At 36.8% G+C, this 135,120-nt stretch overlaps 9 protein-coding genes, 3 long non-coding RNA genes and 1 pseudogene across 22 annotated transcripts; 9 read left to right on the forward strand and 4 right to left on the reverse strand.

The window, feature by feature from the left end:
* Positions 1-7,618: 7,618 nt before the first annotated feature.
* Positions 7,619-35,744, reverse strand: LOC147512502 (uncharacterized). Its single transcript, XR_015214995.1, has 2 exons — positions 33,193-35,744; positions 7,619-8,190 (listed from the first exon to the last, which is right to left on the reverse strand). It is a non-coding gene; the product is annotated as an uncharacterized LOC147512502 (long non-coding RNA).
* LOC147512503 (disease resistance protein RGA2-like) lies at positions 8,387-13,036 on the forward strand. The gene is given in 3 exon segments (XM_086595534.1): positions 8,387-11,404; positions 11,407-12,443; positions 12,862-13,036. Coding segments are annotated over 2 exon segments (2,829 nt in total). The 5' UTR covers positions 8,387-9,557; the 3' UTR covers positions 12,389-12,443; positions 12,862-13,036.
* LOC147512504 (uncharacterized) lies at positions 13,785-19,445 on the forward strand. 3 transcript variants are annotated; one of them, XR_015214993.1, is made up of 5 exons: positions 13,785-15,125; positions 16,041-16,192; positions 16,393-16,565; positions 16,651-16,778; positions 18,676-19,445. It is a non-coding gene; the product is annotated as an uncharacterized LOC147512504 (long non-coding RNA). The 3 variants fall into 3 exon arrangements; XR_015214992.1 differs by having other exon boundaries at positions 16,407-16,565; XR_015214991.1 differs by having other exon boundaries at positions 16,041-16,565.
* Positions 19,975-22,117, reverse strand: LOC147512505 (uncharacterized). The gene is made up of 2 exons (XR_015214994.1): positions 21,585-22,117; positions 19,975-20,738 (listed from the first exon to the last, which is right to left on the reverse strand). It is a non-coding gene; the product is annotated as an uncharacterized LOC147512505 (long non-coding RNA).
* Positions 27,171-29,660, forward strand: LOC147512506 (uncharacterized). Of its 3 annotated transcripts, none has more exons than XM_086595521.1 (5): positions 27,171-27,413; positions 27,510-27,573; positions 27,661-27,804; positions 29,018-29,084; positions 29,168-29,660. In XM_086595521.1, the coding sequence occupies exons 1-5, from the start codon at positions 27,236-27,238 to the stop codon at positions 29,483-29,485; spliced, it is 771 nt and encodes a 256-aa protein (XP_086451647.1). In that variant the 5' UTR covers positions 27,171-27,235; the 3' UTR covers positions 29,486-29,660. The 3 variants fall into 3 exon arrangements, with proteins under 3 accessions (XP_086451647.1, XP_086451649.1, XP_086451648.1); XM_086595523.1 differs by having other exon boundaries at positions 27,173-27,413; positions 27,665-27,804; XM_086595522.1 differs by lacking the exon at positions 27,510-27,573 and having other exon boundaries at positions 27,173-27,413.
* Positions 35,745-35,913: 169 nt separating the features above from the next.
* Positions 35,914-37,080, forward strand: LOC147512507 (uncharacterized). The gene has a single exon (XM_086598735.1). It carries the CDS (start codon positions 35,914-35,916, stop codon positions 37,078-37,080), a length of 1,167 nt encoding a protein of 388 aa, XP_086454861.1.
* A 4,354-nt stretch (positions 37,081-41,434) lies between these two features.
* LOC147512508 (protein ENHANCED DOWNY MILDEW 2-like) lies at positions 41,435-47,636 on the forward strand (annotated as a pseudogene). The gene is made up of 8 exons (XR_015214988.1): positions 41,435-41,659; positions 41,777-41,843; positions 42,235-42,328; positions 43,635-43,676; positions 45,728-45,828; positions 45,902-45,976; positions 46,092-46,210; positions 46,424-47,636. The product of XR_015214988.1 is annotated as a protein ENHANCED DOWNY MILDEW 2-like (transcript).
* Positions 47,637-49,258: 1,622 nt separating this feature from the next.
* On the forward strand, positions 49,259-55,197 carry LOC147512509 (disease resistance protein RGA2-like). Its single transcript, XM_086595535.1, has 5 exons — positions 49,259-49,796; positions 50,276-50,565; positions 50,870-53,736; positions 53,846-53,954; positions 54,801-55,197. The coding sequence occupies exon 3, from the start codon at positions 50,920-50,922 to the stop codon at positions 53,653-53,655; it is 2,736 nt and encodes a 911-aa protein (XP_086451661.1). The 5' UTR covers positions 49,259-49,796; positions 50,276-50,565; positions 50,870-50,919; the 3' UTR covers positions 53,656-53,736; positions 53,846-53,954; positions 54,801-55,197.
* LOC147512510 (disease resistance protein RGA2-like) lies at positions 50,263-50,899 on the forward strand. Its single transcript, XM_086598736.1, has 2 exons — positions 50,263-50,796; positions 50,858-50,899. Exons 1-2 carry the CDS (start codon positions 50,263-50,265, stop codon positions 50,897-50,899), a joined length of 576 nt encoding a protein of 191 aa, XP_086454862.1.
* A 512-nt stretch (positions 55,198-55,709) lies between the features above and the next one.
* LOC147512511 (SNARE associated Golgi protein family) lies at positions 55,710-59,675 on the reverse strand. Of its 5 annotated transcripts, none has more exons than XM_086595537.1 (6): positions 59,173-59,397; positions 58,680-58,816; positions 57,688-57,949; positions 56,905-57,141; positions 56,538-56,755; positions 55,710-56,162 (listed from the first exon to the last, which is right to left on the reverse strand). In XM_086595537.1, the coding sequence occupies exons 3-6, from the start codon at positions 57,928-57,930 to the stop codon at positions 55,892-55,894; spliced, it is 969 nt and encodes a 322-aa protein (XP_086451663.1). In that variant the 5' UTR covers positions 57,931-57,949; positions 58,680-58,816; positions 59,173-59,397; the 3' UTR covers positions 55,710-55,891. The 5 variants fall into 5 exon arrangements, with proteins under 5 accessions (XP_086451663.1, XP_086451664.1, XP_086451662.1 ...); XM_086595538.1 differs by having other exon boundaries at positions 59,001-59,397; XM_086595536.1 differs by lacking the exon at positions 58,680-58,816 and having other exon boundaries at positions 59,173-59,675.
* A 955-nt stretch (positions 59,676-60,630) lies between these two features.
* On the forward strand, positions 60,631-64,457 carry LOC147512512 (methylthioribose-1-phosphate isomerase-like). Of its 2 annotated transcripts, none has more exons than XM_086595541.1 (11): positions 60,631-60,981; positions 61,083-61,210; positions 61,291-61,346; positions 61,776-61,934; positions 62,005-62,104; positions 62,196-62,338; positions 62,446-62,551; positions 63,312-63,450; positions 63,539-63,807; positions 63,910-64,029; positions 64,273-64,457. In XM_086595541.1, exons 2-10 carry the CDS (start codon positions 61,109-61,111, stop codon positions 63,982-63,984), a joined length of 1,149 nt encoding a protein of 382 aa, XP_086451667.1. In that variant the 5' UTR covers positions 60,631-60,981; positions 61,083-61,108; the 3' UTR covers positions 63,985-64,029; positions 64,273-64,457. The 2 variants fall into 2 exon arrangements, with proteins under 2 accessions (XP_086451667.1, XP_086451668.1); XM_086595542.1 differs by having other exon boundaries at positions 60,744-60,968.
* Positions 64,458-70,226: 5,769 nt separating this feature from the next.
* LOC147512513 (uncharacterized) lies at positions 70,227-72,977 on the reverse strand. The gene is made up of 6 exons (XM_086595544.1): positions 72,534-72,977; positions 71,722-71,943; positions 71,557-71,624; positions 71,127-71,363; positions 70,886-71,018; positions 70,227-70,791 (listed from the first exon to the last, which is right to left on the reverse strand). The coding sequence occupies exons 1-6, from the start codon at positions 72,687-72,689 to the stop codon at positions 70,519-70,521; spliced, it is 1,089 nt and encodes a 362-aa protein (XP_086451670.1). The 5' UTR covers positions 72,690-72,977; the 3' UTR covers positions 70,227-70,518.
* A 12,017-nt stretch (positions 72,978-84,994) lies between these two features.
* On the forward strand, positions 84,995-85,336 carry LOC147512514 (uncharacterized). Its single transcript, XM_086598737.1, has one exon. The coding sequence runs from the start codon at positions 84,995-84,997 to the stop codon at positions 85,334-85,336; it is 342 nt and encodes a 113-aa protein (XP_086454863.1).
* Positions 85,337-135,120: the final 49,784 nt, after the last annotated feature.

Here is a 135,120-nt window from a genome sequence, read left to right on the forward strand (position 1 = left end):
TAGAGAACATTATGTGGGCTCATCGCACCACAGCTCGCTCCAGCACAGGCGAGTCACCATTTTCCTTATGTTATGGCACATAAGCTGTTATTCCCACCGAACTGACAGTCACAACTACTAGATCCGGGCTTGTCGAGTCAGGACACAATGACTTAGTCCTAGCCCGAGAGGTCGATATGCTGGAGGAACGCCGCGACCTGGCAGCTATCAGAGTGGGGCATCGTATCAACAGATTCTAAAGAGGTCCTACAACAAACGAGTACACCCTAGATCCTTCCAACCTAGTGATCTAGTTCTGAGAAAGACACAGGATGACTCCAAACTAGCAGCAACATGGGAAGGACCGTACATAGTAGACTGAGTTGTTGGCAATGGGGCTTACTAGATCAAGACGCAAGAAGGGAAACCACTACCACGACCCTGGAACAATTACTTGTTAAAGAGATTTTATCAATAAAAATTCAGTCTTGTACACAGCCATGTTTTTAATCTTTGTCAATTTAGGTAGTTTAATTATAGTTGTATCATCAACCACTCTATTCAAATACTTCTACGATCAACACCGCGAAAGCGTAACGCCTCGGGGAGCAAGACGCGCCAGAGGCTATATATGTTCTCCATGGCGAACGGCTCTCGATGAAGCGAAAGCCCTCGGGGTTACATACGCCTCGTGGGGGGCGATGCGCTTCAGAGGCTATATACGCTCTCAACGAGCAGAATGCTCTCAGAAGCTTACAGGCTCATAGCCTCTCCAAATCTCGCTAAGTTGAGGACCTATACTTCTAGGATCAACTCCGTGAGAACGCTCTCAGTGAGCAGCACGCCCTCAGGGGCTACATATAAGGCTGTCAATGGGCCAAGACAAGCCCAAAGCCCGATTGAATTCGAACCGATAAGATAAGGACTTAGACTTTAAATTTAGCCCGATAAGATTATTGGGCCAGGTCTGGACATACCTATGTCCGATCCGATAATGGCCCGGCCCGAAATCTATAATAGTTTATGTGCTTTATATTTAATATTATTAATATATCTATTATATTTACTGAAAGTTGACATAGAAAATTGGAAGTCATATTGGTTAGTATTGTGCCTGCCACACAAGAGTTGTGGGTTCGATTCTTGCCACTTACAAATTTGATTAAATTTTAGACAAAAATAACAGTTCCCATGTATTGCTAACGGACCTAGGCCTGGCCCGAATCCGAACTTGCCCAATAGGACTTAGGCCGGGCTTGGACTCAAAATATCAAATATGATTCGGGTCGGGCCTGGACCTAGGTGTGTCCTGTTTAGGTCCGGCCCGTTGACAGCCCTAGCTACATACGCTCTCAGGGAGCAGTACGCCTTCAGAGGCTATATACGCTCTCCACGAGCAGAACGCTCTCAGGAGCTTACAGGCTCATAGCCTCTCCAAATCTAGCTAAGTTGAGGACCTATACTTCTAGGCTCAACTTCGTGAGAACGCTCTCAGTGAGTAGCACGCCCTCAGGGGCTACATACGTTCTCAGGGAGTAGTACGCCTTCAGAGGCTATATACGCTCTCCACGAAGCAGAACGCTCTCAGGAGCTTACAGGCTCATAGCCTCTCCAAATCTCGCTAAGTTGAGGACCTATACTTCTAGGATCAACTCTGTGAGAACGTTCTCAGGGAGCAGTACGCCTTCAGAGGCTATATACGCTCTCCGCGAGCAGAACGCTCTCAAGAGCTTACAAGCTCACAGCCTCTCCACACCTCGCTAACTTGAGCACCTATACTTCTAGGGTCAACTCCATGAGAACGCTCTCAGGAGCTTACAGGCTCATGGCGTCCCTAAGTCTTACTAGTCGGGGACCTATATCGCTAAGATCAACTCAGGGAGATCGCTCTCTTGAGCAATACTTCACAAGCATAACGCTTTCTTAAACTAAATCTCATAAGCATACCACAAGCATACCACAAGCGCTATAAACAGAATAATAACTACAAGCAGTCAAACAAAAGATGACATTACATATACATTCACCAATCAAACTGCTCGGCCAATGCCAGGTAGCTAGTTCCAATCCACCGATCTGCTGGGTCTACCCAGAAAATCCAGATCGGTTCTTTGAACAATAGGAGCAAACTTAACGAACTACCACTTTCGTGGAAACCAGTTCTCGGTATCAACTAAGGCGAACTGCTCAGGCAAGCCTGAAAACACAGCTCTATTGTTTAACACTCGTAGAGAGGAGAACAAACAAAGAAATCATCCAACTTAAACACTTTGCAAAAACAAGACGAGAAATCACCATTAAGGAGCAGACCCTGGCGTGTTTATCCTTTAGGGGCGAAGATCGGTCGACGGAGTGTGCCTTGCGGATCTCAAAGACAACTAACGCAAGATACACGTACCACGGTCCCCATGTGCCTTCTTCAACTGGAAGTATTTCTCATCCAGTTCGGCATATTGGATACAGGCCATGGTATACGCATCTTGAGCTTTGCGTGCAACCCCCTGACATTGCTTGGCGTACTCGGTGACTTCCGCTAACTTCCCTTGTAGATCAGTCATCGCTGCAACAAGCTTAGCGTTCTCATCAGCAGCCGCACGGTACTTATTTGTCATCACGTCCAGCTTCGTCTTGTCAACTCCCCACGCAGCTCGCAGACATCCTAGCTCGACTCGGGAGTTGACATCAGTATCAGCGTGCTGCACAGCGTTCTTCAGCTTGTCGTACCCCACCAAAAACTACAAGTACAAAATCAAGGTCACGCTCCCTTACGAAACAGAGCGATAAGCCTAACAAATAAACACTCACCAAACAAGTAGCCATATCCATGGTTCCCAGTAGCGTGTCCATATCTTCATCCTCAACCTCAGCTTTGTCGCCGTCCAACACGATCCCCTTCAGAAGACTGGTTGCTATGGGCGCCGAGTGGAAGCTGTAATCAGGGCGCTTTACAGCACGCTTCTTCCCCGTCCTCCCCATGTAGTAGAATTCGCTCCCCACATCCTCGATACGTGGGGGCGAACTCTCGCCAGCAACGTGGTGTCCTTGCCCCAGGTCGCTAGCTCCCTTAGCAGCCCGATCGGTGTCGTTCACCTGCCGAGGCAACCTGAAGACAACGCCGCCAGTCGAGCGACCCAAAATCCGAGGTCGCTTGCTGTTCTTGGCCCCTGAAGCTACAACCTTTCTTTTGCCACGATCCCTATGCACATGAGAACGGAACTCCATTTCCTCCATTATCAGAGGGGAGGTCTCTCTCAAACTCCCCTCTACCCTAACATACTTGCGGCACCTGGCCATAATGAAACCTACGCGCATAAAACGACAGGACGCAGGTTAAACAAATCAGCAACAGGTTTCTTTTCAAAAAGAAAAATAGCCAAACAGAGAAGCCAAACGTACCTGAGTTAACCGGCAAAGCAAACGAAGCACCACAGTCGAGAGAAGAGAAGCTGCAACAACAGGAAGAGCAAATGTCTTGGCTCTTCCAAGAACACTCCTATTTATGATAAAGTAACGTATCTTCCCAAGACAGGTCATGATGGCATCGAGACGCCAAACGGCAGCCTACCTGGCAGCCATCATGTCATATCTCTCGACCGCCCATATTTCTACACGTGCCACGCACGCACTGTAACCTAAGCAACTCCAGGGTAGAGAACGCCCCTTGCGTCCTCAAGATATGAGCGACCTACAACGTTTAAATCAAATAACAAGCACGACAGATCAACAAAGTCACAGGTCATCGAGACTATACCCTATACACGACAAGTCGCAACAGCATACGTTCGCTAGCTTACCGAATGCAAACACACATATCATACACAATCCTACTTGAATAAAGCAAGACAACATATTTCCCATTCACGAAAAACAGCGAACTGACGACCTCAGTGAAGCCTCAGTTCCCAGACTAACCGAGCTGCTGAGGATACTCAGGAAATCCAACTCAGTTAGCCACTATTCATCATAATCACAAATAGAGAAGAAAAACGAACTGCCCGGGTTATCCCAGGAAACCAGTTCTATTGTTTCCGGCCAAAGGCCAATTACAAACACACACACCAACTACTGTTCTCAAACAACATCATCAAAACTTTCAACAAGAGAGACATTCAACATTTGGGAAGAGCTCGGATCACCAGCAGACGCCACAACTGCCTCGGTTAAGGTCCCATCCAGCTCGCCAGAGGCCCGAGTTGGATCACTCACCACACCGGTAGCAGGAGGAAGCACGACCACAGGAACAACACTAGCAGCTTCGAGTGGCCTGACCTCGAGTTCTCCCGAAGCTCCACGTTCCTGTTCTCCTTGCAGCTCATCATATTTTCTCTCCAGCTCCTCTACCTCTGCACGAATGGCAAGATAGGCATCCTTCGCCTGCAAGGTGGCAGTTTTACATCTTTCAAAGATAGGCTTTTCGCGGTGACCGGAATTTTGCTCTTCAAAGACTTCCACCTCGTAGCCCATTTCGACCGACTCGTTCACAGCAGACATCCTCTCCAGCGTCAAAGAAGTGAGTTGCGGCCTCAACGCATCCAGTTCTTTCTTTTCAGACTGCTGCACCTCTCGAAGAGTCGACAGCTCGTCCCTCAGCGTCTCGACCTCTGTCTTCTCTAGCTCGGCGAACTAAACGGCCGTCTTCAGCTTCTGGTACCCAGCAATAAGCTAAGACAGTTCGCACAACAATCCCCATTAACACCGAAAGCAATAACAGCATGCACAGTACAGCAAAACAGCCTAAATACAAAAGGAACTTACCAGACACAGCGCCTTATCCATGCCTTTGAGGTTCGAATCCAGCTCCTTGGAGTCCAAGTCTTATATGTCTCCATCCAGCGTCATCCCCTCGAGCAAACAAGCAGCTATCGGTGCGAATTTGTAGCTACAATCCGACCTCCTCACATAGCACTTTTTACCAGACGCTTCATCTACATACATCAGGTTGCGCTCCAGCTCAACTTTCCCAGCACTAGCATGCCCTTTACCGGTATCTTTCAAGCTAGCCTTCCCCTTCATCTTGCCGAAAGTATCTCCAGCAACCCGGGTCGGAGCAACCTCCGCGGCTTCCTCACCCAGGACGCTAAAGTCAGGCATCGGCCTCGCCCTTGAGCTTCGAGCCGCCCTCCCCCCGGTTCGTCCTTCACCACCAGTTCCAAAGCCGACCCCAAACACGGCTTCCACTACCCGTGCGACCTTAGCAGGACGGGTCTCAGCGTCGTTACCCTTCCTCTTGGGCAAGCGAGTAGGCTCAGGAATCTCAAAGAGGCTGTCATCCAGGTCATAAGGAGCGTCCTCCTCACCCCTCCCCAACCCAACCCCAGACGAACCAGCACCCCCAGCAAGTCGCTTCGGTCCAGAACGACCTCGGTTCTTATCTTCCCTCATCACTAGGTCACTCGCGCGCTTATCCATCACAGACTTCCCTGATGCTCCCCTTGTCACTTTACCTCGCGCCCTTGTCTTCTGCGCTACCCTTTTCTCCCTAATCGCAGGTCCTCCCCGTTCTTTAAAGAAATGCGCGACCTCTGGAAGCTTCGCTTGTTTCTCAACTCGAGTCAACCTAGCGAACTTCTCAATCACCTTTCGGCTCGTCTCCTTTTCTAGGGGAGTATCTGCACAGACAACAAAATAGTAATATCAGTACCAGCTCAACTAACGCAAGATCAATATTCTCAAAGAGCGTACTGGTACCCACCAGTAAAGTCACATATTTTATTTTCCACACTGAACCCGCTCGCACAGTAGTCTCCAACAAGCAGCAACGATCTTTTATCCCAAGACTCGTTACTCACACCATCCAGAACGCTCGACAGCTTAGCTCGAGTTTGCAAGCTAAAGTTAAGTGACTTAGATCGCTTTAATGAGTAATGCTCAATAATATCAGCGACCTTAATACTATACGGTATTCACCGCTGGCGTTCAGCAGGTCAAACACCTTGAACAACCGCCATATGTTACCCACAAACTGAACAGGCGCTTTGCCACAGCAGTTCAAGAACTCACAAACCAGCTTCGAGAATGGTATCGTCATATGCGCCCTCAGCTGCCCCTCACAGATGATAACCCCATAGTTCGGTGGGGTATACCTATCGCTATAGACCAGAGCGTTCTGGTCGGGCTCATGGATCTCCAGACCGCTTACGGTTATCCCATATTTTTTCCTTAAATAGGGGAACGCCCTCAAAGCGTGTCTGTCCACAGCCTTAGGCGGCAGCCCGCTAGACGACGACCTATCACAGCGACCTGAAGTGCTCGCTTCAGCACCCACAGACGCAAATCGAGACTCATCTTCCCCACTTCCAGCCTCCTCAACTGCTTCATCTTCATCACCACCACCCTCACTCACCCCACACACCGACTCATCTTTCTCTTCCTCCTCAGCATCCCAACCAAGAGAAGCTTTGCGAACCTCATGAGATCGCGTATCGTCTAAGTCAGACATCTCTCCTTTCGCCCTAACAGTTCTAGCCACTAGTAACTAATCGAACGTCTTAACAACTCTAGAAACAAAGACTAAGCACGAAGCAAGAAGCAGGAGCCCAACAATGACAGAAAACTAACCTGAAGGTTGTTGCTGTAGTCAAGTGTTTTCTACAAGGTGAAGCAGCAAAGTGATGTTTCAAAAAAACGCAAGCGTAATCTTTGAACAACCGCCCCTCCAATTTCCAAGGCATCATGATTACACCCTAGCCCTAGCTGCACACGACTTCCAACAAACTGTCCTGTCTTTTCAAATATTGAAAAAATGGGGCGGCACGTTTTCTCTACAACTGCTCAAATCCTCTCACGTGCCGAACACGTGTCAAACATCTACGCCCACCAACTCACAAGATAATACAGATCGCTCCCTTCAACTCGTTGGATATTTTCACATCTAACACGCTCCACACGCGCCATCTCTTGTTTTCTCTCGAAAATTCGGCTTCCATGAGACGCGGCTACCGAGGGGGTGTGTAAGGGAGTGATATCCTCCTTCAGGGATATTAGGCGCGTACTCAGCATGATGGAAATACCAAACCGACCGGTGGAACCAGATTGTACTTACAAGCTAAAGAGAACGCTCCCGCACAGTTCGCGTCAGCACGCGAACCAGGCTATAACGTGATTCAGCTCACCTTCTAGAAGCAATCGATAATGACCAGAGGTGCACATGCACAAATCACTGCCACCAGCTACTGACCACTGCCGCAAGCTACTTGCCCAGACTACTAATCCCCATCATCACAACAGACCTATAAAGACAGCACTCGCACGACTTCCCAATCTACACCCCACGTTTGTGATGCACTTTACACGTGGTGGGTGAGGATTCACTCTCAACATCTATAAATACCCCTCCTATGAACTACGCCAGACCTGATTCTTCTCTCCCCTCGGAATCGAGAACAAGATACGTAGGCAGTTCGCTCCTAAGCCGAACTCGGTCCCAATAATAACCCATTCCAGTTCCCCTTCAACTGTGTATGTAAAAGAAAGCTAAATCACGCCTTTATACATCCTATGTGTAAATCAGGATGACAACCTATAATCTAAAAATATAAAAGTGCAGGTGGTAGGTGTTGCAACCATTCTGGTAGTGGGTTGGTTGTAATGGGTGTATTAGCAATGATAATGCTACTAACCTAGTCCTTGTCTGTAAGTCTATCTTTGTAACATTTTCATTTTACTTATTAATCAATTATCCTTGAGCAAAAAAAAAACATTCTGGCAACACACACAGATTCTTGCACTCTCAAATTCTTAGAGATTGAAGAGTAGTTATGTGTTGTACACCCTCCCAAGCCAAATCTTTCAAATTCTAGATTTCGAAGGGCAGTGAGGAGCTGAAAACCAACCACTGAAACTTCCAAACAGTGACAACCAGTAAGTATTAGAGTCTTGAGGCCCGTTAGCATTGATCCGGATATAATCCTCATGAACCTCAGTGTTGCGAGATTTTCAAGCCTTCGTGGGAAGAATTTTCAGGATCTTGCAGGTTTTAATGACCAAAGTCCGGAGACAAGTAAGGTTCTGCAGCGGTGCTTCTGGAAGACAATCCACTTCATTGCATCTCTCCACTGCTAATTCCTCAATAGACAAAGGCAAGTAGAGAGTGGATGTGCATGTACTGACAACCATCCTTCCACGTTAGGCATGCGATAGAGCGAGAGAGAAATCAACTTTGGAAGTGTCCTCGAAGTCCCTAGCCAACTAGGTAAGAAAACACCTGGGTACCTTTGAATCTGAAACTCTTGTATGTTCGTATGTGGATGAAGTCCTTCTAACACCCCTGCTGATGTTTTCATGCAAAGGATCAAGGCCACCTTGATCATCACCACCTGACCACCACACATTTAGCTTCTCAATCCTCTTTTTATCATTGGATCGTTCAGCATCCTTTTGATTGCAGACATGCCCAAGCCTTTTATCGTTAATTCTCCTTTGATCTGGTTTTGTCTTTCCATCTCTTGGATACGAGCAGTCGAGCACATTCTGTACTTGAGCACGCACCAAACAAGGATAATGTCTCAAGGCGAGTCAACGTACTGACCAATTCAAACTGGCATGCCAGTCAACACTCCACAACGAGGCTCCTCATGCACTTCGGATACACTTTGAAGTTAGGACTCCTAAATAGTTCCAGGTGGATTAAGGCATTGAGGTGATACTGGTCTCAGAAAGGTCAAGGTAAGTAGGTAACTCAAATGTCCAAGTTTCCTATATATTGACAGTGGTAGCATTGTAATTTTTTGGTTATCGGGCAAAAGGTGTACCTGTCATTAAAGTTGCGTTGGTGGTCTCAATCTGTTGGTAATGTCACTTAACAGCTATTCTCTACAAAGTCATTGCAATTGTCTTTGCTTTTAGAGTGCGTGAACAAAGTCATATTCGAGAAACATCTCTTGACCCACCTATGTGAATTATTGGTGTTGGCTGGGTCGTGGGATATAGTTACAGAGAAAGTGTATGGACTACATTTGCAAATTGAGATAACAACGAACCTAGGCAGCTTTGCCCTTGCATTTACAAATTGGGTGTCTTCTCTCTCTATTGTTTTTCTTCTGATTGTGATATACATTACCTGATCACTTATCACTATGGCTCATTCGGTGATCTCCGGTGTGTTGGAGCAATTGCGTTCGATCCTCCAAACAGATCAGGTGAATCTATTGGCGGGTGTAGCTAATGAAAGCGAAAAACTCGATGATACACTCGTTTTTATCCAAGCAGTGCTTGAGGATGCAGAGGAAAAGCAAGTCAACAACCCAGCAGTAAAGGTTTGGTTAGAACGACTCACACGCATCTTATATGATGCTGACGATGTATTGGACGAGTGGAATACCAGAATTCTCAGCTCACAGATCCAACTACTTGATGACGACAATCCTATCAGTGGGGAGGTTTGGTCCGGCTTATTTTCTCAATTTTCTTGTTTAAAACGGAATGACGATGATGGGATTGATTGAAAAATAAAGCTAGATCGATTGTTCCTAAATCTCTTTGAAAGGCAAAGTCGTGAAGAACCTCTGAGATCAACGAGCTCTTTTGTTGATGGTTCTGAGATCTATGGTCGTATTGATGATATATATAGTATAGAAAGCATGTTACTGAGTGAGACCGATCATCAAGATTCACATGTCCCACTCATCTCTATAGTTGGTACAGGGGGTTTCGGCAAGACGACCCTTGTGCAACTAATCGTCGAAGATAAGGAAGTGAAGAAGAACTTTGAAACGCGGATGTGGGTTTGTGTTTCGCAGCCTTTTAATCTTGAAAGGGTGGCCAAATCTATTATTGAAGAAGCTACTGGTAATGTCCTTAATACTGTAGCGTGGCAAGCTCTGCATAAAAGTTTGTCTGAATCCGTACGGGGAAAGAAATTTCTTCTTGTGCTAGATGATGTATGGACTTATGATTCAGAGATTTGGAGAAAGTTGAAGGTCTCCCTAGATGGTGGTGCACATGGAAGCAGAATAATAATCACCACACGAGATGAGAACATTGCAGAGAAGATGGCCTCCACCTGGATACATAGGTTGGGGCAATTGTCTGATGAAGAGTGTTGGTCATTCTTTAAACATATAGGTCTCAGGGAAATACAAGACGACCGCGAAAAGTTTGAAGAAATCGGAAAAGAAATTGCCTTGAAGTGTAAGGGTGTCCCTCTAGCGGTAAAGATTATCGCGAGTCTTCTGCGCCGCAAAAGATCTGTAGTAGAATGGGAAGATGTACTAGCAAGTAACATATGGGAAGAAATTTCGAAAGATGAGCCTGAGTTTTTACCTTCTCTTTTATTAAGTTATTATGCATTGCCTTCGCGTTTGAAGCGGTGTTTTTCTTATTGTGCTATCTTTCAAGAAGATGCAGAAATAGAGAAAGATGAATTGGTGAAGCTTTGGATGGCGCAAGGGTTTTTAAGCTATGATAGCTCAAAAGATCTAGAGAAAACTGGTACAAACTATTTCAATGATCTCGCGATGCGCTCTTTGTTCCAAGACTTTAAAAAAGACAGTGAAGGCAACGTGATTTGTTGCAAGATGCATGATCTTGTGCATGATTTTGCCCGACATCTCGCAAAGAAGGAATCCTCTATTTTTATGGAGAATGATAAAGAGGTTGGTAACATCAGGTTGCGTCATTTTGGTGCAGGATATGAGGTGGATACCAGTGCGCGTCTTAAATTATTTATATGTCAGATGACATGCCTTCGGGTATTGGACTTAAGTAAAACTTATCTTGAAGAACTTCTAGATAAGGTGGACAGATTGTTACATCTGAGACTCCTCAATTTGTCTAACATGATAATAAAGGAGCTACCTGAAACAGTATGTAATCTATTTAATTTACAGACGTTGAAACTAAATTGGTGTGGATCTCTCAAAAAACTCCCCAAAGGAATTGGGAAATTACGTAATCTCAGGCATCTCGAACTTGAAAGAACTTATAAGTTGAGTTATTTCCCGCGGGGTTTGGAGCGATTGAGCTGCCTTAGAACATTAAGTAAAGTGGTATTGGATTGTGATGGTGGAAAAGGATGCCAGATTGGAGAGTTAAAACTTTTAGACCATATCCAAGGAGAACTAAGAATAGAGGGATTGGGACAAGTGGCGGACTCAATAGAAGCAGTACTAAAGAAAAAAGAAAAGCTCCGGTCCTTGGATTTGGTGTTTTCTGAAGAAAGTGATGAAGAAAGACATGATGATGAAGAAGAGAGAAAAAGGAAAGAGAATGTTTTGGATGGTCTCCAGCCGCATACAAACTTGGCAGAGTTGCGTATAGAAGATTACGAAGGGAATAGATTTCCGTCGTGGATGATGTCAAGTATAAATTCAGCTTTACCCAATCTGGTGAAACTGAAGCTGAGAAACTGCAATCAGTGCTCGGAATTGCCTGCTTTGGGGAGACTTCAAAACCTTGAACACCTTGAATTATGGGGCTGGGCTCAGTGAAACGCATCGGATGCGAGTTTTATGGACTGGGAAGTACTGGTGGTACTTCTACTGGGGGTGAAGATTCAGTACAATCGGTAGTAGTGTTCCCGAAGTTACATACGCTTCAGATTTATTATATGGAACAGTGTGAGGAGTGGCATCTGCCGTTCCGAAGAGGCGTGGAGATTTTTCCAAAGCTTCGCACATTGACTGTGCATGATTTGAAATTGCAAATGTTACCACCAGGCCTCGGGAAGCTAAAATCTCTAGAAGAACTTGAACTACAAAATATGGAATTTCGGGGCCTTAAGCTTTTCCAAATTGATGATAATGTTACTCTTAGCGCTCAAGAAGTTGCAGTGTTCCCAGTATTGAAGAAACTTACATTGTCTGGCATGCCGGAGTGGGAGGAACAGGGGGATGAAATAAAGCTTCCAATAAGAAGAGATGAAGAAGCTGGAGAAGGTTTCATCATGCCCTGTCTTTGCGAATTGGTGATCTGGCGTTGCCCTAAGTTGAAGGTGGTGCCGCACTACTTGTTTTCTCCCGCACTCAGAAGTCTAAAGATATCTCGTTGTCCACAACTGACGGGGAGGCAACCTTGCCTTCCTCCCCTCCTTGAAAAGCTGGAATTATGGTTGGATACAGGTATTCTTTCAAAGTCTATATTGCCGCTGCTAATCAGTGGAATTGGTTCCCCCGATCACAACGAAAATGACTACCCAAATCTTCACTCTTTCTCCATCTCTGATTCTGAAGAGTCGTCACTTCCCCAAGGCTTCAACCAACTCACTGCAATTCAAACATTGAGATTTTGGAGTTGTGAATTCCTTGACTTCACGCCAGAGGATTTGAAGCATCTCCCCATGCTTCAACGACTGGGAATTCGTAATTGTCCAATTCTGGAAGAACGCTGCAGAAAAAGAGAAAGCTGGACCACCAATTCCCACATTCCAAAGATCGAACTTAATTGGAGGGGGGATGAATTGATCCCAGAATAAGCCAGTGACTTGTTCACCTGCAAAGAAGAATCATGCATCAGCCCAACCCCAACAGGTAATTGATTTTATGATTTTCAAAATCCCTCATTTCTCCAAACACCAACCAACCCAATCCTCAAATCTCTCACTACTTCAAAAAAAATTAATGACATGAGATTAGTGCACAAATGTTTGTTTTAGATAAGATATGAATGGGTTGTTTTTTGGAAAATAAGATTAAGAGAAGTAAGATTTGTTCATTATTTTATCTACATTTCTGTTTATTCCGTTTGGTTTTATGGATCAACTCATCTTTTATTGAAGGAAGATGACATTGTGGGTATTCTTGAGACTGATGAAGTCAAATAAAACTGCTGGTGGCTTGTTCTTAACTGAGGCTAGCAAGGATTAAAATCCATTTTAATGAAAATTTGTCACTGGATTTTTTGAGTTCCTTTAATCACTGATTTATAATTTAATTTCTGCAATTTCAGGTTGGTTTAGACTTATATATAGATTATTAGAGATTTAGAGCAATTCAAACATTGGGCTTTTATAATTGTGAATTCCTTGACTTCACGCAAGAGGATTTGAAGCATCTCCCCATGCTCCAACGACTGGAAATATCTGGTTGTCCAATTCTGGAAGAACGCTGCAGAAAAAGAGAAAGCTGGACCACCAATTCCCACATTCCAAAGATCATCCTTAATTGGTGCGACTTCATCCCAGAATAACCAATTAATCAGTAAGCCAGTGACTTGTTCACCTGCAATGAACTATCTTGCATCAACCCAACCCAACCCCAACAGGTTATTGATTTTAGGATTTTGTAACTCCCATGTTGTTGCCAATTCTTTGATATACAAGCAGTATGTGACTAACTAAAACTTTGTTGTTCCACTTGACAGCCAGAATTTGCTTTCGACTCACGAGACTAGTCAATTAAAGGACTACTTTTTAATTAAGAGATGGATTAAGCGGTGAACGGGTGAGCAGCGTGAGGGATTTATTAAAATTGCTATCAACAGTCACCCATGCATCATCTAGGTATCTTTGAAGATGTTGGTAATAGTGTTGTGATCAAGTAGGAAATGCTTCATCTTGGGTTCCTTAAATTGGGTTAACTTGTCTTTTCCTTTCAAGATTTTTTTTCAATCCCAGATCATATTTGTAATATATGGTTTTCAAGTCGGTTTAATCCAATATGAAGTCTATTGCATGTACAGGTTTGCTTTTCAAGCTGCAAGTTGTCAAATGTAGAAGACATCTGTGAATGGGCTTTTAGCTCCAATTCATATTTTCAAGTAACAGATAGGGATCTACACTTTCGCCAGCTACTATCATTGCTGGAAGTTTCATACTGGTTGCGTTGGTTCTCTCCTTTTTCTGATTTTCCAGCATCTTGATCATACACCAACCCCGGTTAGTTTTCTATCAATATGTTGATTGTGACTGTACAGTTATGCTGCGTCTTTTCCATAATTTAAAGATATGTGTGAAATGTTTTCTATATTAAGATGTGATTACAATCCATAATTATTACATTCTATATATACCGTGAACCTAAAGCCTTACAAGTGCAAAGTCCTAATTAACTACCCTTAGTATATGACTATATTTTTAATAATATGGTCAATAAAGAAGGAAAATTGTGAATTGGTGATTGGTTACTATTTAGGAGTTATCTCTTAGGCAGAACTCATCAAAGAGTGGACTGTGCTTCTGCTTCGATGTTTCAGTTATTTGTTTATCAGATTCCATTGCAAACTCCGAATGGCCGAATGAATGTTGGACTCTCTTTATGTGCATTGCGTACATCCTAGTTGGACAGTGCTGGATGTATCATTCAATCTGACTCGCCATTCCATTGTGGACCGCGTCCCCCCCCCCAGCAGTGGAAAATACTTGATATACTATTTTCTCTATTTTATATAATGCTTGGAGTGTAGATCTTAGGAACAAAAATGTTGTTCGCTTCACGGTTCCTGTCTATGCAACTGAGTCAGTAAGTATTTGCTCCTGGTTAAAAGTATCCCTGAAGTTTTATTTAAGATACAAGGATTTCACGTAACTCCGGGTTTTGAAGACAAGAAAAAGAGCCCTGGCTATGGTTTCATCATGTCTTGGACTCGTAGTAACTTAGTTCTTCGAGGAATTCATATATATATATATATATATATATATATATATATATATATATATATATATATATATATCTTACTATATTAGAAAAATTTGGGGGTCGATGAACAGTGTTTTTCACGTACGTCACAGGGGCAAAATCGTAAATTGAGTCACTTAACAAAATTTCTAACGTTTCTCGATTTTTCCTCTCTCGGTCTCCCCGCTCTCTTCTCAAGCTTCGAGCTCGCACACTTTTTCTCTCCGTCCTATTTCTATGTGCATGTGATTCTTCCTCATTGTATCTTCGTTTCCAACACCACTCAATATCTTCAACATCATCATACTCAAAGCCCATTTATGGTTTAACCCAACTTCATTCAAAGCCCACTACATAACAATAACCGTTCAATAAAATTTACAATGACAAGAAAAAAACCACAAAAATTATGAAAGAAAACCATTACAGAAATGGACTATGGTTTATAAGAGGATTTCATAAATAGAGAATCCTGATGTTGGGTCTTCTTTTGTTTTGGATCAAGTTGATAAAGAAGAGAAGAATCTTTCAAGGTGGGAGCTTTGTCGTGATGTTAAATAGTTATGGAATTTTCGAAGATTCAAGCTTGCTCTTGAGGTAAATATTGTTTATTTTTGGTTTATTTAGAATGGGGGTTTGAGTTTTGTTGTTTTCATTGTGGAAATGTTTGAAATTATCTCTGTGTAGACCTGTTCATTTTGCTACTTCAAATTTGCAAATGTCTATGCTGTCACATCCATATATATACATACTTACATTTTTTATTTATTCTTATGTATATTTATTAATTCAATTGAATTGTCCATGGTTAAGCAGATTTTGAATTATATTCTTAAAAGATTGTTAAGTGCTGAATGTTAAATTGTTCTATTTATGTACTTTTGGCCAATTTCAATTTGTTTATCTAAGTTTATTTGATCACATTTTTATGCGCTGTTGATTTCATACAATTAATTACTCGGAAAGTTTAATGTTTGAATGGGTGGATGTAGATCAAGCCTCTATAAAGAAAAAATGCTAATCAGTCGTGAGGAAACTTTCAACATCTTCCCACTTAACATAAATTTTGGTTTGTGAGGTTTTCTTATTCCACAAACCCATAGGGCATCATACTGTTCTCCTTCTCCCATTTTTTTTGTGTTTTCGCCACCTCTATAATTTTTTACTTTGTTGGTTTGTTTAACTTCTCATATGAACACGTTGTGTTACAAAAACAAATAGGTTTTTAATTTCTCTTATTGAATTGTAGTTTAAATTTGCTAAATATTTTATACAGTTCAAATTTCCTTGAGTGATGCGTATTACTTTACAATTCCCTCAAATGGAATGGATGTACGCTACCCCAACTATTTATTCAACCATCCATAGTGTCTTTCCTTCTATATGTGTTTCCGTACATAAATAATTTAGATGTCTCTCATGGTCATTATGAGATTGTATGTACAGTCAAAATTCATTGAACTATGGACTGATGCTCAATGTGGATTTAATCATGTCTGGCTACAATTGCAGAAATTGCTAACCGAAATTAGGGAGCTGTAAAGGCTAGGAGGGACATGCTTATAGAGGCACCATCCTGTACTGTGAAGGCGTCTTTCCAAAATCTGCTCTCCCAGTCATCCACTCGATTTGCTGCAGCCAATGAAACTTATAGCTAGCATAAGGTATGTCAAAATCCGCTAACTGCGTACACAAAGTTCATAATGCGTATTTCATTGACATGACAATAACATAACAATTAAACTAAAGTTGCATTTCCCACTAATATACTAATGTAAGGGATGTAGATACTTTGTTCTTTGCTGTATGGACAATATATTAAGCTTTATGTTCCTCACACCAAACTTTCATGTGATGCTGGGAGCTTTGTGATACCAGGCCTTCCTGATGAGATTGAGATATTGACATCTTGGCTTCCTTACTATTTTAGACACCCAAGTGGGTACACTCTTTTCTTTGATCATATCAGAGAGGCAGATAGGAGGAGCGTTACTGTGTTGGTGAACAATTTCTATGAGTTAGAGATTACTTATGCTGGTGACTATGCACTCTCTTCTTTAGTTTCTTTCTCTTTTCGGTGAATTGTTTGCGTCTAAATTTGTATTCGAACTCTCTTCTTAAGCTTCAAGCTCACCCACCACTTTTGGGGAAGAATGCATTTGGATTTGGATCTGGATCTGGTTATGATTTTGATGTTCATGTCCATTATGGTGCTGGTGCTGACATTTGTGGTGAGAGGACAGATGCTAGGTATCTCTTTCTTTTCAATAGTAGTTTGTGTAATGCTATGCTACGAAACATCAAATTGGTATGTATAATAATATATAATACTCGCTTTTAAATCATCCCTCAAAACCATTCTAGGCCTGAATGTGTGGCACGCATCTTCTGAATCTTGACTCTTTTCATCACTTTCAACTAGAGTTCGTGTTTATTTTAATTTTGGAATTGGGAATTTCTTTGACGAAGGCTGTATTAAGTACATATTGATCATCTAAAGCTCTACCTTAACGATGTTTACGTGATTTTTAACGCAGATAATTCATCAACTACTTTTCTTTCACCAATTTATTGGTTCTTAATTTTATTTATATATTTACTTTTTTTTATATAGTTTGAACTCTCATCCATAGTAATCGTAGTTATCTTTCTCTCTCTCTCAACTTGGGAAGATAGTTTTTATAAGAAAAAAACTTCTTATGCTTTAATAGGGTGCTTTGTCATAAACTTCATTTCTCAATAAATCATTAAGGTGACAAGATGATTGCATAAAGTTGAGCTTCAGGATCATGCTAGCTTTGCATTTGTGTTGTATTTACTGAAACTTCTACTCTTTTTTAGGGTGTTGTTTGGTGACTTGGTCATCAAGAACCAATTAATCTTCAACTTACCTGGTCCTCAGAAATCCTATGTGAATAAATTCCCCCACCCCCCCCCCGTTTGAATTCAATACCACAGAATTTTCTTTCATTGGATGAGCTTGCAGATTATTGGTGTTTCTAATCAATCAGAGAAAGATGAGATTGACAAGTCAATGATGGGTCTACGAGATACCGAGGTTGAATAAGGATACACCTTGGATGCTGTTGTATCTCTCCGGGTATATATAATTATTTTGAGTACATTTCTATTGTATTCCTTTCCCCCATCTAATTCCCCACCACAGTTACAAGTGTTCAAAGTGTTGTTGGTTCTCCTACAATTTTAAGGCAAATGCCTGAGTGTTATTAGAGAGACACCGTGATGGAGTTAGAGGTGGATGGGACAATTTACTTGCAGTAATACCAGGAGGTTCGTCTGTCACTCTGTCCCACTGCTTCTTAAGCACATATATGACAATGTACTTATGGAATACGATGCTCTCAAGGCTGTTACTTCTGGTCTGGGACCTGTTGCAGTTGTTGTGGTTGACAAGTCGACAGACGTTGTAGATGCAATTGCAAGTCTCTCTTATTTTTACGAGCATGAGAGCTATGGGCAGTGCACATGCAATATATTATCAGACATTTAAAACCTGAGCTTGAGAGGAGGATCAAGTAGCATGCTGACACATTCCATGTACTGAATATTTCTTTCAAAACCTGCGTGATAAAAAAATCAGTTTTGTGTTTTTTTTAAGACACTTACTTCCCAATTATAACTTCATGATTTCATGTTTGTATTGTTAAGACGTGCGTAGCACGTGCATGATGCTAGTATATATATATATATGGACGTATCATTTAGTAATTAGTTCGCCCTTAAATTTCTGATGCCTAATTCAGTTGTTATTACTTATTAATTATTCAAAATTTTCAAATGATTGACAATTTTACTTGGAACAAACTTGTGGGCTTCAGTTAATCGTCCCTACCCAAAAATGGAAAACGATTATAGTTTGTCAGACACTAAAAACAGAAGCTAATATTAAATCCTTAATTAGACTGTCTAAGCTGTGTTTTATACATGTAATTGAAGCAGTTCTAGTTTTCTCAGGCATGTTTGATGGTTTCAATTTTTGGCTTTTTTTTTATCCATATTATATCTTTGTTGAATCCAAACCTTTCCCTCGCATGTGACATCTTAAGAAATTGCTATGAAGCTTTTGCTTTGTATTCCTTTGGAAGCTATTTGGTATAACACACTATCATTTTTTTTTCTTTGCCAGATGCTATGCTTGACTTCTGCCCTGATGACCAAACTCATTCTATCTGTATCGCAAGTGCTCATGCAAGTTAACTCACTTTGTTTGGCAGATGTCAATCGCCGCAGTTGCCTATATTTTTGTTTTCTCAGCTAAACCGTATCATTACCTGCCCATTTATGAGCATGGTAAGGTCATTTCCGAAGAAATCAAAGCCATGATGAAGTTGGAGGAAGGTGGGAAGGAGAAACCCGCCACGATTAAACAGATGGAAACTCATGTTGAGTCCCCTGGAACAAGTGTCACTGAGAGTGTTCAGGATATTGTTATTGGAGGTGGTGGACATGTGAGCTCTCTCTCGCTGTGTGTGTGTGTGTGTGTGTGTGTGTTTGTGCTTAATGAGAAGGTTCATCCTTTAACAGGTTTTCAAGGATGTTGCACTGACTATAAACCAAGCAATAGAACCCGTAGAAAAGGGTGTCACTAAGATACAGGAAAAGATCCATCGCATCACAGTTGACGCTAAGGACAAAGAAGAGCATTTAGAAAATTAGAAGTAGTGGTGGAAGAACATGTTGAGCAAAAAAATTCTCCAGTGGTTGATGAAGAAAAGGTAGTTGCTCATTATGAAATTGAGAGATGACATGAATAATGATGTCGACTTTGGTGAAGAAAAAGTTCCAGTGCCTGACTTTTTGGGGTTGGTTTATTTTGTCATTTGTTATGGTTAGCAACTTAATAGGAGCAGCTGATTGTTTGTTTGAAACCCCTCCCAAAAAGTCACCCAATGAGAATAGCAGTCGTCATCTTCCCGTCCCTTCTAGTTTTCTCTCCATGCTTCTTCAAATAAAAACGAGCGTCCTTGGTAACCAGTTTTAGACCAATCACTACCTTACTACCACCATAAACAATAATATTGGCATTGAGTCCATAGTTTTTTCTACCTAGTTCTCATGATCAATATACCCATAAGTCACCTAATAAAGAGAACTTACAAATTAAATCAAAATGCCCTTGATTCCTTTTAGTGTTGACTATTGAAAAGCCCCATTTCGAAATAAGTTCTTAAAAAAGCAAGACTTCCCACGGAATTATCTTTTTCTGGTTTAGTCACGGTGGCCTCTTTTCGCACTACTTGGGTGCCATGAAAACCAAATGAACTACAAAGATTTTCTGCCGTAAGCAATTGCCGTAAACAACAAACGGAAAACATAATTTTGCTACCCGCACCTTGAGTGTACGGCAGGTCTATTGAATAACTTATGGAGGGGTGCTTATACTATGGAAATCTTTAGAGGGGTGCCGATCCCATAAGTTGGAGAGTTAATTGAAACAAAGTTTGGTTGATAATACACACAAAATACTGTCTTTTCTTCAGTAGTCACTAGTCAGAAACACACCACCCAGCCACACACATGATTCGTGATCATGGCTGAGTAGACGAACCACACTTTCACAAAAATTACCTTTAATCTGGTCCTCATACCTTCAAAAATAAATGCCCAGCAGGAGGTCGCATCGTCTACAATAGCTACACCAGCTTCAAAACTTTGTGCGCCTCCCCCACCCCCTTAAAAAAAAATGAATAGCAATATATTCCAGAACATTATACAATGGCCATATATACATCATTTGTAAACGAACTTGTACTAGGGAAGTAGAAAGTGTGATTACTACTGTGCTGCAGGGAAGGTTACGGGATCATATGATTGCCAACAAACTTGCAGTATCAAACAATGAAGTCATCAATCGTCGCTGCAACACAGAGAACAACAGCTGAGGCAGCCCAAACACGTCAAGGCAGTGCAAAGTTGTGTGATAGCAATTGCACACTGATCATTCATCCGTGAACAAGTCCGAATGCAGCACATGCAACAGCAGCAATTTCCCAGCTTACTGCAACAACTTGAAGCCGCCTTTGCAAAGACTTCCCCCGCAAGCTCTGGCAATCGGGATTCCCCAAATCCTGGAGGAACATTATCAGCTGTCGCAACCAAGTTACCAAAGCCAATCCCCGTTCCTTTCAGAAATGTAATCTTGCGATCTTTAGATTCGACAAATTTCTGTAGGTCAACTTTGTTTGGAATCTGTTGCCATAAAATCGAGCATGAGAATCTCAATTACTGCTTTTTGGCATGGGTGCACCCAAGTTAATATCCAATACATTCATTCACTTAATATTTGAATAAAAATTTGGGGCCGCAACTCCATCTAAAGAAAGTAATCCAACAAGAACTTTTCTGGATAATCAAAAAAAGTAAAAAATAAAAAGTGGACAATTTTTCAGCACTGCAATTGAGTGTCTGCATGCTGAGGGGTCAGAGATTATTTATAAAAAAAAGGACTCCGAATGTGTGTGTGGTGGTGGTGGTGGTGGTGGTGGTGGTGGGGGCAATGTTGATTGACTTGATCAATCATACCCATTTTCACTAGCCAGACCTGACAATTTCTAATTCTGTGCTTCACATCACCTTCTTCCTCAATTGCAAGGGTTATTGAGATGAATATGATATCCATTTCAAGCCAAGGAACTCCATGATCTTGTAAGTAATGATAATTTAAGGAATCAAGTGTGTTAATTAGTATGCTTCCACATGGACTTGCTTTGGTTTGATGCAAGATTTTGGATGGAAAAGAAGGGAAATGGTCAGGATCATGATTCACTAGCCCAAAGTTCCCTAACAAATCTAGACAAAAACACGAAAAGGCGTAATTTACCATTCGAAAAGTGCACTTTGGTACAATGTACTATTCTTTGTACCAATTTATACAATGTACTATCTTAATTTGACCGATACAAAGACTCTAATTCCGGCCAAATTAGACTGCCGGAGTGATGATGTGTCAGGTGAAGAAAAAACCTTAAATTAAAACACCAAATTGTAAAAGGAGGTAAAATAAGATTTGAATACAATGAAAAGGTGAAAACTTACTTCAGATGACATGCCTTCGGGTATTGGTTCCCCGATCACAACGAAAATGACTACCCAAATCTTCACTTTCTCCATTCAGTGGTCTGAAAAGTCGTCACTTCCACAAGGCTTCAACCAACTCACTGCAATTCAATCATTGAAATTTTGGAGTTGTGAATTTCTTGACTTCACGCCAGAGGATTTGAAGCATCTCCCCATGCTCCAACTACTGGAAATTATTAATTGTCCAATTCTGGAAGAACGCTACAGAAAAAGAGAAAGCTGGACCACCAATTCCCACATTCCAAAGACCGAATTTAATTGGGGGGTTGAATTGATCCCAGAATAAACCAGTGACTTGTTCACCTGCAAAGAAGAATCATGCATCAGCCCAACCCCAACAGGCAATTGATTTTATGATTTTCAAAATCCCTCATTTCTCCAAACACCAACCAACACAATCCTCAAATCTCTCACTACTTCAAAAAAATTTAATGGCATGAGAATGGAGCCAAAAATAAATAAACCAACTTACAGAAACTAAACGCTGAATCTACTATCTATATACTAAAACAGAGACCTCTAATTGAGGATTTTCTCTTTCCTATGTGGCACTCTAATATGAGAGAGTTAGTTTTTTTTCTCTCCTATGTGGCACTATAATATGAAAGATAGTCTTTTTCTAATAATAGCTTCAATCTCACATACATAGAACCTCTTGGGAGAGTTTGAGTGTATTTCTAATTATTATATTTGGAGAGTTTGAGTGTATTTCCAATTCTTACATATTTGATCAAATAAAAAAAATTGCTAAAAAATAAGTGATTTGTAAAAGGTAATTTCCTATTATTAATCAAACACTTTTAGTGTTCCAATTCTTATATATTTGATCAAATAAAAAAAAAAAATAGGTAATTTGTAAAATTCCTTATTACAAATCATACAATTTTAGTGTCTATGATAAAACACCGACTTATTTCAAATATATTCTTAACACGGCCTCAAAACATAGTTAAAAACAATTATACAAAAAATAACATCACAAAATATATAATAGAAAATGTAAAAAAAAAATAACGGCAAAGCAATAATGACAAATATTTTTAAAAATTGCTAAAAAAATAGGTGATTTGTAAAAGTAATTTTCTATTACTTAATCAAACACTTTTAGTGTTCCAATTCTTATATATTTGATCAAATAAAAAAATTGCTAAAAAAATATGTAATTTGTATAAACTAATTCCTTACTACAAATCATACAATTTTAGTGTCTATGATAAAACACCGACTTATTTGAATATATCCTTAACATGGCCTCAAAACATAGTTAAAAACAATTATAAAAAAAAATAACATCACAAAAAATATATAATAGAAAAAAAAAAAAAAAAAAAAAAAAAAAAAAAAAAAAAAAAAAAAAGCAAAGCAATAATGAGAAATATTTTAAAAATATATATAATACTTAATGAAACTAACGTAAAAAAAACAATTAATGGGGAACCAAAAAACTGGATGCAAATGTATCGAATGACCTCAAATAGTATTTAACGGAAAATCGAACCTGGATGCAAATGCAAACATTCAACTAATCTTAAAAAGTAATTAATAGAAAATTGGAATATATATGGATACAACTGTATTAAACTAACCTCAAAGAATAATTAACGGAAAATCAAAACTTGGATGCAAATACATCAAACTAACATAAAAAATAATTGTAAAAATCGAAACCGGATGCAAATGCATTGAGCTAACCCTCAAAGATTAAATTAATAGAAAAAATCGAAATGGATGCAATTGCATTGAATTAACATCAAAGAAAAAATTAATTATTAATTGGAAACATGATGCAAATCGTGGAACTAATATTAAAAATAATTAATCGAAATCGAAACCGGATGGAAGCTATGACCGAACTAATCTCAAAAATAAACCTGGATGCAAATGCATTGAACTAACCTCAAGAAATAATTAATGGTAAAAATAGGAAACTGGATGCAAATTCATTGAACTAATCTCAAACAATAATTAATGAGAAATCGGAAACTAGATGCAAATGTAACTTTATCAAATAATAAACGAGAAATCGAACCTGGATGCAAATGCATTAAACTAGTCTCACATAATAATTAATGGGAAATCGAAACTGGATGCAAATGTATTGAACCCGACCTCAAAGAATAATGGGGGAATTGGAAATTAGATGCAAATGTATTGAACTAATAAAAAGAATAATTAACGAGAAATCGAACTGGATACAACCGCATTGAACCGATCTCAAAAATAAATAACGGAATTGGAAATTAGATGCAATCAGTATTGAACTAACCTCAAAATATAAATAACTGAAAAATCGAAACCGGATGCAAATACATTAAACTAACCTCAAAACATAGTTGGGTTATATATTGTGGGAATGTCGGTAAGTATAGTTTTGCATTTAAAATGATGTTTATCTTATCTCTTCCCGTATGATTGGGAACTCTTTGCTATTCAAGTAGCTACAATATATATGAACTTCACCTTATTAGGCAATCTCACAAAACTTCAATCAAACTTCTATTATTAAACAACAAAATGAAGTTGAAGGGTTTTATTAAAAGGTACATGAGTTATTTTTTTTTAATGGAGAATAAGGTTTTCACGTTATAAGAAATTTGGTTGAGTGATCAATGTAATATTAATATATAAAAGTTTTGTATATTTACAAATATTTTTCAAAATAATTAATATAACAACACCCGTTCGTAGATAATCTTTGAAGATTCTACATAGTAAGTCATGCATAATTTAAATAATAATTAATGGGAAATCGAACCGGTAATCTTCAATGATCCCACATAGTAAATCAAACATAATTGACTTTTTATGTCATGTTTGTAAAGGACACTCTGAGATGGATCAGTAGAAGTTGGTATTATACACCACATTGGATAATTAAAAGGAAATCGGAAATTGGATTCAAATGCATAACTGAGCTCAAAGAGTAATTAACGGGAAATTGGAAACTTTATGCAAATGCAATAAACTAAACTAAAAAAGTAATTAACTATAAATTGAAAACTGGGTGCAATTGCATTAAACTAACGTCAGATAATAACTAAAGGGAAATTAGAAATTGTATACAAATCCTTGAAAAATATTTAATGGGAAATCGGAAACGGTATGCAAATACATCAAACAAACCTCAGATAATAATTAATAGGCCGAGAAATCGGAAACTGAATGCAAATACATTGAACTAAACTCAAAAAATAATTAACATAAAATAAAAAACCGAATGCAACTGCATTAAACTAACCTCATAGAATAATTGGTGGGAAATCGGAAACTAAATGCAAATGCATTGAAATAATCTCAAAAAATAATTAACGGGAAATCAGAAACCAGATATAATTGCATCGAACTAACTTCAAAGCATAAATAATCAGAGACTAGATGCATATGTATTGAACTAACCTTAAAGAGTTATTAACGGGAAATCGAAAACTAGATCCAAATGCAATGAACTAATCTCAAAGACTAATTAACAAAACATTGAAAAATGGATGAAACTACACTGAACTAACATAAATGAATAATTATCGGGAAATTATAAATGTGATGTAACTGCATTGAACTAACCTCAAAAAATAATTAACGGAAATCGAAAACTTGATACAAATGTATTGAACTAACCTCAAAGAACAATTAACATAAATTCGGAAATTGGATGCAACTGCATTGAACTAACCTCAAAGAATAATTAACAAAAAACCAAAAACTAGATGCAATTGCATTAAACTAAAATAAGATATTAACTAATGGGAAATCAAAAATTGGATGCAAATGCATTGAAATATCCTCAAAAAATAGTTAACTGAAAATCGAAAGTCGAATGTAACTGCATCGCACTGACCTAAAAACATAAATGTCGGTTTTTTTAGCCTTCTCACATGAGTAATTACGAGTAATTAGAAACCCAAAATGAAAGTGAGTTTAAAAAAAAAGACTCTTACATGTATGCAAACTATATAGAAATTGTAAACTATCGAACTAACCTAGAAAAACAATTAACATGAAATCAGAAATTGGATGCAGATGTATTGAACTAACCTCAAAGAGTAATTAACGAGAGATTAGAACCTGGATGCAAATTCAATAAACTAATCTCAAATACTAATTAACGAAACATAAAAAACTGGATGCAAATCATCTTGAATTAACCTTAATGAATAAAGTAACGGATATCATAAAATGGATGCAATGCACCGAACTAACCTTAAATAATAATTGATGGGAAATTGGAAACTTGATGCTAATTGCATTGAACTAACCTCAATGAATAATTAATGAGAATTTGGAAACCTGGATGCAACGCACTACATTAAACTAATCTCAAAGAATAATTAATGAAAAATCATAAACTTGATGCAAATGCATTCAACTAATAACCCTAAAATATATTTGTATTATATGTAGGGGGAATAAATGTCTCGACAAATATAGTTTTGCATTTTAAGTAATGTTTATCATACTTCTTTTATTGTGATTGGGAATGCCTTGCTATTCAAGTAGCTTAAATATTATCTTCACCAAATTGGACATTCTCAAAAAACTTCAATCAAACTTCTATTGTTAAAACTAACAATGAAAAGAAGTCGATGAGTTTTATCAAAGTTTGATGCTTTCTTTTTATAGAGAATGGTGCAAGAAATTTAATTGAGTAATTAATATAATTTTCATATCTTATAGCTATGCATAGTTGCTAATATTTTTTAGAATAATTTAATATAACGGCACCCGTTCGTAGGACACGTTCATGTGATAAATCTTTTCAAGTGAGAGTGGTGTATTCTTTGAGAATATGGAAACAATCAATCTATTTTAGTGATTTGTACACATTAGTACGTAAGCTGAGCGGTGATGATTTACCGTTAAATCACCATAAATCTAATAAAACTATTATACAAGCTAGATCGAGTTTAAGATAATTCTATTTGAAAATTACGGATTAATATCCTAAACCACAAAGTGAATAGGCTATCTCAATTTGATCCCTTAGTTTCCAAGTACTTATATACCATAATCATCGCTTTCGGCTATCTCAATTTGATCCCTTAGTTTCCAAGTATTTATGCACTATAATCATTTTTCATTAACGTATTTGGTTTATTTTCAATAAAAATATATTTTGATTGAAAATTTTTTGCTAAATCACCATAAATCTAAAAAACTATTATACAATTTAGATCGAGTTTAAGATAATTTTATTTGAAAATTATGGATTAATATCCTAAACCATAAAGTGAAGATGCTTATCTCAATTTGATCTCTTAATTTCTAAGTACTTATGCACCATAATCACGCTTCATTAACATATTTCGATTTATTTTCAATAAAAATATATTCGATTCAAAATTTGTGTGAGACATTTTATAAAAGCACTTTCAAAGACAATAAAAATATTTAATAGATCGAGGCGTATGCCCGGGTCCAAAATCTAGTAGAAACTATAATAGAGTGAGACGCAATACTAGAAAAACAGTTTTGCTTTGGTTCATACAAGAACAGTAATTGTCGGACAATACCAAAAGAGTCGTTCGACATAAACGGAACTTGTACTCTATTAAAAGTGGAGCCAAAAACTAATAAATCATTTGATTTACCACCGTTTTCGTGATAAATTTTGCATGGGGGAGCTGAGTAAATTTTGCCGCGCCCAAAATAACACATTAATTTGCCACCGAAAAAAAAAAAATTGCCGCACCAAAAAAAAACCCGATAACATCTCTCAAACCCAACTTCTTCAAAATCCAACCAGTGAGTTGCGATTTTTTCAAGGAAGAAATCACTTCCTATCCTTAACAGGTTCGTTCCTCTCTCTTCCTCTCCTTGTTCCTTGAAATAAGTATAAAATCCAACAGCTCAAAAACTATTGTTTTGCAATTGGAGCTGGTTTGAAAGGTGGTCTAGCTGTTTTTTCTATTCTTGCTAGATTGAAAAGTCGAAGGAATTTTTCTTCTGTGAGGTAATTAGATGTTGGGCATTTGACTTTTATTTAGTTTTGGTATAAAGTTTGTTTTTTTTTAAGTAATTTTGATGTTTTTGTGTTTAGGAAGAGAGTGGGAATGCTTTCAAATGGCGAAGCTGTTGTTGTGGCTTGTAAAGAGACATTGAGATATGGTCTTTTTCTTGGAAGTTTTGCGGGTACATTTGTTTCTGTTGATGAATGTATTGCTGCTTTGGGTGGACATAGAAGGTATGTTTTCTCGTCTTATTGTTGTTATTTATTAGATTGAGTTTTAAGAGGTTGTAGTGTGAATTGGAGTGAAATGATGTTAGGCAAAAGATATACTGATGAAAGAGGATATTCCATCTGAGCTCCCAGAAATACCAGCATAAAGAAACTTTTTTGGACTGAATTCATCCTGTTTAAGAACTGCTCTAAGAGAACACCATTAAACTCTCGTAGGTCATAGCACTTGCAACTGATCAGCAATTTAAGCTTACTCTTCAGTTTAATGGTCTCCATCCATCTTGAATGTTTACAAGGGTCACAGTGGAGAAACTTTCATAAGAGGCTGTCTAATAGTTTTAGCCTCTATACTTTCAAGCGTATAGACTGCTTTCGGTGATAGAATGTCCACTCTTTGAAGAGAAAAATAGTGTAAATCAAAATAATATATTTAAAGCATTTTGCATAAAATGATCGTCAATTTTCTCCGTCTATCCTCTGAGAACAGTGACAGCATTAGATTTCTTGGAAGGCTCAAGCATGCTCACTTTTGATTTTGTTTGTATGGTTCTGGTGTTTTTGTTTTCACGCCTACTTTGTTTTTGTCACTGTTCTTGTATCATGTGGCACTTTATCACTGGTAGTTAAGTTTGAAGGGGGATTCTCATACTGGTTCTTATACTATATTTATCAACTGCATGTGGAAAAAGTCTTAACATGTGATACTTAATCAGACTGGACCTTGATGTGCAAGTGTGATCATTCATACATGCAGTCTGGAAGAGTTGTTCTAAAAGTCCAGCCTGGTCACTTGATTGTTCAGCACAATAAGAACAAATTTCTTGAAACTTCTTAGCTGATGTTTCTTCAATCATCTTTGACCATCGTTATAGACGACCCTTGATCTTCTATTTCACAAGTTTTATGTATTCATGTTTGGCTTTCATAAAGTATATTTGTGGTGCCTTGTACATCTTTTATGAAGTTCTTTCTGTTCAACACCATGCAGGCCTTACACAATTTTGGGAAAGGATCTTCTTGGTACTGCCAGATCAAGAATGGTCAAGCCTTGAGAAGTTGGCCCCAAGGTCTTCGGTTCGAATTCCAACTTCACCGGGGAAAAAAGAATGGGATTGAAGGGGTTAGGAAATGAAATCTATCTGTCAAAAAATGAAAAATAAAATAAAAAAGTTGTTCATCTATCGTTGCTGACGAAGCCTTTTTATTTGTTATTCAGAATGTGGACTTGCGTACTGTTCAGAATATTTAAACAGTGCAGCATTCCTCCAGTTGCAATGGGAATGGTATTGTTTTGATATAGTAAATTTTTGTTTTAATTGGCGATATAGTATACGAATTTGTTACCAATAATACTTGTTTTTAACAGTTTCCGACGTGCCTGGCCCCTGCAATTGAGAAAAAGAGCAGGAGAATTGAGATATCATTGTACTGTTTTGCTCATGCTATCGAGAGCTTTTTCACATGCATGGCTGATGTTGGCTTGTTGCCAGAATCCAATAAGCTAAAAAGAGCGGCTGTTATTGTATTCAGCTTATCAACAGCCATCATCATGCACTGCTATGCAAGGGAGACAGAGGTGTTCCGCTCAAAGTATTTGAATGTTCTAGATTGGGTTTTTGGTGTTCCTCCGTCTACTGGTGACACTCCTCGCGCAAGCATGGTTGAAACGTCCAAGCAATTTTAAAGAAGTCATGAAGTGATTATTTAATCTTTATTTGTACAGTCCATTGTAACTTAGAAACTCTTTTAACCTTGCATTTGAATTCCAGTATGTATGTGCTTCCTCTTTGATGAGGCAGTATAAAATTTTTGTTTGCTCTTTGTTGATGCAATTGGAACTCCAGATCCTGTTGAAATAATTTCTGAAGGCATGATTTTAGTAGACGGTGATCAATCTTTCAGGTAAATTGAGACCGTCGATCCCAATCAGCAGTCTAATTAACCAATAGAAGCTGTCATTTACATGCATCAAACTATTGCTTCCTAGTACTGCAAATCTCTAGTAGCAAAATTCTGTAATGCAGATTGTAAATGTGAACCTTTCAACGGGACAACACAACAGTCTAGGGGCAATATTTGGTTCCACGTCCATCGGTTCAAGGCAGTCCTAAAATTATGAATGGAAGACAACCAATTTCGTTTTCATATTCCAATCCAAAATTCAAACACGTCTTCTCAAATCAATTTTACCACTCCACGCAACATTTGTTTCATACAATACCTCATCTCAAATGGTGATTACTGATTAATATAGGAAGTTGGTCTTTGTATTTTATTTATTTGTTTGAGAGGTGCACAATTGCGTGTAATGGATTCAAGAAATGGGAGGAAGAAGCGTTTGAATTTCGGTAACGACAAACTGGACAAGTCGTATGTGAAGCTAACCAAGCATCAATACATTCATGATGAAATACATGATCACATTTCGGTAACAATCTAAGCCTTTCATCATCTTCGAATTCATCTTCGAATTCATTTAAACAAACTGTATACTCGAGAGCACCTTTGCCGAATTTTAGACCTTTCACTACTGAGTACATGAATGTTGGAAACTTTTCAATTATGGTTTAGAAAAATACTAGAAATTAGGAACGATTAATTTTGTAATGTTGGAGACATGGGTAGTATGCGTATATACCTTTGATTTAAAGTGTTGAAACTATCCCATTACATGAACCAATCACTTTGGATTTGGAAGCTTCAAAAGGAGATTCAACTGGAACTTTGACTTTAAACGTTTTATCAAATCCATCTACGCAGCTAACTTGGGTCTTGCATACGAGGGTAGTAGCTAAGAGATTAACATCGTGTCTTTCAATGGAACCATATACAAATAAAATAAATTTACAAATAAGAGTAGCTATAATTTTTAAATCTTAAATATTTTAAAAGCACAAAAAATGAAAAAATGAAATATTTGCCGCGGCAAATTTGGACAATCAAACCGCAACAAATGGTTTCAAATCAGGACAAATGATATTTACCACAGTATTATCAAACAATGACAAATTTAAATTGGGAATATCAATCAGGACAAGTTATTTGCAATTGTCACATAGCAAATTTACCGGTGGCAAATGGTGACAAAATTTGCATTTGACACAGCTCTTATCAAACATAGCCTTAGTTGGTTCTGGCGTAATGTGAATTTCATGCTTTATTTATATTCTCATACTTGACAAAAACGATAACTTTAAAGATGGTTTACATATTGGATATTCCTATCTTTCTATTTAAATGTTTGCCTAGCCAATGTTTAGTTGACACGGGGTCTCTGTCCCACTGTTAGTGTTTGGTGGACCAGTAGTAACTGAAGGAGGAAGAGTGGTTAGTGTGCCACAATAGGAATACCCATTACATTATCGCTCGAACAATCGATTGACCACAATTTTTTTGTTGAGCACAACTTCACATAGGCACGTAACTGCATAATGGGAACAAATTGATACTGATTAGGAATCCAAGACTGATAATAAGGGGAATAAGCTTGATACATCAGTTGTTGTTGATAGAAATTAGACATGCGTGAAAATTATGAGAAGGCGCCATTAATGGTGGTTTCGCTTGTGATGGCTGAACTCTAAACCAAAGGAGGACTAACCTAATCAGAAATCCTAGAATTTTGTTGTTGGGCTGCTAGAATTGCATTCAATGGTTTTTGCGTTGCTTCAAATTTAGCATTCTAACCCTGAACGTTTTTTTTTTAAATTTAGATCTCTGGCTTCTTTATATATGACATATAAATTGAAACTTTACTCTAAAAAAATGAAAAATCAAATCTCTGACCTAAAAAATATTGAATATTTTATTTTTATTTTTACCTCCGATACCAAAAACAAATAAAAAAAACCCTAAAAGTCTTGTAATTTTGTCTTAAGCATTCATAAGCATCAATTACTATGAACCCTAATTACAAGGCCTTATTTATACGAGTTAACACCAAAGCAAACCAATTAAGACATGCGACATGACAAATAACTAAATAAAATAAACCAACTAAAAGAAAATGGATGCTTTATGCAACCCACCCATGGGCTTGTCTCAAACTCGATGTCCTCATAAATAAGTTTTGTCAGACTTCTCTTATTGAGAGTTTTCTATCTAACAAATGGAGTGTAAAGTCCTGCTATTATAAACTTTTTCTCCCATTAAGTAGTTAGATTTGTACTTAGTTTCAGACCTAAAACAAACGACACCTTGGTAAATAAAGGGATGTACTTGGTATTAGTAAAAATGTCACTCCACCTACCAGATGTTGGTTTTGAGTTTGCTGCGGCAGCAGTATTGGATACACTTATTTTTCGGTGGTGTTGTTTAGAAACTAAGTTACATTTGCCACTGATGTGTGTGTCTATTTCCGACACGAATATTGTGGGGTTTTTCTGAGTATCCCACAATTCTCTACTGGATCATGTGATGCAGGACTAGAGGGTTGTGGTCTGTAAAAGAGAAGAGATGATAATGTTGCTTGGGTTGAACCAATGTACTAAAACATGTAGGATTGCCTATGTATCTCCCCAATTGTAGAAGAATCAAACCCTAAAACGTGTAGTTTATCGAGGTGGATCTCTCTCTTTTTTATAGGAGAGAGCTAAGAATCCTAGGATTAGGGTTTACCTCGCTTAAAGCGAGTTACTTCCCTTCCTAGGACTCAGTTTCCTATTAAGAATCCACTCTCGTTGGAAGTCTGGATCTGGACAGCATCCTCCCCGAGTTTCCTCTTTAATCGGGCCAACCCTTCTTTAAATAGAACGTTATCCTTAAGAGACAATCCTCAGGATATGTTTCAAAGTTTCCTTCTTTATGATCGAGAACCACTCTCCCATGTTTCCTTCAGTTCAGGAACTATCTAAATCAGTTCCTAATAACTTGGAGAACACTTTATTTTATTTATTAATCAATTATCCTTTAGCAAAAAAAAACATTCTGGCAACACACTCAGATTCTTACACTCTCAAATTCTTAGAGATTGAAGAGTAGTTATGTGTTGTACACCCTCCCAAGCCAAATCTTTCAAATTCTAGATTCCAAAGGTAATGAGGAGCTGAAAGCCAACCACTGAAACTTCCAAACAGAGTAAGTATTAGAGTCTTGAGGCCCGTTACCATTGATCCGGATATAATCCTCATGAGGCCCGAGATTTTCAAGCCTTCGTGGGAAGAATTTTCAGGATCTTGCAGGCTTTAATGACCAAAGTCCGGAGACAAGTAAGGTTCTGCAGCGGTGCTTCTGGAAGACAATCCACTTCATTGCATCTCTCCACTGCTAATTCCTCAATAGACAAAGGCAAGTAGAGAGTGGATGCGCATGTACTGACAACCATCCTTCCACGTTAGGCATGCGATAGAGCGAGAGAGAAATCAACTTTGAAAGTGTCCTCGAACTGGGTACCTTTGAATCTGAAACTCTTGTATGTTCGTATGTGGATGAAGTCCTTCTAACACCTCCCTGCTGATATTTTCATGCAAAGGATCACGGCCACCTTGATCATCACCACCTGACCACCACACATTTAGCTTCTCAATCCTCTTTTTATCATTGATCATTCAGCATCCTTTTGATTGCAGACATGCCCAAGCCCTTTTATCGTTAATTCTCCTTTAATCTGGTTTTGTCTTTCCAGCTCTTGGATACGAGCAGTCGAGCACACTCTGTACTTGAGCACTTGAGGCCCACGAATGTGTGAGGGCCTCATTTTAAAGGCTTTTTCGGCCCATGGGCCGGGTCGGGGCGGCCGGGCTTGAGGGCCAAATTGAGATAACAACGAACCTAGGCGGCTTTGCCCTTGCATTTACAAATTGGGTATCTTCTCTTTCTGTTGTTTTTCTTCTGATTGTGAAATACATTACCTGATAACTTATCGCTATGGCTCATGCAGTGATCTCTGGTGCGTTGGAGCAACTGCGTTCTATCCTCCAAACAGAGGTAAATCTATTGGCCGGTGTACGTAATGAAAGCGAAAAGCTCGCTGATACACTCTCTCTTATCCTAGGAGTGCTTGAGGATGCAGAGGAAAAGCAAGTCAAAAGCGGAATAGTGAAGGTTTGGTTAGAACAAATCACACGCATCTCCTATGTTGCTGACGATGTATTGGACGAGTGGAAAACCGAAATTCTTAACTCACAGATCCAATTACTTGATGACGACGATGTTCCTGTCAGTGAGAAGGTTTGGTCCTGCTTGTTTTCTCTATTTTCTTGTTTAAAAAGTGTTAATAATGTACGCATTGATTTTGGTAGTAAGGTGATTGACATAAACGAAAGACTAGATCGGACTGTCAAAGATATAGCTCTACTTAATCTCACCGAAAGGCAAAGTCGTGAAGAACCTCGACCAGTAACGAGCTCTATTGTTGATGATTCTGAGATCTATGGCCGTGTTGATGATATATATAGTATAGTAAGCGTGTTACTAAGTGAGACTAGTCATCATAATTCACATGTTCCACTCATCTCCATAGTTGGTACAGCGGGTTTCGGCAAGACGACACTTGTGCAAGTAATCCTCAAAGATAGGCAAGTGATGAACAACTTTGAAAAGTTGATGTGGGTTTGTGTCTCGAAGCCTTTTGATCTTGAAAGGGTGGCCAAATCCATTATTCAACAAGCTACTGGTAATGTACCTAGTATTGTAGGGTGGCAAGATCTGCATGAACGTTTGTCTGAATCCGTACAAAGAAAGAAGTTCCTTCTTGTGCTAGATGACGTATGGACCTATGATCCAGAGATTTGGAGAAAATTGAAGGTCTCACTAAAAGGTGGTGCACATGGAAGCAGAATAATAATTACTACTCGAGATGAGAACATTGCAAAGAGGATGACCTCCACCTATATACATAGGCTTGGGCAATTGTCTGATGAAGAGTGTTGGTCATTCTTTAAACATATAGCTCTCAGGGAAATACAAGACAACCGCAAAAAGTTTGAAGAAATCGGAAAAAAAATTGCCTGGAAGTGTAAGGGTGTCCCTCTAGCGGTAAAAATTATCGCAAGTCTTATGTGCCTTAAAGGATCCATACTAGAATGGGAAGATGTATTGGCAAGTGACATATGGGAAGTAATGTCGGAAGATGAGCATGGTTTCTTACCTTCTCTTTTATTAAGTTATTATGCATTGCCTCCACATTTGAAGCGATGCTTTTCTTATTGTGCTATCTTTCAAGAAGATGCAGAAATAGATAAAGATGAATTGGTCAAGCTTTGGATGGCGCAAGGGTTTATTAGCTATGATAGCTCAAAAGATCTAGAGAAAATTGGTACATACTATTTCAATGATCTCGCGATGCGCTCTTTGTTCCAAAATTTTAAAAAAGACAGTGAAAACATCATTGGTTGCAAAATGCATGACCTTGTGCATGATTTTGCCCGGCATCTCGCAAAGAGTGAATCCTCTATTTTTATGGAGAATGATAGAGAGGTTGGTAACATCAGGTTGCGTCATTTTGGTGTAGCAAATGCGGTGTATACTACTTCACGTCTTAAGTTGGTTATGTGTCAGATGACATGCCTTCGGGTATTGGACTTGCGTGGCACTTTTTTTAGAGAACTTCCAGATGAGGTGGACAGATTGTTACATCTGAGACACCTCAACTTGTCTAACATGCGGCTGATGAAGGAGTTACCTGAAACAGTATGTAATCTATTTAATTTACAGACGTTGAACTTAAACGGGTGTAATTATCTCAGGAAACTACCTGAAGGAATTGGGAAATTACTTAATCTTAGACATCTCGAACTTGAAGGAACTGATCAGTTGAGTTATTTCCCGCGGGGTCTAGAGCGATTGAGTTCTCTTAGAACATTAAGTACAATCATATTTGATAGTGGTGGTGGAAAAGGATGCCAAATTGGAGAGTTAAAACTTCTAGACCATCTCCAAGGAAAACTAAGAATAGAGGGATTGCAACAAGGGATGGACTCAAAAGTGGCAGAACTAAAGAAAAAAGAAAAGCTCCGGTCCTTGGATTTGTGGTTTTCTAAAGAAAGACATGATGCTGCAAGAGAAGAAAACATAAAAAAGATAGAGTGTGTTTTGGATGGTCTACAGCCGCATGCAAACTTGGTAGAGTTGTATGTAAGAAATTACGAAGGGAATAAATTCCCTTCGTGGATGATGTCAAGCAATACAGCTTTACCCAATCTGGTGTTACTGGAACTGAGTTGCTGCAATCAATGCTCGGAATTGCCTACTTTGGGGAGACTGCAATACCTTGAATTCCTTATTTTATCGGAGCTGGACTCAGTGAAATGCATCGGATGTGAGTTTTATGGACTGGGAAGTACTGATGGTACTAGTACTGGTGGTGAAGATTTAGTACAATCGGTAGTAGCGTTCCCGAAGTTACATACGCTTACGATTAAGAATATGAATGAGTGCGAGGAGTGGCATTTACCGATCCAAAGAGGCGTGGAGATTTTTCCAAAACTTCGCAGATTGGTTGTCAATAATTTCATGAAGTTGCAAATGTTACCACCAGGTCTCGGAAAGCTAAAATCTCTAGAAGAACTTTATCTACTAGGAGTGAAATTTCAGGGCCTTAAGCTTTTCCAAATTATTACCAGGAACAGTAATGATGATAATGTTACTCTTAGCGCTCAAGAAGAAGGTGGAGAATCAGCTCCTCCAGTTACAGTGTTCCCAGTATTGAAGGAACTTAAATTGTCCGACATGCCGGAGTGGGAGGAGCAGGAGGTTGAAATAAAGCTTCCAATAAGAATAGATGATGATGATGATGAAGAAGAAGAAGAAGGTTTCATCATGCCCTGTCTTCGCGAACTGCAGATCAATTCTTGCCCTAAGTTGAAGGTGGTGCCGCACTACTTGTTTTCTCCCTCACTCAGAAGTCTAGAGATAACTAATTGTCCACAACTGACGGGGAGGCAACCTTGCCTTCCTCACCTCCTTGAAGAGCTAGAATTATTGGGGGATACAGGTATTTTTTCAAAGTCAATAGTGCCGCTAATCAGTGGAGTGGGTTCCCCCAATCACAACGAAAATAACTACTCAAATCTTCACTCTTTGTCCATCATGGGTTCTTACCAATCGTCACTTCCCCAAGGCTTCAACCAACTCATTGCAATTCAAACATTGGAATTTGCTGATTGTGAATTCCTTGACTTCGCGCCAAAAGATTTGAAGCATCTCCCCATGCTTCAACTACTGAAAATTCGTGATTGTCCAATTCTGGAAGAACGTTGTAGAAAAAGAGAAAGCTGGACCATCAATTCCCACATTCCAAAGATCTTCCTTAATTGGGACGGTGACTTCATCCCAGAATAACCGATTGATCAGTAATCCAGTGCCTAGTGACTTGTTCACCAGACAATCATGCATAATGATCAACCCAACCCGCCCCAACAGGTAATATCGGTCTTAAGATTTTCAAATTCCCATGTTGTTGCCAATTCTTTAATATACAAGCAATATGTGGCTAACCAAAACTTTGTTGTTCCACTTGACAGCCAGATTTTGCTTTGGAGCCATAAAGAGAGTACGTGTTCATAGAGCTTTTGAAAGAGCAATTTTACTAGACACCCTTGAAAAGAGTAGTGTCGTTATTGCAGTTATGTACTCTTTGTTAACTACTAGCCTTTGGGCCTTGTTAAGTTAGAGCTGATGTTATTTTTTTTTCTCAGTTCGATACCCCCTCAGGAGCACGTGCATGAAGAACATTAGCGAAAGAAAATCCTCATGGAGTTCCCCATGATCGTTCTAGTGACTTTGGGTAGATGTCCATGCTTAGCTAGCAAAGATCTTGATGGCGGCCGACCTTCAGCCCAGAAACTGCTTAGACCCGATGACAGCTTTTTGATTAATTACAAACCGAAGTGCACACAGCACATTTCAGTAGTTTGGCAGAAACCGGTACGGTATAGCTTAAAACATGCATGTCGCTTGATGGTCTTCCAGCTAGATACAAGGATTTGTGCTGCGTACTCCAGTGCATCTAAGATTCGTAAATTGGTAGGGAGTTTGTTTTAACTTTTAACTGCGGTCCGTACAATCTATTTTTGAGTATTATGATATTTTTGCAACCAAAACGTCTTCTAATCATTAACATATCATCCTCCTTGTCCTTCAGCTTTTACAAAAAAAAATGTAGTAGTAGGCATTGTATACTAATATCGTTTAAGGCTTACTGTTAACAAATTTGACGAAAGAGGTGCAGTTATTGTCGAACACTTCCCCGGTGCATAAGAGCATCTTTAGCAGTGATATCAACTTAACATCAAAACACCAAATTCTCAAGAATTTGGTGTTTTTTCAACTTCAGGAGAACTACATGTTGATGAAAACACAAAAAAAACACCAAACCAAACACCAAATCGACCAATATTTGGTTCCAGGTTTGGTGCTGTATCAAATCACTTCACGCGGTTTTGCCAAAACCGCACGGTTTTTCCAACACCGCGTGGGCTTGGGTTGCTAAATGGGTTTCTATGGCGCGGTTTTGGCAAAACCGCGTGGGCTTGGGCTTCAATGGGCGACCGCGTGCGTTTTTTCTGAAAATTAGAACTATGGTGCATAGAACTTGAAAAATTATGAGTTGTGCATAGAAGTTAAGAAATTAACAATTGTGCAATTGAAGAAATTAAGAATTGTAATTCAAAATCGAAAAAATTAAAGAAATTAAAAACTTATGATTATGATTATGATTATGCAGTCTAAAATCTATGATTATGATATAATCATATAATATCCAAAATAATCCAAAACCTATCATATTACATCAAATTTATTTAGCTCTCTTCTTACGCCCTTTACCACTCGATCCCTCTCCTCTATCTATTTGGACGTTCCGAAGCTGCTCCTCTAAGTTCCTAATCTGAGAATTATGATATTCTCTCAGATGCAAGACGGAGGTTAACTACTTCACTGAAGTTCTTTATATCCCCGATGTTCTTTGCGTGTACACTTGCCGCGATATCCTCATATGCTTTCGAAGTCTCGCCATACGACGACACCGAGATTGCCGATATGTCTGAGAATATGCCTCCTCTCTTTCTTGACTATAATGATACAGGGCAGTCCTCATCCCATCAAACATAAGAACCTGGTTCTCATATCTTTCTAGAACCTCAGCCTAAAAATCCAAGAAAATACAGTGTGAGTATATATTATATATATAATGAAGAAGATAAATAAAACAATTAAACTCACCATGGTATACTGATCAATATGCGGCTCTAACTCAGAGAAACGAGTATGAGGCACCTCAGGAATGGAAATATAAGTAGGCTCCCCATCAGGTCTACACACGGCAAACATCTAAGGATTACTGGCAGACACAGGAGATGGCTGATATGCATTCAGAGGTTGTGGGTTGTAAACAGTCGCGGGCGGATGAGGAATACGTAGCTCACGCCTCATCCCTTCCAGCCCACAAACTTCGAAGTTGCTAGCCCGACCAACAGAGACAACAACGGACCCATGGAGACACCGGTTCCACCATCTATAATAATCGATCATCACCGCTTCAATAACAAAAGAAGACGATCCGCCAAGGACCACCACTGACATGAACGTCATGAACTTGAATTCTACCCCACAACTTTGCATCACTAACATCGGCATGGGAGCACATGGAACTCCATAACGCCCGGTCATCCGCTTCCAACATCCGCCGCCACAGCATTCAAACCCCCGACACCACGCGGCAAAAATAACTCTCGTGACGTGACAACACACAAGCATGCCGCATAACCGATCGGATCCAAAGGTAGTAGACAAACGCCAAGGTTTTCACTCAATAGATGACAATGATCTAATATCAACTGGAAAGCACGAGCCATACAGATATTATTCATAATCTTCCCTCTGTTACGAGTAAAGTGAAGCCCCGACCAACTAGCAAATCTAGGTATAGTATCAAAGAATCATGTCTATGTTAGGACAAAGACATCGAAAAGTACTCATAAAACCAAATCTCTAAAAGTCCCGTGAATCCGCTAATCGAGGACTTCTACTTCAATGTCTCGGAAGCTTTATCTAACGCCGATATCAATATCAATATTATAATCGAGCTACCCGTGTCATAATCTCTCATAGTATGCAAATCGATACATAAGCATAATATCCCACCATACCAGAATGACCATTGGAAAACAAAACATGTCCAATAAAAACATCAAAAAGCCCTAACATACCGATCATCACCCTCACTACCGGTAGAACGGTTAAAGCTAACTCCGCCATGTATCGGGATGCAAGAGGGGTTCCATATATGCAGTCTTAATATGAGATAGCTTAATCCCAGAAGAATCATAAGCATTCACACCCAAACGAGGAAAACTCATAAGCATACTATCCATATTCTCATAATTTGTATGAAAAGGTATCGGTTGGCCTATACCGATACTCAACCCAGAAATCATAGTGAAGTCTAGTTGTATGAACCTTAACTCCGCACAAGGAAAATGAAATGTATGAGTTCTACTCCACCATCTTTCTACTAAAGCTATAACCACGCCTAATCGGCCTTTCTCATAATCCGCGATCAATCAAAATACCCAAAGGTGTATACAAAATATTATCTCTAATATACAAACTCATCCAAACTCTTAATAACCTTCCACCACTCTCTAACACCAAGTAAAGCCGATCTAACTCGGTAGTCAACAACAATATATTGATATTATATAAAAAAATAATAAATGCGATAAGATAAATAATTAATTGGTCCAACTCAACTAATTAATATTCAAAATATTTAATCAAAACTAATTAATTACCCGAAAGTATTAGCCATCGCGACTCGACACGTGTTTTGTATCACGTAGAAGACACAACTTCCATATCAAGTGCTTCTCCAGTGCAAATTGCCAATCAAGTCGCTTATCCGATATTCCAAAGACATAGGGATGTCTATCGGTAGCGACATCCTCGGGTTCTTCTCCCCATCGCCTTCTCCCCACCAGATTCTACTTCCTCGTTGTTCTTCTCCTCATCGCCAATGTCGCCTGTGGTAACGCCAATCATCACCGGCCGAAAGGTTCAAAAGGATCCATATCAAATTTTAAGAGTTTAGGTAGGTTTTGTTTTTTTTTTAAGGAGAGGGTTTTATAATTGTGAGAAGAGGTGAAAGTGGGTTTTTTAATTCGTTTATATAAAAGTAGCACGCGCGGTGTTATGAACATCGCTGTTTTGCCAAAACCGCGTGGGCTTGAGCTTTGGTTGTTTTTTTTAGTGGCGCGATTTTGGCAAAACCGTGCGTTATATATGGCTGGGTTTTGCCAAAACCGCCAGCGTGTTTCTGCAGTTTTTTATGTTGTTCCTAAAGTTGCTTGGTGTTTTTTTGGTTTGGTGTTTTTTTTGGTTCAAAATTTTAGTATTTTTTTTAGTTGCTCTGCTAAAGATGCTCTAATATACATTAGTTGGGGTCTCAGGATCTCCAACTTATTAGGGCAATTTCCCAAACATGCCCTCAATAGTGTCATTTGTTCCCAATTCAATAGTGTTATTTGTTCCCAATTCGAACAATGCCACGAACTTAGTGCAAAATGTACAACAAATATGCAGCAATGTCAGGAGGCTATGACCTGGGGTCTAATTGGAAACAATTGACCTTATTGAGGGCCTGTTGGGGAAATTACCCAATTTATTATATCTTACAGGAAAGACCGTCTCATCATTTTGGGCATCAGCCCCGTCACCCACTAATATGTGCATTTCATCTCTGGGTAATATTTCTAGATAAAGCAGCTTTTAATTTCAATGATTCGAAATTGAGCCTAAAGCAAGTGTTTGAAAATTCCCTTGACCCTTCAGTGCATCTTATAGAGGAGAGTTATTTAGCTCAAGAAAAGATCATTAACTTCAAACTCAAAACTCGGCGTGTTTGAAATGAGTGTACGTCAATGTATGCACAACACACACCTGTAAGGCTGTTACATTGTTAACTAGCAAAGTACCAAAAAAAATGTGACGTAGATGGGGTCAGAATACATGGAACACTTACACTGCTCACCGAATGTAGGTGCTGGGAGATCAGAACAGCAATTTGAAGTCACATTTGATGATGCTGTAGAACAGAATCTGTTGGGCCGTTGGGGTAAGTGAAAAACATGGATAACAGCAAGTTAAATATCACTAGATATTATGTGAAAACTGTCGCAACTCTCTAGATCTGAGATTTGTTAAATCTGTATATCTACAAAGAATCAGTATGTAAGATCAATCTGTGTTACCTCACTTTTTTGGACTACAATTCACATGTCTATGCAACAACACACCTATTTGTACTAGTAAAAAATGCACAAGAGTTTTACTTTCCTTTCCAAGTCTCATGTGCTTGCTAATACGCCGTTACACTTCCACTGTCCCACATATGACTTTGTGTGTATTAGGTGCAACTTGAAGTTTTTGATAATTTGTCACAAAAGTGATTAAGCGTGTTTCTATGAATTGTACTGACATTAGTTTTTGGTTGTCGTAGAATAAGCTGGGAGTCTATCTTGCACCTTTTCTACATGGCATGCGCTATACATCTTTTGGTCGTCATTTCACAAAGGTGGACAAGCTCAAGGATGTACATGGCGTATCTAACTATCTAAGTGTTTAATGTTTTTGTTTCTTATTTATTTAATTTTATTAAAAAAAATTATGTTGGCATATTGAAAGTTTTAAAGCAATTGTTTGGCATGTTCTTATGTTGCCCAAGACTAATTTGTTTCATATCTTTGAATGTTTCACTAGTAATGCCACTGGCTCATTGCTTTAAGTCTATAAAGTTGAGATCCTCTATTGCACTCTCTTGGTTAGTAGAACACAGTATTAGATTGTGATTTGGTAACTTGGTAAGGAAAGTTCAAGTGGAGATGTATATAGATTATAAGGAAGGGAAGGAAAAGATCTTCTTCCTTGGAGATAGCATAAAGGTTTATTTAAAACGTTCTTCACTGACATTTTAAGATGAAGAATAAGGGCTTGTTGTGTAGACCTTAAATGGAGGGAAGTTAACTGGGGCAGGAAAAGTATATGGAGGTAAATGTGTAGGAGATCTTGTCAGACACTCAAATAGAACTTTCATTTGTAGTGGTTCGGTTTTCGTTATTCTGTCGAAAATCTGCTAGATATCTACACTCATTGACGAAGAGCTCACTGAGTCACTGTCGAAGATTTGCCTTTCATTCCAGATTGCCTGTCAAGTTTGACTGATCTGAGACCTCATGCGGGTGAGCAGAGTAGTAATTAGCATTTATTCTCTAATCAATGCTAGCTATCTTTAAAACCCATCACCATCTTCACGAGCTCTTCTGCGGGGTGTGGTAGCAACGTTGATAGACCTCTATTAGGCTGAGTCCAATAGCTCCCTATCCCTTTAAAAGTAGTGTTAAAGTCAATAAAGTAGAGCTAAAGTCAACAAAATAGAGCTAAAGTCAACAAAATAGAGCTAAATCATTATTTTTCTATGTATATATACAAAGATTTTATTCTCTATCTCATTTTACTCTCTATATTATAAAAATAGAGATGTAGAATTCCTTTGTATATATAAAGAGGAAATTAATGATGAGTCTTTGCTTTTAAAGGGATAGGGAGCCATTGGACTCAGCCTTTTAGGTGTAGCTCCTTATCCAGTTTTGAGTCTTTAGCTCTTTTCTTGATTTTTGTTTATTTACTTCTTGAGGATCCAAAGTACTAGGAACTTATCTGGACTACGCGCCTTGTCCTTTTTAATTTTTGTATTGCCCGAAAAAGATTTTCATTTATTCACCCATTGAGGAACCAAATTACAACCTTGTTTCTAGTGGGTTGTATGCTGATTATTTCTATTGAATATTTTCCTTATTCTTAAATGTATTAATGCTGATAGCCCTAATGCTGGTATGCAGATTGTGGATAAGCTTCATTGGTATGTTCAAGATGGTGATATGGTAAGAGCTTGTACTTATCCACTCATTTTCATTTTTTTCCTACTTATATTCAGGATAGATATTTTGACTTACCATGACTTTATTAGCGTTGCTAATAATTCGGCGGCTATCGTCTGTTGCATATATGATATAATGAATGGATCTTCCTTTGACTGGAACTTTCTAAGATGCGATCATTCTTTGCTTCTTTTCTTGCCTATTCGCCAGTTAATACCAGAATTTCTTGTATTCAAGTATTTAACCTCAGTGGTGTGAGGATAAATTGCATGTGTTAGGCACTCCATTTAATAATTGAAATGCTATGTCCACACCATGTCTATACCCTATCCATGTTGTACCCATGTATCCTAGCCAACAATATTTGGAGCTCTGCAATCTTCTTCAGTTCCACGATTCACTGATGCAAAGCGTGAATACATATTAATTTTTTATGAAGGGTTTTTTTTCTTGAGTCAATCTCCATCAGTGTGTAGTGCTTTGACTTAACTCCTCATTCCCAATATCATTTGCCTTTGCACCCCCAAATTTAGGCATCAAATTTGTGATTACCAAATTTATCCATTTCATTCAAAACGAAGGAGATGATAAATTAAGGAATAAGGAGGAAGAAGAATGAGAGAGGAATTGACTGAATGGCTACCCATTTTGGTGGTTTGACTACGTTTTCTTTCTGGCCATATTTTTGGGAGTGTCTGGACAGCAAGTACTAACAACATTGAAGCGGCAAGCAAAAATGGAGGATCTAATCACAAAAACTTGTGCTAATGCAACAAGACCAAGTATTAGAGAAACATATTCTTCTTCAGTTAACATATTCTCTTTGTTTGACTGAACTAAATAAATTTGGTAAACCCAATTTCGATGCTTAAATTTGAGGGTGTATAAGAACCCCAACGGATATTTCATAAGAGCCAAGTTGGCAATATGCTAAATTCAACTGTTTGGGTAACAGAAAATTCATAGAGTGGGGGACAAAGTCAATTGGTTTTGGAAATGCGGGTTAAGTAAAAACAGCTACACACTTATGAGGGGTTAACTCAAAAAATCCCCAAGACTAATTTATTATTTTTTTTAATTTGTATATTTTATAGTTAATAAATTTATTATTTATTTCGTAGCTTCTCTTTTTAGTTTTTAAAATTAATTAAGAATAGGAGTTGGACGGTTTCGTATCGGAGTTTCAAGTTTTCAATTAGAATTAGGAGTTGTCTTGCTACAAGGCCTTAAAACCTCCTTTGCAAATTGGTTGTTATCGATTGTTTGCTTAAGAGAATTGGTTTGTTCTAGTCTGATTGTTGAAACCCCAGCTTTAGGTGTTGATTTTATTGGTTAATTGATATTCTTGTTGTTTGCTTTCACCAACAAACATCATTTTGGTGTGGAAGCTGCAAGCTGTTGGTTGATTATTAAGAAGAGGTAGAAGAGAGTAGTCGCCACCCAATTACTGGAGCTTTCATAAATTGAAGTAGTATGATTAGAAAAACTCGTGACTTGAATTATAACCGCCATTATACTCCTTCAAGAAGTCATGAACCCCCCTCTCCCTTTCGCTCTCATACTCCTGATTCCCGCCATGAAAATTTTGAGTTGCGAAGATCGGTTTTTTGTTTTCAGGATGATGACTGCATCTAGGTAGAGTCCAATTGCGACGATGAGGAGTACTTTTTGATTCAAAGTGTAGAACAACTGTGCTAAGGAGTGCTAGCAATTTATATTTTCTTAATTGGGTCGATATTCATAATTTATAGATTTGTGTATGTTCGGACTGGGTTTTATTCATCCATACTAATTACTATTATCTAAGAATTCATTTCTTGTTGTTCTTAAGTTGTGTACTTCAGTCATCTCCCTGTTATTGGTATAGTTTGCAATTCTGTGTTGAACTCTAGCAATGGACTTTGATTTATGTATTTATTTAATCTGGTTTCAGCTGGCCAGCATTATCTGCTCATCATGGATATAGTGCTCCTTATAAATATAGAGCTCATCATTTACTTGAGTAAAAATTCAAAAGAAATCATTTATATAGGTGCTTACCATTTCCTTCACAGATAGTGGATTTCTGCTGTGGCGCTAATGACTTCAGTTGAAAAAGCTTGATGAAACTGGAAAAAACTGCTATTTCAAAAAATTTGATCTTTTTCAGCCAAAGGTAGTATATTCTATTTACATTGTTACTCTAATCAGCCATTGATATTTAATTCTTGGGCAATCTTTTCCTGCAGAATGATTTTAGCTTTGAGCAAAGAGATTGGATGATGGTCAAGCCCAGTGAATTGCATACTACTGGGTCGAAATTAGTAAGAAATTAATAGTTTGTCTTTTTTATATTCCGCCAGTTTCAGCAAGTTAAATTTACCCTCCTGTAGCAGGATTCAGAGCTTTACCATATTTTTGTTCTTCCTTTATGAGTAGATCATGGGTCTTAATCCTCCTTTTGGGGTTAATGCACAACTTGCAAACCAGTTCATCAGGAAGGCTCTCGAGTTTAAGCCAAAGCTCCTCATTCTTATTGTTCCGCAGGGAACAAAAAGGTAGCTTCTCTCTCTCTCTCTCTCTCTCTCTCTCTCTCGCTCTCGCTCGTATGTAGAACTTACATTATCTTATTGTTAACAGCCCAGATAATTATGATTTGGTTTGGGAGGATTGTTTGAGTCATCATGTAGTCTTTTTTCGTATAATTATAGTTGCATTTTTTACTGTCACATTACCCATTTGTGGTTACTGACGTTTGCATCTTTTTGCAGTCCTTTTACTTGCCTGGATCCATTGATGTGAATGATAACCAGATTGAGCAATGGAACGTAAAACCGCCGCTACTATATCTATGGAACCGGCCTGATTTAACTCCTACTCATAAGGCCATAGCACAGAAGCAACATCACATTTTAAAAGAGGTACCCGTGGAAGAAAATCCCTATGAGGGTAAGTCTAATGAAAATATCTCCTAATAGCATGTACCATGGTGATATGTGCAACCTAAAAAATGGGGATGAAAACTATTACAATCAAATAGATGACCTCCATGAACAGAAGAATGACAAAGCAAGATTTGAAGGCACTTCATGTATTATACCTAGAAGGCAGCACGAGATCACCGCCACACTGGTTCAGTTGTCGACAAAATCAATCATAGAAATATTATTAGTAGTGAAGACCAAAGCTATCATGGCATTGAGAGAGAAAGATCTCATGATCATCCTGTGACGAGGCAAGGTGTGGGAAAACAACCAATAGTCATTGCTGGGAGCCTGGGACACAAACAAGGGTAAAAAGCGAACTTGAATCTGCTCAAGCCTCAGAGACTTATTTAGGGATACATTCTAGAGTTACTTTACCAGCTAATCGAGCCGTTCGAACTAGTTCAAAGAAAGGTCGACTGTCTGAAGTTCTTGAAACTTCTTTTGACAGGTTAAATAGCAAAGAAGGTAATCGACCCCTGCACATCGGTTCAAGTTTAAAAACACGGAACAGGATTTGCAAGGATTCGAACTAGGACCCCACAAGAAGAATTGGATGACAATGCAAGGAGGTATAATTCAAATGAGGTCGGTCAATTTGTAAGTGAGACGAATAAGTGGTTATCCGGTGCATATCTAGGCCACGAGCATAGTATACAACATTCAAGTGAACAACTTACGGGATACATGAGTCAGGAGCATGAAGACCTTCAATGTTATGGTCGAGAAGATTGCAATTTTTCATATCATAATCTCATTGGAATGAACAGAAGTCCAGCGGTCAAGTCAGCCAACAACAAAAGTTTGGATCCAAGACAATGCTGACAGACAGTCTTGAACCACAATACACTATTGGATCCCACCCTGGCTTCCATCAAAACCTTTCGGGCTTTAGAGAATATTGTAATTTAGTTGGTTCATGTTGAGCACTATATTCGTACTTTAGAGAATATTGTCGGATGCATTTGTATGGTATAATGTGAATTTCATGCTTTATTTATATTCTCATACTTGACAAAAATCATAACTTTGAAGATGGTTTTCATATTGGATATTACTATCTTTCTATTTAAATGTTTGCCTAGGCAATGTTTAGTTGACACTGGGTCTCTGTCCCACTGTTAGCGTTTGGTGGACCAGTAGTAACCGAAGGAGGAAGAGTGGTTAGTGTGCCGGCACACCCATTACATTATCGCTCGAACAATCGATTGACCACAATTTTTTTGTTGAGCACAACTTCACATAGGCGCGTAACTGCATAATGGGAACAAATTGATACTGATTAGGAATCCAAGACTGATAATAAGGGGAATAAGCTTGATACATCAGTTGTTGTTGATAGAAATTAGGATGATAACCAAATGACAGAGACATGCGTGAAAATTATGAGGAGGCGCCATTAATGGTGGTTTCGCTTGTGGTGGCTGAACTCTAAACCAAAGGAGGACTAACCTCATCAGAAATCCTAGAATTTTGTTGTTGGGCAGCTAGAATTGCATTCAATGGTTCTTGCATTGTTTCAAATTTAGCATTCTAACCCTTTTTTTTTAATTTAGATCTCTGGCTTCTTTATATATGACATATTGAAACTTTACTCTAAAAAAGTGAAAAATCAAATCTCTGACCTAAAAAATATTGAATATTTTATTTTTATTTTTATTTGTGCTCTCGATACCAAAAACAAATAAAAAAAACCCTAAAAGTCTTGTAATTTTTTCTTAAGCATTCATAAGCATCAATTACTATGAACCCTAATTACAAGGCCTTATTTATACGAGTTAACACCAAAAAACCAAACAAACAAAATTAAGACATGCAACTAAAGAAACATGACAAATAACTAAATAAAATAAACCAACTAAAAGAAAATGGGCGTCTTATGCAACCCACCTATGGGCTTGTCTCGAACTCGATGTCCACATAAATAAGTTTTGTCAGAATTTTCTCTTATTGAGAGTTTTCTATCCAACAAATGGAGTGTAAAGTCCTGCTATTATAAACTTTTTCTCCCATTAAGTAGTTAGATTTGTACTTAGTTTCAGACCTAAAACAAACGACACCTTGGTAAATAAAGGGATGTACTTGGTATTAGTAAAATTGTCACTCCACCTACCAGATGTTGGTTTTGAGTTTGCTGCAGCAGTATTGGATACACTTATTTTTCGGTGGTGTTGTTTAGAAACTAAGTTACATTCTATTTCCCAACACCTAATATTGTGGGTTTTTTTTTCGAGTATCCCACCATCCCTCTTTGGATCATGTGATGCAGGACTAGAGGGTTGTGATCTGTAAAGGAGAAGAGATGATGATGTTGCTTGGGTTGAACCGATGTACTAAACGTGTAGTATTGCCTATGTATCTCCCCAATTGTAGAAGAATCAAACCCTAAAACGTGTAGTTTATCGAGGTGGATCTCTCTCTTTTTTATAGGAGAGAGCTAAGAATCCTAAGATTAGGGTTTACCTCGCTTAAAGCGAGTTCCTTCCATTCCTAGGACTCTATTTCCTATTAAGAATCCACTCTCTTTGGAAGTCTGGATCTGGACAGCATCCTCCCCGAGTTTCCTCTTTAATCGGGCCATGTTTCCTTCGAAATATCTAAATCAGTTCCTAATGACTTGGAGAACACTTTATTTTATTTATTAATCAATTATCCTTTAGCAAAAAAAAAAAAAAACGTTCTGGCAACACACTCAGATTCTTGCACTCTCAAATTCTTAGAGATTGAAGAGTAGTTATGTGTTGTACACCCTCCCAAGCCAAATCTTTCAAATTCTAGATTCCAAAGGCAATGAGGAGCTGAAAGCCAACCACTGAAACTTCCAAACAGAGTAAGTATTAGAGTCTTGAGGCCCGTTACCATTGATCTGGATATAATCCTCATGAGGCCCGAGATTTTCAAGCCTTCGTGGGAAGAATTTTCAGGATCTTGCAGGTTTTAATGACCGAAGTCCGGAGACAAGTAAGGTTCTGCAGCGGTGCTTCTGGAAGACAATCCACTTCATTACATCTCTCCACTGCTAATTCCTCAATAGACAAAGGCAAGTAGAGAGTGGATGCGCATGTACTGACAACCATCCTTGATCCTTCCACGTTAGGCATGCGATAGAGCGAGAGAGAAATCAACTTTGGAAGTGTCCTCGAAGTCCCTAGCCAACTAGGTAAGAAAACACCTGGGTACCTTTGAATGCGATAGATCGTATGTGGATGAAGTCCTTCTACCACCTCCCTGCTGATATTTTCATGCAAAGAATTAAGGCTACCTTGATCATCACCAACCTGACCACCACACATTTAGCTTCTCAATCCTCTTTTTATCATTGGATCGTTCAGCATCCTTTTGATTGCATTCTCAAGCCCTTTTATCGTTAATTCTCCTTTAATCTGGTTGTCTTTCCAGCTCTTGGATACGAGCAGTCGAGCACACTCTGTACTTGAGCACTTGAGGCCCACGAATGTGTGAGGTGAGGGCCTTGAGGGCTTTTTCGGCCCATGGACCGGGTCGGGGCGGCCGGGCTTGAGGGCCAAATTGAGATAACAGCGAACCTAGGCGGCTTTGCCCTTGCCATTTACATTTACAGATTGGGTGTCTTTTCTCTTTCTGTTGTTTTCCTTCTGATTATCGCTATGGCTCATGCAGTGATCTCTGGTGCGTTGGAGCAACTGCGTTCTATCCTCCAAACAGAGGTGAATCTATTGGCCGGTGTACGTAATGAAAGCGAAAAGCTCGCTGATACACTCTCTCTTATCCTAGGAGTGCTTGAGGATGCAGAGGAAAAGCAAGTCAAAAGCGGAATAGTGAAGGTTTGGTTAGAACAAATCACACGCATCTCCTATGTTGCTGACGATGTATTGGACGAGTGGAAAACCGAAATTCTTAACTCACAGATCCAATTACTTGATGACGACGATGTTCCTGTCAGTCAGAAGGTTTGGTCCTGCTTGTTTTCTCTATTTTCTTGTTTAAAAAGTGTTAATAATGTACGCATTGATTTTGGTAGTAAGGTGATTGACATAAACGAAAGACTAGATCGGACTGTCAAAGATATAGCTCTACTTAATCTCACCGAAAGGCAAAGTCGTGAAGAACCTCGACCAGTAACGAGCTCTATTGTTGATGATTCTGAGATCTATGGCCGTGTTGATGATATATATAGTATAGTAAGCGTGTTACTAAGTGAGACTAGTCATCATAATTCACATGTTCCACTCATCTCCATAGTTGGTACAGCAGGTTTCGGCAAGACGACACTTGTGCAAGTAATCCTCAAAGATAGGCAAGTGATGAACAACTTTGAAAAGTTGATGTGGGTTTGTGTCTCGAAGCCTTTTGATCTTGAAAGGGTGGCCAAATCCATTATTCAACAAGCTACTGGTAATGTACCTAGTATTGTAGGGTGGCAAGATCTGCATGAACGTTTGTCTGAATCCATACAAAGAAAGAAGTTCCTTCTTGTGCTAGATGACGTATGGACCTATGATCCAGAGATTTGGAGAAAATTGAAGGTCTCACTAAAAGGTGGTGCACATGGAAGCAGAATAATAATTACTACTCGAGATGAGAACATTGCAAAGAGGATGACCTCCACCTATATACATAGGCTTGGGCAATTGTCTAATGAAGAGTGTTGGTCATTCTTTAAATATATAGCTCTCAGGGAAATACAAGACAACCGCAAAAAGTTTGAAGAAATCGGAAAAAAAATTGTCTGGAAGTGTAAGGGTGTCCCTCTAGCGGTAAAAATTATTGCAAGTCTTATGTGCCTTAAAGGATCCATACTAGAATGGGAAGATGTATTGGCAAGTGACATATGGGAAGTAATGTCGGAAGATGAGCATGGTTTCTTACCTTCTCTTTTATTAAGTTATTATGCATTGCCTCCACATTTGAAGCGATGCTTTTCTTATTGTGCTATCTTTCAAGAAGATGCAGAAATAGATAAAGATGAATTGGTCAAGCTTTGGATGGCGCAAGGGTTTATTAGCTATGATAGCTCAAAAGATCTAGAGAAAATTGGTACATACTATTTCAATGATCTCGCGATGCGCTCTTTGTTCCAAAATTTTAAAAAAGACAGTGAAGACATCATTGGTTGCAAAATGCATGACCTTGTGCATGATTTTGCCCGGCATCTCGCAAAGAGTGAATCCTCTATTTTTATGGAGAATGATAGAGAGGTTGGTAACATCAGGTTGCGTCATTTTGGTGTAGCAAATGCGGTGTATACTAGTTCACATCTTAAGTTAATTATGTGTCAGATGACATGCCTTCGGGTATTGAACTTGCATGGCACTTTTTTAAGAGAACTTCCAGATGAGGTGGACAGATTGTTACATCTGAGACACCTCAACTTGTCTAGCATGAAGCTGATGAAGGAGTTACCTGAAACAGTATGTAATCTAATTAATTTACAGACGTTGAACTTAAACAGGTGTAATTATCTCAGGAAACTACCTGAAGGAATTGGGAAATTACTTAATCTTAGACATCTCGAACTTGAAGGAACTGATCAGTTGAGTTATTTCCCGCGGGGTCTAGAGCGATTGAGTTCTCTTAGAACATTAAGTACAATCATATTTGATAGTGGAGGTGGAAAAGGATGCCAGATTGGAGAGTTAAAACTTCTAAACCATCTCCAAGGAAAACTAACAATAAGGGTATTGGGACAAGTGGCGGACTCAAAAGTGGCAGAACTAAAGAAAAAAGAAAAGCTCCGGTCCTTGGATTTGCGGTTTTCTAAAGAAAGACATGATGCTGCAAGAGAAGAAAACATAAAAAAGATAGAGTGTGTTTTGGATGGTCTACAGCCGCATGCAAACTTGGTAGAGTTGTATGTAAGAAATTACGAAGGGAATAAATTACCTTCGTGGATGATGTCAATCAATACAGCTTTACCCAATCTGGTGGTACTGGAACTGAGTTGCTTCAATCAATGCTCGGAATTGCCTACTTTGGGGAGACTGCAATACCTTGAATTCCTTATTTTATCGGAGCTGGGCTCAGTGAAATGCATCGGATGCGAGTTTTATGGACTGGGAAGTACTGATGGTACTACTACTGGTGGTGAAGATTTAGTACAATCGGTAGTAGTGTTCCCGAAGTTACATACGCTTCAGATTTCTAATATGGAACAGTGTGAGGAGTGGCATTTACCGATCCAAAGAGGCGTGGAGATTTTTCCAAAGCTTCGTAGATTGACTGTTAATAATTTCATGAAGTTGCGAATGTTACCACCAGGTCTCGGAAAGCTAAAATCTCTAGAAGAACTTGATCTACTAGGAGTGAAATTTCGAGGCCTGCTTTTCCAAATTATTACCAGGAACAGTAATGATAATGTTACTCTTAGCGCTCAAGAAGGTGGAGAATCAGCTCCGCCATTTACAGTGTTCCCAGTATTGAAGGAACTTAATTTGTCTGACATGCCGGAGTGGGAGGAGCAGGAGATTGAAATAAAGCTTCCAATAAGAATAGATGATGAAGAAGAAGAAGGTTTCATCATGCCCTGTCTTCGCAAACTGCAGATCAATTCTTGCCCTAAGTTGAAGGTGGTGCCGCACTACTTGTTTTCTCCCGCACTCAGAAGTCTAGAGATAACTAATTGTCCACAACTGACGGGGAGGCAACCTTGCCTTCCAAACCTCCTTGAAGAGCTAGAATTATTGGGGGATACGGGTATTTTTTCAAAGTCAATAGTGCCGCTAATCAGTGGAGTGGGTTCCCCCAATCACAACGAAAATAACTACCCAAATCTTCACTCTTTCTCCATCATGGGTTCTTACCAATCGTCACTTCCCCAAGGCTTCAACCAACTCATTGCAATTCAAACATTGGAATTTGCTGATTGTGAATTCCTTGACTTCGCGCCAAAAGATTTGAAGCATCTCCCCATGCTTCAACTACTGAAAATTCGTGATTGTCCAATTCTGGAAGAACGTTGCAGAAAAAGAGAAAGCTGGACCATCAATTCCCACATTCCAAAGATCTTCCTTAATTGGGACGGTGATTTCATCCCAGAATAACCGATTGATCAGTAATCCAGTGCCTAGTGACTTGTTCACCAGACAATCATGCATCATGATCAACCCAACCCACCCCAACAGGTAATATTGATTTTAAGAATTTCAAATTCCCATGTTGTTGCCAATTCTTTACTATACAAGCAATATGTGACTAACCAAAACTTTGTTGTTCCACTTGACACGTTGACAGCCAGATTTTGCTTTGGAGCCATAAACAGAGTACGTGTTCATAGAGTTTTTGAAAGAGCAATTTTACTAGACACCCTTGGGTTCTCTTCTTCCTCCCCTTCCCACTTCAGGTATGAATATTATTTAATCAGATTTGCAATACATTAGTTCCATCGAAATTTATTTTGTAGAGAAGTTGGGTTCTTTTATAGCATGCAGCAGTTCTCTATTATTCATGTCCATTATCCTTGTGTAATGGTTTTCTTCTCTTATTGGAAAAGTTACGCTCATCAAGCGTACATATAAAATGAACTCCTATTGGCTAATGGAATGACTTTGCAAAACCAAACAAACGGTGAAGTTAGCAAACTCTCTATCCTCTAATTTTCTTCAAAATGACCTAAATGTAATGTTCAAACTTCAAACTAAAAATTCTTAAGATGGACGTATGCACACGCACATTGAGCGTGCCCAAAAAATACGAGCATAATATATTAAGCTACCATGTGAAACTGGAAATAATGCTATATATGCTTGTAGCATCTATCTCTTCCTCTTGGTCTTTTAACCTTTTGTTCTTACACTCGCTTTCAAATCAAACTATTTTTCCTGAAAATGTTTTTGTAAGTTCATACGGTCTACATTAAGGTGGAAGTCTTAGCGATGTATATTTGTTGGAGCTATTTTGAAGATAATATGCTCTGGGATACAAATTTGTTGTACTTGGAAAATTGTAATGTATTTTAGTACATGTTGGTCTTACAAAATGGAAATTAAAATTAATTTTTGGAAATTAATTTCCTAATCAATTATTGTATTAAAATTCATTTTTGCAATCCCGGAGAATTTAGACAATTACAATACTTCCCAAGTTTTGGAAAGAGTAGTGTCGTTATTGCAGTTAGGTACTCTTTGTTAACTACTAGCCTTTGGGCCTTGTTATTAAGTTAGAGCTGATGTTATTTTTTTTTTCTCAGTTCGATACCCCTCAGGAGCACGTGCATGAAGAACATTAACGAAAGAAAATCCTCATGGAGTTCCCCATGACCGTTCCAGTGACTTTGGGTAGATGTCCATGCTTAGTTAGCAAAGATCTTGATGGTGGCCGACCTTCAGCCCAGAAACTGCTTAGACCCGATGACAGAGCTTTTTGATTAATTACAAACCCAAGTGCACACAGCACATTTCAGTAGTTTGGCAGAAACCGGCACAGTATAGCTTAAAGCATGCATGTAGCTTGAAGGTCTTTCAGCTAGATACAAGGATTTGTGCTGCGTACTCCAGTGCATCGAAGATTCGTAAATTGTTATGGAGTTTGTTTTAACTTTTAACTACGATCTATTTTTGAGTATTATGATATTTTGGCAACCAAAACGTCATCCTTTAGGAATAGTCTAATCATTAACATATCATACTCCTTGTCCTTTAGCTTTTACACAAAAAAAATGTAGCAGTACTGTAGTAGGCATCTTGTAAAGACATTTTGGGCATTAGCCCCGTCACCCCCATCCCCCACTAAGATTTCGTCAAAGGGCATTTCAGTAATATTTTAGGACATTTCAATGATTCGAAAAGGCCTAAAAAGTGTTTGACGGTCAAACTGCATTGACGTTTTAGACAGAGTCTGAGTTTAGGGGGCAAGTCTACATTGTTAACTTACCTGAATTTGGGGCAAGTCTAATTCATCTTTGAAATTTGGGGGCAGGTCTAAAAAAAAAAAAAAAAAAAAAAAAAAAAAAGATGATGCTGTAGAACATAATCTGTTGGGGGTATGTGAAAAACATGGATAACAGCACGTTAAATATCACTAGATATTATGTGAAAATTGTCACAATTCTCCAGATCTGAGATATGTTAAATCTATATATCTACAAAGAATCAGTATGTAAGATCAATCTGTGTTACCTCTCACTTTTTTTCTTTCTAAATTTTATATGGTACAACAACTCAATTTCCTCTAGTTCCCCTTTGCTACAACAAATATAGAGGAATCTTAACTCAAACATGTTAACTATTCAACTGTTTGCCATAAGCCATAGCTTTACAGCAACTGTTACCAATCAGCACATTACAGAGGAAAGGGAAAGGTTCCGAGATGTTTTGGTCTTTCAAGGGGAAGCTTCTCGATCTCAAAACTATCAAGGCCACCAATGGCTGCAGAAGATTCTCCATTTCTCTCCCTCTGTTTGAGCTCATTTAAGGCTCTCTTAGCATATACAGTGAAAGCAACTGTAGTGACAATTGCAATGACGAGAGAGATGGCATTGTAAACAATCTCCACGGTTGTAAGGTGATGATTTCCATACCTCACATCTGCTAATGTCCTAATTAATTTCCCACTGCACCAAAAACCATAAAAAGGGGGGTTTCAATAAGTTATCGAGGTACTTGTTATATATGTGAATGGGATGAAGGGATCCCCTGGATGAAATACCAAATGACTGTAAGAACCCACAAAACAAAGGAAAAATTCCAACAAAAGCCTATATTAATCAATCCAAGACCATACAAAGAACTTGATATGCTTCTGTTTAATATGTGACTTCCGCATTTATCAAAAGGGAAAAAGAAGACTTCCACAAATCACAAGTCTATGAAAGTGCAAAACATTCTTCTCTTCCTTTTCATGATTCACCCTCAAGTATAGACTGACACTGTAGATTAAGAGAGAATCTGACCTCCGAGCAAAAAATAAAAAAAATAGAGGATCAGACCTGTAGATGTAAATGAAAGCTTCAGGTATCATTCCAGCTATCGATCCACATATATAAGGCCAAAATCTCATATTAGTGACGACTATGGCATAGTTGAAAATTGTGTAGGGGAAAGGAGAAATCCTGAATATAGCAACCACACGAAACTGATGTAACCAACTCCCTTCCCCAGCCAATCTAATTATGGCAGCTTTCTCAGGCCATCTTTTCAACCATTGCTGCATATTTGATGAAAAACAAAGTATAACAAATAGCAGAATGAGAAACTAAAGAAAATGTAAAAATCATCAATCCAGCCAGATAGATTTTGATTCAAATAAATAATTAGATTGTATCTTAAAAATAAATAAATAAATAAACAACTCACATGGATGCGGTCACGGAACAGCAAGCCAATCAAATAAGGCAAGGCCATCCCTATAGTAGTTCCAACCATGATTATAACAAACCCAAGACCATATCCAAATATCATTCCTGCCAGCCACATGGAGGGTCCAGAGGGGATTAAGAGCAGAGGAAAAAATGCTAAAGATGCAACAAGCACAAGTGCTAGGACTGGTCGACCAAAAGCCGTGGCTTCCCATTGCAAGATTGGAAGGAGCACCTACAAAATAAGGAAAATATAAAGTAGCGACATTGTAGTAGCAGTACAAGTAATACAGTTCAATCAACCGTGAACCATGTCCAGGTTCTTTACGGCGGACACACTGTGTTAACACTTCAACGTTATCTATATTCAATGTTTAATGTATCATTGGTTCCAATAACATAAACTCAAGTGGATGGAACTTCCACTATATACTTGCTTGCAGCAATCTGCATTGTCACGCAAATGGGGTGGTGATGGACCTTGGGTACAATCCCCCAAGACCCAACAAGTTGAGCTTCTGGTCATTAACGAAAAAATTATAAATACTAGTACAATTGAAGTCATAATATGATGATAAATTTATGTTTTAAAAACATACCAAATACTACATGAGAACATAAAAACATCTAAGATAAAAATTTAAAAGAAATGTTCAGTACTGGCCCCCACCACTCACACACACTGAAGACTGGTGTTTGCCGAACACATGCACCAGTATCAGTAAAAGATTTTATGGGTCAGAAATACATAAAACCATTCAGCAAAAAAGGATAAATGTACCTTCTCTAAAAGAAACGGAGCTACCCATTTCAAGGAAACAAGTAATAATATTGTCAAAAGAAAGCACCAGAAAAGAGCCTTTAGCCACCAAATTAAAGATTTATTCCTTGTTTCTGAATGAGCTTGTAAGAAATCAGTTTCTCCTATTCTCAAATCATTTGATATGACCAGACTGACATATTCACTATCTTCCCTTGCATGTGCTCCTGCGTTCTTAGATTCCTCCTCAGGTGAATTCACCATCTTCACGGGATCAGAAGATCTGTAAATGAAAGAAAACATTTTTGAGAGAGCAAAGGGAGTATGAAGCGAAAAAACATATGCAGAAATTAGAACATAATAAAAGAATAACAGTGTTTAAAAAATTCAAGTAATTTATGAACCACATGAATTCATGGTCAATGTTGAGACATGACAAATTGACAATCCGATACTGATCAAGTGCATAAAATTGGTTTTCATTAATTGCCAGGATTCTTAAGACCACTTAATGGAACCTAGAACCATCTAAGCAGATAGCCCCAGTTTGGTTTAGCTAAATACTTGGAAACTACTATAAAATGCTACTTCACAGATGACATTTCAAACATGAAAGGAGTCAGAATTGGCTCCTTGAGTCTTGGATGGTTTATGTAAAAAGATTAAAAGAGTAGTGCCTCCTAAGTGTGGTATCTAACTTAGCCCGTATTTCTCTTTTAGGCTTTGATTGGCCCACAACCACAGTCTGTTTCTTGGCAAAATTCTATCAAAAACAATGGTACAACCTTAAATATGGTTCAGTTATTATTAGGTCTCAAATCTAACCTCAATCAATAAAGTGGAGATACCGTTGGATCCTGAAATGACGCACTTAAATACATTCTACTGAAAAACAATATCGTGTCTCAACAGCTAAAAAACCAATAAGAAGTCTGGTTGGATGCAATTATGTTTCCATGCATATAGTCAGTTAGGATATTTAGGACAATCAAATGAAGTTGTAACATGTCCACCTGGGGGCAGAGGATGCACAAGTTAAAAATCCATAAACAAGGGCATATTCATTGTTTGCTCCATTTTCTTGTACTGCAGACTATTTTTTATCATGCCCACACATCATTTCTTTTTCTTTTTCTCTTCTTTCTTTGTTCTGAAGGACAAGCATAAGGCAATAATGGGCAGGAGTTATAATAATGGGTAAAAACTAAGAGATAGTAAAAATATAGTGATGATGTTGAACTGCACTTCTAAAAAGAACCTTATTCCTAAACATTTTCTTCAAAAAAGAAATCAATTCAGCATACATGGAAAATAATTAAAGAACAATATTATACCTGTACAGATAAATACTTAACACACCTCCAAAACCTAAAACATATGCCAAATTCAATTCCTCTACAACAAAAAAATCCCCAAATCCAACCAAGTAATATGTACACAGAAAACCATCCAACACAAGAAACCAAAAAAAGTGTAAAAAAAAAAAAAAAAAAAAAAGGTATATACCTCTGAGTTGTCTTGTTGAGAAGCAGTCCAAGAAAGCAGAATGATCAAATCCTATATGTTGATATATATCAAGAAACTAGTTCAACCTTGAAGAAAGAGAAAGAAATTTGTTTATCTAGAAAAGGAAATAAGTGGGAAGGTGTTGTTGTTATCAACTTATTATGACTACACCAAAAAAAAACTTAAAAAAAAAAAGGAGCAAATTTCAAGAAATAGAGAGTTTCAAACTTTTAATGCAAGTTGGTTCAACTATCTTATTATTATTAAATTAATTTTTTCTTTTTGGATAAAGAAAGCTCATTTTTGTTTTACATAATAAAAGAAAATTAAGATATATTAAGTCAAATTACTCAACTATATTAAAAATGAACATTATTAATAATCACGTGAGTAATAATGAAACAGTAAAGAAAAAACTAAAAATTGACTTTATTACCTTATATTTATAAGTGGGGTCAAGTAAAAAAAACATAAGATTCGTGAAGTGAGGAACTTATTATAGTGGAGAGTGTATCGAGTTTGCATTAGTAGCAGCTTTGTATTCAAATTCAAAGCAAAGCGTGTATTGTTCGATTCAAAATGAGGTGAATTTTTTAAAGAAAATGTGAGATGGGAGATGGGAAGGAAGGAAAGTGTCCGAGTCAAAAGTCAGAAGTATATTTTAGGGGAGTGATGATGTGGGTTACAAAACGGTACAAAATATATTTATCTAATTACCAATTTACCAGTAGAGAAGTGACGGGCAAATATATCAGGCTTAGCTGGATAGTTTTTTTGAAATCAGCTTTTGAACCTTGCAACCAAGTATCAAAGTGCATCCACGAGATATACTTTTGAAAATAGTTGCGACTACAACACGGTTATTGTCTTATAAAGGAGCAATATTCAATTTTTGTGAAATTTGAGAGCAATTAGATAAAATTTGCACACAATTATGTCATTTCGGATGATGATATTGTATTTTTGAACAATATATCACTCATAGAGTCATAGGGACTTTCAAGTTTTCAAATAAATCCCAACCAGTGATTTAAAATAACTACAAATAAAAAAGAAAAATAATTAATTTTGGCATTCTCAAGATTTCATTCTCAACAAGGGGTGAGGGTTTAGGTAACCTAGGTTAATTTATAAAAAAATGTTACTCTTTGAATAATTTAGCGAGTTCAGCAAGTCCTTAGAGCATTTCTATTTCTCTAGGTGGTGGTAGTATACTTTTTAAATTTGAACAAAAATCGCAAATTTTGACAAACTCTAACTGGTCGCAAATATCGACCGCATATGCAATTATAGACCTTACCACGCGCGCCATTGGTACTGGCGCGCGAAATTACCACTGTCGCGCTCCAAGTTAAAAAAAAAAACTCTCGCGACATTTCCACTGTCGCACCAAATTAAAAAAAAAAAAAAAAAAAAAAAACTTGCACAACATTAGTAGTAGCCCGCGCCAGTACCACTGGTGCGTGGTGCTGGTTAAAGTCAAAAAAAATTTATGCGACATTACCAATGTCGCTCCGCATCCAAATTACTAAATTTGCGAACAAAAATGTGAATGGACAAATAATGCAACCGAATATATTATAACCTAGAGTTTGAATTCCGGAAAATTCCAAATTTTTTTCTTGAAATTTGAAAATTTTAAGATGTGAAATTACCCATTCAAAGATGCTCTTACACTAGAAAACCATAAAGAGGTCCCAATAAAAAGCACAAAGCACGCATTTTCACAACCAATACCGGACGCTATCTTAAGATTATTCCCAGTCCACTATCCCAAACGCATATTTGTTCTTTTGGTAGTCTGCTTACGTAAAAATTCTCTATAATAAATCTCTCTTTGCAACTCACACTTCCATTTGAGTTTCTCTTTCTTCTCACTAATCTTTTTGATTGGCTTTCTTCTTGTGAAGGGAAGGGTGGGTTTTTCACTTAAATAATGGCTCTGGAATCTGTGAAAAGTGAAGAAATACAAGTAGAGAACAACTCTTCTCTTCAGGCTATCTGCTATAAACGTGGTTCACTTCGTCTACTCGACCAGGTTCGTTCTTTTATTTATTTGTCCATCTACTTTATTATTTTTATTACAGTAAGCTCAAATTTTATGAATGGAATGTGCAGACAAAACTTCCTCATGAGAGTACTTATTTGGACGTTCGAAATGCCACTGATGGATGGTAATAATCCTTTTTGTTTTTCTCTTTTTATTTGTCTTATAATTGTCTCTATCCTATGTCGTTTTCTCGATTGGTTGTGTTTACTTGACGAGGTGGAGTCAGCATAGATAGGATTTTAATTCTGTTAAATCTTGTATGGGAACTTGTTTGTGGTTTTGAAGTCTATCATAGTGTCTCTTTTGATTCCTTGTGTAGCCAACTAGCATCTCTTTCCTATTTATCCATATCAGTGTTCTAGCCCCCTAGGGGATGGTCGATTTTTTCTTTGTGAAACTTTGACTCGTATCCAGTAGTATACTCAGACTATATAAGAAAGTAAATTTAAAGAAATTTAGGCTACTGGTATTTTACGAGGTTTGATTGATGAACAAACTAGGAAGAAAGAATGGATTGATTTTGACCTTTTAGTATCTTTTTTTTTTATTCCAGGAATACTATAAGGGATATGGTGGTTCATGGGGCACCTGCAATTGCTATATCCGCAGCCCTTTCCCTGGCTGTGGAAGTGTTTAACATGGAGCCGTTTGTTGGAACATCTGAGAATGCAGCTTCTTTTCTTTTCAATAAATTAGACTATCTTGTCTCCAGGTACCTCTTTTTTCTTAAGATGTCGTTTCATATCCCAACCATTATATGACTTATGAATTATTATTTGCAGCCGTCCAACTGCTGTAAACCTGTCAGATGCCGCAGTAAAACTTAAAGATGTCATAACAAAGAGTGCTGCTTCTTCAGGGGATTCTAAATCTGTTTTTCAGGTAGTAGATTTAACTCTAGATTCTAGTCTTAGAATGATTGGAAAACTGTTACACTGATGAGAAACAAAAACGCTGTATTATCATTCTTCAGGCTTACATAGAATCTGCTGAAACCATGCTTGAGGATGATGTTGCTTCAAATAAAGCTATTGGTTCATATGGAGCAAGCTTTATTAAGAATACTCTAAAGGATTCTAAGAACATTTCTATTTTAACTCATTGCAACACTGGCAGGTGCTCGGACTTTGCAATATTGTAGACTTTCGCGTTATTCTATCGATCTAGTAAGAGCTTATGTAAAATAGGTTCTGATACATTTACCCTGTACATTGTTTCAATAGTCTTGCAACAGCTGGATATGGTACTGCCCTTGGAGTTATCCGTGCACTTCATACTGATGGGGTCCTTGAAAAGGCCTTTTGCACAGAGACACGGCCTTTTAACCAGGCAAGTACACCAACATTTCCTTGTGTCTTTGTCATTATAGTTTTGGCATTTGAATTTGACCGAAGCTAGTCATTTTAAAAAGATGACATGATACCTAGGGTGTTTATGAAACAGCAGCATTAGACTATAATCCAATACATCAAACAGCTATCTTGATCATCCTATACTACAAACGTCCAATACTATAGTGATTATGAAAAAGAAATTGAACAGGAGCATTAGAGTCTTTGTTTAAAGGCTGTATTGCCTAGGGTGACATTTTACACAGAGAGAAGTGGGGTGTATTGGATACTGACTATTAGTGAGGCATTCACTCTATCACAATTTTTCAGAGTCGTGAATTAGTGATACTGGTCAACCGTAGTGAAATTTGTTAAAAGCTTGCGAGTTGAAACGTAAAAGGTGTAATCCCTTGGCTGATTTTTGTTATGTAGAAATCAATGTGCATGGATAAAGTTACAAATTGAGGTTAGTAATGACATAATCCCCAGAAATTGTGTCGTCCTAGGGATCAATTTCTCTAAGCAATACGAGATCTGCTAGTTGTTGTCATTGATTTCTCAAAACATTGTAAATAATAACTTTATTGTCATATTATGGAATGGTCAGTTGTTAACATTAAAAGGCAATTAAGCCCCATTGTAATCCATGAGCCGCTCAGTGGATCTCTTCAACAAATAATTGTTGTGTTGGTTTCAAAATTGAAGTACATATTGTGTCTTTAAATCCTAATATGATTCCTCTCATTCTGCAACTTCAGGGGTCTAGGCTCACAGCCTTTGAGTTGGTTCATGATAAAATACCTGCCACTCTTATAGCAGATTCAGCAGCAGCTGCATTAATGAAAACTGGACGTGTTAATGCTGTCATTGTCGGAGCTGATCGTGTGGCTGCAAATGGTATACACTTGCACCAGTCCGTTATAAGGCTGGAGATATATTTGGGTTCTTTTAACATAATTTAGCGTGCTTCTTTTCTACAATGCAGGTGACACTGCAAATAAAATTGGGACCTACAGCCTAGCCCTTTGTGCTTTACATCATGGGATTCCATTTTTTGTGGCTGCACCTGTGACTTCTATCGATCTGGCTCTTTCCTCGGGTAAAGAAATTGTTATCGAGGAAAGATCTCCAAAGGAGCTCTTGAATTCTCGAGGGGGACTTGGTGAGCAAGTTGCTGCATCTGGGATCTCTGTTTGGAATCCAGCTTTTGATGTTACTCCCGCAAATGTTATAACTGCCATTGTAACTGAAAAGGTCTCCCTCTCTCTCTCTGAGAATGCATTTGCAATTCATAAATCACGTACAGATATGAGGAAAATTTTGTTTGATGACTTCTTTCACCTAATTCATGACCAGGGTGTCATCACAAAGACTGGGAGTGATGCTTTTGACATAAACAATTTTATTCAAAAGGCAAATGGCTGCAAGTGAGAGTGGTTCTCAGCATTGAATGAAGTTCATCAAAGAGATAATAAGGTACATGACCTGTAATTCATCATTTGGTTAGAGCACTGCTGGTATTTTTCCATTGTATGGTTAGGAATGGAGCTTTACATACATAATTAGTTACCTATATTCTAGTTTTTCTCCAAGCATAAAACTCTCAATTGGAGGGAGCTTTTCTGTTGTTCTAAAGAACGCATCTCCGAGGCTTTTCCAGTTGATAGGGGATGCAAAATGGTGCCATGGGATAAAAATCAAAATTTTCTTTTCATGCAGACCTTGAAACTTGAGTGACAAAGTGATCGATTCTAAAGAAGCTGAAGGGAGGGCAACGAAAGAAGCTGTTGGCTGTGGTGTTGTAAAATTTGATCCTCTTTTGTTTCTAAAGACTGAATGGTCAATTGTATCCAAAATAAAAATAAAAATAAATATTGAATGGTCAATAAAAGAACTTTTGAGCCCGGTGTTGTCTTATTTTCTGCCGAACATTTTTGGAACAAAATTGAAATAGTTTGGCTGTTACGAAGAAGCTTGAAATAGTTAGTTTTTATGTCAATAAGAATGTTGTGGAGTTGCCGTGATGAACTTGAAGATTTACAATCAAAAGGAAGAACTGAAGAAGTACGTTAATAACAACATACATGTTTTGCAAGGATACAAATGTGTTCGGTTGGGAAAAATGATAATTATGTGTAATCTTCAAAACAACTCTGTAATTGTTACTTCATAGTCTTACAAGAGGTTCTCAAAAAAATTCATGGTTGTTTCACTTTAATGAAGTTTAATCCAAGGTTCTAAACTCAAATTTTTAGAGACGGACTCAGCAGAAGATAAGCCACTCCCTTAAAAGTAAACAAAAATCCTGGGTAGTACACTTGTACTTGTACACAAAATGCTTCATTAAATTTGTTTTTCCCAGACCAATAAAATTAAGAGACATAGATTCTCCTCTAAAACAAACAGGTTCCTTCCGAAAATTGCAAAACCACTTTCTAAGAAGGATTCATCAGGTGAAAGCTTTGAATGGGGATGATACTCCCTCTTTTTGCAATGGCTCCAACTCATTACATCAAATTGACGTTCCTTCGAAGTTGACATCACTGCTGAGAGCCTGAAAAGATACTAGATATAAGCTTGCTGGGAAACTAAGGGAACTAAGTAGTTCGGTAAAATTTCTTTTCGAGTTTTTGCAAGTGAACACAAAGACAAGTGTTTGATCTTCATGTCGAGATGAACACGCATCATGTGTGGGATTCCAAATGCAGTGCCCTGCAGAACCAATCCACAAAAACAAGTATTCAGTTTTACGCTTGTTGTGAGAATTTTCCAAAGACATGCGTAAATGTATTACAAACTTTATAGATACCGATAGATTTGTGGTGGCAAATGCGGAGCAGTTACGAACCATGGCAATCAATCCCATCAAAGAGATGCTTCCAAATCAAAGAATGTGGTTCAAAAATTTACTCCGGCAGTTCCCAAAAGCTTATAAAGACAATAAAATAGTTGCAAGTATGGTGACGCCCCTGGCCTGATCATATTTGGTTTGTTCTGTCCCTTCAATAGGAATTGTCACATTGAGAAGGTCTAAGAATTCCAGAATTTTTTCCTGCATTACTTCTCAACGGGTTATTTTTCATTTGGAGTTCGTTAGTTTTCTTTTTTGAAATTTAATCGCCGATGAACTAGTAAGGTGGTTGTTGCAAGTTAGCAGGTCTAAAAGTTTTTTCCACTCACTGTGGTCAATGAAAACAAACAATGACATAGCAGTCTCTTGGTACTTTTGGTAGTAAGCAGAGCATGTGGTCTGTGGCAATGATCCATGCAGATATGGACACACGGATTGTAAGGTTTCTGTTTGTTCCTTGTTTCAATTTTTCAATTTTCATATTTTTTTTGGTGTTCAGGAGAAATGATCTTCTGTTCTGTATTCACAATTATATGGATTTGTTCAAACCAAATTTGGATTAGTAGAATTTTATACTTTCAATTAATAGATACAGCTTTTAGTTGTTGTTTGTAATTCTTGAATATGAATGTTTACTACAATTAAGGGAATTGAATATTGAAGGCCATGACCTCCACTCCTGTATTTAGAAAGATGAATTGTGTATTCCATTCAACTAGCTTAATATTATTGGAATCTTGGGAGCTTTCTTTTATTCGAGGTTGATAATGGCTTTAGGAATAATCTAAAACTTATGGACATAAAGTAATACTTGTAGATCGAGACTAAACCAAATCAAATGTGCTTAGATAATGAAGTATTTTTTAGGTTCATTGCCTGTTAGCTTCAACAGCGATTTATCTTGTGTAGGTTGTTCTTGCACTTCCGTTTCTTTTGTAATTCTTTGATGATGACAAAGCAGCTGTTCTGTCACTCTATTTTAAATTACATTACTATTAGCTCTGTATCACACACTAAATTAGATTGTTTGTATACAAAGCGAATTGCTATGACTTTGTTGATTTGTTGCCAAGTTGACTTTTTGATTAAAGAATCTTTCTTGATTTGATATTTGTTTGGATATATCATATATGAGATAAAACATTCATTATAGCTCAAATGCTCAATAAGGGAACACCAATTTAAAGCATCTTTACAATAACCTGATCATATTGTGCTTCTATTTCTTTTCGCTGTGTCATTCATTGCCTTCATATGGCTGATAAACTGGTTTCTGTAGTCGTGAAGCAATTGGGTCAATAATCCAATGAGAACTTGAACAAGAGGTGGTGGGCGTACGTAAAGAAGTCAAAAACCTCAATACTATTCTCACTATCATCCAAGTGGTGCTTGAAGACCCAGAGAAAAAGCAAGTAAAGAACAAAGCTGTGAGACTTTGGTTGGAACAGCTCAAAGACGTTGTCTATGATGCAGAAGATGTATTGGATGAATCATGAATGGAACACTAGAATTTTCACTTCAAGAAGCCAAGGAGCTGACAACGCTCTTCCCATTAGCAAGAAGGTCCGCTCCTACTTGTTCTCTCATTTCTCTTGTTTCAAATCTGTTATTGTTCGCCATGATATTGCTCATAATATTAAGGAAATACGGGGACAACTAGATGTTATTGTTAATGAGAAAGATAAGTACAATCTCATTGAAAACCAATGTTGTGAAGAACCTCGGCAAGTAACTAGTTCATTCTTTGATGCATCATTATTGTGAGCATGTTGATGAGTGAGAGTAGTTATCAAGTAATGCATGTCCTTGCCATCTCTATAGTTGGGATGGGAAGGTTTGGTAAGACAACTCTCGCACAACTGATTCTCACAGAAGAAAAAGTGTTGAACAACTTTGAGAAGATGATGTGGGTATGTGTTTCGGAGCCTTTTGATCTTGAAAAAGTTGCCAAGGAAATCATTGAAGAAGATGGAGAATATGTCCCTAATACAGTTGTCAGCTAGCAGGCATTGCATCAGTGCTTGTATAGATCTGTTAAGGGAAAGCGGTTTCTCCTTGTGTTAGATGATGTTTGGTCTGATGATGACAGGCATTGGAACCCATTGAAGCTTTCTCTAGATGGTGGTGCACAAGGAAGTCGAATAATAATCACCACGCTTAATGAAAGAGTTGCAAATATGATGGGCTCGACTTATACACATAGTTGGGGCAATTGTCAAGCGAGGACTCTTGGGAATTGTTTAGAAGTATAGCTTTAGTGGGAGTAACAACAGAGAATGAAAAGTTTGAAGAAATTGGGAAGAATATTGCTACGAAATGCAAAGGTGTTCCTCTTGCTGTCAAGACATTAGCAAGTCTTGTGTGCTTCAAAAGAACGAAACAAGATTGGAGGAGTATTCTGGAAAGCAACATTTGGGAGGTCCAGGAAGCTGACAAAGGTTTTCTACCTTCTCTCATGTTGAACTATGATGCCTTACCCTCAGATTTAAAGCAATGCTTTATGTTCTGTGCAATCTTTTGTAAAGATGAGAACATAGAGAAGGATGGCACAAGGTTTTTTTGGTTCTGATGGGACAAGAGAACTAGAGAAAATAGGTGAGGACTATTTTGATAATCTGGCAATGAGCTTCTTTTTTTTTTCAAGACTTTGAAAAAGATTCTTATGGAAACTTTTTCAGTTGCAAGATGCATGATCTTGTGCATGATTTTGCACAGTTTATTCACAAGGAGTGAATGCTACAAATCTCAGTTATAGCAATGTACGCCATTTAACCATAAGTAAGCATGACCCCTACATTTACACTGCAAAGAAGCTACGCACTTGGAGAATGCAGAGCTCGACAACAGACCTAGTTGAGTTGTTTCATCAATTAAAACGGCTTAGGGTATTAGATCTGTCATGGTTTCCTTGAACTACTTCCAAGTGAGGTTGGAAGATTGCTACATCTACGATATCTTGATTTGTCTTATACAGAGTTGACTGAATTGGCTAGGACAATTAGTAAACTACACAATTTGCAGACACTGAAATTAAACGGGTGTAGAAGTCTTAAAGCATTGCCTGAAGGAATAGGAGATTTATCTAATTTGAGACATCTTGAGGTTGAAAAAACTGATAAGCTGATTTGTTTTCCACGGGGAATTATTGGAAGATTGAGCTGCCTTCGAACTGTAAGTAAGTTCATTGTTGGTGATGCAGGTGAAGGATGCAAGATTGGAGAAATGAAATTTTTAAACCATCTCCAAGGAAGTTTACACATAAGTGGCTTGGTGCAAGTTGCAGATGTAGTGAGTATGATCAAGCAGAGCTGAAGAAGAAGAAAAAACTTCGTGCAATAAAATTAGACCTTGGACACGTGGGAGAAGTTGATGTTGGGAAAAAAGGTGCCCTTGAAGGCCTTCAACCACATGCAGACTTGGAAATTAAATACTACATTGGATCCAAGTTTCCTTTATGGATGTCAATGAATGCATTGTTGTCCAATTTAGTCGTGTTGAAACTTTATGATTGCAAACAGTGCAAGCAATTGCCAGGTTTGGGTAAGCTAGAATCGCTTGAAGAGCTTGTCATTGACCACTTCGAGTCGGTTACACATATTGGTAGTGAGTTTTATGGAAGTTGGCATAGACAGTAGTAGTGGTGGTGGTATGATCACATGTTTTCCAATCTTGAAGAATCTCCAATTTCATGGTATGAATTTGTTGGATGAGTGGGAGCGCCTTGTCTCTCTGAACTGACTCCAATTTCACATTATGTGGTGGTTCACTGTTTCTGATTTTGTTTAAACTCTTTTTGTCAATTTTGCTTGAATAAAGGCATAGATCGTGACGGTGAGAATGCTATCTTAAATCAACGTATATATCAAGTCTTTTCAGTGTGTAGTTTTTCTCCCCGAGATTTTCATTGAAAAGATGGATTTTTTGACCGGTGATTACAAAAGAGTTGTTTACAATCGAATGTTTTGTACAGGAAATATCTGTGCATATGCAGGTTGTTAGGCTGTAGAAGTGGGTTTAAAGACTACCACAAAGCACCCGTTGACCGTTGTTAGGCATTTTTTAACTAATCGATGCTGCCCCACGCACACAGAAAATTTTAACGGTTTGAATTGTTTCACTCAGGATTCTTCGCAAACTACTTGTCTTGAGCATCTATTGCATTGTTGATATATGGAGGAAAGAGTTGTAGCTTTATAATACTGATAATATATATTATATATATTGGAGATGTATGTAGACAATCAAATTTGAAGCCAGTTGGTCTGGAAACAGAGACAATTCCGTTACTTTGCACAAATACTTTCCAGTTGAACTTTATCAGTCTTGCGATGAGCGCCAATGCGCTTACAGAGGATTATCATCTGGGTTATGGGGCTTATATCTGACACAGGATAAAGGAAGTTCCACACTGCATTTTTCTATCTTTCCTCGAACTTTAATGTCTTCATTGACGGGAAGGAGTTCCATCTCAAATGGAGATGTAGTGGAGCAGGGCACTTACTGTGCGTCAGCACTCCGCATAGACCTGAGGTGTATAATTCCCTATACCACTGTCTCACTTATTAGGTATTCAGCGCTTTCGTACTTCTATGGACCTGCTCTACTCTAATTCAACACCATCCAACAACTTGGAATCTCTAAAATGTCTTCTTTCCCTCCTCCCTCTCCCTCCCCCCTCTCCTAATCATCCATGGATAGGTAAACCAGGGAATTGGCAGTCATTTATACATTTGGTGTACTCACTAGTGCGAGTTAATGGAAATGTAACATCAGCATTATGTTACCTTCTTCTGACACAATTTGCTTTCGTACGACCATAATGTACTGTTGTAGAACCCAGACTATATATTATTCATTGCTGAGTGCGCTCATCATAATGTGCACAACAATGCCTTACAAGACCCCAAATCCTAGTACACTATTTAACAATACACTTTTACTTTTAACAGTATCAGCGTAACGAGTTCACTAGTCCCAGATTCTCATAGAATGGTCCCTCCTACTACATGTTCCACATCATTGTAAAGTCACGAAGGACTTACATCACCACACAATTATGCAAAAAAAACTAAACGTAGATCATCAATGGACTCTAGTACTCTACCAAGTTGGGTTCATTCTAATGGTAGCTTTCCAATGAAGTTGCCATGCAGACTGCCTAGATAAAGATGCCCCTCGAACTCTAGAACTGAAGTGACAAAATGGAGCACCTTTCCAGTTGAATCGTCGAACTTCCTAAGGATTTTTCCGGAAGAGTCAACATTCACAACCATCGCTCTGGAATAAATGCCTCTGGTTTTGAAGAACTCGATTATTGATGGGAATGCTGCAACAAAGTGTTTGGCCAGCTTCGATTTGTGCAGAAAATTATATCCATTAACCCTAATCTGGAACAAAAACACAAGTTCTTTATCGTTAGTACGTACAACTGCATCAAACACAATACTTACAGATTTATTTAAATAAACAATTCACTGGTACCTCTAACAGGGCAATCCAGAATGTTCCATCTGGTGCAAGCTTAATGTTATCAGGTCCTCCTGGAAGATTTTCCACAAGGAACTCTGTTTTTCCCTTCTTATCACCCTTGAGAAAATATTTCACACATCGAAATCTACACACAAGAATGAAGAATTTGAGATAAAGGCCTGGAAAAGAAAAACCCAAAACTCAACTAGTCCATGGCAACATCTAACTTATTACGAAAAGTAAGAGTTCTTACTTCCATGTTTCACAGATTACGACATAATCTTCGTCCTTAGAGAGAGTTACTCCATTGCCAAAAGCGAGATTATCCAGTAGAACTGATGTTTGTTTTGTCGAAGCATCATACATGAGAAGTCGTCCATGAGGTATTGCTTCCAAGACATCGAGATACCAATGATGGTAATCGAATTTTGTGCTTGCATCACTAAAATAGATATTACCATCCGATGCTTCAATGCCATCATCTGCAAAGCTGTACGCAATGGTGCACGCAGGTGAGTCAGCACCCAAAATCTAAGTACTGAGAGTACTGAAACTGAACAGTTATATTAAGAATTTTCAACAGAATTTATTGGACAGAAATGACCAAACCGGGGGGATTGCAAGTATCATATAAATTTGAAAATTGCTCCCACCAAGAACCATTTTCACTGTGAACTACTTACGGTATCTTTGAACCCTGGCAATGTGCTGCAACAATAGTTACGGTGTTTTTGCTAATTTTCAGCACCCCCTATGATGAAAAATTTCTATCAGAAAATGTACAATTTCAACAAAAATTATCTCAATAATCGGCAATCAACTAGTCAAGACTAGGGAGAATGACATACATGTTGGGCATCAATAACAACAATATGGCCAGGGGATGTTTTCGATATCTTTATTCCAAGCAAAGAATCACTTGCAATCATATTCCAGTACTCCCAAGTTCCGTTCCTATGCATCTTCTTAATCCATCCATCTCTTGTAGCTGTATATAATGCACCATCTTCTGGATCAATGCATACATCCTCGGGTCCAAGCAGCATCCCTTCCCCAAGTTTCTCCACTTTCTACAGAAGAGCAACAATAGTGAACTTTTTGTATTAAGCACAGGAATCAGTTGAAACATACCCCAACACATATATATGCACTTGGACTATTTTCCAATGTTTTCATGTAAATTAAATTTATCTAATAAATTGTTATTTCAAGATGATTGACATACATCAACCAAAAATCAATTAGTTTATTTCATGGAAGTTAAAAAAACCAAATATGAAATTGCAATTTTATTAGACAGAAGGAGATTATTTTCTGTAATACACTTGGACTTGATAGCCGTTCATGACTCGACCATAAACATAGGGGAGTCAATAGTCCACTTCCGGTTAAACGGGTACCCATATATTGACACCCCTACTAAATCACTCCATAATAAATAAATCTAGTCTAATTAACACTTGCAAAATATTTCGATTAGTACTAAAAATTATGTTGAAAGCAAGTCTAGTGAGACAGTGAGTAGAGTTATATATTCAAGAACACTACTTGCAACTAAAGGGGCATATCGAGCTGTGGAAGATCATCATATATAGAGATAACAAGAAAAGGGTGCAACTTTGGTACAAAATGAAAAGATGTGAAGACGAGTCATTCTGACCTGTAAGGCATCGTTCCATTTAGTCAATTCTTTTGCTGCAGGAGAAAGTTCAAGCGTATGCGGAGTTATGGGGGAAAAGAAGAGGACTTGAAGAAGAAAGGCTATTAGTGCAGTCAATACAACACTTGTGAGTAGTGATACAAGATTTGTAGCCATTGGAACTGGCTTTGAAGCTTTGACGTACAAAAAATGAGTGACACTAGAACAGTGAACTAAATAAGAAAAGGGTTAAAACCATGTCAAATATTCAATGAAATCATGAAAGTTGATAGTCAGAAACTTGTGGATGATAATTGCCTACATCTACCAACAATGACAGGTTTTCGTAATTTCTCCATACTGAATTATTGCCATTTATTTTGTCGTATTTTTTATTTTTTTGTTTGAATAATCTTTTGTCGTCTTCTTTTGATACAAAAAGACGTGAACAAGTACATTACAGGTGTGTTTACCAGAATCCAGAACTTTGTCATATCTCATTTCTCATCTTTTCAATTCCATTGTTTTAAAATTGTTTTAAAAAGTGTCCACCGGTTACAAAACAGAAACGTCCACCAAACTTTGCAGTTATGTGTAGGAGCTTTGGATTATCTCTTCTTAATCCTAAGCAAAGAAAATTTTATATTGTTTTGAAATCACATATTTATACTGAATTTTCTATTTCTAGTGTCCTCAAGATTTTACATAATTATTCGATTTTTTTTTTTTTTTTTACATAATACTCAATAAAAGTTTTGGTTGTTAAATTTCTGACTTGAATACCATTGACGAAGCTCTTAGGTCCGTCCCTGAACTGAACCCGTTAGAACTGAATAGTAAAAAATCGGTGGGTACCCGAACTGAATCCGTTAAAACTGAATAGTAAAAAACTGGTGGGTATCCGAACTGAAACCGAAACTGATTATTATGAATTTTAATATATAAAATTTAGTATTATATTACACTAAATAAATGCAAACTCAAACATTATAAATTTTAGTTTTTTGTTTAGGGGTAAAAGTAAAGTAAATATATTGGAGTAACATAATAGTAAATGTATATTATTAAATACATATTTTATAATATTACATTGAACAAGTGTATTATAAATATTAATAATAATATCAACGCCTACACACACGTATACTATGAATTAATTAATACAATATTTATATTAACTAATAAATGTGTGCATGGTAATATTTATATAAGTGCACGTGTATACATGTATATATATATATATAATAATAAATGCATGCAATGCTAATAATTACTGTAATATATAGACTTATTTATTCTACATGTTAAAATTTAGTGTGTAATATATATTTATATAGAATGTATGTATGTATAGTATAATGTACTCTTGTTCGATTTAAAATGAAAATTAATACATGCGTACGCACAATTTATGAGTTGTACTTAAAGTTTTTCAAAAAAAATCAAAGATTACTGAATTTAAGACCATTATAAGTGTTATTGTCACACTAAAAATTAATTTTTATATCTATTACGTAATTAAAAACATAATTTTAGTAATAATAATATATAACTTCGAAAAAAAACCGAAATCAACTTAATTAATAGGTATAGTTTCGGTTTTCTTTTAAGAAAAAAGAAAATAACCAAACCTGGTAGGAACCGTTAAAAATATAATTTAACTCGAAACTAGTAAAAACCGATCCATTAACACCCTATTTGGTACCATGATTAACTGATTTTTGTTTAGCCTTAGGGTGCCTAGGTGGCTAGGTGTGTTGACTACAAATTTGTCCTATCTCATTTTATTATATTTTGTATTTAAAAATGTTACCTCGTGTTATCAAAGAAAAACGTCCACAAATCTTTGAAGTTATGTGCAGGAGCTTTGGATCATCTCTTTTGATTCCCATCCCCAGTTCGGCAAGCAAAATGCCAAAATGTGTGAAAGCGTTGGTCGCTTGTTGTTAGACATCAGTGCAATTGGATAAGCTTTCGCATATTTTGTTGGGTCTTCCCAGTTGCCGAGAGAAAAAGGTTAAAGATTTGATTTGTTTTGATTTATTGAGAAAATTTTGAAATCTACATTAGATTAATTAGAATTAGAAATTGAAGGAGAAGAATAAACTGATGTGGCTCCTCGATCATCTTTGATCTGTGCATCTTTCAAACCACTTATTGCCCTAGGCAGGGGCGGCTCAAGTCAATTGGAGCCCTAAGCAAAGTTCGAATACAGGGCCTTATAGTATTAATATGTACCAATAAAATTATTACATTTTATATATTTGTTTACGTTATTTTATATAAATGCAAATCTCAATTTATTTAACAAAGAATTTAAAATATAACAATTATTGTAAAAAATGATCCAAACTTTTTTTTTCTTTATTGAATAGTCATTCCATAAACTTGAAACTTCAATATATTTATTTGACAAAGAAATACACAAGAGAAAAAAAAATCTACACCAAATAAAACAATATATATAATGAGGAATTATAGGGAAAACCCAAAAAAGACAAAAGAAGAATAGAGGTAAGATTGAAGTGTTGGTTTGAATACCCCATATTTGATTATTTGTTATAGAGTGATGAATTTTTTAATAAATTATAGAGACGTGTATGTATTTTTTTGGAGAAAGCAAAAATATAAAGGAAACGAAGGCGTTTAACGTGATTTTATAGTTTCCAATTTTCCAATGTAAAAACATTTATCTAATGGATTAAAATAAATAAAAAACAATAATAATATGATTTTTTTTTTTTTTTTTGGCTAATAAAACAATAGTGAATTGTGAGCTAAAATATATTAGGGGCCTCTTAGACTGCGTTATGCTATAGGGTAGAGCTCGCCTGGGACTCCAAAAATATCCTCATACGAAAATAAAAACAAATTAAAAACATTGGAACTTTCGTCCCTATCAAGATTCAAGATATCCTCGGGATAGACAACCTCCCTCTTATTTGAGTTATTTCACAAGCATACACTATTGCACACGCCACCATGGCACCATCAAATCTCCATCACTTTGAGCAGGTCAAGTTACCTAAACCAATTTAAGTGGCATTCAATTATTTCAAGGTGTGGAAAGAAATAACTGCTCAGACATGTGGTCCCATTTTCATTTTTCCACAAAGAATTAAGTGACTTGTTCAAACCCAAATCACTACTTTATCTAGACGATTCCAATAATGTAAGTTCTGAAGCATCTATCAATGAACAAAGAGTTTCCTTGCCGATTTGCAAAATTCAGCAACGATTTTGACCAATCAATTCGTATAAAATCTACAAATTCTTTATTGGTGTGAATCTTAAAAACGTATTGATTTTGTAGCATGAAAATCTTCAGTTCGCATAATCGCATACCCCAAAAATCACAACCTTCCATATGCCATATGTCATTGGTTCGATGAAGCTAGTTGTTATAATTTTGTTATGATTTACTAACTTTACATCTTTCGATTGTTTAACAAAACTCAATTTCCAGGCCCTTGAGTTGAAGAGAAAATATATTCAAGTCTACAAAATAACATCCAATTAAAAGCAATACTTATAAAGATGGACAACCGAACAATATCTTCTCACAGAGAACGAATTTGTGGACAGGCACTAAATTTCTGTCCCCGAGACAACATGCTCTTATTTCTCTACGTATAAGAGCATGCCACATCATATTATTGCCTGGAAAAATTATTTGTTCTTGCCAATGAAAGTACGAAACTGCCCAACTAACTTTTGTCTTCCCCACCAAAACAACCCAAAATGCCAACATGTCTGGTCTTCCACAACTAACCAATCCCCAACCTACACTTCTTACTTTCAAAAAATACAATCTTGGGGTTTAGGACCATATTCTACCAGATTCAAAGCAGGTCTACACATCAAGCTTCATTCAGTTACAGCTGGGTTTTTATAAAATCATGTTTTCAGTGTTCTGAAATCTGTTTTTACAATTGGACATGTTTTAATGGAGCTTCTTGATTTGGTTCAAATGGATCAAGGACTTCTTCAAGTGATTCAATCTAGCAATGAAACCAAAAAAGTTCACCAAATACAACGAATTCGACTCTTTAGAAAACCAGTAACATAAAATAACGAATTTGTTCAGAGCTCCTTCAATGGCACCAATGGAGAAGATGAACCAGGGAATTGAAGTTCTATTTCTTGGATATAGAAGAAGGGTATTTTGGGTTTTTACCTTTACTCATTTTCACAACTAACAAAAGGGGGTGGAGCTTTTATACGTGGACCAATAGGATTGTGTTGTCCTGTGGACAGATTTCCCATGTCTGTCCACAAATTTGTTCTCCTTCTCAAAACACTCATTAGGTAGAAAATACACTAATTTAAGACCAAAGTTTTGAGAACAGGTAAACTTATGTAATCAGGCAGTAAAACTTAACAAAATCAATGAAATCTTTGTAAGGGTACTCATTGGTAACTGATTCGAGAGAATGAATAAATGTTTCTTGATTAAATCTTAAGAAAGGTAGAGAGACCCAAATATTCACGTGTTTCATGTCGAAAAAGGAGAGGGTGTGATGGAGAATACTAATGGGCTCTGGCAAATTACTAAGTCTGTCTCTGCGAAGTTCTTTTCTTGCTTCCATGGATGAGTTGCTTTAAAAGGTTGCGCTTCACATGCACAGATGTACTAATTAAAGAAATTTATTTTTCCGCCGTAAACACTGGCAAATGTTTGACATAAATACGTAAATATCCCTGTTTCACACTATTCAATTTAAAAAAAAAATTTAATTATGTTTCTATTCAAAAAATTTAATTATGTTTCTTCAATCCAACAAACAGGTTTTACGATAAATCTCCCTTAGTGCATAATCAAGTTTATAAAAACTCCTCTCCAGCCAGAGAACTCATAAAATCTTCTTATTTTTTTCAAAAACAAAATCACAACTTAAATTAACACAAAGAACTCCCCGTAACTTTTTTTTCAAAAACAAAAGAACCAGGTTCTCATCTTTTTCGAGCAGAGAACGTTCCATTTTTCTATTGAAAAATTAAAAAAATAATAATAAACCCAATACAAATATCTAATTTTTTTTCTTGCAAAAAATCTCAAAAAATAAAAATAAAAACTGAAGATGAAAATAAATGTAAAAATATTTGTTTATCCACACAAAAAGAAAAGTCTAAACTAAAATACCACAAAAGCCTCTGTTTTTTTAAGAAATGTGTGGCTTTTCAAAACAAAAGGCTAAATAATCCAAAATTTGTTTGAAAAATCATATTTGTTTTTACATAATACACTACAATTACTGTTTCGCATATTGAAAAATATATGGAAAAACAATTTTACATAGTTAAAATGCTAAACAAAAATACATTTTCATTCGAAATTTACTACGTAAAAATCAATTTGCATAGTCAAATTGTCATGCAGAAATAAATTTGCACAGTCAATTTGATATAGTCAATTTACTACACAAAAATAAATTTACATATCAAAATTTTATGCAAAACTAAATTTGTATAGTCAAATTTCTACGCAAAAATAAATTTACATACCGAAATGCTATGCAAAACTAAATTTGCATAGTCAAATTTTATGCAAAAATAAATTTATATAGTCAACTTGCTATGCAAATTTTTTTGCACATTGAAATGTCCATTTATAATATTGGAAAATAAATAAATTAATTGAAATAAAATCAAATTTTGTCGAAAAGTCGAAAACTAATCCACCAGAGGGAAACAAAGAAGAGTGAAAGCAAACATATCCAAATCCACCAATTGAAAAGATAAATTTGCACTAATCATTTTCAATACACATGAAGTTGAATTGAAAAAAAAAAAAAAAAAATCGATTCCACCCCTCCAATTGGAAGTTAAAACCGTTATTTTTTATTCAAAAAACAAGTTGAAGAGATGAATGAGTTGATTCAAGATCAAATCTTCCAATGAACCAAACTCCTCTATAGCATAATCATACGTGATGTTTGAATCGAAAATGAAAATTTTATAAAAAGACCTTTCAAAATTGAACATAATATAAGAGAAAGTAAATAAATTAAATTTATTGAAGGAGAAACAATAATTGAAAATGGGTTTTTTTTCTTCAAAGGGTAAAATGGAGATAAATAAAATATAAGATAAACAAAAGAGATTGTGATTTCTTTTTTCTCAAAAATAAAGAGGTTATTTAACGCCGCATGAATTATAGGGAAGTTATGTGGTGCGGGCCAAATAGGAAGGTTTTTTATGTACCCGGATCAGAATCAGGGAGGTAAAGCCCATTTCTTGATCCAACAAATATATCAACTCAACAGTTCAAAATACAAAAGTCACAACAACCTCAAAGTGAGACACAATGATTTATGTACTAGTAGTTAGAGGCCCAACTTTTCAACTTTAGGAGAGCAAGTTCAAAATTTTGACAAAAAAAAAGTCAGGAACAACATCAAAAGTCTGACACAATGTTTTATGTACTAGTAGTTTTAGCAAAAAGGCCCAACTTTTGCCCACGCGATTTAAAACCGCGCCATGTATCGCACATAAACCTTTTTTTTTTTTTCCCAATCCCCGGCGCCATATAAGCCCAATTAGAAGCCAAACCCAACCAGTAAAAACAGTGTTTTTGGTGTTTTTATTGAAGTTGAAAAAACTTTTTCAATGGAAAAAGAGGTAAAATAAAACAGTAAAAACATCTATTGCTTTTTCAATGGAAAAAACAGGTGTAAAACGGAAGGAGACGAGGATATTAGAATTTCGAATCAGCCACCGTAAACGAAGAACTACAATTTACTTGCCTTTGAAAATTCAAATCCCTTCACAAAATGAAATTTGACACAAACCACCTTATGGTAGCCCATATATGATCCATGGTTACTTGGTCCAAACCAACCCCGGTGATTCAGGGTTTGTCTGGATGGGCACTACATAATCCATTGTATACTTGTATAGCGGACCACAAAATTCATGGGCTGGATCCTTATTGGATTCAAATCTGAAGGTCTATGTTCTATATTAATGGATCAGGTTTAATCGGGAGTTGGACCTATCCTGGCCCATTGAGAGTGCATTGGCCCCAGCTGGTGGAGTTGATCGATCTGAGAAATACATGACATTAGAGCTTCTAAATTTCAGGCTATATGACCTTATATTTGGATTTCTTTTATTTAGTGTAATTGAACTAGTTACCAATGGACTCAATTAATTGAATCTGAGCTCAACAAAAAAAGTTTTACTAAAAAAATTGTTTCATTTTGGTTGTTGGGTAGGTGAGGACAAGTGGGTAATGTTGGGGTGAGTCGGAAAAGTTTGGGTAGAGTCGGATCTAAACGTTGGCTAGGTAAGCGGCTGTGCCTTTTATCCTACACAGTAGGGGCTTGAAATCCTTGAATGTTTGATTATTGTTTAACTTTTTTTTTTGGTAAGAATTATTGTTTGAACTTGTTTACTCTCAAAATGTTAAAATCCTAAAAATCATGGATTTGATTATTGGGCTTGGGCCACATTGTAAAGATTTAACTTGGGCTGGACGTGGAATTTAATTTTATAAAGCGTTCACTGTTCAGTGTGTCTGAGGAGGCCCTCCTTGAGTCCTTGTGGACCTAAGCATAGTGGGGCCTAGGCCGTGGGCTATATATAGAAAGACCACTCCAGAGCCAGGCCCAAGGTGAAACACAGTGTTTTTTAAGCTGATTGGCGCACAGTTGCTTTTATCAGGGACACAGGTAGACTTCCAAGAGATTTGTCTCATCAAGATTCAAGAGTGACTACTGACTAGTGATTACTACATGTCTACGCTCTACAAGATATATCTAAAAACTGAAGTGACTGAAAATGAAAATGAATGAAGGCGACGGCCTTGATTGACCATTATGGACTATTCAATCATATACCTTAGGAAATAGTGAATTACTAAAACGTTTGCAAGCAATATCATTAAACATGATTTGTAGTCAATGAGAGAATCACTACAGTCACTCATTGTGAAGGGACATCTGAACTGATCACCACTCGATTAATAGTCTGACCAAGAATGAACTCTACCAACTACAAACAAGCAAACATTATACGCTCAGTCATATCATTTGCTTATAAACATTACGTTGTCTAATCAACGGTTTATGCAGATTAAGTAAAAGAATAACAGAAGTATAGGTCACAAATAGGTCAGAACCTCGTCATCGTGTCATTCGTGTGGGTTGAAGTTGTTTAATCGGATTTGGATATAAATCTCGATCATAATCTCCTTGTGATTTTTTTTTATCAGGTCTGATTTTGGATTAGATAGTTGATTGTCCTGCAATCCTGCGCTATGGATACATACTTCAAGCTCGAGAGAAATCCACAAGTTGCGTTAGTGGATGGATTTGCCAGATTTGTAAAGAAAATCTTTGCTAGAAAATGAATCAAATATTGATTTGTAAGACAACAACATGAGTACACTAGTGGTCTAGTGGATGTCTGGGACTCCAGAGTGAAATAACCCAGGCACCCACCCGCCTTCGCTGACCTAAATGGAGAATAATCAAATTGAATAGACCCTGTGGTTGTGACTCACACAAGGAAGCAGTTTACTATCCTAAGAGCATTCCCAATTGCAAGTGAAAATAATTCCCCCCTTATCACCGCCACGTAGTCACTTATTCACTCTATTTTCACTGTTTTGGTGAAAAACAAAGTGAAACTGTGCAATACAAAGGTGAATAAAAAATCTCGGACGGAATGTTGGAATCCGTCTAGAGGTTTTTTGATTGAGATGGAATATAACATCCCGTCTGGTGAAGTCAAATATCAACAAACGCGAACATGCTCTATTTGCACTTTCTTCCCAACCTCCATTGCGATTTTCTTGCCTCCATTAACAACTTTTTTTTCACAAACTTCAATTCCTAATGACTTCTCCACCCCCAATGATTCCCCACCAACCTCACCACATGAAGAACATTTCCGATGGTTTGGAAATGTCAAAATATCCAAAAAAAATGGGCAAAAAGGATCGTCGTCGTCAAGAACGCAAAATGTGGGTGAGGAGGGCGAAATTGAACTTGGGTTTAATTTTCCACCGCGTTGTGAAATCAAGAAACACCCACTATTAGCATCAACATCAACATCGGTCCGACACGTAGCAAATCGAGTGGCGGAGTCTCAAGTAAGTTTTAGATTTTTTTTATATTAATTATTATTATTTATGTTAGTTTATATCAAGCTTGTTGTTGTGTAATTAGTTTGAATTTGTCGCATTATTTAAAAAATAATTGAGTTGAAATTATATCGTATTGCGTGTTGGATGAATGTAGGAAGTACACCTATGGAAAGTGCGTTGTGCACTTTCAAATGTTGTGTCATGGTGGTGTTGTTTGAAATAAAAAACGGATCCTAATTTTGTCACGGTTACCAATATTATAGCCGCCATACCATTTGGAAACTTTTTGAACCATTTGGAAACTTTTTGAATTCTAATTTGGGACAAAATGATCAAGCGTTGTTGTTTGGGATAGTTGAGCGGTGGTGGCAATCTACCCACACATTCCATTTCCTATGGGGTGAGCTTGGGATTACCCCTCTTCATTTCACAATACTCACGGGTATCCCAATTGGTTATGGAGATGTCGTTCTTTTTGATGAAAATTTAGAGGTTTTTACTATGGCTATGAGTTTCTTTAAAGGTTTTGATTTGGTAGAAGATGATGAGGAAGACGGGTTTTTGAGATTACCGGCTGAGCAGTTTAAGGGAGGAGCTATAAGTATGTGTTGGTTTACTTCGAGATACTTGAATAAGCTCAAGGAGAAGCCGAAAGACTATCATATTGGTAAGGAGTCGATCCACGAATATGTACGTGCCTTCCTCTTCTACTTTGTTGGTGCGGTATTATTCAGATATGCTGATAGTTACTTACATATCGGGTGGATGGACGCTGTCTCAGACATAGAGATGATGTGGGATTATGACTGGGGTCAATCCATCTTGGCATACCTTTACCACTGGCTAGACCTCGTAGTTGAGACGAAAGCCGCTAAAGGCAATTTGTGCGACTTTGTTTGGATTATACCAGTAAGTCTTATTTATTAAGTTGTTGTTTCATTTCATTTATTTATCTAATTATTAATATATATATATATATATATATATATATATATTGTATTTTATCTATTGATTTAGTATTGGTGGTACGAACATTTTCGTGTGATGCATCCTGTGTTGAAGAGGTTTGAAGAGAATGAGACTCATGACCTGATTCCACGTATTCAAGCATGGGGGCTTCATCGTAGGCAGAGGGGGTATGGGGATCTATCACATAATATTCATAGCACTCGTCAACAGATTGAGCTTTTAGGAGCTACCCAAATTGAGTGGCAACCCTGGGCCGAGTCCTTCATATTTCAGACCCCTTATGCGGATATTCAAAATGTTCCAGAGAACACTGAGTACTGTAGACTATCCTATATGTGTCATAGAGCAATGTTTGTTTTTTCGGTGTGAATGATACTTGTAGGTCGAAGAATCTGTATGGTACCTTGGGGACAGATGTTGGCGTCAAGTATCTGGAGAGATTGTTATACCTTACCCACCACCCATAGTTATGACAGCCTCTGATATTCTTCCTGCAACTCTTTCACACTATAGAGCAAACCCAAATGATTGGCCAGACGTATTAGCTTTCATTTTTACGGGAGACTATGACTTGTATTGGAAGAGGGTTGGTCGAGGTCTCTTGCTAGGTGCGTTATTCCGGGGCACCAATTTTGAAGTGGTTACTTTCGAAGCATTGAGGCATGACATTAATTTCCCAGAAGGAGTGGAGTTGCCACAGTCACAACCCAGGGTGTTTCATGATATTCGGATGCCGCAAAGAACTCCACAGATATTTGATGAGTCTGACCTTTGGCACTGGAGCATGATTATTTCTCAGGGGCAAGATATGAACATACCTATTCCACCAGTAGATGCCGCATTGGTAGCAGATTTGTGAGTACAGTTTGAGCAGTTAGCAGAGGTTAGTATGATTTGAATTTATTCATAATTTGTTATTATTATTCACTATAACCCCTAACATGCATTTGTTTTGTTAAACAAGATGAAGTAAGGTCAGAGCTCCTTAACTACAGCTCTCTCAGTTATGTCATGCGTGCGTCTTTCATGAAGTCCTCTCGTCACAGTTTTGAGTACTTACAAGAAGAGCAAAATCGAACTTTGCAGCTTCAGAAACGTGTGCAAGAGTTGTAGAATGCTGGAAGTGCCACACCTCAAACTCAACCTTAACCAGGGAGGCGACGATGACGTAGGGGGGAGAGCTCTTCGACTGAGCCTTCTCGTAGGGGGAGGAGGTCTCAGTAGATTTTTTTTGTAGTTTGTAATAACTATGCGCCATTACTTGTCTTATGGCGTTTGGGATTGTTGTTTGTAATGACTTTTTTATTAGCATATTTTTTTTTATGAGTTTTGGATATGAGTATGTCATTAAACAAAGGAGGTTATGGCAAAAAACTTTCAGAAATTATAAGTTAGTTTTTTTACCGAGTTTCTGTGTTAGACTTGGGTGTTGTTCATGATTGTTATTTGTCTTATTTATTATTTCCAAAGTATATTAGCAGGTTTTGGATATGAATATGTCAATAAAACAAATGAGGTTATGGCAAAAAAAATTCAAAAATTATAAGTTCGTATGTTTCCAAAGTATAAGTTCGTATGTTTTCAAAAAATTTGATGGAATTATAAGTTCGTATGTTTCCAAAAAAAATTCAGGAATTATAAGTTCATATGTTTCCAAATTGAATTTCACTCATTCCTATGTCTTGGTTATGACAGAAAATTTTTCAGGAATATCACTCATTTTTGTAGGTGGTTTGGTTCTGACAGGAATAGTGTATGGTATAGACCGAGACGTAATGTAACATCCCGTCTGATATTTTTAGACCGAGACGGAATGTAACATCCCGTCTAGTTTTTAAGTCCATCCTCCTGCGCCTTCTCTTCAATCAATACATAGGAATTATTGATAGTGGACCATAGATTGTGTTGTCACTTGGAGAGTCATTAAATCTGATAAAATGTGTTGTCAATTGGAGAGTGGACCAAAATCTAACTATCACGTGTGACCTTATCACATGTGACCTTACCTTTCATATTTCGTTTTACTCTTCTTTCTTTTAGATCAAACAAACAAACAACCATCTTCTTCCCCACAACCAAGCTAAAATTTGAAAAATGTCAAGAGAAAATATAATTGCATTTAACCAAAAGGTTATGGGGAGGATATAGTAGTAATAATTCGTCTTCTGGATTTACCGAGTCTTCTTCTAGTACTTTCGCTGAAGATGACTACATGATAAGAGTAAAAGATGAGCATAATGATATGATGAGGCGAAGGAGGAGGAGGAGGAGGAGGTTACAGTTATTATCCACTGCTGGGGCATTAATAACTCAAGCAGCTATTAAAATTAAAGATATAGATACAGACAAACGCAGTGGATCTGTGATGGATAGAGAATATACGTTCAGAGATGGTGGTGATTTCAGTAAACAAAAGATAATGATGGATTACTTCACAACACCTTCTAGATGGCCTCCTCAAAAGTTTAGGCGAAGGTACAGGATGACAAAAGAGCTTTTTACGTATATGTTGAAAACTGTTGCTGGATTCGATGACTTCTTCCAAGACAAGGTGGATGGATTGGGTCGGGTTGCAATTTCCGGGTTGGAGAAGGGATTAGCTGCAGTTGAACAATTGGCAACTGGTTGTTCATCTGATTTAACGGATCAGTATTTTCAAATTGGAGATTCTACAACAAATATATCTATGAAGCATTGGTGCAAGGCAATAATCACGGCATTTGAGGAAGAGTACTTGAGACGACCAACTAGTAGACACTGCTAGGATATTAGCTGAAAATGCGGCAAGGGGTTTTCCAGGAATGCTTGGATTAATCGACTGTATGCACTGGGTGTGGAAGAATTGTCCAACTGGATGGGCTGGAACACATATAAGGTACAAGAAGGAACCAACTTTGGTACTTGAAGCCGTTGCAGACAAACACTGTTGGATCTGTCATTGCTTCTTTGGCTTACTAGGTTCGCATAATGACATTAATGTGCTTCATCGTTCTCATGTTTTTGAATCATTAAAGCAAGGTGAGGCTCCTGCTGTTGCATTTAATATGAATGGTAATGAATACGATATAGGATATTATCTTGCTGATGGTATTTATCCTTCATGGGGTACATTTGTTCAAGCCATTCATTATCCAAGAAATAAGCATGAAAAGATCTTTACTCAACGTCAAGAAGCTGCAAGAAAAGATATTGAAAGGACGTTTGGAGTTTTGCAGGCACGATAACATATTATTAAGGCTTTTTCTGCGCGTTGTCATAGTGTTGCTGTTCTTGGATACATAATGAAGACATGCATTATAATGCATAATATGATTGTTGAGAATGAACGTGCAAGTGGAGTGTGGAATTGGAAAGGTCAGAGGAAAGAAACAATACCTGCGCTCTTTCATGAAGATGATGGTTTTCATTTTGTCTATCAGATGATTGAAGCAAGAAATAAAATCAGAAATGAAGTTACACATATTAATCTTCAAAAGGATTTAGTTGAGCATGTTTTTAATTGGACATGTATTGAAGAAACAGCCGATCCGGTACCAATTTATGATCTAAATTGGTCGTATCCAGAGGAGGGAGAAGGAAGGGGAAATTAAAATGGAAATGAAAGTGTATTTCCTATGTATTTCTTATGTATTTCCTATGTATTTTCTAATGTGAACTATGAAGTTCCAAAATATTTTCTATGTATTTCCTAATGTGAACTATGAAGTTCCTAATGTATTTCCTATGTAATTCCAAGAAGTTCTTATGTGTTTAATGAGTTGTGTTTTAATGAACTATATTACAATGTATTTTAATTTTATTGATAATTGTATTTCTATGAAAATAATTATATTGGAAAGAACATACATAGTGTATTAATTAAAAAAAAAAAAAAACAGTGAAATTAAAATACATAGTTCATTAATTAAAAATACAGTGAAATTAAAATACATAGTGCATTAATTAATAAGACATTGAAATTAAAATACATAGTGTATTAATTAAAATACATAGTGCTTTAATTAAAATAAAATACTAGATATTACATAAACTTAGTTAGAGCTAGAACCACCTCTAGCCTTTGCCCATTCAGCACGTATTTCAGCTTGTTGTTGCTCGATTATAAAAGCAGTATCGGGATGGAGGACACTTGTATCGGTCGCTAAAATCTTAGCTTCATATTGCATATTTTGAAGCCGATTTTTTTCCAATTGAACCTGATTTTTTTCTATTTGAATCCAATTTTTTTCTTCTCTTGCCATCACAGTTCTTTGGCCATATGCAAGCTCCCTTTCCCTAAGTTCTAAGCACTTTTGTGTTTCATTTGCATCATTTACAAATATATAATCTAAACGTGTAAAGTAACCCTCCAACATACCAACTAATTTTTCTTGGTTCCTCTTGGACTTGGCTTTCTTCGATCCAAAAGGACGCTCCATTTCTTGAGGACGCTCTATTTCTTGAGAACCCTCCAATTCAACTCCACCAACACTTGGTGAATTAGAAGTTGAATCTTCACCATCATTTTTGTGACATTTTCCCTTTGTGAGGCGGCTTGACCTTGCCTCAAAAACGTTACTCCACTTTGGATTATCCTTGAGCATAACGTAACAATGATCAAGTGAAAAAGACGTTTTTTCTTGTAGTTGGTACGTCATCCTTGCCTCGGACAACTAAAAAATAAAATGGTGGTAATTAGACTAAAATAATCACTAAAACTAAGATAATTAAACTAAAATAATAATTAGACTAAGATAATAATTAGACTAAGACTAAAATGGAAATAATAAATACACTAAGATAATTAGACTAAGACGGAAATAATTAGACTAAGACTAAGATAATCAATAAATTCTAAATTGATAAAGTTGTAATTACCCGGCTTTGTATTGTTGTACCACTTGTATGTTGAGCCTCGACCGCATTACAATTGCAACAAACTTGTTCATCATTTTTTAAATATATTTCCATCTACCGCTAATTGAATTGGAAGACCTATCCGACTCACGTGCTTGATTGAACTCGTTTGTTACACGATTCCAAAATCCTTTTGCATTTTGGAAAGCACCAACAATGGAGTCTTCACTAATTTTTATCCAAGCAAGACATAGAGCTTGATCTTTGGACATGCTAAAGTGAGTTTTTGCTTTTGCTTGAGTGCTACCACTTGCTTGAGATGATGCCATTTGATATTTTGTTTTTTTGAAGAACTGATTTTAAATAAGAAGAAATATGATATATGATTGTTGGAAGTGTGACTTGAAATGAAACAAATGTTGTATATATACCAAAGTTTTTTATTTTGACCGTTTTTTACCGTTATGACTTTCTGACCGTTGGTGAACTAGTTGTTAGGACTCCGAACGGGATGTTTGATTCCGTCTGGAAAAAAAATATATAGCAAGACGGGATGTTGGATTCCGTTTGGTGAGTTTTGTAATCTGGACGAAATCCAACGTTCCGTCCGAAGTTAACAAGTCAGCCACTATCTCGGTGGAAGGTTTCACCTTGAAATCAACTGGGGAAAATAGTCACCAGTTTTTCACCTCTGCATTGAACACCCATTTTTCCCAAAAACTGGTTACTATAGTCACAACTCACAAACCCCTCATAATCCCCTGCATTGGGAATGCTCTAAAGATGGTTAAATTCACCGTGTCATAAGAGCATCATAAACGGATATTGTTAAAATAAATTAAATTATAACACATCATATTTTTGTTTTAGTAAAAATTGCTAAATTCAAATTTTCAAAATTTTTATTTTCTATTTCGGACGACCCAGTTGAAACAAAAAACACGCGCATTCATCTTCCAGTAACCATTTCACCATTTTCACAGACGAGATAAACTCAAGCCCCCTCACTTCAATTACCCAATCAAAGATCGATTTTTGACTGAATTTGATTCCGTTTTTTTGCAATGGATTACCGTCGTCGAGCTAGACGTAAGAGCCTTTTGCGTGGGTCGGGAAGTTCAAATCCTTGAGAAAACGATTTCAAATTTCCACCAAGAATGAGTATTGGGGATCATCTGACGTTGCCTCCCGATCTGGATAACCATATTTCGTGTTTATATAGTACTGAAGGAGTAAGTACGAATTTATGAATGTTGTTTGATTGATTTTTATTTAAAATCGTGTTTAGAATTTATTATATACTAAATATTTGATTAAATGCCTCAATGTGTAGAAAATGAATAACACCAAATGGAGATGCACAATGTCAAATGTGAAAGACTTTTGGAGACACCTAAAGCAAAGACAAGTCGATATGGAGCACGTAAGGCAATAAATATTGCAAACACCATTTGGTCCTCTAATATTGTGCTCAAGCATTTAGACCGATTGTCCAATCATATTTGCATTGGCAGAGCGATGATGGCACACTACACACACTTTCACCTTCCCTGTGTTGAGATTGGTATCACACCACTTGACTTTACAATGTTGATGGGTTTAAGTGTGGGTGAAAAGAAACTGGTTTTGTTTGATTCGAGTATTGAAGAGGATTGGAACGTTGAGGACTCTACTACCTTCGTTGTATGATTTTGAAGACGAGCTTGTACTAGGGAATATGAATGGTAGAGACATTGAGAACTGGGCCTTGAAAGAAATATACATGTACCGAATAAATGAGGATTATTGACTACAACATCAAATTGATGCCCTATATTTGAAGCCAAACTTAGATCGCGGATGATGAGTTTATCAGGGATTTTTTGTTATATTTTTTGGGCCAAACGGGTTTCACGATTAGGAAATCTGGGGTTCGGGTGGGTTAGTTAGCATCTTTGGTAAACCTTGATAACTTGGATGATTTTGACTGGGGTGGTGGTTTATTTCATGGCACATCTCTATACATGTATTGATTTGTTTGTGCAGACAAATAAAATTGGAAAGCAATAATGCAACGACATTACATGGATACTACTGGTAATTTAAGAGGATTTAAGTTTTAAGATTTTATTTTATTAGTTCAATATTATATACTTTAAGTTAAATGCACTTTTATTTCATTATTTCAGTACTGATGGTAGGAGTATATGGCTTGCTTAAACCATATACTGCCATATACTGGGAATTGATTGGGAAAAGGTTTTATGGCCTTGCCCATAGGGATGGGCTACTGAGGTCACACTAGAGTAAAAGGAGAGGTCCATGATAAGAGCCCAAAACTGTAGTTTTAACCCCTTTAACAATATTGCTTTTGACCAATTATGTGATTAATAAGTAAGAGTTAGTATTGCTATCATGTTCTTATGTATTTCAGGCATTGAAGTGGAATATATGTAGAAATGCGCCCCTTTTGCGAGATAAAGGAGCAAAGGTTGGTTGCTAAGAAGTTCTATGATAAAAGGCCAAGATTCAAGGAGAAAAAACCTTTTTAAAGCCCGGTCAAAGCTGAAAAGTCAAAGTCAACGCGGGTAAAACAACAAGACAAAAGTCGTCAGAGAACTTAGAAGACCGTATCTTTGGACTCAGACCTCGGAATTGAGCCTACTTTATGTCAAAACGACCGGATCAAAAAGAGTTTTCCAATGATCTAAGCCTTGACCCAATCAAAGGAGCATAAGTAGATAGAAAGGGTATTGAAGTCAAATCCAACTGAAAAGACCTCTGTGGACTGAAGAAATTGGGTTTTGGGCTCAATTTTTCGGCCCAAAACATGGCTCCTCAGCCCATGCACGAAAATGTGGATCTTGTCTCCTCCATTTGAAGACACAAGACTTAACTCTTAAGCATCTAGCTTTTTACTTAGCATTTTTATCCAAGAACTTAGTTTAGATCTAGTTTTTACATTCAATTAATTAGTTTGTTTTAATTTGATAAGTAGTTATTCATAATCTTAGTTCTACATTAGTTTTAATTCATTTTGAATCATTATTGTTATTGTTCAAATAGATTAATAGAGTTTAATACTTATTCAATAATGACTTGTTCTATTTGTTTAATCAAGTTTAGTTTAATTTACATTATGTTTTCCTTTCATTATTTTAGTTTAATTAATCCAATGATATTAGGCTAATCCCCCCATTAGAGGGAGTGATTATGAAACCTAATGAAGAATAGATTGCTTAGTAAAATTATTTCATTGTGTATATATTTCAATGAGTTTAGTTTATTGTATGACTTCCAAAATAAGCATATGATAAATTAAACTAGGGATTGTTGTAATTAAGTCGAGAGATTTGGTTGTAATAATCCTACATGCTAGTAATAATGACTATAGAAATGTAGGTTGTTGCTAGGGATAATAAAGGTTGAGGCTTTAGGTTAAATCTTTCGTGAAAACCTAAATATGATCTCTTTTCAATGTATAATTAGATTCTTGCATGAAACTAGTTATTAGGTGGATTGATTACTCTTCTCTATACTTTCTCTTTTATCAAAACCCTATTTCTATTAGTTTAGTTAATTTAGATTTATTTGAATCTATAGTATAATCGTAGAATAGAAATTTCACATCACACATTACTCTCACCATTGTTCTTTGTGTTTGATTAGTTGAATTAGTTTAAGTCTAGAGAGTTAAGAGTGGAACGATTCCGTACTCTATATATGTGAGAGTAGGAAATAAATATTGATACCATAAGAATGAAGTTAGAGTAATCTAGTTGAGTTTTTACGGGTTATCAGTCCATAATATTCTCAAAGTTACCAGGTGCCAATTAGAAACTAAAAGTGTGAGATCTATTGTCTAGAGTCCATGGCAAGGTTCTTAATTTGATAATACACCTATCTTTCAGCATAGTGTGATCATGTCGGTGAGAAGGTTCATACTACAAGCCCCTGACATGCGTGCTTGGTTCCTTAGGGATATGGTAGGTAACTATGCATACCATTTGAGGTAGATATCCCCTACCCCAAGACATGTGTGATATGAGTGTGCCTACCTAGTTGGTTGAGCGGTATCGCATTACGAATGTGTGGTCCTGTTTTATTGATTATGTTGATATGAAATCCACTCTTGAATATGAAACTTATTGGTGGAAAGTTTATAGGGGAAGCTTATCTACGGGTCCACTTTATAGATGTGGCAGCTAGTCAGAGTATTAGACCAGACTTCCAATTCCCAGAATATGCAAGTTTCAACATAACATCTGGAGTATATTAGGGTTACCCTACCTAGTGATCCATATGACGCATGGTCATACCGCATTGTTAGTTCCCAGGGAATGGAGAGCACCATTTACTTTCCGCGTCCAGATGACAGCATTTTGCCTCAGCTTATACCTGACTTACAACAACTTAATAAGGTATATTTATATTTCATTATGTTAATTTTAACACACTATATATCAGGTTCCATTTACCACACTTTTTATATTATAGTTTATACCACACCCCCCTACGAGATGAGTTTGTCCTAATAATTTGTAGATATGATCTACTAATATAGACATAGATATAACATCTCCACAAAAATTCACATATTTGGAAATCTCTAACCTAGTTAAAAATCGTTGTCAACTTTGATTTTTTTTAAAAGTTTAGATTTTTCGATTTTGCAATCAGTTTTTGACATAGTTAAACATTATCGAATGAGTGGAAATTTCATAGAGATGATCTTCATGGTTAAGTAAACACATCTACAAAAAATTAGGGAATAATTCACGTTGTAGATAAAATTGTGGGGCATGGTATAAACTATGGTATAAAAAGTGTGGTAAACAGAACATGTTCGAATATTAACAATCTCACAAAACATCAATCAAACTTCTATTATTAAACAACAAATGAAGTTGAAGGGTTTTATCAATGGTGAGTTTTTTTTTTTAATAGAGAGTACGTGGGGTTTTCATGTTATAAGAAATTTGGATGAGTGAGCAATACAATATTTGTATATAATAGTTATGCATATATAGTTGCATATATTTTTTAGAATAATTAATATGACAGGACCCGTTCGTAGATAATTTTTGAAGATCCCACATAGTGAGTCAGGTATATAATTTAAAGAATAATTAACGGGAAATTAGGAACTGGATAATCTTTGATGATCTCATATAGTAAATCAAGCATAATTTATTTTTATGTCATGTTTGCAATGACATTATAGATGGATAAGTAGAAAGTTGGTATTACACACCACATTGGATAATTAAAAGGAAATCGAAAAGTGGATTCAACTACATTGAACTGAGCTTAAAAAGTAATAAATGGGAAATCGGGAACTTTATGCAAATGCAATAAACTAAGCTCAAAAAGTAATTAACTAGAAATCGGAAACTGGATGCAATTGTATTAAACTAACGTCAGAAAATAATGAAATGGAAATTAGAAATTGGATGCAAATCCTTGAAAAATATTTAACGGAAAATCAGAAACGGTATGCGAAAATGCTACAAATAAACCTCAAATAATAATTAACTTTGAATCAGAAACTGGATGCAAATAATGCATTGAACTAACCTCAAAATATAATTAATAGGAAATCAAAAACCAAATGCAACTGCATTGAACTAACCTCATAGAATAATTGACGGGAAATCAGAAACTGGATGCAAATGCATTGAAATATAAATAACCTCAAAGAATAGTTAACAGAAAGTCAGAAACTGGGATAAAATTGCATCGAACTAACCTCAAAGCATAAATAATTAGAAATCATAAACTAGATGCAGATGTATTGAACTAACCTCAAAGAGTTATTAATGAGAAATTAGAAACTGGATGCAAATGCAATAAACTAATCTAAAGACTAATTAACGAATATATAAACATAAAAAAATGGATGCAAATGCACTAAACTAACCTCAATGAATAATTAACGAGAAATCATAAATTTGATGCAACTGCATTGAACAAACCTTAAAAAATAATTAACGGGAAATCGAAAACTTGCTGCAAATGCATTAAACTAACCTCAAAAAACAATTAAAGGAAAATCGAAAACTGGATGCAACTGTATTGAACTAACCTCAAAGAATAATTAATAGAAAATCGAAAACTGGATGCAATTGCATTAAACTAAAATCATATATTAACTAACAGGCTGGGAAATAAAAAATTGGATGCAATATCCTTGATGAATATATAACGGAAAATCAGAAACTGGATGCAAATGCATTGAAATAACCTCAAAGAATAATTTAATTGGAAATTAGAAACCGGATGTAACTACATCGAACTACCCTCAAAGCATAAATAACCATAAATTGGAAGCTGAATGCGAACTAACTTCGAAAAATAATTAACGAGAAATCAGAAACTGGATGCAGATGTATTAAACTAACCTCAAAGAGTAATTAACGGGAAATTAGAACATTGATGCAAATGCAATAACTAATCTCAAAGAGTAATTAATGAAACATTGAAAACTATATGGAACTACACTGAATTAACCTTAATGAATAACTAATGGGAAATCGTAAACTTGGTGCAACTGCACTGAACTAACCTCAAAGAATAATTAACGGAAAATCAGAAACTTGATACAACTACATTAAATTAACCTCAAAGAATAATTAATGAGAAATCGGAAACTAGATCCAACTACATTGAACTAGCCTCAAAGAATAATTAACGTAAAATCGGAAACTTGATGCAAATGCATTGAACTAATCTGGAAACATAGTTGTATTATATATAGGGAGAATATAATATCTCGACAAGTATAGTTTTGCATTTTGAAGTAGTGTTTATTATAATTGTGAATGACTTGCTATTTAAGAGCATCTTTAGCAGTGATATCAACCTAGCATCAAAGAATTTGGTGTTTTTTCAACTTCAAGAGAACTACATGTTGATGAAAACACTAAAAAAACACCAAACCAAACACCAAATCGACCAATATTTGGTTCCAGGTTTGGTGCTGTATCAAATCACTTACGCGGTTTTGCCAAAACCGCATGGGCTTGGGCTGCTAAATGGGCTTCTATGGCGCGGTTTTGGCAAAATCGTGTGGGCTTGGGCTTCTATGGGCGCGGTGTTGGCAAAACCGCGCTTGCGTTTTTTTCGAAAATTAGAACTGTGGTGCATAGAACTTGAAAAGTTATGAGTTGTGCATAGAAGTTAAGAAATTAACAATTGTGCAATTGAAGAAATTAAGAATTGTAATTCAAAATCGAAAAAATCAAAGAAATTAAAAACCTATGATTATGATTATGCAGTCCAAAATCTATGATTATGATATAATCATATAATATCCAAAATAATCCAAAACCTATCATATTACATCAAATTTATTTAGCTCTCTTCTTACGCCCCTTACCACTCGATCCCTCTCCTCTATCTATTTGGATCGCCCGAAAAGCCTGCTCCTCTAAGTTCTTAATCTGAGACTGATGATTTTCTCTATCTGCACGGAGGTTAACTACTTCAGCCTGAAGTTCCTCATATCCCTGATGTTGTTGCGTGTACACTTGCTGCGATATCCTCATACGCTTTCGAAGTCTCGCCATACGACGCATTGGGATTGTTGATATGTCGAGAATATGCCTCCTCTCTTTCTTGGCTATAATGATACAGGGCAGTCATAATCCCATCAAACATAAGAACCTGGTTCTCATATCTTTCCGAACCTCACTGAAAATCCAAGAAAATACAAATGTGAGTACATATTATATATATAATGAAGAAGATAAATAAAACAATTAAACTCACCATGGTATCTTGATCAATATGCGGCTCTAACTTCGGAGAAACGAGCATGAGGCACCTCGGGAATGGAAATATAAGTAGGCTCCCCATCAGGTCCACACACGGCAAACATCCGAGGATTATTGGCGCATTACTGTGAGTCGGGCCGATATGCATTCGAGAGGTTGTGGGTTGTAAACAGGCCGCGGGCGGATGAGGAATACGTAGCTCACGCGTCTCATCCCTTCCAGCCCACAAACTTCGAAGTTGCTAGTCCGACCAACAGAGGCAACAACGGACCCATGGGAGACACGGTTCCACCATCTATATCTTATCGACGATGCAGCTTTCAACAACAAAAAGAAGACGATCGGCCAAGGACCACCACTGGCATGAACTTCATGAACTTGACTTCTACCCCACGACTTAATTTGCATCAGTAACATCTGGCATGGGAGCACATGGAACTCCATAACGTCCAGTCATCTCGCTCCAACTTCTATCGCCACATTACCAAACCCCGACAACCACGCGGCGGCAAAAACAACTCAATGGCGGACGTGACAACACACAAGCATCTTTATGCAATTTGGATCGTCAAAGGCAGTAGACAAACGCCAAGGTCTCCACTCAATAGATGACAATGATCTAATATCAATCTTAGCACGAGTCATGCAGATATTATTCCTAATCTGCCCTTTGTTATGAGTCAAGTGAGGCCTTGACCAACTAGCAAATCTAGGGCGAGTATCAGCAATCATGTCTATGTTAGGACAAAGACATCGAAAGTACTCATAAAACCAAATCTCTAAAAGTCTCGTGAATCCTGCAATTTGAGGACTTCTACTTCCGAATGTCTTTGAAGCTTTATCTAACGCCGATATCAATGTGGCATATCTTCGAGCTACCAGTCATAATCTCATAGTATGCAAATCGGATACATAAGCATAATATCCGGTCGTAAGATCAGAATGACCATTGGGAAACAAAACATACCCAATAAAAACATCAAAAAGCCCTAACATCTTGATCAAACACCCTCACTACCGGTAGAAACGAGTCAAAGCTAACTCCATTTCGTGTATCGGGATGCAAGAGGGGTTCCATATATGCAATCTTAATATGAGATAGCTTAATCCCGGAAGAATCATAAGCATCCGCGACCCAAACGAGGAAAACTCATAAGCATACTATCCATATTCTCATAATTTGTATGAAAAGGTATCGGTTGGCCTATACCGATACTAAACCCATAAATCATAGTGAAGTCTAGTGGTGTGAACCCTAACTCCGCACAAGGAAAATGAAATGTATGAGTTCTACTCCACCATATTTCTACTAAAGCTATGACCATTGCCCAATCAGCATTCTCATAATCTGTATCAATCAAAATACCCAAAGGTGTATACAAAATACTATCTCTAATATGTACAAACTCATCCAAACTTCTAATAACCTTCCACCACTCTCTAACACCAAGTAAAGCCGATCTAACTCGGTAGTCAACAACATGCTGATATTATATAAAAAAATAATGCGTATAAGATAAATAATTAATTGGTCCAACTCAACTAATTAATATTCAAAATATTTAATCAAAACTAATTAATTACCTGAGTATTAGCCATCGCGACTCGACCGTGTTTTGTATCACGTGTAGAAGACACAACTTCCATATCAAGTGCTTCTCCAGGTGCAAATTGCCAATCAAAGTCGTTCATCTGATACTCCAGTACATAGGGATGTCTATCAGCCGGCGCGACATCCTCGGGTTCTTCTTCCCCACTGTCTTCTCCCCCACCGTATTCTACTTCCTCATCGCCAATGTCGTCTGTGTACTGCCAATCATCACCGTCGAAAGGTTCAAAAGGATCCATATCAAATTTTAAGAGTTTAGGTAGGTTTTTGTTTTTTTTTAAACTAAAGGCGGGGTTTTATAATTTGAGAAAAAGGTGAAAGGGTGAACCGCGGCTTTGGAGTTATTTATATAGAAGTAACACGCGGTGTTCTGAACACCGCGCGGTTTTGCCAAAACCGCGTGGGCTTGGGCCTGTCAGTTGGGCTTTAGTGGCGCGGTTTTGGCAAAACCGCGTAGGTTATATAACGCGATTTTGGCAAAACCGCATAGTTGCTTGGTGTTTTTGATGTTGCTCCTAAAGTTGCTTGGTGTTTTTTTGGTTTGGTGTTTGGTTTGGTTTAGAATTTTAGTGTTTTTTTGGTTGCTCTGCTAAAGATGCTCTAAGTAGCTTCAATATCATTTTCGCCACATTGGACATTCTCACAAAATTTCAATCAAACTTCTATTATTAAACATAACAACAACAAAAAATCGATGGGTTTTACCATGGTTTGGTGTTTTCTTTTGATAGAGAGTGGTGCAAGAAATTTGAACAAGTGATTAATATAATTTACATATCTCATAGCTATGAATAATTACTAATATTTTTTAGAATAATTTAATATAACGACACCCGTTCGTAGGACGGGTTCAAAAGCTAGTATATATATGATACACTCAATATTAAGTCACCCAAATAAAATCTCTTTGTAGAGTGCTTAGTAAAGTAGTAAAGTTACGAAGTCACATGTGATTAGGTTGTTAATGGGTTTCGATAATTCGATAACCGATCCGAATCAAACCGATAAAAAATGGTATAGGTTTTGGTAATTTGGTTTGCTCTCTACTGACTCAAAACCGAACCGAACCGATATAAATCCAAACCGATAAGATGTCATTTTAGTAATATTTATGATTAATTTTGTATATGTTTAACAATTGTGTGGCTAAAATTAATTGATTTAATTTAGGATTTAGTTGATTTTATAGTTTCCAGTTTTGGTTTGTAATATATCTTATCGATTCGATTCGATTTTGGGTTTTCAATTTTCTTATCGGTTTGGTTGGGTTTTGGATTTCAATTTTTTTTTATCGGTTCAGATTTGTATTTTCTAGAATCTTACCCAAAACGATCCGTTGACAACCCTATGTGTGATTACCCATTAACTTTCTCTCTATAGCGACATATGTAGGAATCCAACCTACAAATAATTTTTTTTTTTTTTTAATTATTTGTTGGCAGGCATGGGTTGGGTTCCTACGGACATTGTCATTTAGAGAAAGTTAATGGGTAATCGCACGTGACTTTGTAACTTTTATTGTGTTGGATGACCGACCTTGTGTGGTAATTGGGCTTTTATTTGCTCTGTTCAACTCAAAGCCAATGGGTAAAATGTGAACGCACAAAAAATTTGCACATTTTCATCTTGCAACTTGGCAAGACTTCTACTATCTATATACTAAAGCAGAGGCCTTTAAAGGAGGATTTTCTCTCTCCTATGTGGCACTCTAATATGAGAGTTAGCTTTTTCTTTATCCTATGTGGCACTTTAGTATGAAAGATAATATTTTCTAATAGCCTATAATCCCACGTACATTGAACCTCTTTAGACAGTTTGAGTGTATTTCTAATTCTTATATTTAGAAAGTTTGAGTGTATTTCCAATTCTTATATATTTGATCAAATAAAAAAAAAATTGCTAAAAAAATAGGTGATGTGTAGAAAGTAATTTCCTATTACGAATCAAACACTTTTAGTGTTCCAATTATTATATATTTGATCGAATAAAAAAAATTGCAAAAAAATAGGTGATTTATAAAAACTAATTCCCTATTACAAATCATACAATTTTAGTGTCTATGATAAAACACCGACTTATTTCAAATATATCCTTAACATGGCTTCAAAACATAGTTAAAAACAATTATACAAAAAATAACATCACAAAATATATAATAGAAAATGAAAAAAAAAAAAAAAAATAACGGCAAAACAATAATGACAAATATTTTCAAAAATATATAATATTGATTGAAACTAATGTAAAAAAAACAATTAATGGGGAACTGAAAACTGGATGCAAATGCATCGAACTAACCTCAACGTAACTAATATTTAACGGGAAATTGGAAACTGTATGCAAATACAAGCATTAAACTAATCTTAAAAAGTAAATAATAGAAAATCGGAATATGGATAGAACCGCATTAAACTAACCTCAAAGAATAATTAACGGAAAATTAAAACTTGGATGCAAATATATCAAACTAACATCAAAAAATAATTGTCGGAAAATCGGAAATTGGATGCAAATGCATTGAGCTAACCCTCAAAAATTAAATTAATGAGAGAATCGAAACTAGATGCAAATTTGCATTGAACTAACTTCAAAAAAAAAAAAAATTATAAATTGGAAACAAAATGCAAATGCATGGAACTAATCTTAAAAAATAATTAACGGGAAATCGAAAACCGGATGCAACTGCACTGAACTAATCTAAAAAAATAAACTGGATGCAAAACCTCCATAAATAATTAACGGAAAATCGGAAACTGAATGTAAACTCATTGAACTAACCTCAAACAATAATTAACAGGAAATCGGAAACTAGATGAAAATGCAACTTTATTAAATAATAAATGAGAAATCGAAAAATGGATGCAAATGCATTAAACTAATCTTATCAAATAATTAACAAGAAATTAGAAACTAGATGCAAATGCATTGAACTGACCTCAAATAATATAACAATTAACAACAAAAAATTGGAAATTGGATGCAAATGTATTGAACTAACCGAAAAGAATAATTAACGATAAATCAGAAACTAGATGCAACTGCATTGAACTGATCTCAAAAAATAAATAACGGGAATTGGAAATTGGATGCAACTGCATTGAACTAACCTTAAAATATAAATATCAGAAAATCAGAAACTGAATGCAAATGCATTGAACTAACCTCAAAACATAGTTGGGTTATATGTTGTGGGAATGTCTCGATAAGTATAGTTTTGCATTTAAAATGGTATTTATCTTATCTCTTTTCGTATGATTGTGAACTCCTTGCTATTCAAGTAGCTTCAATATATATGAACTTCGCCTTATTAGGCAATCTCACAAAACTTCAATCAAACTTCTATTATTAAACAACAAAATGAAGTTGAAGGATTTTATCAAAGGTGAGTTTTTTTTTAATGGAGAGTGAGATTTTCACGTTATAAGAAATTTGGTTGAGTAATTAATATAATATTAATATATAATAGTTATGCATATTTGCAAATATTTTTCAGAATAATTAATATAACAACACCCGTTCGTAGATAATCTTTGAAGATTCCACGTAGTGAGTCATGCATAATTTAAGTAATAATTAACGAGAAATTGGGAACTGCATAATCTTCGATGATCCCATGCACATAGTAAATTAAGCATAATTTACTTTTTATGTCATGTTTGCAAGGACACTACATATGAATCAGTAGAAGTTGGTATTATACACCACATTAGATAATTATAAGGAAATCGGAAACTGGCATGGATTCAAATACATAACTGAGCTCAAAGAGTAATTAATGAGAAATTAGAAACTTTATGCAAATTGTATTAAACTAACGACAGATAGTAACTAACGGGAAATTAGAAATTGGATGCAAATCCTTGAAAAATATCTAATGGAAAATCGGAAACAATATGCAAATACATCAAAGAAACCTCAAATAATAATTAATGGGAAACCGGAAACTGGATGCAAATGCATTGAACTGATCTCAAAAAATAAATAACGGGAATTGGAAATTGGATGCAACTGCATTGAACTAACCTTAAAATATAAATAACAGAAAATCAGAAACTGAATGCAAATGCATTGAACTAACCTCAAAACATAGTTGGGTTATATGTTGTGGGAATGTCTCGATAAGTATAGTTTTGCATTTAAAATGGTATTTATCTTATCTCTTTTCGTATGATTGTGAACTCCTTGCTATTCAAGTAGCTTCAATATATATGAACTTCGCCTTATTAGGCAATCTCACAAAACTTCAATCAAACTTCTATTATTAAACAACAAAATGAAGTTGAAGGATTTTATCAAAGGTGAGTTTTTTTTTAATGGAGAGTGATATTTTCACGTTATAAGAAATTTGGTTGAGTAATTAATATAATATTAATATATAATAGTTATGCATATTTGCAAATATTTTTCAGAATAATTAATATAACAACACCCGTTCGTAGATAATCTTTGAAGATTCCACGTAGTGAGTCATGCATAATTTAAGTAATAATTAACGAGAAATCGGGAACTGCATAATCTTCGATGATCCCATGCACATAGTAAATTAAGCATAATTTACTTTTTATGTCATGTTTGCAAGGACACTACATATGAATCAGTAGAAGTTGGTATTATACACCACATTAGATAATTATAAGGAAATCGGAAACTGGCATGGATTCAAATACATAACTGAGCTCAAAGAGTAATTAATGAGAAATTAGAAACTTTATGCAAATTGTATTAAACTAACGATGATAGTAACTAACGGGAAATTAGAAATTGGATGCAAATCCTTGAAAAATATCTAATGGAAAATCGGAAACGATATGCAAATACATCAAAGAAACCTCAAATAATAATTAATGGGAAACCGGAAACTGGATGCAAATGCATTGAACTGATCTCAAAAAATAAATAACGGGAATTGGAAATTGGATGCAACTGCATTGAACTAACCTTAAAATATAAATAACAGAAAATCAGAAACTGAATGCAAATGCATTGAACTAACCTCAAAACATAGTTGGGTTATATGTTGTGGGAATGTCTCGATAAGTATAGTTTTGCATTTAAAATGGTATTTATCTTATCTCTTTTCGTATGATTGTGAACTCCTTGTTATTCAAGTAGCTTCAATATATATGAACTTCGCCTTATTAGGCAATCTCACAAAACTTCAATCAAACTTCTATTATTAAACAACAAAATGAAGTTGAAGGATTTTATCAAAGGTGAGTTTTTTTTTAATGGAGAGTGAGATTTTCACGTTATAAGAAATTTGGTTGAGTAATTAATATAATATTAATATATAATAGTTATGCATATTTGCAAATATTTTTCAGAATAATTAATATAACAACACCCATTCGTAGATAATCTTTGAAGATTCCACGTAGTGAGTCATGCATAATTTAAGTAATAATTAACGAGAAATCGAGAACTGCATAATCTTCGATGATCCCATGCACATAGTAAATTAAGCATAATTTACTTTTTATGTCATGTTTGCAAGGACACTACATATGAATCAGTAGAAGTTGGTATTATACACCACATTAGATAATTATAAGGAAATCGGAAACTGGCATGGATTCAAATACATAACTGAGCTCAAAGAGTAATTAATGAGAAATTAGAAACTTTATGCAAATTGTATTAAACTAACGACAGATAGTAACTAACGGGAAATTAGAAATTGGATGCAAATCCTTGAAAAATATCTAATGGAAAATCGGAAACGATATGCAAATACATCAAAGAAACCTCAAATAATAATTAATGGGAAACCGGAAACTGGATGCAAATGCATTGAACTTAACTCAAAAAATAATTAACAGAAAATCAAAAATCGAATGCAACTGCATTGAACTAACCTCATAGAATAATTGGTGGGAAATCGGAAACTGAATGCAAATGCATTGAAATAACCTCAAAGAATAATTAACGGGAAATCAGAAACCGGATATAATTGTATCGAAGTAACCTAAAAGTATAAATAATCAAAAACTAGATGTAGATGTATTGAACTAACCTTAAAGAGTTATTAATGGAAAATCAGAAACTGGATCCAAATGCAATAAACTAATCTCATAGACTAATTAACGAAACATTAAAAAATGGATGAAACTGTACTGAACTAACCTAAATGAATAATTAACGGAAAATTATAAATTTGATGTAACTACATTGAACTAACCTCAAAAAATAATTAACGGGAAATCGAAAACTTGATGCAAATGCATTGAACTAACCTCAAAGAACAATTAACATAAAATCGAAAATTGGATGCAACTGCATTGAACTAACCTCAAAGAATAATTAACGGAAAACTAAAATTGGATGCAATCAGATTAAACTAAAATCGATGGAGATTAACTAACGGAAATCCAAAATTGAATGCAAATGCATTGAAATAACCTCAAAAATAGTTAACTAGAAATCGAAAAGTCGGATGTAAGCGCATCGCCGACCTCAAAGCATAAATGTTCAATTTTTAGCCTCCTCACATGAGTAATTATGAGTAATTAGGAACCCAAAACAAGAGTGAGTTTATAAAACAGACTCTTTACATATATGCAAACTGTTGGAGATAGAAATTATAAACTATCGAACTAACCTAGAAAAACAATTAACGGAAATCAGAAACGGATGCGGATGTATTGAACTAACCTCAAAAAGAGTAATTAACGGGAGATTGGAACCCGGATGCAAATGCAATGAACTAATTTGAAACACTAATTTAAACATAGAAAACTAGATGCAACTATATTGAATTAACCTTTTTAATGAATAACTAACGGAAATCATAAAGTGGATGCAATTGCACTTTGAACTAACCTCAAATGATAATTAACGTAAAATTGGAAACTTGATGAAGCTGCATTGAACTAACCTCAAAGAATAATTAATGAGAAATTGAAAACTGGATGCAATGTAATATATTAAACTAACCTCAAAGAATAATTAATGAAAAATCAGAAACTTGATGCAAATGCATTGAACTAATAACCCTAAAACATATTTGTATTATATATAGGGGGAATAAATGTTTCGACAAATATAGTTTTGCATTTCAAGTAGTGTTTATTATAATTCTTTTATTGTGATTGGGAATGCCTTGCTATTTAAGTAGCTTCAATATTATCTTCGCCACATTGGGCATTCTCACAAAACTTCAATCAAACTTCTATTATTTAACCTAACAATAAAAAGAAGTCGATGAGTTTTATCAAGGTTTGATGCTTCATTTTTATAGAGAGTGGTGCAAGAAATTTAAATGAGTAATTAATATAATTTTCATATCTCATAGCTATGCATAGTTGCTAATATTTTTTAGAATAATTTAATATAACAACACCCAATCGTAGGACACGTTCATGTGATAAATCTTTTCAAATGGGATTAGTGTATTCTTTGAGGATATGGAAACAATCAATATGTTTTAGTGATTTGTACACATTAGTATGTAAGCCGAACGGTGATGATTTACCGCTAAATCACCATAAATCTAATAAAACTATTATACAAACTAGATTGAGTTTAAGATAATTTCATTTAAAAATTACGGATTAATATTCTAAACCACAAAGTGAAGAGACTATCTCAATTTGATCCCTGTTTCGACCCCCACCTACGTGGCAAACGTCCATTAGTAGGAGTCTCCACTTTATTCGTTTAATCGACAGGGCTAAAGCCCAATTTAATTAATATCATGGATCAATGTGAGCCCATTAACTCATGTGGCTAAGGTGAACCTTAGCCACATGGCTTGCCACTAATATACGTTGATTTATGTCCGCATTCATTTCTTATCAAAAGATAATTATCGGTTGAAAGTTATAGTCTATCACAATTACTCAAGCTACAAGATTACTTGAGCTACAAGGACTCTCTACTCTACCTATATAAATACAAAACTATTTTTCATTGAACTTCGTTCTTGAGACTTGATCCTATTGATAATTTTGGAGTGCGTAGGCAACCGCGAAGGTCTGATCTCATCATTCCCCGATCACCATCATTTTTCTAATTACTTTTCTACGTTCTTCGTCTTTTCATCAACACTTTAGTGTTTTGATCATATTTGGTCGAAACATAATTGGCCGTCTGCGGTTCTTATACTACACCCCCGGTCACGCTTACGCGAAAGTTATGACGATACCGAAGAGCTCAAGGTCCCGATGTGATTTCGCGACGATCATCACGAACATGATGGTCAAGGACAACTTAACCGACAAAGATAATACCTTCTAATCTGTCGTTCCACCAACGCGCCGGATTATTCAAAGATGAGGTTATTGCCTCGGCGATTCTCGATATCGATCGCGGATAATGTAAGTCATATGTCTCGAAGCACTTCTTCAAAAGTTAAAGACTGTCCATGAAAGCGAATAATTACTACAAAGCGTCATCTTAAACGACGCTGGCTCCACTCATGATGATGTTGTATCTGTCACACCACAACGTCACACACGCCAACGACATAGTAGTGTGTGGGATCGTTTAAGTGGTGAGGATGAGATTCCGCGATATATTCGCAACAGACCATCCACGAGTTAAGAGTAATGGGCGACGAATTCCCGACCTCGGCCGAGAAATCTCCACCCACCGGTCACGTTCTCGGTAGGGCAAGGTACCGCTAATAATCGTCGACCGCACCCCACGGTCCTACAAATTATCGGCAAGTCGAGGAATTCGAGTGGTGAACAGAATAATGATCGCACTCATGATCGGAACCATCGATATGGTGAAACACTTCAAGCAACGCGTTCTTATCATTAGAACATTATCGTCTTGAAGCCCAACGTACCATCCACAATCATCTCGACACGGAAGCGATGAATCTTCGCCGTTTTCTTCTCGCTCGTTTAAGCTCCCATAGGCGTCATCGTGACTATGATCATGATCGAACAGATACGGATCTGATGACTCCTCAACGTGTAAGAGAAATGATTAAAAAAGCTCTTCTGGATAGCGATCCTTTTGAATCGACACTAGAAAATCTGGCAGTTGAAGATGGTATTTTGGACAAATTTGCTCTCGCCGTCCAAAGGGCTACTCATAATAAAGACTTCAAACAACCAGAGTTTGATCAATATGATGATGTCGAGGGTTGCCCTATGCTTCATGTGATTAATTTCACAAACAAACTGGTTTTATCGGGGAGGTGATGATGCTTTTAAAGTGCAAACTTTTCCCTTCTACATTAAAAGGGGAAGCGTTGGTATGGTTTAGCGAATTACCTCCGGCTCATTCATCGGTTCAAGGACTTAACCGAAAAGTTTTCAAGGCGTTTTTTTCATCATAATCTCAAACGTCCAAATGGAGTCGAGAAGTTTTTCAACATCAAGCAACAATGTGAGGAAACTCCGTAGTTTTATCGCTCGTTTCCGCCAAAATTGCGGTGAGATTTCTAAGCAATCCGATCTAATGGTGGTTTACGCTTTTAAAGAAGCTATCTTGTTTGATAAAGATGGGTTATACAACTCTCTTGTTCGGGATATTCCATCTTCCCGACGTCGTTATACGGCCGAAGTTCAACAATTTATCAATGTTGAAGACGACACGGCTGCTCGAACTTCTCGTGACAAAGATAATAAAGGAAAGGATTTCAATGATCAGCGAAATAAACAGAAGAATCCGACTTTTGATCAACAAAGAACCCGTCAGAAGCCTCCGTATAAGAAAGAAGACTCCACGAGCAGGACCGGAAAGCCTTTTATTGATTTTGAATTAACTCCGCTTAATACCAAATATGCGGTAGTTTACGACAAAATCAAGGATAATAGTCCGCTCACTCGCCCGTTTCCTTGGCGGCGACACTAAAACAACTCGCGATAAATCGTTATGGTGCAAATTTCATAATGATTATGGTCATGAGACGGAGAATTGTCGGTCTTTCGCGGGGAAGAATTGAAAAGCTTGTGCGAGAATGGGAAACTTGATCAATATGTGCGAAGAAAGTAACAAATCAAGCTTTAACTATCATCGATCACAATGTCATTAAGGTTGGACATGCCATCATTGATTCATTGTCAATACTCATTGAGGAAAATTGCTTTCGTCGTTTCTAAAGTTAAATATCCGTCTAATTTGTGCGAAGTTAACGGGATCAATTTAGGTGGAAGGTTTTCGCCGCGGAGACTATTGAAGATGAACCATTATGTTTCAGCGACCAAGATCTAATGGGCGTGCATGTTCCTCATTATGATGTTTGTCGTGATAACTGCGTATATATATCGGTGTATCGTCATAACGATATAATGATCGATTAATCGGTAGTTCAGCTAGTGTCATGTTTTTCGGGTGTTATCGCAAAGTATTCCTTTTATTGATAACTTGGTCACCCCGAAAATCGCCTATCGTTGGTTTTGATGGTACCGCTACTATCATTGCGTTGGAAAGGTGTCTCTCCCGGTCACTCTTATGCAGAAGGAAGTCAATATTGATTTTCTATTGATGGATTGTAAATCCCCTTACAACGTCATCCTTGGTCGCGATTGGATTCATTATATGGAAGCTGTTGTCTCAACATATCATCAAGCCATCAAGTTCCCATTCAATAAAAAGTGTAAGGTGCTTGAAATGATCAAGTGGCATCTCTAATTTGCCACGACAATGTTCTCGATGATTATAAGAAATCTGAAGTTGTTGGACGAACTATTTTGAGTTCCAACGCCGTCAAATAACAATTACTGACATCCGGGACCTTGGTTTACTCTATCAATAGAAATGTTGAAGGACCCCGACGGTCGATCCACTTTTAGAAGTTCAAATTGGCCAACTCCCTCGAAGAAACTACTTTTATTTGGTAGAACTTCCGGAAGCGGAGAGACAAGAGCTTATTTTGTTATTGCGGAAGAATAGTCATGTTTTGCTTGGCGAATAGAGCAAATGCCTGGTATAGATCCGCCCGGTGGCTTGTCATAAACTTGACATTGATCCCAATGCAAAACCGGTTCGACAAAAAGCCCGAAGGATGGCCCCGATAGAAAGATGAAAGTGAAAGACGAAATCGACCGTCTCTTGTCCGTTAACTTTATAAGGCCGCGGACTTATCCAACATGGATGTCAAATGTTGTCGCAGCGTGCTAAAAAAACGACAAATTACGTGTTTGTATCGATTTCACAAATCTCAATAAGGCTTGTCGGTTCATCCGTATCCATTGCCTCAGATATATCCGAAATGGTCAATGCAACATCCGGTTTTCAGCGTTTGTCTTTTTGGATGCTTATTCGGGTTATCATCGATTCCGTTATTCATTGAGGACCAAGAGTTCATTGCATTCATTACGACCAAGGCATTTCATCATTACCGGTAATGCCTTTCGGTCTGAAAAATCTTTGGAGCCACATATCAAAAGCCGGGTCAACACTATTTTTTCGACCTACTTGGAAAGGCGGTCGAAGCATACATCGGCGACATGGTTGTCAAATCTGAAGCACCTCGATCATCTTACTAATTTGTAAAAGCTGTTTTAAATGAGACTCTCCAATGTCAACATCGTTTGAATCCGGCTAAGTGTTCTTTCGGTTTATCATCGGTAAATTCTTAGGATACATGATGACTAGACGCGAATTGAAGCAAATCGGATCGATTCGAAGCCGTCCTTGAAATGCCTTCTCCGGCGTCAAAGAAAGAAATTCAACGACTTACAGGACGTTTGGCTGCCCTAAATCGCTTCATCTCTCGGTATTCTGATCGATGCCGTCCTTTTTTCCAAACATTGAAAGACGCAGCAATTTGGACGGAGGACTGTGAACTTGCATTTCGTCATTTGAAAGCATACTTAGTCCAACCTCCAGTTCTTGCCGGTCCAAAGAACGGGCAGCCTATAGGTCTGTATTTAGCCTCCAATCGATCATGCGTAAGTGCCGTCTTATTTGTCAGCGGTGGCGATGGTCGCCCTATATTCTTTGTTAGCAAGACTCTTTACAACCGCTGGAACAAGATATTTCGAGTGGAGAAAATTGCATTAGCCTTGGTTCATCTTTGCCCGACGTCTTAAGCCTTATTTCGAGGGGGACGAAGTCGTCAAAGTTTATACCGAATATCCATTCGCAAAGCTTTTTCGCAATGCTCGAGAATCAAGTCGCCTCGCGAGAATGGGAAAGTTACCTTGGCGCTTATAGCATTATGTTTGAAACTTCATACGGTGAAAGGAAAGGACAAGCTTTGAAACCCCTTAATGGCTGATTTTCCAATTGATGATATTCTTATGTCTGACGCATTACTAGACGAAGAAAATGTCATCGACAACACGCCATTACCTCTTGGGGGCGATGATTTGCCAAACTTATCAGATGTATCTGCTGATTGTTGGATTGTTTACACTGATGGTTCGCGATAATAAGTATGGCTCGGTATTGGGTGTGTAATCTTGCAACCGAATGGAGAAAAATTGAGAAGTCGTATCGCGTTTGGGTTTTGACGCTTCAAATAATGAGGCCGAAGCACGGAAGGCGTCATTTCGCGGGCAGCTTTGCTCTTCACTTGGGGCGACTAAACTACAATTATTCACAGATTCTAAGTTAGTCGCTAGCGGTTTGGTGGATCGTATGCAACTTCGTGGACGATAGAATGGCGGCTTATGTGGACTTAGTTCATCGGATTGCTCGAAATTTTAATTCTATCAAGATAATGCGGCGTCAGCGTCATGGCGTCGCGACATCGCGGATTCTCTTGCTTATTTATCATGGCAGTTAAGTCGGATAAGCCTTGCGGATTACCATTGAATTTCAAAAGGAAGCGAGTATCGATCGTCCATCGAGGATGTGCGCGATATGTACATCACTCAGAGTTGTTTTTTCATCAAGACATTTTCTGAGGAATCACGTCATGCCAATTTGATATCTCCTGTGCTGACTAGAAAGCGCAAGCGTGATCTTGATGATCAAGCTATCATTGCAAAGAAAACGCTTGATCCACAACTTATGCTATCAGATGACCACAATGATAATGTCTCGGTCCATACCGACGACGATCATGAAGCTGACAATGCTCCAGAGGTTCCTGATATAGAGCTAAGTTTTCCACTTACACCTTGTGACGAAGATGATTGGCGTCTTCCTTATATCACATATTTACATGATCACATCTTGCCTCCCGATCATAAAGTGGTGATCGTGTCAAACGCGATGCTTGGAAATATTGTCTCATATTGACTTTGAGCGATGCATTTGCAACTTTATCGCAAAGGCACAAGTCTTAACCCTATGCTCCATTATCTCGGCAAATTTGAAGGTTTGCTTCGTCTGGCGGAAATTCATTCAGGCCTATGTGGAGGAACCACTCCGGGCTTAAGTCTCATTTCATAGAGCAATGACACAAGGATCTTGGTGGTCGTACATGCAAAAGGATGCTAAACGTTTGTCCGAGAAGTGTGTTCCTTGTCGAAATATGCTAATATGGGAAATCTTCCAAAGAATGACGGAACTTCATCCAATCTTGAGCCCTTGGCCGTTTGCAAAGTGGGGTCTTGACATCGTCGGTCCTCTTCCGGAAAGCTCTCGGCGGTGTTCGTTTCTTACTCGTCGCGAATCGATTATTTTACCAAAGTGGTGAAGCTATGCCCTTAGCCCGGATCCATGCTTCGGATGTTAAAAATTCTTATGGCGAGACATTGTTTGTCGTTTCGGTATTCCAACATCATTGACTTCCGACAATGGCAAACAATTTGATCTTTGAAGAAATTCGACAATTTTGTTCGACTTGAAGATCGATCCACAATTTCACCGGCACCATACCATCCTCAAGCTAATGGACAAGCCGAAGCTACTAACAAATCCATTCTTGCAATGCTCTGCGGCGACTTCAACGGGCCAAAGGAAATTGGGTTAAGGAACTTCCTGGCGGTTATGTGGGCTTATCGAACCACACCTAAGCATTCATTTGGATTTTCTCCGTTTAATCTTGCTTAGGTGCGAGGCGGTCTTGCCTACAGAGTTGATGACACCAACCACACGAACTTCTAACGTGGAATTGGAGTCAAATGATCAAACACTTGCTCGAGCCAAAGCCTTGATAGATGAGACAAAGAGATGTTGGTCTTCAACAGTTAATTCGTTACCAAGCCGATATGAAAACGAAAATATGACAAGAAAGTTCGACTTAAAGTGTTTGAGAAAGATGATGGGTACTCTGTCGAAAGAGCGAGGTTGATAGATTAGGTAAATTTGGAGAAAATTGGACGTGTCCATACATCATAGATCACCGCCACCAAAGGATCTTATTTTCTCCGAGATTTAGATGGGAATGTTCTCGATAAGCCGTGGAATCGCGTTTCATCTGCGCATAAAGTTCTATAAATAGATTTTAGTTGTGTTTTTCCGTTATCCGGAGAAATAAAATAATACAATATTTAGTTTGTTTCGGTTCAGGCATGTATTTTCCGTTGTTATCTTTGCATTTTTTAAGACTTGGTAATCAATAAAGAAGCAGTTTTTTCACTTCAGTTCCAATGGTATGATCGCTACAACAAAATCTGGCGAAATTACCACGTTTAATTTCGTCAGTCTAAGTCGAACGCTTTTACGCTCGCTTAGTCGTTACTATCGCTACAACAAAATCTGGCGAAATTACCACGTTTAATTTCGTCAGTCTAAGTCGAACGCTTTTACGCTCGCTTAGTCGTTACTATCGCTACAACAAAATCGGCGAAATTACCACGTTTAAAATCGGTCTAAGTCGAACGCTTTTACGCCGCTTAGTCGTTACTATCGCTACAACAAAATCCGGCGAAATTACCACGTTTAATTTCGTCATTACCTAAGTCGAACGCTTTTTTCAAAGCTTAGTCGTTACTATCGCTACAACAAAATCGGCGAAATTACCGCGTTTTAATTTCGTCGGTCTAAGTCGAACGCTTTTCGCTTTAGTCGTTACTATCGCCACGACAAAATCGACGGTTACCGCGTTTAGCCGTTAGTCTAAGTTTGAACGCTGCGTTACCGCGCTTAGTTCATTACTATCACTACGACAAAATCGATGAAATTACCACGTTTAATTTAGTCGGTCTAAGTTGAACGCTTTTTACCGGCTTAGTCGTTACTATCGCTATCGATAAAATCGGCCCGAAATTCTCACGTTTAATTTCGGCCGCCTAAGTTGAATGCTTTTACGCTCGCTTAGTCGTTATTATCGCTACGACAAAATCTGCCGAACTTACCACATTTAATTTCGTCAGTCTAAATTGAACGATTTTACGCTCGCTTAGTCGGTTACTCGCGCTATGTCAACATCTGATGAAGTGCCCCGTTTCGTTTAAATCGATTACGCGGAGCATTTTTTTCGCTCAATCTAATTTTGCAAGCTTAAAGTTAGCATTGGGGGCGTTTCATTCTATTTCGTGTCATCTATATAATTCAACAACATTGTCAGTTTGCCACAGGTATGTTATCTAACATCACAATGATATTCAATAGCCAACACATACTTTGTTTTATTAAAAAATAATTTTTAGCTCTATGGTATTACATTCACGTAATCACATAATCATTGATTTGGGAAAATCTAATGGTTTCTTATCAGTTTTCACTTATACAACTCATACAATTTTGTTACGGTCGCTTGATTCAATCTTCGTTTTCTTCTTCGAAATCTGCATTCGCTTCGCTTAGCGCTTTCGGTTAAATTTTTTCCGACAGCTTCATTATTTTTTCTAAGACATTTAGTCGATCTTTTCTCGATTTAAACTTCACAAACTTCTTTAATTCTTCAACGGCATTAACTGACACCTTTCTGCACGAAACTTTTCTACGTTGACTATTTGTAAATATATTTGACTTGTAAAACCACCGTTTTTACGTGTGGCGAAATTTCGCATTACGTCAAATGTCAAATTTTCTGAGCGAAAATTTTCTCCAGCTTCTTTTTTTTTATAAGGCGGTGAGATCTTTTCCGCCGAAATCTTTTCTTTGTCGACTTTTTCCTCTATATTTTTTGCCCGTAATGCCGTCGTTTCTACCTGCGACGACAAGAATAAACTTTTCGTCAGTTTTTTAGACTTAACCAAAATTTTACGATAACTGATAAAAAATACTAACATATCTGTTTCCCATACTGCTTTGTCATATTCTCCGCACTTTTCTCCGTTTCTTCGTCTTCTTCGACAGGCCAAATTTAAGTTTTATCGAAACTCAATAATTTAAGTTTAATATCCTAGCCGATCCAATTTGAAGCTGCTCGATCCTGAGCTAGATTATGCCGTGGCCTCGTGTATGTATTCGTTATATCTGTCACCTTCTTTCCACCTTATCAAATCTACGATCGTCAACGCATCTTCTTCTTCTCGATTATATTTCGCCCGTATAGTACGGTCGCTTTACAAAAAAAAAAAATCGGGTCAGAAAGCTCAAAAACCGGGTTCACTGGGCCATATCGGTGCAACACAGGTACGGTGCCCTTCCTTTGCTGGTGCGGCACCGTATCTTGTTTTATTCTTTCAATTCCGGATACACTTTGCCCATATTATAAAGAACAGGTACGGTGCCCTTCATTCACAAGCGTTGCACCGTATCATATTGGTTAGTACCAATTTGAACGTGAGCGCCATCTTCATCTTCAGCACCTTTTTATCACCGTCTTCTCCAGCAGTTCTTCATGATCACTAAGGAGGAAAAAAAAAAAAAAAAAAAAAAAAAGAAAAAACAAACACCAAATAAATGGGACACAGGTACGGTGCCCCTCCTGAGAGGGCGCACCATATCGTGTTTTGTTAGTATCGGTTTGAATCGGAGGATGGTCGTGCTTTTGAAGCTAACACCAAAGATCACATTGCCAAATATGATGAAACAGGTTTGCGTACATTGGTAGTTGCATACCGTGACCTTAGCGAAGGAGAGTCTGAGAACACGAAAGAAGAAAATTTTCAAGGCCAAAACTGGTCGCCGGGCGGAATGCTCGATGGATTTGGTGGCCGATAATATTGAAAACAATTTGTTTCTTCTTGGTGCTTCTAGCCGTAGAAGACAAACTGCAAAAAGGGGTTCCGGAGTGCATCAACAAGCTTGCCGAGAAATTTGGAATCAAGATATGGGTTTTTTAGGTGATAAAGCCGGAAAGCTAGCTTTGTTAATATCGGGTATGCTTGTAGCTTGCTGAGGAAAGGGATGAACCAGATTGTGATTACATTAGATTCACCAGACATCATTGCCTTGGAGAAACAAGGTGAAAAGGATGCCATTACAAAGGCATCCTGTGAGAATGTAGAGAAGCAAATAAATGAAGGAAAGTCTCAAGTAAATTCAGCAAAAAAACACTCAGTTGCATCGGCTTTAGTCATTGATGAAGGCACTTGTTACAAGATTGGTGAAACTGAGAACAGGTAAAACACCAAAACAACGGTCATAACTCACCCAAAGTTTAATCGGTTTTCTTGGTTTTCGGCAACGGTTTTCCTTCTGTGAGTAGTCAGCCTCTGTGGCCACCAATGGTACTTACTCGAACAAGGCAATCCTGCGAGGCGTGCGACAAAGGGCTGCTGTAAAAGATCAATCGCCGATCGCCGTTAAATCTTCTTTTCACCGCTGCCGCGAACTTGAAAGCTTCTCAAGACTTCGTCACCCGGACCTTGCTTCTTTCTTCGGGTTTGTCGATCCGAAGCAAAGAAGCCGTTATTTTCTCGGATCTAGTCCGGTCTCCACGAAGTTATATAGTATTTAAGTAGATAAAGTTTTACTGGGTGGGTTCTTATCTCACACGGTTTCTTATCTTGTTTAGGGTGGCGTACAGTTTTTAGTCACCTCAAGTTTTTACTTTCGACTCCAATTCGTTTTTCATTTCTTTTTTTTTCTATTTATTACTAAACTGCCCCTACGTTTAATTTTCAACCGGTATAATCCAAGTTTTCGCTATTCAGTTGCACGCATTGTCGAATTCAAATTTCAGATTATTATTACATTGACGGCGTCGATCGGTTTTTAATAATCAATTTTTTACAATTTTATTTTTGTGCATATTTTATTTTTTTTTTTTACGTGCATTTTCGGCCATTTTTTTTTTTTTTTTCTTGACGATCAATTTTCCAATTTTTTTTCGTGACGACGCCGTTATACATTCCGCTCATTTTTCTTTCTTAACTTTGCCATATGAACTTTGTTCGCGATGCCAAAGAGGGGCGTGTGTTCGACCCCCACCTACGGCAAACGTCCATTAGTAGAGTCTCCACTTTATTCGTTTGACCGGCAATGGCTAAAGCCCAATTCGCGATATCATGGATCAATGATGCGGGCCCATTAACTCATGTGGTTGAACCTTAGCCACATGGCTTCGCCACTAAATGACGTTGATTTATGCCCGGATTCGTTTCTTTATCAAAAAGATAATTATCGGTTGAAAGTTATACTATCACAATTACTCAATTTACAAGATTTCGCGAGCTATTTCTGACTCTCTACTCTACCTATATAAATACAAAACTATTTTTCATTCAACTACGTTCTTGAGACTTGATCCCATTGATAATTTGGGTGCGTAGGCAACCGCAAGGTCTGATCTCATCATTCCCGATCACCATCATTTTTCTAATTACTTTTCTACGTTCTTCGTCTTTTTCATCAACACTTGGTGTTTTGATCATATTTGGTCGAACAATCCTTTGGATTTTTACTTATATATATATCGGCGCTTTCATTAACTTATTTTGGTTTATTTTTTAATAAAATATATTCGATTCGAAAAATTTTTCGCTAAATCACCATAAATCTAATAAAACTATTGTACAAGCTAGATCGAGTTGAAGATAATTTTATTTGAAAATTACTGGCGACAAATTTTTGAATCATAATATATTTTTATTGAAAATAAACCAAATATCGTTAATTACCGACATTACAAGATATAAGATTTAAACCAAGGATCCAATGAGATACCCTATTCACTTTTGTGTGAGACATTTTGTAAAGCCTTTTCAGCACACAAAATATTTAATAGATCCCGGGCGTATTTCCGGGACCAAAATCTAGTAAATACTAAACTAGAGGCTACAAACTTCAGTACGCCGTACCGTAACAGTTTAACGTATGCCTTAACTTGAGCTAAACACACACTTGTTTTGTTTTATGGAGGGCACACAACTGCTTGTGTTGGTCTATTTTACAACTTACGTTTGGACACACAATTGCTTACATTGGTCTATTAACTCTATCTTATACCTATCGCTAGCTGAATGTTATGCTCTAAATTACAGCAGAGCTATGGTATCATCTGACTCAATGACAATGAGGGCAATACAAATTCTGAATGGGAAATGAGCCTACTCCATGGAGATGTTGGAATGTAGTTACTGCCACAAGGCATGTAACAAGTTTGGTTGAGATTATTTCTTTAATTATGCATGTTTATTTATAGATAAACTAATTAATAGGGTAGCCGATTTCCTTGAAAAATCTTCTATACATTGTATTGACGCACATGTTTGTTTTATTTATCATTTATGTATTGATCATGATATTATCATTGAGAAAGATGTAAACGTAACTTATTTACGAATCTAATATATACTGGCGAGACTTGGGAGTCAGCCTAATCCTAGCATCTTTAAAAAAAACTCTAAACAATTGACATTTTTTTTTCTGTGATTTCAAAACAATAGACATTAAATGAAGCGACCCTAGTCCCTAGGGGTCTTATGCATTATGATTACGTCCTGATCTCGAATGATAAATCTCAAACCGGCACGACCCTACTTAATACAAGTATACAACACGGGCGAAGGGGAAATGCATTTGGCCCAAAATAACTGTAATCAATAACGTATTCGTGGCAATTGTAGAACCTTTTATTTCCTTTATTGTATTTGTACTAGATTTGCGCATGTGACTCGTAGGTGGGGCTTTTAGTAGAAGCAAATAGAAACATTTGGTTGGTTTTATGGAAGGTGGGGTGAAGTGACAAACCCAATTTTTTTTGTGGGACCCTTATATAAAAACAAATAATTAAAAGAGTCCGGAATCAGAGATACTCGCACAACTTGTGTGGGGCTGTGGGCCTACCCATTCTCGTTTTTAACGTGTAATTAATCCGGTTTTCTTTTAATTACTGAAATTTTAGCTATCAAATTTGTTGTTTTTTTGCTAACTAAATCAAAAGAGAACTTGTTAATTCAACCGCCGAAAACTCGATCTTTGTGAACAACATACCATGGATACCCTTTCATCCGTCTATTAGCCTGACAATGTTGTTCCTTACTTTTAAGCTTATTGCGTTAGGGACTCTATTCATACTAAATGCTTCCAAAACACACAGACCCATTTTTTTACAAGTTAGTCTACCCGAGGATATTCTCATAAGGACGAGAACTGAGACCGTATGATTCAACGGTCACAAAATTTTTATATTATAAGGATATTTTCGTGGTAGTTCGGGCCTTTATAGGCCGTCCTATACTCTTAGACACGAATTTCATGAACATGAACATATATGACAGTCCCCACAAACACGGATGTTCTTCAAAATCCTAATTGATGTTACACTGAGGCTTGCTGATCAACGCAAATGCAAGAGCAAGTTTCTCGTTGTGATATATAACAAACAGACAGACTCAACCTTCTCCTGCTCTCCAACATCATGAAGAGCCACGTTTGTGTCAGAAACAAAGCCAACATCCCTCATTTTGTTTAACAGTCTACTTAGTTCTTTCTAAAGATCATGGGTTTGTGGATGAGTACGATCTTCTGATACAAACTTATGGACCTCATTATCAATATTGATCCAGCTAAATATAATTGGCAAACTTCTGTATCTTCTTATCCTGTATGAGAGATCTCATTGAAGCAACATCCTTCCATCTTCCACAAGCAGTATACATGCTAGGGGTTCTGTACTTCTTTGTACTCTATACAACCATGCAAGTTCATATATGTTTTTCGATTTCTAAACCGTTCCGCAAGGCAGAAGTCCCACTTACAAATAAGTTTTTGCAACTTCATCGAAATGTTGGTCTCTAAAAAACTATTCGATTCCAAAGAGACACATTATAGTCGTTACTTGAATTAGTAGTACATACAATCAACTAATGCTTCGTTTCAGAGATTGAAATATCAGATATTAAAAGTGAAATTGGAGAATAGAAGTGAAAAAAGGAAGGAAGAGGATGAGTTAAAAAGATTTGATTGGATTGGTTTTGATTTCGTTAGCAAAAGAAAATATTTTGATAGCTAAAATTTGGGTAACTAAATTAAAGAAAACAGGGTTAATTCCACGTTAACTAATCTCAATCCCGAAGAATATGTAATGAGATTGGGTACACCCACAAGTTGCCTTGTGAGGGTACTCTCTCTAAATCCGAACTCTAATTAAAAATATTCGTGCTATACTACATGTGGGGTTAGTGTGGGGTCATTTTTTGTATAAAAATAAAAAGGGAAACAAAAAGAATTGTTTGGTTTGATATTTGGGTCGGCCGGTCAGGAGAGAGAAGATATATTTGTTAGTTTTTAGAGAGTGATACTACATGTATCTACGTTTTAGACCTCCTGTTGGGTCTTACTTTTTGGATAATTATGGTTGGCATTGAAGTTGTGCTTGGATGTAAATCAATAGTTATCATGAGTAGTTATCGTGACTCGTGAGAGAGAATCCGAAAAAAATAGAAAATAAGTGGAAAAAATAATAGTGGGGCCTAGAAACGGAGAAAAACCAATATATCTATATTTATATTTTAATATTAAAATTTGGGCACAAAAGATATTTTTCAAATTCTACTCCATCAATTTAATAGTTAAAAAAAACTTGAAAAATGAAAAAAAATGAAAAAAATAACTTTTGAAAACAAATTAAAAAAAAAATATTTTTTTTAGAAAATTGGGAATGACGATGGGTTTTAGTCGATTAAGAAGATGTTTTAATTTTCCAACAAATTGTTTTAATTAAATTTTAAAAACCGCTTTTTCAATTGGGGAGAGATCTTTGTTTCCCAACAAAAAAAATAATTCATCATTTTAATTAGATATGCTTTAGATTTTTTCCTTTTCAATGGTGGAGGAATTCCCCATTTTAATAGGAGAATGATTGGTGAAAGGGGGTTTAATTAGAAATCCTTTAAAATTTATTTAATAAAAAACAACATTGGGATTGTTATAATAACCGAAGTAATTTCGTTAAAAAAAAGATTATCGTTTTGAGGAAAATGGTAGAGAAGTTCACACTTTAATAGGAGATGGCGGTGGAATTTAACCTCAAATAGTGAAGCTCTAAAAAATAAGCCCCCTTGTGGAATCTTTTGAAAACATTTATACTTTTTTTAAAAAAATTTTGGGTTTATATCCCGTTTTACTTGATTCGCTAACTCGATATTTTTAATTTTATAACAAATTGTTTTAAATTAAGTTTTAAAACCTGCTTTTTCAATTGGGAGAGAGATTATGTTTTAATAGGAGAATGATTATTCAATGCTTTTTTAATTAGACAGCTAGATTTCCAAGAAACGGCTTTAATTTTCAATAGGGGAGGAATTCTCATTTTAATAGTTGGTTGGAAGGATTGCTAAACTTTAATTAAAAGTGTTAGAATTTGTTTTAATATGAGAAAAATTTCGTTATAATTGGAAGTTAGCCCAATTTGCTAAAAATTTACATGTTGAGTTTGAGTATAGGTTTGTTTTGTAATTCATTATCTTTGGATTTGACGATCTTCGACCGGTTGTAAGAGTTGCAAAGCCCGTTTTTGAAATGCAATTGAAACGTTTTCGGTTTAATAAGGAGATGAAGCCTAAAATTTTAATATGGAAGAAGAAAAAATCATAATGGGAGCTTTAATTTAAGAAGGATTTACTAAGGCTTTAATTAAAAGTGTTAGAATTTGTTTTAATCATTGAGAAAGAATACATCGTTAATTTTTTTTTGTGATTTGTTTATAATAGGAGAATGATTCTCATTTTAATTCAGAAGTGTTAGATTTTTTTTTTTTTTTTATTTTTATTTTTATTTATTTATTTTTTTTTATAAAGGAGAAAGGGCAAAATTATAATATGAAAAAGATTTCCGTTTTAATTAGAAGTGTTAAATTTTTTCTTTTCAATAGGAAAAGAAAACCCGCTTTTAATAGGAGTTGAAACGAGAAAAACCAATATATTTTTATTTATATTTTAATAAAAATTTACCCTTTGTGGGAGCTTTAATATTAAGATATAGATTTAAAACGGAAAACTATTTTCCTTTTAGAATCCAACTTCAAACGGAAATCTCACTTCTTTTTAAAACCAAAACTCAAATAGTAACATAAAAACTATTTATTTTCAAATTAAAATGGGATTCCTATCCCAATTAAAAAACACGGGTTTTTAAAACTCAATTAAAACAATTTATTAAGAAATTAAAACGGATTTTTAAGACTTGATTAAAACTATTTGTTAGGAAATTAAAACAGGTTAGCAATGAAAACATGAATCACAATTTGTTATGATTGTTGAGCAAATTTTTAAAAGAGTCGGTGCGTATACACGGGTCTACTTTATAGTCTTAATATTAAAGCTCCTACAAGAAGTATTTTTAAGCTTTATTAAAATTCCACGTCATCTCCTATTAAAACATAAATTTATATCCTATTTGAAAACGGAAACCTTTTTTTACAATGAGAATTCATCTCCTATTATAACGGGAATTATTCACCTATTAAAACAAATTCTAACACTTTTAATTAAAACGGGAATCTCCCTCTTATTAAAATAGAATGTCTCTCCCAAATCCCAATTGAAAAAACGGGTTTTTAAAACTTAATTAAAACTTCATTAAAAATAATTTGTTAGAAAATTAAAACGAGTTAACAACTAAAATGGTAGTCCCAATTTTCTAAAAAAAATATAAATATTTTCAAGAGAGTCGGTGCGTAAGCACGGGCCTACAAGCTAGTATATATTAAAACTCCCACAAGGGTTTTTTTCGAGCTCTATTAAGATTCTACGTCACCGCCTATTAAAATGGGAATTTCTCTCATATTCGAAAAATAGGAATCCTTTTTTACCACGAGAATTTCGCTCCTATTAAAACAAATTCTAACACTTCTAATTAAAGCAGAAATTATTCTCCTATTAAAATGGGAATTCCACCCCTATTGAAAAGGGAAAATCTAGCATATCTAATTAAAACGAGAATTATTATCCTATTAAAACATATTCTCTCTCTCAATTAAAAAAACGGATTTTTAAAATTTAATTAAAACTTCATTTAAAACAATTTGTTAGAAAATTAAAACGAGTTATCGACTAAAACGGTAGTCCTAATTTTCTAAAAAAAATCTAAATATTTTCAAAAGAGACAGTGCGTATGCACGGGCTTACAAGCTAGTGTATAGGTGTGTATGCACGGGCTTATTAAAACGAGTTAGCCGTGCATACGCACCAGCTCTTTTATAGTGTGAACGTATTTGTGATGGTTGTGGTGGCTCACTCACCCACTCCGCATTATACAAAGAAATAACATTCCGGCACGGCGCATCTATACTCTTATTTGGTGCTAAAATAAATAAAAAATAGAGGTAGTTTCATAATTTATAGTATATTTTATAATTTAAAATAAAGTATAAGATTTGTTCTGTAATTTACATAAAGCATACGACTGTTTCGTAATTTAAAGTGTATGGCAGTTTCGTAATTCATTGATAATATAGTGGCAATGTGCTAAATCAAGAGAGAGTCGTCTAAATTTTACCGGTCAAATGTTTAATTTTACCCTCCCCTCACATGTTATTACATACCCTCCCTTTTAACAAACATATTGTAATAATCGAAATTGAACAGGGGTATAACGGGAAAATGTCACTATTCCCCGAACCAAACTCTTTAAATTTAACAAATATATTGTAATAATCGAAATTGAACAGGGGTATAACGGGGAAAAGACCTTTGTTCACCGAACTAGAGCTGTCAATAGATCGGTTTGGGTTGGATTATGGAAAATCCAAACCCGAACTGATAAGATCTATCAAACAAAATAGGGAAGGTAATCATTCTCACAAAAATATGACTTGACAGATCCAAGTGTTTTGAGGGTTTATGCAATTTTGTTAAATGCAATAAATACCATAGGATCTATCCAAAAATTAGCCAAAAGTCGACAATTGCAGCTAGCTGAGCTTATAAACTATTGGGCTAACCCATAAACTGTTGAGCCTCCAAATTTTACATGGTATTGCACAATTGGCTGGCTCAATTGATGCTATTGGGCTTATGGATAATAGGTATTGGGGTGGCCTTGTTTGGCGCTTTAAAAGCGACATACATACTTTACGCCGGGCGCAAGAATGGTTGTTGGGATAGCAGAAGGCGTCAAGGTCTCACTGGCCGTAGGCATGGGTATACCCTAGTTTATTACAAACCAAAACTGAACCGACCCGAACAGAAAACTATAAAATCAATTAAATCGATTAATTTTAGCCACACAATTGATAAATATATATAAAATTAATCATAAATATTACTAAAATGCCATCTTATCGGTTCGGTTCAGGTTCATATCGGTTCAGTGGAAGGCAAACCAAATTACCAAAACCCAAACCATTTTTATCAGTTTGGTTCGGGTCGATTATCAGATTATCGAAACCCATTGACAGCCCTCCACCACCGAACCAAACTCTTTAAAGTAGTTAGATTAGATAAAATATATTTTCTATATGCCTTTGCAATAATCATAACGAGCTCTCATAAAAAAGAGAGGTTACTGACATACCCCCCCCCCCCAGTAGTTGAAATTTGGATTACCCCCATTATAAACTAAATTAGTGATTCTCCCCCAAATTAACAATCAAATACAGTCAACTACCTTTTCCGTCATTTGACTAGTCAAAACACATAAAATTACATTTATTCCATTTTATTCTCCCATATATTTTTTTTATTATTCTATGGGCCTCACAAAAACAAATGTTCTCGATTTTTTTAATAAGTTAATAAAACCAAAAAAAGAAAATAATGAAAAAACAAGAAAATTAAAAATAAGTGGGGCTCACAGTAGAAAAAAAATATTTTTTTAGTTTTGTGGGGCCACATGAAAATAAAAATAAATTTTGATTTTTCTCTTTTAAAATTGATTTTTTTTCCTGTGGGACCCATCATAAAAAAAAAATCCTAAAAAAATATGGGTCCCACAAACACTAAGTCCTCAGTTCATTTATTATTATTTTTTATTTACTTTAAAAAATAAAAAAACTACAAATAAGTGGGGCTCACAGTAGAAGAAATTTTTTTTTTAGTTTTGTGGGGCTATAAGATTTTTTTTTTTAAAAAAATTGGTTTTTCTTTTTAAAATTAATTTATTTTCCTATAGGCCCCATCATAATAAAAAAAAATCTATTAAAAAATGTGGGTGGGTCCTATAAATACTAATTCCCACTTTATTTTTTGTTTGTTTGTTTGTTTGTTTTTTTTTTTTGTTTTATGGGGCATATAGAATAATGAAAAATAAATAAATATTAGAAGAATGAAAGGGCATAAATATAATTCCATGTGCCTTGACTTGTTAAAATATGGAAAAAATTAATTGACTGTGTTTGACCGTTAATTTGGAGAAGGGGAGAATCACTAATTTAGGTTATAATGGGAGTGTAATCCTAATTACAACTAATGGGGGGACGTCAGTATAACCCAAAAATAATTCATATCGAGTCATTGAGGTGAACTAGTGTAGATGATGACCACTTTCCATGATAATAAGACAAGTTTTAGATTTGAACATCTGGAATTTGACACTACTAAATTGGACGCATGATCACTGGTGTGAAGAAAGCACATGCTTTGCATCCCATTACAAGGGATAAGACTTGTTTCTGAACAATTGATTGATTCTAAGCAAATAAGATTATGGAGGAATACATAAGCAAGGAACTGACCTGGACAAGAAAGGAATGGATTGGCTTTCACGCAATTCACATTGTTGCTTATATTAAATTGGTATTATTGTTCACAACGATATCATTTTGTTGTTAATCCATTTGTTGCAAACAAGTATGGGAAGTATGGGTTCCATGTGAGAAATGCGTGGCTTAGAAAATGTGAGCTTTCAACATCATCCACGCGCATGGCCGGACTCCGGATAGAGAGAAGTGAAACATTTCACACTTGGTTACTTTCCCTGTTCAATGAAACAGATTTCTACAAAAAAAAAAGTTGTTATTACCTTCAGGATCAAGAGTACATACAAACAGTTTAATTGAGAAACAAAGGGCCAAAAAACAAAGAAACAAAGATAAAAATTTGAGAGATTTGAACCTGCTGGCCGCACTTCCAAATTTTCAAGTTTTGGTCCTTCTTACTAAATTGAACAAATCCGTTAGAACTATTTGTCAAAATGTCAAGCTTATCGGCAAGAAGCTAGTGAAGAAGCACAGTTTCCTAATCTAAATTGAAACTATAACTACAAAGTCTCGTTCCATGGACCTGTCTTATTGTTTATGTACGTTTAATTATCTGGGACCAACTATTCATTCGGACAATACGATTTCTTTTGCATGTGTAAAGTCTTAAACCTTTTTTTTTTTTTTTTTGGTATAGGGGTTTAATATAAGATGGTAGGGGGTTTAGTACTTAGATGGCTAGATATTTCATCGATCGATCCTTTTCTTTTGGGAATTAGGTTCTTTCTGCCGCTTGTCTAGGTGAATGTGCTTCTGTTTATCAGGGGAACTTTTAATTTACATATTAAAGATAATAATACTATACATATTAAGTTATCAGAAATGAACCAGGAAGAATGGGGGGAGGAGGTAGAAATCGAAGAAAATGGGCTCTTTTAGAACCGTGGAGATGGAGATTGTATCTTTGCTCAACAAAAATTCAGCCAAATAACCAGATTAGGTTTCTCATTGGTGTGACGTCGTAACAGTGTCAGACACGTTTATGTGATGATTGAGAACGCAAATTCACGCTATGTCTTTTCAGCTCTGGACTGTGGAAATCTGAACAGTGAAGTAATAACAACCTTGTTCAGTTAACATCGTGTTTGTTTTCTACGTACCAAACCATCAAAGGATTTCACATCAAGTTCAACATTTCATCTATCGAAGCTTACAATCAAACAACAAACATGTCAGACTGTGAGTACGCTGAGTTTGTGACCACCTCTGTAGAGACGTGCGTACTAAGGATTCAGTTGTGGTCCAGGTCCATGACTCAAAAGAAGATCGATGAAATGCGAGCATGCAATCTAAGTTACAAACTTACGTTACATTGTATTGTATGCTATATAGACACCAAAGTTTGGAAATTATTTCCCAAAAGTTTTTGGAATATTTTGGGTTTATGTATGAAGATGCTTAAGTGTTCGTTCTCAATATTGTCTAGGTATGCAGGTGTCGACTAGTAAAGTTGGTAAAATTTATGGGTGATGATACCAGGAGTCTGGGGCTCGAATCCCGCCAGCATCAAAGAGTTACTGATCTCATGCATTTAAAACATGCTTGCCAATATATTGTTGTAAGCGGATAAAGAAAACAATAAAGAGACAAAGACAAAATAATGCGAATAACCAAAGCGGATTCCCCAGGAAAGATTGCCCTTCCAATGGCAAAGAAAGGCAACAGATGACGTCTTTTTCACAAGATTCAATGGTTTAAAGATCCCGACTTTGCACTAAACAAACTACCCTCTAGATACGGGGAAGAAGAGAAGAAGAATAGGGATGAGGTTTTGTTTATCTGATGTGGGATGAAGGGTTGTCTTCTTTGGTATTCACGAGTTCTGTTTCTCTAGTCTGGATTGGATGCTCTCTATGGATGCACATCAGTGTTTATATAGAGGAAGGCAGCCGATTACCAGATGGGAGAAGGACTCCTCAAAGTCGGTTTCACACACAGCTAAGGAAGCAAGGTTTCACTTGTCTGATACTAATCTACAGGACTCTTTGCACTGGAACTTAACAAAAAAAGGGATTCACTCTGTTAAATCTATGTATAATAATCTAAGTACACATTACTCGACACCCACTATTCAATCTCTTTTTTGGCCCTTTGGAATAACAAACATTCACCAAGGCGGGCTTTACTAGCATGGAAGCTATACAATAATGTTGTTCCAACTAGAGATCATTTGGCTACTATTATTTATATACCCCGACAAGAGTTGTATGCTATGTGGCTCTAATATTGAAAGTATACATCATCTTCTATTAGAATGTGATTTTACTAGGCTCTTTGGTACCAAACCCCTTGGCTTATTAGACTTGAGAATTTTAGGCAACTTCAAGTTAAAGATGTGGGATCCACAATGAGACTTGGACAAAATTTTGTTTGCTTTTGTACTCTAATATTTGGAGAGAGAGGTGTTTTGTGTTTCATAATAAAAATATTCCATCCTTATTTAGAATTTCAAAAAATAATTGTTAGTTTCTTCTCTGAACCTACAAATCATAGAGTGATTACAAATATTACAAAGGTACCCACATCCTCAGAATTGGGAATCACCACCAAAAGGCTATCATAAGCTAAATGTGGATGCTAGTTACCATATTATAGGTAATGATTTGGGTTTGGATATGTGTTAAGAGATGATAATGGAATATTTTGGTGCAGGTACCACTCTAGGATGGGCCTCGGACCCAATAGAGACCGAATGCAGAGGGACTTCTCTATGCCCTCAAATGGTGCCGAGGGCTTTAACTACTAACTTAGTAGTAGAGATGGATGCAAAAAAAGTGATGGATCATTTACAAGGGAAGCCATCAAGTAGGATGGAAATCAAATGGAACTCTATCCGATGCAAAGATGTTTTTGAACGCTTTTGATAATGTAAATATAGCTTATGTTCATTGAAGTGGAAACAAAGCAAAGACATATATACTAGCTAAAACCCTATATTTGGACCGGACACGAACCCTCCACCCATGGTGGCTAAAACTCGAGGTGGACTATCAAAATGTATTAAGTAGCAGATCTAATGTAGCTCCAATATGGTTGCAACATAACCTGGAGCAAGAAGTGATCAATGTAACACCATGTTTATATCAATAAAATAACAAATGATTACCAAAAAAAAAAAAAAAAAAAAGAAAAAAGGGAAGCATAAACCAACTCGTAATAGGACACCCACCGAAACTTGCTGCTGAAGCAAAACAAGTTTAGGCAATTGGTAAGCCACTACTCACTAGACAGTAAGCCCAAGCCCAAGCCCGTTCGGTGTGGTGTGGAAGTGGTAGCTAGCAAGGCGATGTGGCTTTGGGTGAGTCCTCCCTTCTAACACAAAAGCATTTGTACCTTAAGGGCACACCCTTATGGTAGAGGAATTCCTCATATACCCCACTTGCTAGTGGTGGTTAACCAATGTGGGACTAAACACAATTCACTAAAGTGGAGAGAACACACATAGTTCATCTCCTCCACTTTGCACACACACACAAGTATTTCAAAATACTCTTAGAGATTCCAACAATCCCCCACTATTTCAAAATACTAATAGTCCCCCACTATTTTGGAATAGAATATTACAAAAGAAATGGGTTAATGAAATGCTAGAGAGAATCGAAAGAACAATGCATAAGATACTGGTGCTTTTTGGGCTTGAACCAGTCATAGGATAACATGTTTTATAATACGTGAAAGTGGTGGATTAAAAAATCTTTGAACCAACATTCCCTTGTAGTAAAATAGAGCACATGCACCCATATTGCTCTTTCATTATATGCCTGTTCTGCGGTGTTGCGCTTTTTGGCCCTCATTTGCCTGTGTTCCATGAATGCTCACAGAAGTACTTGTCGAATACTCATAAGAACCGACCCAGTTCTACATTCACGTAGGTGGATATCCATCAAGTGTACATTGCGGTTAAAATACACTATCTCATAAAACATAATGGACTATGGATTCCAATAAGAATAAAATAACTCATCCTTTCTCATTGCAATTCAAGTTATACAAAGTATACAAAAATGTTATCTAGTCATAGGGTGGGACGTCTCAAAGAAAGACAATAGCATACCAGAGCGACGAGGTGACTTGTTTTTTCCTTTGAACCTACTTCATGGGATCTCTAATCACATAGGTGGGGTTGCCGTTAGTATCGCCCTCTATCTAAGGCAAAAGTCTCATCCCCCTCAACGTTTCAACCACTTGTCTCCTGTTAAGCGGTTTTGTCAGAGGATCGACCAAATTTAACTCTGACCTCACATAATCTAGAGCCACAACTCCAGATTCAAAGAAATGCTTTATAGATCGTAGTCTCGCATGATATATGCTGCTTTTCCCATTATACAATTTTCTCTTTGCCTTTGCTATTGCGGCGACAAATCAATGCATAGGTGCGGTTGGAGGCGGTTTTGTACCAATAGGAAGATCGCCAATAGGTTTCTAAGCCATTCAGCCTCAAAGACTTTGCTTTATCTAAAGTAATAAGCTCGGACTCTATGGTTGAACGAGCTATCAAGGTCCGCTTAGAATATTTCCAAGCAACTGCACCTCCACCTAGGGTGAAAATATAACCACTAGTGGACTTGATATCATGAGAATCAGATATCCAGTTTGCATCACAATAACCCTCTATCACAGGTGGAGTTTGTCTAAATCGTATGTCATAATTCATTGTTCCTCTCAAGTACTTGGCTAGTCTCTCTAACGCACTCCAATGTTCCTTGCTAGGACAATGAGTGTATCTGCTTAACCTGCTAACGGCATAAGCAATGTCAGGTCTAGTGCAATTCATCAAGTACATAAGACTACCAATAATTTGGGCATATCTAGTCTGAAGGACACCATGTTGAGCATTTTTCTGAAGTTCACTAGTTGCCTCATAAGGTGTCGACACAGGCTTACTATCATAAAAGTTAAACTTCTTCAAAAACTTCTCAACATAATGCTCTTGTGAAAGCATATAGCCATCATCGCTTTTCGATGATTTTGATTCCAAGAATCACATCAACTTCTCCAAAATCCTTCATTTCAAATTGGGAGGATAAGAACATCTTGGTGTTTCTCACAACATCAAGGCTAGGACTCATAATTAACATGTCATCCACATATAGACATATAATCACATATGTATTTACATCAAAAGATTTTAAGTAAATACATTTATCAGCATCATTTATGTGATATCCATTAGACATCATGACACTGTCAAACTTTTCATGTCATTGTTTTGGCGTTTGTTTCAACCCATATAAAGACTTAACCAATTTGCATATTTTTTGCTCATTAAGGTGGTACTTATCAGACCCTCAAGCTGCATATATATATATTTCTTCATCAAGATCACCATTCAAAATGCAGGTTTTACATCCATTTGATGAATAAATAAATTATGAATAGCAGCGAGAGCCATTAAAACTCTTATAGAAGAAATCCTAGTTACAAGGAGCATAAGTATCAAAATAGTCAATGCCTTTTTTATGGGAGAATCCTTTGACTATTAGTCTAGCCTTGTATTTCTCAATGGAACCATCTAGCTTCAGTTTATTTTTGAAGATACACTTGTAACATATAGGTTTCACCCTAGGAGGTAGATCTACTATCTCCCATGTGTGATTAGCTATAATCGAATCTAGTTCTGAGTTTATAGCATCCTTCCAGAAAGGTGCATCTCTAGAACTGATTGCCTCATTATACGTCACAGGATCATCATCAAGAAGAAACGTGTAAAAGTCATCACCAAAATTGGTGGATTTTTTGTCTCTTTTACTCTTCCGAATTTCTTGTTCAGAAATTTCAGGATCTGTTGATTGTTGTTCGCTAGGAGCAACCAACCTCTCAATGCCAATTTTCAAAGGAAACAAATTCTCAAAGAAATCAGCATCTTTACTCTCTATAATAGTATTAGCATCAACAAGGTTATTATCATATTTTACTACTAAAAATTTATATGCAGCACTATTATGAGCATAACCAATAAACATACAATCAACAATTCTAGGTCCTAATTTTCTCTTTTTAGGTTCGTGTATTAGAACCTTTGCAAGACACCCCCACATTTTGAAGTATGTCAGGATAGGTACATGACCTTTTCATAATTCATATGGTGTTTTATTCCCTGTTTTCTTATTGGGTATCATATTTTGTATATGACAAGCAGATATGATTGCTTCCCCCCACAAGTTCAGGGAAGCTCCAAAACTTACAAGCATAGCATTCATCATCTCTTTTAGTGTTATATTCTTCCATTCGGCTACTCCATTAGACTTAGGAGAGTATGGTGGAGTAGTCTCATGAATAATGCCATTCTTGTCACAAAAGTCCTGGAAGGGGTTAGACTTATATTCTCCACCCCTATCAGACCGAAGTCTTTTGATCTTCTGAAAAGTTGGTTTTCAACCCGACTTTGTACTTGAGAAACATCTCACCTGCCTCATGCTTGTTTCTAAGTAAAAATACCATGGTATACCTAGAGAAGTCATCTATGAATGTAATATAATAAAACTTCTCCCCTCTAGACATGGTACTTCTAAATTCACCCAAATCCATATGAATAAGAGTTAATAATCCAGTTTTATCTCTAGAAACATTTGTGCAGGGTTTCTTTGCGGCTTTAGTCTCAGCACATATCTCACATTTATCATTAGAAAAATCAGACATATCAGACAATAAACCACATGATTTCATTCTTTTCATATACTGAACATTCACATGTTCTAGTCTACCATGCCATATCTTAAAAGAGTCAAGCAAGTAAGCAGAAGCAGATTCATTCTTATTAATAATAATGTTGTCAAATACATTCAACATGAAAAGACCACTGTTATTACAATAACCTTTCCCAACAAAACCCTCATTCTTCGTCGAGCTAACTTATCACTCTCAAAAGTCACCTTGACGCCCTTTTCCCAGTGGAGACCGACAGAGATCGGATTCGATGAATCGGGAACATGATGAACATTATTACTAAGTGAAAGGGTTTTCCCTGAAGTTAACTTTAGAAGAATCTTGCATGTTCCTTCAACAGGAACAGACCTAGAGTCACCCATATAGACCTTTTCATCTTTCACTAGTATGTAGTTTGAGAAGGTTTCAACATCACCACAGATGTGGCGGGTGGCACCAGAATCTAGTACCCATCTCTTCTTCCCAATTGGCCATGAACACTTGTGACACCACAAAGAACAATAATATCATCTCCCTCAACTATATTAGCATTGGGAGGATCATCGTCTGTCTTTTTGTGCCTCGCAGAAAAAGCCTTATGTCCAGTTTACCCACAAACATAACAATTTCCATCACAAGCATTACCACTCCTTTTAAAAAGAAGTGTCTTTGACCTTGAAATTCTTATTTTTGTTGTACTTCTGCTTTTTAAAAGTTTTGTTAGATTTGCTGGGATTACCTTCAATGATATTGGCTTTAGAATGGAATTCCTTAGACAACACATCATCCCGAGTCTTGTTTTTTTCCTCTATGTAAATGTGAATGATCACATCCTCAAGAGTCATCTGCTTTCACTTATGCTTCATACTATTCTTATAGTGTTTCCAAGACTCGGGGAGTTTCTCAATCAAATATCCAGCAACAAAGGTTTCGGGTAAATTAATACCATCAGTTTTCAAATCATTAATCAGCACATGATAATCATGGATTTGAGTCGTTACATCTCTATCCTCTCTCATCCGGAACTTTAGAAAAGTCCCAATAGCATATTCGAAAGTACCAAAGATCCTCTATTATGTATTTCTTGTTCAAACTCTCCCATATATCATGTGCATTCTTATTTGAACAATAAATATCAAAAATTTCATTGGACAAGGTACTTAAAATAACATGTTGACATACCTTATTCCCATTAAGCCAAGCAGCTTGATTTCTTTCGAAATCATTAGAACCTTCCACAGGTGTTGTATCAGTGAGATACTTTGCATAGTTGAGTACATCTAGGGCTGTGAACACCCTTTCTCTCCATCGCTTGAAGTGTGAACCATTGAAGGATTCAATCTTTGACACATTGGGTAAGTTGCGAGCATTCAATAGAGGTGTAGCATCTCGCATAGTCGAAGTAACTTCCATGACTTCAGAATTGGTTTCTTTGATCGGCATGGTGTCTGCTGGTGTAGACATCTTGTTCTTTCCTTAAGATTATTCTAAGCGGATAAAGAAAATAATAAAGAGACAATGACAGAATAACAGGTAATAACCAAGGCGCGGATTAGGCTGTCCTTAAGGAAAGATTTCGCCCCTTCCAATGGTGTATAAAGGCAACAGTGGCGTCTTCCTCACAGGATTCAATGGTTAACAGCAGCCTGACTTTGCACTAGAATAGACTACCCTCTAGAATAGCAATATAACTCTCTCTGGCGGCTTACAGGAAGAAGAGAAGAAGAATAGGGATGAGGTTCTGTTTCTCTGATGTGGGATGAAGGGATGTCTTCTTTGGTATTCACGAGTTATGTTTCTCTGGTCTGGATTGGATGCTCCCTATGGACGCACAACAGTGTTTATATAGAGGAAGGCAGCCGGTTACCAGATGGGAGAAGGACTCCTCAAAGTCGGTTTCACACACAGCTAAGGAAGCAGAAACCAACTCGTAATAGGACACCCACCGAAACTTGTTGCTGAAGCAAAACAAGTTTAGGCAATTGGTAAGCCACTACCTACTAGACAGTAAGACTAAGCCTAAGCCTAAGCCCAAACCGACCCGACTCGGCTCAGTGCGGGCGGGCGCGCGCACGTGTGTGGCTTTGGGTGAGTCATCCCTTTTAACACAAAAGAATTTGTACCCTAAGGGCACGCCCTTATGGTAGAGGAATTCCTCATATACCTCACTTGCTAGTGGTGGTTAACCAATGTGGGACTAAACACAATGCACTAAAGTGGAGAAAACACACATAGTTCATCTCCTCCACTTTGCACACACACACACAAATATTTCGAAATACTCTTAAAGATTCCAACATATATATTGTCTAGGTATTATTGAAACCAAACTGCCTAAGTGTTCGTTATATGTGACCTCATTGCCGGACACATTTTTCACATCCAGTATATTCTTGGACAAGTAGTTAACTGTGAGGGCTTTCTCTCTTGGCATTAATTACAACTTTCTTTGTTCTCTATGCACTTGCGAAAACCATGAAAATTGAAAATTGAATCCTAGAGGTGGCAATGGGCATGTATGCAACTCAATTACGAGTTAGATGTGAGCTAAGTTAGAACAATAAACATAACACAAGAGCTTCTAACTTGGTTATATACCTCTCTCCTTGTAAGGAACATCCTATTAAGTACGTGATGTGCACGCAGTCCACATACAATGGCTCCACCAACTCATAATGACTCCAGGCATACAAACACTCACCAATCTCAATGACTTGCTCACTCGATCGACACCAGATACCGTCACTTAACTCCATCTCGTGACATTATCACCCACTACTCTCATTATTGCTATCATTAACATTAGACCTCCACCCACTATAATACCCAAATCATTACAGCCATTTACCATCATTACAGTGTCCTTACCATCATTACTTCATATGCCAACTCAAACAGCCTAATGCCTAGAGCTACTACACACGTACTCATCTCAACTGTACATCTGTCCAGACCATCACACGAGTCCTACCAAATGTACACCCTCAATGCCTATAAAAGTCACCTTCAAAACTATGTTGGCTTGATTCCGACACTCTTGATTATTCTCTCTCACACATAATGTTGGATACGTATGCATTTTCTTACTCATGAAGAACAATCATTTCTACCAACCAAAACCATCATTTTCTTTCATCTAAACTAGAGCTAATAAGTCTTAAATTATTGGTGTAATGTCCTATTAATCCCACATGATAAAATTAGACATTTACACTCTTCATAGGACATGTTGCAAATTCGAATCCCACCAAGTGTTGGTTGTGATTTTTTTCTTGTGTAATTATGTGATGGGTCTTGGGCCAGGTATGCCTTTGGGCTAGAGACAGAGTGCTTATTAGGTTATCTTCGGGGGTTGATGAGACCTTGGGCAATGTAAGCTTTGGGGATAGGGTCATTCAATGTAACTAGTGTGGTAACCCTCTAAATATTTCAAAAAATAAAAAATGATCGAAAATCATATGAACTAGCAAAAAAAAAGTGATCGAGAATCACATCACAAATATTTTCTACCCTATCCCGTTTAATAGGTCAATAGAAAGTTCTTTTATTCTTTCCAAGGTCAATTGAAATGACAACAGTGTTCGTGACATTAAAATTCACTTGACGCAGTTTAAAGAATAGATTTCATAACATCCCCTTTATGGTTTTATTTAGGGGTATTTAGCTTTTGGGCCCAATTATAATTGGGTAATTTGCGTTTGGTCACCAATTGATCGTTTATTAGGCATTGGGCCAAAATTGACGGTGATCCGTCCATAATTTAGAAATTGACACATTTACCCTTACACGTGTGCTGCACGTCTGCACGTGATTGAGATGTTAAAATCCAAAACAAAATTGAGATGTTAAAGCCCAACAATCTTAACGAGTGATGATGTCACATCATCTTCCTCACATCAGAGTAAGAATGAACATAAGCTTTAATGGGTTTTTAAACCCTTGATTCTATCAACCACAATCATCCTTAGGTGATTAAATTGAACATTGAACGGACTCGGCAATATGAAGAAAAGACACAATTTCATGGTTTTGGTATTCAAAGTACTAAAGTTTCACATTACTATGACGATCGAAACTTGATGATCATATCACCATGATCTGATGATCCAAACCCATGGCAAGAAATAATATAACCAGCTGTAACATATTTTCCATCTGTTATTGTCATACCACCATTGCGCCATTAAAGGTCTTTGTAATAAGACAACTTAATCTGAAACAAAACTGTAGTGTGTAAATAATCCAACCATGACATAACATACATGAGAATATTAAACTTTGCACCATAAACTTGGATAGGCCTAACTAATCGATGAGAGACCAAATGGTCCCTCACAGAAAATAGCTTGTTCCAAGACGTCTTTCCATCACAATCCTTTGTAATAACCCATGCATCAACATACTGTCTTGAAGAGGAATCCAACAACGAAAGACGATCATCTAGTACCCCGAGTGCCCAATATTTCAATGGGTCATCACTATTTTGTCTAATGGAATCGGGTGTTGGGAAAACAGTAAATTCTTCAACCCCCAGATGAAAGGACACAATACGTGACTTGGGATTGGAAGAACTATTATCAATGGCTATCCAATGAAGAGACCCATTAGCAAATACAAATGAAACATGTACATAATACTTCCAGATCGAATCCTAACATTGGCTTTTACAAACAAATAATAAGACCCAAATTAATAGTGCGAATCATTAGTTGTGCCACCTCTTCAACATCAACCCATCTCTTGATGTCATTCCTAGCATCCTTCAATCCGTTAATTTAGGTTCTCAAGTTTAGGATTTTCTTACACGAGGGGAGTAATTCATATGCCTTGCAATGCAATTTCATACCCGAACAACAACATTGACTATGGGACTAACT

Source organism: Coptis chinensis, chromosome 3 (genome assembly GCF_015680905.1).
Source record: "Coptis chinensis isolate HL-2020 chromosome 3, ASM1568090v1, whole genome shotgun sequence".
In the NCBI taxonomy this organism is placed as follows: Eukaryota; Viridiplantae; Streptophyta; class Magnoliopsida; order Ranunculales; family Ranunculaceae; genus Coptis; species Coptis chinensis.

Excerpts from the sequence above, each read along its gene's own strand:
- LOC147512506 (XM_086595521.1), top strand. The coding sequence starts at position 27,236 with ATGGGGGAGCTGAGTAAATTTTGCCGCGCCCAAAATAACACATTAATT. Across the intron at positions 27,574-27,660 it reads AGGAATTTTTCTTCTGTGAG|GAAGAGAGTGGGAATGCTTT; the intron begins GTAATTAGATGT and ends TTTTGTGTTTAG. Across the intron at positions 29,085-29,167 it reads CTCCAGTTGCAATGGGAATG|TTTCCGACGTGCCTGGCCCC; the intron begins GTATTGTTTTGA and ends TGTTTTTAACAG.
- LOC147512507 (XM_086598735.1), top strand. The coding sequence starts at position 35,914 with ATGTCAAGCAATACAGCTTTACCCAATCTGGTGTTACTGGAACTGAGT.
- LOC147512510 (XM_086598736.1), top strand. The coding sequence starts at position 50,263 with ATGGCTCATGCAGTGATCTCTGGTGCGTTGGAGCAACTGCGTTCTATC. Across the intron at positions 50,797-50,857 it reads TTGATGATATATATAGTATA|TTGGTACAGCAGGTTTCGGC; the intron begins GTAAGCGTGTTA and ends TCATCTCCATAG.
- LOC147512509 (XM_086595535.1), top strand. The coding sequence starts at position 50,920 with ATGAACAACTTTGAAAAGTTGATGTGGGTTTGTGTCTCGAAGCCTTTT.
- LOC147512511 (XM_086595536.1), bottom strand. The coding sequence starts at position 57,930 with ATGGTGAATTCACCTGAGGAGGAATCTAAGAACGCAGGAGCACATGCA. Across the intron at positions 57,142-57,687 it reads CTCCGTTTCTTTTAGAGAAG|GTGCTCCTTCCAATCTTGCA; the intron begins GTACATTTATCC and ends CTTATTTTGTAG. Across the intron at positions 56,756-56,904 it reads TGTTCCGTGACCGCATCCAT|CAATGGTTGAAAAGATGGCC; the intron begins GTGAGTTGTTTA and ends TCAAATATGCAG.
- LOC147512512 (XM_086595541.1), top strand. The coding sequence starts at position 61,109 with ATGGCTCTGGAATCTGTGAAAAGTGAAGAAATACAAGTAGAGAACAAC. Across the intron at positions 61,347-61,775 it reads CGAAATGCCACTGATGGATG|GAATACTATAAGGGATATGG; the intron begins GTAATAATCCTT and ends TTTTTATTCCAG. Across the intron at positions 61,935-62,004 it reads TTAGACTATCTTGTCTCCAG|CCGTCCAACTGCTGTAAACC; the intron begins GTACCTCTTTTT and ends TATTATTTGCAG.
- LOC147512513 (XM_086595544.1), bottom strand. The coding sequence starts at position 72,689 with ATGGCTACAAATCTTGTATCACTACTCACAAGTGTTGTATTGACTGCA. Across the intron at positions 71,625-71,721 it reads TTGTTATTGATGCCCAACAT|GGGGTGCTGAAAATTAGCAA; the intron begins GTATGTCATTCT and ends TTTTCATCATAG. Across the intron at positions 71,019-71,126 it reads GTAATCTGTGAAACATGGAA|ATTTCGATGTGTGAAATATT; the intron begins GTAAGAACTCTT and ends TCTTGTGTGTAG.
- LOC147512514 (XM_086598737.1), top strand. The coding sequence starts at position 84,995 with ATGGATTACTTCACAACACCTTCTAGATGGCCTCCTCAAAAGTTTAGG.